General features: G+C 39.2%; 8 protein-coding genes and 1 pseudogene across 8 annotated transcripts; 3 read left to right on the top strand and 6 right to left on the bottom strand.

Moving 5' to 3' along the window:
- Positions 1 to 1,775: 1,775 nt before the first annotated feature.
- Positions 1,776 to 21,628, bottom strand: LOC114149627 (NLR family CARD domain-containing protein 3-like). The gene is made up of 9 exons (XM_028025648.1): positions 21,502 to 21,628; positions 20,710 to 20,841; positions 20,456 to 20,575; positions 17,839 to 17,917; positions 17,455 to 17,680; positions 15,542 to 17,333; positions 14,905 to 15,078; positions 3,919 to 4,092; positions 1,776 to 1,968 (listed from the first exon to the last, which is right to left on the bottom strand). The coding sequence occupies exons 2-9, from the start codon at positions 20,796 to 20,798 to the stop codon at positions 1,791 to 1,793; spliced, it is 2,832 nt and encodes a 943-aa protein (XP_027881449.1). The 5' UTR covers positions 20,799 to 20,841; positions 21,502 to 21,628; the 3' UTR covers positions 1,776 to 1,790.
- Positions 21,629 to 21,946: 318 nt separating this feature from the next.
- LOC114149634 (tripartite motif-containing protein 16-like) lies at positions 21,947 to 25,864 on the bottom strand (annotated as a pseudogene).
- A 2,640-nt stretch (positions 25,865 to 28,504) lies between these two features.
- On the bottom strand, positions 28,505 to 29,679 carry LOC114149658 (lys-63-specific deubiquitinase BRCC36). The gene has a single exon (XM_028025683.1). It carries the CDS (start codon positions 29,598 to 29,600, stop codon positions 28,665 to 28,667), a length of 936 nt encoding a protein of 311 aa, XP_027881484.1. The 5' UTR covers positions 29,601 to 29,679; the 3' UTR covers positions 28,505 to 28,664.
- Positions 29,680 to 36,192: 6,513 nt separating this feature from the next.
- On the bottom strand, positions 36,193 to 42,636 carry tdgf1 (teratocarcinoma-derived growth factor 1). The gene is made up of 6 exons (XM_028025697.1): positions 41,977 to 42,636; positions 41,852 to 41,898; positions 40,557 to 40,757; positions 39,193 to 39,307; positions 38,972 to 39,081; positions 36,193 to 37,768 (listed from the first exon to the last, which is right to left on the bottom strand). The coding sequence occupies exons 1-6, from the start codon at positions 41,997 to 41,999 to the stop codon at positions 37,659 to 37,661; spliced, it is 606 nt and encodes a 201-aa protein (XP_027881498.1). The 5' UTR covers positions 42,000 to 42,636; the 3' UTR covers positions 36,193 to 37,658.
- A 2,718-nt stretch (positions 42,637 to 45,354) lies between these two features.
- On the bottom strand, positions 45,355 to 53,620 carry LOC114149624 (trichohyalin-like). The gene is made up of 7 exons (XM_028025637.1): positions 53,162 to 53,620; positions 52,264 to 52,300; positions 51,361 to 51,502; positions 50,595 to 51,033; positions 49,533 to 49,784; positions 49,250 to 49,455; positions 45,355 to 48,374 (listed from the first exon to the last, which is right to left on the bottom strand). Exons 3-7 carry the CDS (start codon positions 51,492 to 51,494, stop codon positions 46,070 to 46,072), a joined length of 3,336 nt encoding a protein of 1,111 aa, XP_027881438.1. The 5' UTR covers positions 51,495 to 51,502; positions 52,264 to 52,300; positions 53,162 to 53,620; the 3' UTR covers positions 45,355 to 46,069.
- Positions 53,621 to 55,198: 1,578 nt separating this feature from the next.
- LOC114149628 (uncharacterized) lies at positions 55,199 to 62,372 on the bottom strand. The gene is made up of 3 exons (XM_028025649.1): positions 62,095 to 62,372; positions 61,864 to 62,014; positions 55,199 to 58,161 (listed from the first exon to the last, which is right to left on the bottom strand). Exons 2-3 carry the CDS (start codon positions 61,998 to 62,000, stop codon positions 55,533 to 55,535), a joined length of 2,766 nt encoding a protein of 921 aa, XP_027881450.1. The 5' UTR covers positions 62,001 to 62,014; positions 62,095 to 62,372; the 3' UTR covers positions 55,199 to 55,532.
- A 2,196-nt stretch (positions 62,373 to 64,568) lies between these two features.
- Positions 64,569 to 68,469, top strand: dnajc25 (DnaJ (Hsp40) homolog, subfamily C, member 25). Its single transcript, XM_028025679.1, has 5 exons — positions 64,569 to 64,945; positions 65,667 to 65,819; positions 67,040 to 67,410; positions 67,488 to 67,587; positions 68,099 to 68,469. The coding sequence occupies exons 1-5, from the start codon at positions 64,652 to 64,654 to the stop codon at positions 68,219 to 68,221; spliced, it is 1,041 nt and encodes a 346-aa protein (XP_027881480.1). The 5' UTR covers positions 64,569 to 64,651; the 3' UTR covers positions 68,222 to 68,469.
- A 127-nt stretch (positions 68,470 to 68,596) lies between these two features.
- On the top strand, positions 68,597 to 70,931 carry LOC114149897 (proline-rich protein 36-like; the record flags this gene model as incomplete). The annotated part of the gene is given in 2 exon segments (XM_028026004.1): positions 68,597 to 68,702; positions 69,359 to 70,931. Coding segments are annotated over 2 exon segments (1,197 nt in total), but the record flags the coding sequence as incomplete, so codon positions are not given.
- A 7,146-nt stretch (positions 70,932 to 78,077) lies between these two features.
- fech (ferrochelatase) lies at positions 78,078 to 102,117 on the top strand. Its single transcript, XM_028025678.1, has 11 exons — positions 78,078 to 78,297; positions 92,806 to 92,896; positions 93,618 to 93,737; positions 93,817 to 93,965; positions 94,722 to 94,856; positions 94,933 to 95,039; positions 95,133 to 95,231; positions 96,287 to 96,394; positions 97,149 to 97,313; positions 98,026 to 98,085; positions 99,541 to 102,117. Exons 1-11 carry the CDS (start codon positions 78,261 to 78,263, stop codon positions 99,673 to 99,675), a joined length of 1,206 nt encoding a protein of 401 aa, XP_027881479.1. The 5' UTR covers positions 78,078 to 78,260; the 3' UTR covers positions 99,676 to 102,117.
- The last annotated feature ends 9,060 nt before the right edge of the window (positions 102,118 to 111,177 follow it).

The raw sequence follows: 111,177 nt of genomic DNA, 5'->3' as shown, positions 1-111,177 counted from the left end.
ACCGGTTTTAATTTTTAAATAAACTAAACTATTTTACTATGAGGAGAGCAGGTCAGGGAAGACAGGAGAGCCAGGTGGAGTTTCAGGGTGTGAAGATGGAAAAATTATGTCAATTTTAGTAGAACCAGAAAGGAGAACATGTGACGACTGATGTCAGTTATGATTTCTTTCAACGTTTCAATATTTTTTTTCATTATGTCCACACTGTAAGAGTCATGGTTAGGAGACATGAAAAGAAAAGAGCTTGAGGAGAGATTTAAAAATAAATGAGTGACATTTTTTGCTGTCAGAAACGGGTTACTCAGTAAATAGAGTTCAGATGTATAATAACCTATACATCTGAAAATTGTTAAGTTGTTTAAATTCTCATTGTGTATGATAAAAACATAGTTTTTTATATTTAGTTAATTCACATTCTGATCCTGTACATTACTGTAGTGTCTGTTGTAAATACATGAATCTTTGCAGGGACATCAGGATGCAGAGAGAGGGAGGCAGAGACAGAAACATGTCAGTAGATACTTTAGTTAAATGTTTGTGGCTGAAAATGACAGGAGAAAAAAACATTTAGGCTTTTTGCCTCAGTGTTTTTCATTGCTCATGTTTGGTAAGTTGCTGAATGCAGGGCTGGAAAGTGAGATTGAGTTATCAGTGAGGAGCTACGGTGTCTGTTAGATGTGAAAAGTATCATTTTTATTTATTTTGTAGATCAAATTGTTTTTAAAAGAACAAAACTTGTTTTTTAAATTTTACTTTTTCCTCATTATTCACTGCAATTTTTCATTTCCTCTGGAAAACACGGGATTTCCATTCTCTCCTGATTCCTTTCATTCTTTGGGTCATTTTCCAGATGTCGCCCCCTGGTGGAGACCAAACTACTAAATATAAAACTGTTAAAATTCTCACTTTCTTTGCCTCATGAATAGTTTTCTTCACTTTTTATGTATTTTATATTTTATTAAATCCTGAAAGTTGTGAGTTTTGTTTAAAATCTAAAGTTCTTTATTTTTCTCTCCCATAACTTTTAAACATCCATCTGACCAACATGAAGTTACTTTTCTTCTCATCTTTGCTTCATGGGGCTGATTGGTCTGGAGCTCCATCAAATATTGTTTTAAAGTTGTTTGTCATCAGTAGATCATCATGGAAATCTACAGTAACTGAACTTCTATTTTATTAATTTAGTCAAAGTCCCCATTAAACTATTAAACCCATCCCACTCTTTAATTTTCCTTGAGATCCGTTCTGGAGAATGTTCCAGAAAACTGGGTAATGATCTCAGCCTCCAGATGAGGTGCTGAAATATAATTATCAAATTAAATATTTAGCTTCAAACTAAAAGTTTCCCAGCAGACTGACTAAAGACATTTCTCCCTCTTCCTCCTCTATCAGACCTTCTCTGCTCCTGCAGCAGGTTCCTCCATACCTGAGAGCTTCCAGTCTCCAGTGTGGATCCTTCAGTCCAGCCGACAGCAGCTTCACTCCTGAGTCTCCTGGATGATTGTAGCTCAGGTCCAACTCTTTCAGATGGGAGGGGTTGGAGGTCAGAGCTGAGGCCAGAGAAGCACAGCCTTCCTCTGAGACCAAACAGCCTGATAAGCTGCAGACACACAATTCATCACATGATGAGAATTTGAGAACATTGAGGTAGAACCCAAAGTCTGAACTGGTCGCTGGATGGATGGATGGATCTGTAACGTGGAATAAATAATAAAGCCAAGCAACTGCTGGGATCTGTAATTATGCTTCTTTTTGCTCCTAAGATGCAGCAATTTGTCAAGTGTCCAGAGTTACCTGAGAGTTTCCAGGTTGCAGTTTGGTCTCTTCAGTCCAGCAGAGAGAAGCTTCACTCCTGAATCCTGCAGGTTGTTGTTACTCAGGTCCAGTTCTCTGAGACTGGAGGACTGGGAGCTGAGAACTGAGGACAGAGCTTCACAGCTTCTCTCTGAGAGGTTACAGCCACTCAGTCTGAGGAGACAGGGAGAAAAATCTGTTATTAAACAATTCTTTAAAATTTTATTTTTTTCCAGTCAACAATGTTCCTCTTTAGTGATTTAAGAAACTGTTTTATATATAATTATGTTGCCTTTTGTTGTGAACTGGTTCAGTCTATAGATGGGCCTCCAGCCATGAAGGACTGAACTAAAGGGAACAAGGAGGCTGGCAAGAGAAATATTAAATTCCTCTATGAACTAAATTAATCCCATGTCAGTTTTAACAGAAAGAGTCCAATGAAGCCTGAGAATCAAGGCTGGGCTGAAGAACAGCATCAGGCTTAGTTTGAGGATCAGCATCAGAGCTGGTTTGAGGGAAAACACCAGCTTGAATCAAAGCAGAGCAAATCTAGAATTTCATCTTTCCATTTTTTAACTGTTGGATACAGAGATGAAAACTGAGCAGCAACTGACAAAAACTATTTTTTGAACAAGAATCAAATTGTTCAATAAAAGGATTGTATAAAAAAACTCCTTTTTATTTGAGAAAAATAATTACGACAAAACTAATGTGGGAAAAATAGAAACAAATTTGCTCCTTAAACAATCCAAAAACAAGCACTAGCCAAACATTAAAAATAGGGAAATTTAACCCAGTATTTAAATTAAAGAGTTCTGAAAACACCCTACCAACCTGACACTAAATGTTACTAAACACATAGAAAACACACTTTCAGAAGTCACCACAATTAAAATTGCATTCATAAATATCACAACAATGAACGGCCCTCCAAATATGTTTTAAACATTTTGTTGGAATAGGATGGGCCACCAATATGTTACGATCTTCATGTCATCACACAGAACTCACAAAATACAAAGTCCAGATCAGATTATATTTTTAACAAAGAGGTTTTATTAAACCCAAGTCTGGACACAAAGTGGTTCTGGCAGTCTTGGTAAAATAAAAGAGTGAGAGAACGAACAAATAAGGCAGCAGTTGGCCGTCGGATTCAGGCCGCTGTGGGGCTCATTCTGATTCTAATCTAACGTTCATAATAGTTATCTCTTCTTTAATTTCTAATTATTTATTATTCTTTCTACTGTTATACTTAAATTAAAATTAAAAAACAACTTATTGATCCCAAAAGGAAATAAAATCTTGTTGTGACTCAAATTAATTCAAATTCTTCAAAGGGTAATTTTAGATATTAATGACTGTTTAGCTTAAAATATTTCTTGTGGTCTGTATAACAGTGAATTTCAAGAAGGTTCTGACTTTATATTATATATATTCTAGATAAATTCCTCTACTTGTTTGTCTGAATATAGATGATTATTTTAACATGTTGCTCATCCTCTTCCTGTTACTGAAATATTTCCACTTATTCTAGAATCTATAATTGCTCTCAGCCATATCTCTTCAATACCAATAATATCTGTTAATGTAATTTATCTGAACAGTCTAACTTCCTGTCCATCAGCCAATCAGCTTCTTGTATTTTCTCAGTAGATCCATCAGTGGAAGCCCCGCCCAGCCCATGATGCTCCTGGTTTGTGAAGACAGAGAAACAAACTGAACTCTGATAGGAAACAGTTTCAAACTGATTTTCTCTCTCCAACCTCTTGGTTCCACATGGAGCTATATTTGGCCCCCTGCTGCTCTGACTACCATGTTATTGTGGTTCCAGTAGATGGGTTGGATTCTCAGGTTCATTCAGCACCATGTGGAAAATTAATACAGTTTAAATGAGTTTGTTTGCAAAGTTACCCAGTCAAAATTAACAGAAATAACTTGAGTTATTTAGCTTGTCATAAGAGAGAAAATGAGGTTAAAATTTTATCCATTAATTTATAAATGCCATGGTTATAAACTAAATATTTAGCTTCAAACTAAATGTTTCCCAGCAGACTGACTAAAGACATTTCTCCCTCTTCCTCCTCTATCAGACCTTCTCTGCTCCTGCAGCAGGTTCCTCCATACCTGAGAGCTTCCAGTCTCCAGTGTGGATCCTTCAGTCCAGCCGACAGCAGCTTCACTCCTGAGTCTCCTGGATGATTGTAGCTCAGGTCCAACTCTTTCAGATGGGAGGGGTTGGAGGTCAGAGCTGAGGCCAGAGAAGCACAGCCTTCCTCTGAGACCAAACAGCCTGATAAGCTGCAGACACACAATTCATCACATGATGAGAAAATGAGAACATTGATGTAGAACCCAAAGTCTGAACTGGTTATTTTCAGAAGAGGAAAAAAGTCAATAAATTAACCTGTCAATAAGATGAAATAGTAATAACACTCTAATTCTGTTACATGAATAATAAAAATCAACATTTGTCACTTATAGAACAGATCAGAACAGAAACATCCTTCATTGTTCCACAGCAGGGAGTTCAGGTTTACCAGCAACAAGTTTAAGTTAAATGGAAGAATCAGATATTCAAGAAATAATAAAGACAATAAATAATAGGAGAATGTAGAGTAAGGACACATTTACCACATAGGAATAATAATGCTGTACATTTACTAAAAACAGCATAATCAGTTTGAAATAATGTGCAGCTGAGTAGAGCAATTTATAATCATATGTAAGATGTGTATATTTGTACATTGAAACAGCAACAGACTATTTAAAAGACACTTAAAAATAATGAATGTAACAGCCAGGATGTAAATAATTAATGAGCTTTTTGGGAGCAGTTCTGGTTAGAAAGTCTAACAACTGCTGGGAGGAAGGATCTGCAATAATGTTCTCAAAGCTGGATTGCAAGAGTCTTTGTTGCTCTGATCGTTTCACTGGCCTGGTGGAGCAGATTTTTTCCTATAGATAGGTTTATAGTTGATGCATTTAAAACCAGGAGAGTGGACCAATCACACAGCTGGTGCCTCTACATGTTGCCTCGTGCTGCCACTGCTTGATCTCTGAAGCGCGGATCACCTGCACCTCTTTTCACTCAAACTGGACACAGGCTGACCTGAATGGACATGGGCGTAAATCCCAGGTGTGTTGGGGGGTCCGGATCCCCAATCTTGGAATTGTCCAACCAAAGAAATCATGAAATAAACCTTTGTATTTAAACAATATCAATATAAAAAGCCAATAGAAACAAAGAACAAAGTAAATCTGCCATTCATCTAAGAAAAAAATAAGAATTAATTTTTATTTACCCCCACCACTGTTAGAACAATGGTTCAGTCCAAGGTGTAGCAGGAGGAGCAACAGCAGCTGAACGGCACAGGCTCAGTTAGAGCCACTGAAGTGAGGAGCTTGCTGTTAGCTGTGGCTCCGCAGCACAAAGAAAAAACCCTCCAGTAAGTAAATACTTAAAGCTAAAGACATGTAACATTTTATTTACTTTCACTGCTCAATAGGAAGAAACACACTAACAAAAATCAGACCACAGTTTGTTCATTTCATTACTTCAACTGTATCGTGATAAACTGCATTATTATGCCTTAAATCAAAACTCGCTATATTGCTTTCATAGACTTGGTTCCTTGTTCTGTTGAATGTGGCCAATATTTCAATTATATTTAACTCTTTAACTCTTACTTTAATAAGAAGAGTTTGAATCTGGAGAGGCTGAGTGTTACCACTAGCCGACAGCTCAGTATGTGAGCCGAGAGCAGAGGGGTTATTGAAGCTGATAGTAATACAAAATAAAGTATGTCTTTATTTCTTATCATCTTCAATGTAGAGCCTTTAAAACCACAAAATAAAATGTGAATATTTTTCTAGAAAACTCTGGTGCTCAGCCTTAAATTTAAGTTATGATACTTCCCAAACAGTGGCGGCTGGCCAGTAGGGGGCGCTTGGGCGCCGCCCCCTTTAAATTGTTTAGATAATAAATTATTTCTGAACTGCAAAATACTTAGAAATGTATTTATTCATACTGTGTGTCCAATAGACATGTTAGAATTTATTAAAATAGTAAATACATAATTCTATTTAATTGCTCACATTGTGCACACTTCCTATCCGATGTGCAGGGCGCCGTCCTAATGAGAGTGTATGTAGGCGCATCAACTTTTGGCAAGCAGGTGATCTGAGGCTGACTTTTAATTGGTTATTTAAGGTTTTCCACAGGGCGCAGCGTCCCGGACACACCCATTCTGTTGTGTCATTACTGGTAGAGCGTCAGTACTGGCTAATTGTTTTTAAAACATTGTGTGATTGGACAATCCCCGATTCGACTCATTAGCGCAGCTGCAGTTCGTTAGGTCGATTCACGGTAACGTTTGCAAAGTGGAGTAGTTTCAAAATGAGAGAAAATTCTGTTTTGTCTTTACAAAAAAATGCTTTTACAAAGCGTTCACTTGAAGAAAAAAACAGGATAAAGGAGCTTGGACCGGATCGTCCCAATTTACAAATTCAGCAGCAGGCAAGTGATCGTGGACGATCCTACACGCGGCTTTTTCCAGCTTTTCTTATGACAAGCGGAGTTGGCAGCTGGATGTGATGTAAGCAATGCATTTTACTGCTTTCCGTGTTTGCTATTTCAAAGTTCTGGCACGGAGGCAATGTGGACAACAACTGGGGTAAGAGACTTAAAACATCTTTCAGAAAAATGCAAACGGCACGAAAACAGCCGCAGCCACCTAGACAATGCAATGAAGCTAAGTTTTTGGGGGAAACTTAGCATAGCTCAACAGCTAGATGAAGGCTACAGGATTGCTGTTAGAAGGCACAATGAAGAGGTGACAAAAAATCGGCACATCCTTTCTAGAATAATAGACTGTGTTAAGTTTTGTGGAGCCTTTGAGCTGGCCTTGCGTGGTCATGACGAAAGTAAGAGCTCTGAAAATCCCGGGATCTTTCGTGGGTTGGTTGATTTTGTTGCTTCTCTTGATGGAGTACTAAAAGAGCACCTTGAGAATGCTACTGTGTTTAAGGGAACTTCGAAAACTGTGCAGAATGAGCTACTGGACTCTATGTTTTCTGTTCTGAAGGAGCATATAATCAAAGAAGCACAGAGCAGTGATTGTCTTTCCATCCAGGCAGACGAGACTGTGGATGTTGCTACGCAGTGCCAGCTTGTGCTTGTACTACGCTATATCGATGCCAAAAACACTGTGCAGGAAAGGTTTTTTGAGTTTATCCCTCTGCAGTCGACTACAGCTGATTCCATTGCTACAGCCCTAAAAGAACGTCTTGCAGCTATTCTTCCTGAGGATCAAAAGGCTAAGCTAATCTGTCAGGCATATGATGGAGCCAGCGTGATGCGAGGTGCCACTGCAGGTGTTCAGAAGAAGATACAAGATGTGTACCCAAATGCCCACTACATCCACTGCTATGCTCATCAGCTCAATCTAATAATGCAACAGGCTACTTCTTACATAACCAAAGTTAGAATTTTTTTTCTAACCTTAGTGGATTTTCCAGCTTTTTTTCCAGATCATCCAAGCGCACAAGCGTTCTTGATAAAGTTGTGGCCCACAGACTACCAGCATCCAGCAATGTCAGATGGAACTTTCACAGCCGTGCCATCAATACTGTGTTTGAGCACAGAGAGGACCTCATCCGCTGTTTCGAAAGCATACAAGACTCTGGTGACTTTGACCCCATTACCGTCAGAGAGGCTGGAGCATTTGCCATGCTACTGGAGGATCAGGATTTTAAGTTCTTTCTGCAACTTTTCCACCATATCATGCCTCATGTGGACCTTCTCTATGCCAAACTCCAGAAGAAGGTCATAGATTCAGTCTGTATCCAGGAGAGCATCCAACAGTTCCAGCAGGACATTCAAAAGATCAGGTAATTGTTTAAATAGCTGATTTTTCTTCTTCTTTTTCATTATTATAATATTGTAAGTATTTCTCTTTGGCAGAAATTCTCTCCACTCCATGGTTGGACAAAGCAGTGTAGGTAGTAGTCAGCCAGTGAAGAAGCGTCGGACACTCAGTGTAGAAGACCATGAAAGGATTGCTGCAGAGGCGAGTTGTTGTGGAAAATCACTGTTACACTGGTTTATAGTAGTGTTATTTAATATATTAGGAAGATGTGCATTGTAGTTAGAAATACCTTTAGTTGTGTCTATGCTGTGTAGGTATGTTGATGTAATGTTTGTCAGCAAGATATTTTATTATTTAAGTTGTACTGAAGTTTATGGGTAATGGGGAATAAAACATTTGGTTACTGTATTTTGTATAATCTTGTCCCACAAAAATGCTGTAACACATTTCATAACACAGCCTTAAAAAATGGCAGCAAATGTTATTAAAATCAGTAAGTTTATAAATAAAATGTGTTCCTTCTTTCTATGACTTAATAGAAAGGACAAAATAACATTTCATATTTAGAATGAAAAATGTGATTATAAAATCATAATCTTCATGTTTGTCCTTCTCTCTTAAGGTCTGTGATATCATAGTGGGACACACCAGGGAGCGCTTTTCTTTCACAAACCACCTTGTTAGTGCCACACTCCTGCAGGGGGACAGATTTGAACAATACAACACAGCATTTCCTGAAGATGCACTGAGCAACACCTTAAAAGCCTATCCGGTGCTCAATCGAGGTAAGCTGAAGACAGAGCTTACTCTCATCTACAGCAAGGAAGAGTTCAAAGCCTGTTGTGGTGCTGTGGGCCTACTCCAGCTGTTTATGGAAAACAATCTAGAAGAAGTCTTTTCAGAAACTGTCACGCTCTTGAAGATCCTCATCACCACACCCATGACCACAGCAGAAGCTGAAAGGTGCTTTTCAACTCTGAAAAGAATCAAGACTTTTCTGAGAAACTCAATGACTCAGGACAGGCTGAATGCATTGGCCATGTTGTCAATGGAGAAAAGACTAGTCACAGAGATCACTGACTTTAACAAGAATGTAATTGAGAAATTTGCAGGGCAGAAGGAAAGGAGGGAAAAATTCATGTTCAAATAGTGCTATTTTTTAAGATTTGTTTTGTTTGTTTTTCATTTGTTTGTTTGTGTGCGCCCCCCCTCAGTTTTTTTAGCACCAGCCGCCACTGTTCCCAAATATTCAATTTCTACATATTTATAGGTTCTCTGCCATCCAGGACATGAAAAAACACTTGTTGCACATCCTATCACAGTTCCACTCTGGAATTCACCAAGTTCTTGAGAGCAACACATTTTTTCACAAATATTTGTAAAAACAGTCTACATGTGTAGAGGAGTGAAAAACACGTTATTATAACTAAAAACCAAGAAGTAAGAAAATAGGCACCCCAACATTATTTTTCATTTTGTATCTTAAATGTCTCGTTGTAATAAGTTATATACAGTAGCGTTATTTCATTTCGTCCGTGCAATTCCGCGCGCGGCCGCCAGGGGCGCTGTCGCGTTGGTGGTATAGAAAAGACTGAGCACATAAGAAGAATAAATCTTCCTGTTAGTGAAGATTTATTCACTAACAGCTGTGTTGTCAGCTCAACGTGTGTCTCATCTTTTCTGTATCACAGGTTAGTAAAAATGTATTTTTATGCATACATTTGGGAGTTGAAGAGGTTATTGAATCGGGAGTTGACTAGTGAGTCATGTTGTCCGGTTTGTGATGCGTATTGTGTGGAAGGCGGGACACAGTTCTGGAGGCTGGTTTATGCTAATGCTAGCGGACTTTGTTTCTGTGTATTGAGCTAGCTGAGAAACAGCTAAAGGACTGCTGAATTCATATTGAACTGGTTGGATTTTGTACATTTCAAAACGATTTTCAGATAAATGATGCTATTTTAATTGCTTTATCTGCAAAATGGCGTTTCCTTCTCAAAAACCAGCAAAACCACGACATTCGTAGCTAATGGCTGTTAAGTGTAAAGGTTAGTAAAGAGATGTAGCGTTAAAGGACCATTACACCTTTTTCAGTTCTGTATTTCTTTGAGTAGCAGATAAAGTGCTATTGTTATGTAAAACAATGCAGTTGTAAGATAAGATGTTTAAATATTAAAGTATATTTTATCTGTGCAGAATAGAGGTTGTGAAGGCTATTAAAATAGCTAAAAGCAAATTAATGTACTTTTATTTGGATTGTTAAAAATACAAAAAATTTGAAAATATGGAGTATGTTCATTGTACACAAGAAGAATAAATCTTCCTGTTAGATGCTGACGGAAGCTCAGCGTGTGTGTCTCATTTTTTCTGTATCACAGTGTAACCCTGTCCGTGTGAGACGACACCTCGCTGTTCCTTAGACTCTGCGTTGTGTTTTCTTTAATGGTGGTTGTCGGAAGGAAACTTGAGGCAGAAATCGGACACACACAGCGGTTGAGATCGTGGTTCAGACCGTTTATTCGGACCAACCGACAGCGCAGCGGCTTCGCCTTCAGAATTCACAGCAAATACTGCATGTCAATATAAGTCTTATTAACGCAGTTATTATTATTATTATTTTTTGTTTAACAGATACAGCATATATTAAAAAAAGAAGAAAAAGACAAAACTAACTACTTGGACATTAAAAGTAACATTTGGCTACATTGAAGAGCTGGCGGTCAGCAATGCTTACCTTCAGAATTCACAGCAAATACTGACCGTTGTACTGCCAGCGCACCGTAACAGACGCCAAGTACGGTGTTCTTCAACGGACACACTTTACCAACTTCCATAACTCAAAGAACAAATCTAACATTTTGGTGGCATCCGCTGACATATTTAAGCCACTGCCCTACAACAGCATGACACGTTGAGGGAAGATCATCTTCTACTTTACCCTCAGCCATCCAAGGTTGCAGGGTAACACATGCCTAGGTGCTTACTCTGTAGTTCATGAAGATGGCGGCGCCCAAAATGGCTGCGGCTGCATGGGCTCTCAACAACTTGCGAGTATTTGAGCAAAATACGCCGCCTAAAACGCTACAAACTTTGCATCCACTCAGTAAGTTAGCATATGATTGCCAGCGTCTGCTGGAATTACGATCATCAAGTGATTTTGGACTCATAAATACGACTACTCTGTCGTGTTAACGTGACCTCGGAGTGCTATGGAAGCAAGATCCAGCGGCCCGCAGCGCAGCGGACTCGCCTAGCAGCACTAGCCGGAGGAGGAGAAAGCGAAGGCGGTTTAGACCGGCAGCGGAAGCGCGGCTGTCAAAGTGGACTAACAGCTAAGCTAAATGCTAACCCCCACAGATCGCCGCTTCCGTCCATCTTCCTCTCCAACGTCCGCTCTCTGGACAACAAAATAGACCATCTGCAACTAGAACTGTCTTCAAAGAGAGAGTTGAGGAACTGCTGCGCTCTCATTCTGATGGAGACATGACTCAACTCGACCATACCGGACAACGCTGTTAGCCTGGAGGGGCTCGCTACATTCCGCGCAGACAGGAGCAGCGCTCTCAGCGGTAAAACCCGAGGAGGGGGGCTGTGTATTTACATCAACAACAACTGGTGTAAAAATGCCATGACTGTCGCCAGTTACTGCTCCCCGGACATCGAGCTTCTGACTGTTAACTGCAGACCATTCTACCTGCCCAGGGAGTTTACTGTTGTTAGCATCACTGCTGTGTATGTGCCCCCCAGTGCTAACACTAAAGAGGCTATGAGTGTTCTCTACCGGACCATCAGTGAGCTGCAATCCTCACACACAGAGGGCGTTTTCATCATTGCTGGGGATTTTAACCAGGCCAACATGAAGACTGTTCTCCCTCACTTCAACTAGTATGTGGATTTTCCAACCAGGGGAGGAAATACTCTAGACTTGGCCTACACCAACATCACAGAAGCATTTTTTTTTTTCGTCAAGATGGCGCCGGCGCAGCTGGCTGCCTGCAGACGCAGCTCCCGTCGTGTGTGTTTGTCTGTGTATATTTGCTGTAACCGAGTAATGATCCGTGCTTGAAGAACCCATGGATCATCATTTGGGCTTTCCACAATGGCTGGATGTGGTTCTGTCGATGTTCTCCACGTTCTTCTGCTACTTTTTATACTCTTGGTTGCGGAAAACCTCGCCAAGCGGAGTAGTAGCATTGTTTGCTCGCGTGAGCGGCTGATTGCGCTGTGTGGGCCTCTGCTGCGGCCCGGAGACGGGCCTGTGGTCCCGGAGGAGTTACGGAGGAGACGACGGGGCTGCGAGTGTGGAGTTAAACGGAGGTAGAAGAGGAGAAGGCGCAGAAGGAGTACAGGGAGTGCAGTATCTTCTGCTTCACGGAAACCTGGCTGCACTCGCTTATTCCGGAATACAGCGTGGAGGTTCCTGGATTTTCCTTGGTGCGGGGGACAGGGACTATTCCAAGAGTCGGAAGAAGAGGGGCGGCGGGATTGCACTTATGTGAGTGAGTGAGAGGTGGTGTAATCCCGGTCATGTTAACGTGAAGGAACAGATTTGTAGCCCAGACATTGAACCTCTGGCTGTGGGAATGCGGCCATATTATTTACCGAGAGAGTTTACGTCCGCCATTTTGATCGCTGTTTACATTCCCCCATCAGCTGATGCAGCGGTGGCCTGTGACGTCATCAGCTCTGCCACAGCCAAACTACTGACTCAACACCCGGACCTTATTATTATGTCTTTTCTCTTGTCTTGTCTTTATGCTGTAACTGAGAAGTAATTTCCCTGCTGGGCTGAATAAAGTACTTCTATTCTATTCTATTCTATATTCAGAGCAGCCCCCCGGCCCCACCTTGGCTCTTCAGACCACCTATCTGTTATGCTAATTCCTGCATACAAGCCCCTGCTGATCAGAACAAAACCTACAGTGAGGCAGGTGAGAGTGTGGACTGAGGGGGCCATGGAGGCACTTCAGGACTGTTTTGAGTGCTCTGACTGGGAGATGTTCAAGGCAGCAGCCACTTACAACGACCAGATCAACATCGATGAGTACGCCATGACTGTGTCAGCCTACATCAACAAGTGCACAGAGGACGTCAGCATCACTAAGAACATTATCACCCGGGCCAACCAAAAACCCTGGATGACTAAGGAGGTACGTGAAATGCTAAAAGCACGGAACTCAGCCTTCAAGTCTGGTGACAAGGAGGCACTGAGGACAGCGAGAGCCAACTTGAACCGTGCTATCAGGTTAGCAAAGCGAACCCACAGTCAGAAAATACAGGAGTTCTTCCACAACACCAGCAACACCAGGAGTATGTGGCAAGGCATAAAGGCGATCACAGATTACAATCCATCCTCCCCCCCCAGTGGGTGAAGTTGATGCTGACTTTCTAAATGGACTCAATAACTTCTTTGGGAGGTTTCAGGCACTGAACAGTTCTCCGGCAAAGAAAACTGTTCCCCACCAGGAAGAGGTGGCACTCTGCCTGGACACAGCCGATGTGTTGAAGACTCTGAAAAGAGTCAACCCACGGAAGGCCCCAGGCCCCGACAACATACCTGGGCAGGTGTTCAGGGAATGCGCAGGTCAGCTGGCTGGTGTCCTAACAGACATTTTTAACACCTCACTGGACCAAGCCACAGTGCCAGCCTGTCTCAAGACTGCCTCCATCATTCCGGTGCCAAAGAAACCTCAAGTCACCTCTTTCAACGATTACCGGCCTCTGGCACTGACTCCCATCATGATGAAGTGCTTTGAAAGGCTGGTAAAAGAACACATCGTCTCCAGACTCCCCCCCACATTCGACCCGTTCCAGTTTGCCTACCGCCAAAACCGCTCCACTGAGGACGCCATCTCCTCCGCCCTACACCTGAGCCTGGCTCACCTGGAGGAGAAGAACACTCATGTGCGGATGTTGTTCCTGGACTTCAGCTCAGCGTTCAACCCAATCATCCCACAGCATCTGGCAGAAAAACTGGGACACCTGGGCTTCAGCACTCCCCTGCGCAACTGGCTGCTAGACTTCCTCACCGACAGACCTCAGTCAGTCCGGATCGGACAACACACCTCTGATGTCATCACCCTCAGCACAGGCTCCCCTCAGGGCTGCGTCCTGAGCCCTCTGCTGTTCACTCAGATGACACACGACTGCGTCCCCAGGTTTGCCACCAACCACATCGTGAAGTTCGCGGACGACACAACGGTGGTGGGCCTCATCAGAGACGACAACGACCTGGACTACAGAGAGGAGGTGGAGCAGCCGGTGGACTGGTGCAGAGACAACAGCCTGATCCTGAACGTTGACAAGACGAAGGAGATGATCGTCGACTTCAGGAAGAACCGGCCCAGCCACGCTCCACTGCTCATCAACAGCTCGGCTGTGGAGGTGGTCAGCAGCACCAAATTCCTGGGGGTGCACATCACAAACAACCTCACCTGGACTGTGAACACCACGTCCCTGGTCAAGAGGGCACAGAAACGCTTGTATTTCCTGCGGAGGATGAGAAGAGCACACCTGCCCCCGCCCATCCTCAAGACGTTCTACAGAAGCACCATAGAGAGCATTCTGACCAGCTGCCTCTCTGTGTGGTGTGGAGGCTGCAGCGCCTCCGACTGGAAGAACGTGAGGAGAGTGGTGCGGACAGCAGAGAGGATCATCGGGGCTCCCCTTCCCTCCATTCAGGACATTTCATCCCAGCGCTGCGTGTCCCGAGGCCGAAACATCATCAGTGACCCCTCACACCCCCACCATAGACTGTTCTCCCTGCTGCCCTCTGGAAAGAGGTTCTGCAGCATCCAGTGCAGGTCCACCAGGTTCCGAAACAGCTTTTTCCCACTTGCTATCAGACTGCTGAACTCTTAACTGGACTGCACTCAAAAACTGGTCTCCACTTCATACCTTGCACATATACATAGCTAAGTAACTTCCATTTTACTGTCAGTCCTGCACTTTATATTTTATATTCATATTTTATACTGTATTTTATTTTATTCTGGAGTAACCTCACAACATTGGAACCTCAAAACACTGTCCTGAGCCGTATGCAACGAAATTTCGTTCTGTATTCACCCTGTGCATGCAAAATGACAATAAAGTCAGTCTAAGTCTAAGTCTACTTTCATACACCTGTGGCCATGGAAGTTATTGGAACACCTGTTTCCGATCATGTGGATGGGTGGTCAAATACTTTTGGCAATATCTTCTAGCAGCTAGTGGATAGAAATCACTAGGATTGAGAACATTTTACCTGAGAGTTTCCAGGTTGCAGTTTGGACTCTTCAGTCCAGCAGAGAGAAGCTTCACTCCTGAATCCTGCAGGTTGTTGTTACTCAGGTCCAGTTCACTGAGACTGGAGGACTGGGAGCTGAGAACTGAGGACAGAGCTTCACAGCTTCTCTCTGAGAGGTAACAGTCACTCAGTCTGAGGAGACAGGGAGAAAAATATGTTATTAAACAATTCCTCAAACTTTATGTTCTTTCAAATCAACAATGTTTTTATTGGACAACGAAGGATCTATCTTATTTTACACATACTTATATGTTTGGTGTGAACAGATTCAATTTATAGTTGGGCCTCCATCCTTAAAGGACAGAACTACAGGCAACAAGAATTTTGGAAAGATAATTATAAAATTACACAATAAACAAAATTAATCCAATTTCAATTTTAACATAAACATGATATTTTTTTTTTTGCTTTAATATTCAACATTCTGTTCAGCTGCTGAAGTAAGTCTGTTTCTCTTTTGCACGTCCGCCCACAGTGGGACACTTTGAAGAAACAATGCACCAATATATAAACTGAAACATGAATATATGCTTATCTCATCATTAGCAGATTTCTATCTATCAAAATAAAAAACTGTAACAATCTGTGACCTTACAGAGCTTTGTTGGAGGCTTTAACCACTGGTAGCAGCCTCAGAAGAACCTCCTCTGAAGCAGAGTATTTCTTCAGGTCAAACACATCCAGATCTTTTCCTGATGACACTAAGATGAAACCCAGAGCTGACCACTGAGCAGGAGACAGTTTATCTGTGGAGAGACTTCCTGAACTCAGAGACTGTTGGATTTCCTCCACTAGAGAACGATCATTCAGTTCATTCAGACAGTGGAACAGATTGATGCTTTTCTCTGCAGACACATTCTCACTGATCTTCTTCTTGATGTACTGAACTGTTTCGTGATTGGTCTCTGAGCTACTTCCTGTCCCTGTCAGCAGACCTTGTATGAGTCTCTGATTGGTCTGTAGTGAAAGTCCCAGCAGGAAGCGCAGGAACAAATCCAGGTGTCCATTTGGACTCTGTAAGGCCTGGTCAACAGCTCTCTGATGGAGAGATTTTTGTTTAGAGTCTCTTAATGATAAAAGGTTCTCAGATGTTTGTGTTTCTTTCATCAGGTTGACTCCAGAGTTGATGAATTTCAGATGAACATGAAGAGCAGCCAGAAACTCCTGAGCACTCAGATGGATGAAGCAGAACACCTTGTCCTGGTACAGCCCTCTCTCCTCTTTAAAGATCTGTGTGAACACTCCTGAGTACACTGAGGCTGCTCTGATATCGATGTCACACTTTGTCAGGTCTGATTCATAGAAGATCAGGTTTCCTTTCTGCAGCTGATCAAAAGCCAGTTTTCCCAGAGACTCAATCATCTTCCTGCTCTCTGGACTCCAGTGTGGATCTGTTTCAGTTCCTCCATCATACTTGACCTTCTTCACTTTGGTCTGAACCACCAGGAAGTGGATGTACATCTCAGTCAGGGTGCTGGGCAGCTCTCCTCCCTCTCTGGTCTCCAACACATCCTCCAGAACTGTAGCTGTGATCCAGCAGAAAACTGGGATGTGGCACATGATGTGGAGGCTTCGTGATGTCTTTATGTGGGAGATGATTCTGGTGGCCTGCTCCTCATCTCTGAATCTCTTCCTGAAGTACTCCTCTTTCTGTGGGTCATTGAACCCTCTGACCTCTGTCACCATGCCAACACACTGAGGAGGGATCTGACTGGCTGCTGCAGGTCGTGTGGTTATCCAGAGGAGAGCAGAGGGAAGCAGTTTCCCCCTGATGAGGTTTGTCAGCAGAACGTCCACTGAGGTGGACTCTGTAGCATCAGTCAGGATCTCCTTGTTGTGGAAGTCCAGAGGAAGTCGACTCTCATCCAGACCATCAAAGATGAACAGAACCTGGAAGTGTTCAAAGCTGCAGATTTCTTTGGTTTCACTAAAGAAATGATGAACAAGTTCCACCAAGCTGAACTTTTTCTCTTTCAGCACATTCAGCTCTCTGAACGTGAATGGAAATATGAACTGGATGTTCTGGTGGGCTTTGTCTTCAGCCCAGTCCAGAGTGAACTTCTGTGTTAAGACTGTTTTCCCAATGCCAGCTACTCCTTTTGTCATCATTGTTCTGATTGGTTGATCTTTTTCAAGTGGGACTTTAAAGATGTCTTCTTGTCTGACTGTTGTTTCTAATCTGTCTGGTTTCCTGGATGCTGTTTCAATCTGTCTGACCTCATGTTCATCATTAACCTCTCCAGTCCCTCCCTCTGTGATGTAGAGCTCTGTGTAGATCTGGTTCAGAAGGGTTGGACTTCCTGCTTTAGAAATCCCCTCAAACACAGACTGGAACTTCTTCTTCAGAACAGATTTAAGTTGATGTTGACAAGCTGCACCAAAATGACCTAAATTAACACAATAACGAAAATCAGATATGAAAGAAAATTCTCTTTTGAATTTGGTTACATCACTTCAGTAAATGTGTGATTTATCTATCATTTGAAATCTCTGAAGAAATCTTCTTACTGATCTGCAGACGGTCCGCCATCTTTTCCTGCTTCATCCTCCTCAAGAAGTTCACTGTGATCTTCATCACTGCCTCTCTGCTGCTCCTCCTCTGCTCTTCATCATCACCTTCCAACACCTCATCATCTCTCTGACTCTCTGAACGTTCTGGGTAATCTGGACTCAGAACTTTCTGGATCTTCTTCAGTTCTTTCTTGACATAAGTGACAATGTTTTCCTCCAGCATCTGGAACAGAATAATAAATAAAGGAAACATCAAAGTGAAATCATGGAGCCAAACACCAGATGGATGTTGGACAGACTGACAGTCCTCTGGTCTACAAAGTGCAGCATGAAGATGACTTTGAATAGAACTCATGGAAAAGTAGTTGTTCATATACAGACCATAAATATGGAGTCCAGCTGTGTTTGATACTGCTGGACAGACGGACCACTGGGAACCTCTGAGCTCTGCTGGTCCACTCTGTGGAGGAACCAGAAACAATTAGGAAGTCAGGAAATATTCATCCAACAGTATTCACAGAGGAAATCACCAAGAGTTGGACATTAAATTTCCTTAAAGCAGAAACAGAGCATCACATAAAAATAATACAAAGTAGTTAGAAAGATGAAGATGAACTACAATAATGAAGACCAGTAACACCAGAATCACCTAGTAGACATTTTAAGAGTTGGTACTGAAGTTGGTTTTCTAACAGTCCACACTGTCAGCAGATCTGATGCTGGTGGAGAGAATGTCTGAGAGGTTGGGGACAGTGGAAGTGAAGGCTCTGTCCACACAGGTCTACAGAACAGTGTGGGAAATCCATCATGTTTCTATGAATAGATCTGAGGTGATGTGGACATGGAGGAGGTCATGGAAATGTCTTCCACAGTCTGACATGGAGCCAGGAAGCAGAAGAACATCATCATCAACACCCCAGAGATGAAGACAAGATGGTGTTTTCATTAGAACAGAGCAGCTGATTTTTCCAGATAATAAATCAAACCTCTCTGTAAATATAACTGGGAACATCTGGGTTCTTACTGGTTCTATTTCTACAGTTACAACAATTAGTAACAGCTCACCTCTGATGATGGCGATTCAGGAGATTTAAAGTCAATCTTTCTATGGCACACAGGTCATTTTGGTGGAATAGTCAAGGTAAATTAATACTGTTTTGTGTTTTTTGTGTGTGTTATTTACTAGTTGTGTCGCAGTTTGACATGGTTGCGAAGGGGGATCAATATCACTTCAATATTGCTAGGTGACGACGGTGGTGGAACGGATGTTTTGTGTGCTCTTTTTCTAACGGCTGTGTAGCGACACCACTAACTGAGTTACTTTGTAACAATTATTAAATTAAAATGTTGGGGACTCAATCACAATATATTGTTGATTGTTTGCCACCGTTACATTATGATCCATTGAATCATTGCTTTTGAAGGAAACACAGCTGGATTCTGGTTCTTCTTCTTGTGTGAAACTGATGGAACCTAGTAAAAACAACTCATAAAAAACTTTCTGTGGAGTTCTGTTTTAAAGATTAATTTTATTGTGACCGTTTGTAAAATAAAGAGCTGTGAGACACAACAGAACCAAATAGATCATCAGCTTGATGTTTTAATTGATTCCCATCAGAACCGGTCCAATCCCCTAACATGTTCCTGATCATTGATGCTACTGAATAATGTCCAACCTTGTTTAAAGAGCAGAAAGATCTGATTCTGAGACAAACATGTTGGTTTAAAATGACTAAGAGAAGTTTGGTGATCTTAGTGTTGAGCTCTGACATGGAGCAGAACCAGGAATCATTTCCACTACGATCATTAAAAGAGGATCTGATGGAGCTTAATTCAGAACCAGATGTTCAGTTAGAGACACAGAAGCCCACTGCTGAATAAAATCTGCATGATAATTTATTTAGTTTAACCATAGAAATGGTAGATAATGCATCATATTGGATGGTGTTTGAAACACAGAGATGTAACTATAATCATGAAATTAATTCATAGAAATTTTTTGTGTTAATTTTAATATTGTACAAAATAAATGAATACATTTACATTTTGAAAAAATTAAGTTGATGCAAAACAGAAAAAAATGCAATAAATGTTTGGTATTCAAAAGTCATGTCAACATAGTAGTTTATGGAATTGTGTCCTGGTTTAAAAATGAGTTTCATCCATCCATCCATTTTCTGTGCACCCTTGTCCCTAATGGGGTCGGGAGGGTTGCTGGTGCCTATCTCCAGCTACGTTCCAGGCGGGAGGCGGGGTACACCCTGGACAGGTCGCCAGTCTGTCGCAGGGCAACACAAAGACATACAGGACAAACAACCATTCACACACAAACACACACCTAGGGAGAATTTAGATAGACCAATTAACCTAACAGTCATGTTTTTGGACTGTGGGAGGAAGCCGGAGTACCCGGAGAGAACCCACGCATGCACAGGGAGAACATGCAAACTCCATGCAGAAAGACCCCGGCCGGGAATCGAACCCAGGACCTTCTTGCTGCAAGGCAACAGTGCTACCAACTGCGCCACTGTGCAGCCCCTAAAAGAATAAACTAAAAATGAGTTTATTCTGGTTAATTTTTTCCAGGATTCATCAGCAGTAATTGCTTATGTATGGTGTCAATAACTGGCCAGTAGGGAGCAGCATCACTACCTGATTGATGGTTAAATTGATCTCAGTGAAACATCAGATTGAATTTTAAGACTTCTGTAAACTAGATGGACGTGTAGAACCTCTGGGTAAAGATTGTTGATCTAAATGGACCTGATTAATACTCAAGTTATTTAATTAATTTTAATCCATTTGGACTTTAATGTCTCCATGGTATCATGCTACCATGGAGACATCAATATCATTGATGTAATGCATATGAACAAAAAATAACCTGAAATTCTGTCTAACATTCCCATGACAACAGAACCCAACAGAACTTGCTATTGTCACCTGGCCACAATGACAAGGATAAACTGAACAGTTACAGCAGTTAGAAACATCTCACCTCTCTGATGGTGGAGATCCAGGAGATTTAAAGTCAATGAAATCATCCTTTGACATGTCACTCTTAAAGGACACACAGCTGGGTTCTGGTTCTGGTTCTGGTTTGAGTCTCTGATGGATCCTGACAGAAACATGATGATTAAAACTTATTCAGCAAAGAGGAGCAGCAGCAGCTTCATCACCACGTCTGTTCTGGCCTGATATAGTGAACGCTGTGTGAAAAGGGCTGTGGACAGTTAGAGATGGTGACCTCACCTCTGACCTTTGCTCTGGGGCTCATCTTCCCCACACAGAGTGGTTTTAGAGGGAGGGACTCCCTCCTCTCTGTCCTCACACTGATCCATGCTGCTGAATTCACATCAGCTCACACACACTTTCTACCTTCACCTGCAGAGGAAACACACATCATTCATCTGCACATCAACTCTGATCATCCTTTACATCATTAGAGCTGGAAAAAGATCAGCTGCTCCTCCTCTGATTGGCTCTTCTTCTCTGCTTCATATCAGTGTCAGGTGAATGCAGTCAGACAGCAGAGAGGCAGAGGAAGCTGCCATCAGCTGCTGCACTTCTACTATCAGTCCACTAGATGGAGACATGGAGCAACATTTACATTCACTGATTCAACCTGAACAAGTCTTATAGTTCATAATTATTTATTTCTACAAGTGGATTATTCGCTCCATCAAAGATTAACTATTTAATAATCTGACTGAATCAAACCCATTTTAATAACATTTTATTTTTGAAAGGAAGCAACAGGAAACTGTTTCTGACGTTAATGGTGGAGACTAGAGTTCGGTACCAGGAAATAAAAACATGAATCAGTTCGGAGAAGAAAACAGTGAAACATCAGCTGTTCATCATGTTGTTTGATTCCAGTTCATCACTAATCTAATAATCCTGTAGATTAGCCTTTAAAGCAGCGATTTTAAGGTTTGAGTCAAAACCAGAAGTGAAACTTTTCTCCAAACGTCAGAGATTAGAAACAATCAGGAAAAAGTTAAAGTGATGAAAAAGTTCAAGAAATAAACAAATCAAACTTACAGTTTGTTCAAACGATCCAAAGAGTTAAAGAAGAAAATTTAAACAACAGACTGAGACACAACTAACGGACTGGGGCAGCATATGGCCTAAATTCAAACCGAAAGTAAATGTGACGGATGTTGCGTGTTTTAGTTTCTTCCTTCAGAGCAGCAGAACCAGGAAGTAGAAGCTCTGAGGTGAAATCAGAGGCAGGTTGATAAAATCTTCATGAGGAAGTTCTGATAAAAATGAGGGTGTACTTACTTTAGATCATGACTGTAGTGATGATGGATAATAACAAAAAAATTAAGAACAGTATTTTAGTTTATTTATCATGTCATAAAGAAAAAATGTGAAAATGCATTTTTCAGACTAATATTTTCACCATGTTATTAATACTAAAGTAACTAAATATACAAACTAAATATTTAGCATCAAAATAAATATTTATTTACCAAAGTAAACATTTAATTTTCAAATCCAATGTTTATTTTCTAAACTACATATTTAATGATCTATTTTCATGTCTAGTTGTTCAGTTAGACGCTCCATCATGTTGTCATGTTCCAGTTTTTCTCCACTCAGCAACAGTTGGTGAACAGGATTTAATCCAGTTTAGTGTAATTGTCTTTCTTGCTACTAGTAGCAGAAGGTGCAACAATATGTAACATTGATTTTTAGTGAGTAAATCCTTGGTGTTCATGTCCAGCAGAAATAGAAGAGGCTCCATGAGGAGATCTGTCCTTAGAATGTCCTCAATCTCCTGTTTCATTTCCTCCCAGAAGGTCTTTATTTGTGGTCAGAACTGGATCCTAAACTTTTCTTACTTTACATAAATGATTTATGCAATGAATCTAATTTGTTAACATTTACTTTATTTACTGATACATTATTTTGATCTGGTCAGTTTGGAGCAGCAACAGTTTAATGGAAGGAGAATTACAATTATTAATGATGTGACAAAAATAGATTAACACTAAATTATGAGAAAACAATTTGTAATATTTAGTAGCAAGAAAATAAAGAAATAAAAATACCACTCGACAAAAAATTTCATTGTGATGCTTTTATTGATAAGGTAAAATCTAGAATATAAAAATCTTGCAATATTTTCCACAATCAGTTTTTCTGAACAAGAAATCATTTTACATGTTTTAATGTTGCCTAATTCTTCCATAAATTAATTATTGTGTGTAGATCTGGAAACTCAAATTAAACCAACACAAACCTAAAGAAGAAAATTATTTGAATTATAACTGAGTCTGATTATTTTCATTTAACTAATGAAATATTTCTTATTTTGCATACTTTAAAATTTATTAGAGATCAGCACAATATTGATTATTTACAAATTCTACAATAAACTCCTCCCATTGTGTATATAAAAGTGGTTAGAAATTAAAGACAAAAAATAATTTTAAAAATGCTATATGATTAATTTTGTAATTAATAGGACGCCCATTTTTTATATTCCTATAAGAATAAATAATATTTTTTTGTGGAGGGCCTCCTGTCAGTAAGGGGGTCTTGGAATTGTCCTAACTTTTCCCCTAAACAATCCTTGATCATAACATATAGCAAAAACACTAAACAAAAAATCAGCTTATGATTATAATATGATTGATTAAATCTCCTTGTTTCTGTATTTGCATCTGGTTCTCCAGTCGGGACTCATCAGACCCACAAACAAAATGTTTGTTCTCGTTCCTTTGGAGCTTCCATGTGAAAAGAAACCAAACCACCAGAAAACATTTCAAGATAACAGAGTAAAAGGACTATAAGGGTGAACACAGCCTAAGTAAACTGTGACTCTACTAAAGGTGAATTCACACCAGCGCCGTTCAGTCTGTTTTAATCCAACTCCAGTCCATTTGCCAGGAAAGTCTGGTTCTTTTGGGGACGTGTGAATGTTTAACCGAATTCTGATTCGGACCAAAAAGTGGACTCTGGTCCGTCTAAAAACCTCAGTCTGGGTTCAGTTGAAGTGAACTCTGGTGCGGTTCGAATGCATATGTGAATGCCAACCAGACCAGAGACCGCTACAAAAGCAGGAAGTGAACCACAGCGCAGGGCATTCTGGGTAAAAACATCCAAAACAAACATGCTAGCCTAGCGCTAGCGGGAGAAATAGCTAGTGGGATTTTACCAATGACAAAAGAGAAATCCTACAACCTTCAAAATCTGATGCCATTCCATTTTTGTTTATATTTTATAAAGAAGGAATTTGTGCTCAGTGTCTTCAGAGGTTTCCGTGTTGTTTCCTTCAGTGTTTCTTGGTGCAGCGCCCCCACAGGTGAGGAGGGGAACAGGTTTTTCAGAAGGTTTGGTTGGTGTGACAAAATGCTGCAGTGTGAAAGAGAACTGCAGCAGCTGAAAATGTAACACAGAACCAAGTCTACTGGACTATCAGCCTAACTGTAGTCAGGCTGATAGTCCCTTTAAAGGGAACTTTAAAGGGAAACCACAACTGAATTACATTTTTCATACAAGCGGTTGCTTACTTGATCTCACAAAACACAGCAGAGGACTGTGATGCCAAGCCATGATGGGCCCTGAATGCAGCACAGAGCGGCTGAGTGAAAGTGGTCTGGACTCTGTGAAGCAGTGACATGGCTCCAGAGACGCTGTAGAAGGACAGGAGTCCTGCTCTGTGATCCAGGTACACTCCTATTCTTTTGGACTGTGGACCTAAAATCAGAGTTACGCTGTTATTATGTCTGAATTCATGCAGAGACTCTGAACACAGCAACACCCACGACTTGTCAGTTTTCCCAAACTCGCTATCGTCTCCCGTTCTGCTGATAGTTTTGTAAGCGACTCCAATAAAAGCCCCCAACCCGCTCCACTCCACCTCCCAGTAATGGCGTCCAGTCAGAGTCTCTCTGCTCAGGACCTGAGACCTGTTGTGAAACCGCTCACTGTGGGCCTGGTACATCTGTTTTATACTTCTATAAGTCGCTTTTCTATTCCTCTCAGATAAAACCAGCTGCATGTTCACAGTGTTTGGATCCAGAGTGATTGGTTGGGAGAACTTTATGAACTCTGCTCTGGCTGTCAGCTCCTCCAGTGGCAGTAAAACATCCGGATTAGCCACTGCCCTGGAAACTCTGGGCCAGTCTTGACTGAGAAAGCTCTGCACTTTATTTCCCACCTCTGAAATTGTCTCTGTAACATCCTGGAAGTAGCACCGCGTACGCTGCTTTGGGAGAGACGTCGCCGTGCGTTCTCCTGGTCCAGTAAGCGACGGGAACATGTGCAGAAACTCGATGTGGTCCTCTGTTTGAGAGAGTCGCTCCAGTTCAGCATCTTTTCCTTTCAGCTCGGTGACCTCCTTGTCCAGCTTTTCCAGGAGCTTTTTGACACGATTCTCCTCCGTCTTCTGCTGATTCTCTATTTGCTGCTTGATTAAAGACTTTCTACTTTCAATCAGACGAATCAGTTCGTTGAAGATTTTCTCCGAGTCTGTCAGAGCTTTATCAGCAGATCGGCCAATCGCTACCAACTCCTCCTGGAGAAGCTTAACATCTTTTTCACAATCCTTCAGTTGCTGCTTCATTTTTTGCTGACTTGGCGTGAGTTGTTTCTGTCTTTCTGTCCTTTCTGCTGCAGCAGAAATGGTCGAATGGTCTTTGTGATCATCAAGGGAGCACAGATAGCAGATACACTGCTGGTCGGTGCGACAGAAAATGGCTTTCAGCTCTCCGTGTTTGGGGCAGATGTTTTCCTGGAGCTTCTTTGACGGGTTGATGAGTTTGTGCTTCTTCAAGGCGGGAAAGTCCCAGTGAGGCTTCAGGTGCTGCTCGCAGTAAGAGACCAAACACTGCAGACAGGACCGGAAGGCTTTCAGCTTCCTGTCGGTGCAGAAATCACAGGCCACATCTTCAGGTCCAGCATAGCAATGATCCGCTGGAGTCGCTTGGAGTCCTACTTTCTTCATGTCATCCACTAAATCAGCCAACACGGTGTTCCTCACCAGGACAGGCCTCGGCATAAAGGTCTGTCTGCACTGAGGACAGCTGTAGGTTTTCCTCTCCTCTCTGTCTCAGTGGTTCTTAATGCACTCCATGCAGTAGCTGTGACCACAGGGGATCGTCACCGGGTTCTTCAGAGGATCCAAACAGATCGAACAGGAGAGTTTCTCCCTGTTAAGCGTAAATCCTGACAGAGCCATTTCACCTCCCTCACAGTGTCAGACTGAATGTTGTTCAATCAGACAGAGAGAAGAAGAGCTGCATTCTTTTAATTCCTCCTGCTTCCTGGCAGAGGAGTGGTTCGAATGAAGAAGTGAGTCTTTACTACTTGCATATTTGTAACATGACAAAATGACAGTAACATCAATGTATTATCTTCTTTATTTAAACATTTGCAGTGAAAAATATCAGAATCTGAACAATAGCTGTGTTTCCATTGACTATATAATTGCAAAATTTGACATTTCAAAAATAAATTTGTTCAAAGGAAACATAATTTGATAAAGATAAGATAAGATAAATCTTTATTGTCATTGTCACAAGGACAACGAAATTCAAAGGGTGCCATCAGTCGGTGCACATGCCCAAAAACAAAAAATAACTGTCTCACAATTCACACACAACGCAAGAATCAACAAACAACTGGCAAAATAAATAAGAACAGCCACATTCTCACATACATCATTTGTGATGATTAATGGTTGTTTTTGATTGTATTTAGTTTTGTTATTGCTATCGGGTAGAAACTGTCTCTGAGACGGTTGGTTCTGGTTCTGGTTGCTCTGTATCTTCTGCCTGAAGGCAGCAGTGTGAACAGAGAAGGTCCGGGGTGAGAAGTGTCCTTTGTGATGTGTTGTGCTTTTCTTAGACAGCGGTCGCTGTGCAGGTCCTCCAGTGAGGGGAGAGGGCAGCCAATGATTTTTTGGGCTGTATTCACAACCCTTTGGGGAGCTTTCCTTTGAGCTGTAGTGCTGCTGTTATACCAGACGCAGATACAGTAGGTCAGTATGCTCTCTATGGAGCACTTGTAGAAGGACACCAGCAGCTTCTCCTTGATGCTGTTCCTCCTGAGAACCCTCAGGAAGTTCAGTCTTTGCTGGGCCTTTTTTATCAGCTCCAAGGTGTTCATGTTCCATGTGAGGCCCTGCTCAATGTGGACCCCCAGGAAACGGAAATCAGCTACCCTCTCCACACATTTTCCCCCAATGGTTAGTGGTGTAATGTCCGTTTTATTCCTCCTGTAATCTATTATGAGTTCTTTTGTCTTTGAGTTGTTGAGGAGCAGATTGTTCTCCCTGCACCACTGCAACAGCCGCTCCACCTCTCCCCTGTAGGCGGACTCGTCGCCTCCTGAGATGAGCCCCACCACTGTGGTGTCATCAGCAAACTTGATGATGGTGTTGCTGTGGTGGGCAGAGGTGCAGTCGTATGTGTACAGACAATAGAGCAGGGGGCTCAGCACACAGCCCTGTGGAGAGCCAGTACTAAGGCTGAGGGCAGTGGATGTATGTTTTCCCACCCTAACTCTCTGCTGTCGGTTGGTAAAAACGTTTTGGCCCTTGGATGAGGTGGATTTGATTGGCTATTGGTATCAATAGCCAATTTTATTTTGTAAAACTGCAATGGAAACACTTTTTTTCGCATCACATGAGAAAAACAACCAGATGAAGACAATAGGAAGTGGCAGGAGGATGATGGTGTGGCATGTTTTTTAATGACTTATCATGTGAACAAACTTATTCACATGTAATTTTAATTTAAGTGTGTATCCAATGGAAACAACTCAATTGTGAAGTTGTGTTTTTTGATATTATTGGAAGATAGACAAAGTTTTGTGGACATTTTTGATGGAAACGCAGCTACTGTGATTCTGTTTCTACTGACCTGAACAAACGCAGCCGGTCGATGTTCTTGTTCCAGCACACAGCTGTTGGACCAGTTTAGCTTGATTCTGTTCTTTCTTTGTTTGACTGTTTGCAACACGTTGTCTGGTAAACAATCCGACTTTGCTAATGCTAGAAATTTCTAAAACTATTTTATAATAACCTGAATATTTCATGTTAACATGTTAAACTCTGCAGTTTCTGTGTCTTAATATCTAACAGATGTTTGAAGCCTTGAATTTGAAAAAAAAAAAAGATCAAATGTCTATTAAAGATTTGATTATTAAGTTTTCTCCAAACTTTTATTTTAGTCTTGCTGTGTTTTCCCACCTGTAGACCTGCTTCGATTAGGGACCAAAATTCCAACATTTGTTATGTTTCCAGTCAGTTCTTTTAAATAAAATACATCTGGAAAGTTTTATATTGCTTTACTTTTTCCACATTTTGCTATTTTACAGCCTTATTTCAAATTGTACTATTATTCCACAAAATTCTACACACAAATACCACAATATGAAAATGTGGAAAAAAGTAAATATTCTAAAGTCATAATTCAGTGGAGAAAAAAATTATAATTCTGAGAAAGAATTTCTGAGATTATTTTAAATCTTGAGAATTGTGAGAAAAAAGGTCAGAAATATGTAAAGAACCATAGAAAAATAATTTAATTCTGAGATTAAATTCAGATTTTCTTAAAAGGAAAAACTGTGGAATTTAAGTTAGAATTCTAAATTTCAAAAGTAGAAAATTTTCAGCTTTTTAAACTGTAGAAAATCTCAGATCAAACAGAAAAAGAAAATTCTACAAATTTTCAAAATATTTTCTGAGCTCAGAAATTTCACTTTTTTCCAGAAAATTTCCTAGATTAATCTCAAAAATTTTAATCTTTCCAAAATTTCCACTTTTTTTTTTTTTTTTTTAGGAAATTTCTTAGATTAACTTAAATATTTTCTCGTAGATTTTCGTCATTTGGAGCTCAGAAATTTTCGATTTTTTCTAGAAATTGTCTGAGCTTTTTCTGGCAGCTGTTAGACTTTTCAAACTCAGAAATGTCTGTTTTTTTCCAGACAATTTCTGAAATTATTCTCAAACTTTCCTCGTTTTTTTGCGGATTTTACTCTTTTTTAGTTTTTTTTCTCCCAGTCCCAAAACATAACAGTTATATTCATCTTAGGGTGACCAAAGACTTTTGCATTTTAACCTTAAATCTTTTTATTTACATAACAATACATGTTTTTCAGTAATAGCAACAGAAAAAGGTTCGAGTTCTGCCCGAAAAGCGGAAGACACAGCACCGATGCGCCCATTATCGGACAGCCGTCCCGCCGGCTCACAGCGCACCCAGCTCCCGCTGCAGCCGCTCCTTCTCCCGCTGGAGCTCCGCGATGCTCTGGCGGTTCTGCTGCAGCCGGTCCTCCAGCCACTGCAGCAGCGGCCCGCTGACGGCGGACATCTGGCTGCACAGGTTCTTGGTGAACACCGAGCCGTTGTGGATCTTGGTGACCGGGTCCAGGTGGGACAGCCCGTGGATCCGGCGGTACGTGTCCTGCTCCTCCTGGCACAGGATCCGCGGCAGCTCCACGGCGGACTCCAGGCACGCCTTCCCGATCGCCTCTCGCGGCACCACGTGCACGGGAATCTCCACTCGCTCGTACTCAGAGCCCTTCTGCGCCTGCGCGGACTGGAAGCAGGTGTAGAGGACGCGGCCCGTCCTGGTGTTCTTGTCCTCGATGAAGCAGGAGAAGATGAGCCCCACGAAGCACTGGTCCAGCATCTGGTACATCGCCTGGGTCCGCACGTCGACGTGGGACGGCCACACCGTGATGTGCGGGTGGGAGTGGTACCAGCCCACCACCCGCATCGGTCTGCCGGTGGAGTCCGCCAGCCGCTCCGCCTCGGTGGAGGCGGCGGACAGCTGCTCCGGGGAAATCTCCACCCGGTCCTTCCGCTTGTCGGAGCGGCGGAGGATGATCACCGAGTGGATGTGGACGATCCGGGACGCCTCCACCTCCCCGATGCATAAACCCATCACCTCCTCCTTCTCGGTGCTCAGCGCGTGGTTCATGCACACCAGGAAGGCGTCAGACTCCAGGTGAACCGCGCTGACGGCCATTTTCAACAGAAAACACAAGTTTCTGACGCCAAGAAGAGAAGAAAACAAAACAGCACCAAGACGCACTCTCACTTCCGGGTTGCTCGACTTCGTTTTAGCTCGCTGTGCTTCAGCGCCCCCATCTGGTCCGGGATGGTTCTGCAGTGACGTCATTAAAGTTTCATATATTGTCAGCAGAGATGCAAAACTGCAAAAAATAATAATAGTTATGTGTCATTAATTTATTAAAACTGAAAATAAATATAGAAATAATTTTTACAACTTTTTTATATAATTGAACAGTCCACATATTCATTGACAAGTCATTGATTAGTTTCATGAACATAAAATATTTTATTAAATTTTGAAATAGCTCTATCTAGTTTTTAAATTAAATCAAAACATTTAACTGAGTCACATGTACTGAATATATGTTTATTAATAAATTATTAATAAATTATTTCCAGTTTTAATAAATTAACACATTTAACTTAATTGTAATTCGTCACTCTAGTTACGACTCACATCTGCACATTATCAGGTTACAACTACAGACATATTTATTTTAAATCTTCATGACTTCAGTAAATAACTTAAAATGAAATCTGAAAAGTGCGGCATGCATTCAGCCCCTTATTCTGTTGCCCATGAATGAAATCCAGTGATTTATGGCCGGGTGACCATTGCCTAAATGTTTTTAAAAATAAAACTTTTCAGAAAAAATATAAATAAATCAGAGTTTTCATGTTGAGCAGAGAATCCATTGCTGCTTGTTTCCCGACAAGGTGACCGGTGAGAGCAGACGGCGTCCCGGCGACGTAATCGGGGTGAGAGGCGTCTGACTGTCGCTCAGATAAACACACAGGTCCAGGCTGGGCTATGCTGGGAGTGTTAAGACCTCTGAAGCTGCCGTACCGCTCAGCAATGTGTGGGTGATAATCCTTCCTCTGACCCATGAGCAAAACAGAGAAATATGAGAAAAACTACTTTTATATTTGTTTCTTCATCATGTTACATGTCTGTTATTATTTTCCAACCTACTGAAACAAGGTGAAGTTTTCAGAAGATGTTCTTTGAGTTTGAAACCAGTGAGGTCGACGGCTGGAAGATCTTGTTCTGTTTCTTCATTTGTTTTGGTCCACAGAGGTTTGGCTTCAACAGAATATTTAGAAAGTTAAAGTCCAGGAGGATGACATTACAATTACAACACAATTTTAAAAAAGAAGTGAAAAAAAATTAATGTAAAAACAAAAAAAGCTGACAAAAGCATAAAAATTCAGGCAGTGGTGCCTCCAAGAGGGGGCCACAGGGAGCCCTGGGCCCCCAACCAGCTCATGCAAAGGCTCACAGTGTCACCTTCAATCAATCAAGACACAAATGTAAAACTCAGTAAATACATTTTAAAAAAATACTATTTTCTTATGTATTTTTATTTTTATTTATTTTTCAGTTTTACCAGTAAAATGTAAACTTTTTTTTTGTTCATCAAAGCTTAAGAACAAACAATCGATTTGAAGTTTAAAAATCACCTAATATTATTTATTTTTATTTTTCAATTTTCCTAATGTGGCCAGGACTGAACGTTTTCTGGGAGAGCCGCTGCAGCTGGGGTGCCGGGCCAGAGGGGGCGCCAAAATCTGATTTCAAGGCTATATTTTCTGTATTTAACAGCTCTTCGTGTGTGTGTGTGTGTATTGATACGATCAATAACAGAAGCACAGAATTGATTAGGCTTAACGTTGTCCCATAAATTCATCTTTTACTTCCAGCAAACCCAGTGAATAAAACTCATCTGAGCAAAACTCAGTTCCAGTTAAAATCCCAGCAGATGTGAAAATGTTTCACTGAGATCCATCCATAACCACAACTTTAAAGAAAAGTGTCAGATAAAGTCAATAAGAAGGAAGAGGAAGGGAGTGAGAGAGAGGAGGAGAGAGGAGGAGGAGGAGCTACAGGAGATGAAGAGTTTTTCAGTTGGTAACAAAAGCTGACAGAAACCGGAGCGGTCGTCCCCACATGCTGCTGTTTTGTGGATGTTTGTCGGTGCCGTCGCAGCCTTCCTGTTGCCAGGCGATGAGCGTGGCTCGGATCCACGACAAGCAGAAACTGCGATGGTTCTGGGAGCAGAGGATCGTCCAGCACAGCCAGAAGATGGACCAGGAGGAGAACCGCATGAGGAGCAGCGCCCTGATACGGTCAGAAGACGCTTCTGCTACGAGTCAAAGGTTTTATCCAGTAGAGTCTCAATGATGTCAACCCACTCAGGTCTTAGTTGTTCCCACTACGTCCTCATCAGGTGCTAAAATAAGACAAAACCAACTTCAGACAAACATTTTACAACAAATAAGCCAACACACACAAGTAGAGATCAGAAACCTAAGTAGCAGATTTTTCAGATTTAGAGGTTTTATGCTTCCTTGAACAAGTTAGATGAAATCATTGCTAAATAATTATTAGGTAATGAGATTCTAGTTTGCTCAGAACGAGCTGTTTAGAGCATCTGTCACTTTAAATCCGCATTAGCTGCTGCTAGCCAAATTCAACGCTTACACATCTTTGAAAAGCAGAAGTGTAGCCTCCTGCACAACCAACAAGAATCAAGCAAGTGGTTTATGGATGGTACATCAACAACAAAACACTTGACTTTTCCAGCAGCCATTGTACAGCAGGTAAAACCAGGAGGCCAAACATGCTGGAGCTCCGTTTGGGTTGCTAGGTAACGGGGCTGGGCTTGGCTGGGGTTGCTAGGTGTTATTACACTAAGCAGTGTTATTTATACTATGTTTCAGGAGTGAAACAACAGATTCACTGTGTTAGCATGCTAGTTACCTCGCTAGCTTAGCAGCTAACTGCTTGTTCATAGCAACGACAATCACTTTTCTATATAAACATGTTTAAAATAAAAACCTGAAATAAAAAGAATATATATATATATATATATATATATATATATATATATATATATATATATATATATATACTATATATAAACATAAAACTTATGTGCATAGAGTTCACATTAGTCTTATTAAGCGTCGCTTATTGTTATTAAGCTGTTAGATTATGGGATGGATTTAAGTTTTCTCTCACTGTTTCTGAACTTTGGTTTAGTTTCTGGACATTTCTCCTGAAAACAGTAAAATAAAGTTCTGGCAGGTGAACAAACTGCTGGTTCTGGTGTCAGACAGGAAGGGAACGCTAAAAATAAACTTTATTACGGAGGGAGCCAGAGATGGACGAGTTCATTAAATGCCTCGGCCGTGTTTGCAGCTTGTTTGTCTGTCATCGCGTCTCAGGCGTCGTTGCCTGAGAATGTTGATTAGAGGCAACGCGGCTGCAGGTTTGAATCCCGGAGATCAGCAAGAGAATCACTTAATTAATCCTTCGGCCAACACAGCTTTCCTCTTTCCACAACACGAGACGTCCTGCTGCAACGACCCAGGATCAACTGCAGGACCGGGGCAGACAGAAGAAAAACAGAAAAGAACATTTTACACTAGATATTTTTATGAAAATTACTTTAAAAAATTACATTTGTGGAAAAAAAGTCAAAATGTCCACAATCAAGTCTCAAAATCTGTCAGAACAAAAACAGGATTTACTATAAATTTTTAGTCTTTTGTAAGAAAAATGGTGGTAAAGATATTAGATGAAAAGCATCTTATTGTGAAGGCCAGACTTCTTAAAAACTTTATATATCAAACATCAAACAGTTTCATTAATGAAAATCTGCATTTCTTCAGTCAGAGCTAAGTTCAAAGTTCACATATGAATATGTTTTATTTTCCATTCATCTGATCCAGTAAATGGACCGGTACTTGTTTCTCCAGAACAATAAGTGACTCATCTCTCTGTCTGAACTTCCTCTCCTCCATTTTGTTGTTTCTCCTCTTCAGGCTGCGGGAGCAGTGGCTGCTGCGCCTCAATCTGAGGAACCAACACCAGCAGCGCTTCTTTGAGGAGAGGAGACGGCGAGAGCAGAAAGTTTCTCAGTTTCTCCAAAGGCTCAATTCACCAACAAATCAACACCAAAATCACGGAAATGAGATCTGAAGCCTGGAACTTCAGATTCCATCGAAACATCAGAATGTTTAATACAGAAGGAGAAAAGATCAATAAAAAGGACTGATATCAAAACTTCTGTCATTTTTAACCTCAAACATTTTATTTATTCCTACATGAAAAACTCAAATCTATATTATGAGTTATTGAAATAAACAGTACTAAACTATTTTAAAGTTCTGAAGTTCTAGTTAAAATTTTCTGGAATAAAATGGATCTGCAAAACAAAGTCAACTTTATTTCTGCAACACATTTCCAACCTTTCCAACGAAACAAAACCTTCAGATTGGTCAATTATTATCTAATTAATGTTAAAACTGATAATATAGTCGTCATGTTGTAAAAGCTGAATTGCTTATAAAATAATTTGATGTGATGATATATGAAGAACTGAAACAAGGCCTGAAGTCAGTGAGCAGAGATGGAGTCTGAGGAGAACCAGTTAGAGATGATGATGATCAGCTGCTGCTGATGGATCCAGTAAAGACTCAGATGTTGGTTCCTCCTCCAGCTGTGGTAAAAACATGAGAGGAGTTTTTATTTCTGATGTTTCTAGTGAACATGTTGTGCTTCACCGTTATGTTGGATTCTTATGATTATGGCATTTCTGCAGTTGTGGCCAAATTGTTGGTATGAAATTTTCTCAAAGTAATAAAATATGCTGATCTGTCAACAGGGTTTTGTTTGCCAGAAGGAATAAATGATGAGCAGCAGCTTGGAAACTGTAAGACTGATTTTGTAGAGCTGAATGGTGACCAGAGTTCAGAGTAAATTTCTCTGAAGAAAACTGAATCCTGTTCCAGTCAATGGAATCCAAGCACAACAAGGTGATGGTTGCTGTGACAAAGGGCAGCCAATGCAATGTTGTCAATGTGGTGCAAACGTCTCTTTACAATTCAGATCAGCTGGAGACCAATGAAGTGGAAAGAATTGCTGTCAGGCGTGTTGTTGTTTGCTTCAGAAAACTATGAATAAAATCTTAACTGAAATTTTGTCCAAATGGTTCATGTTGCTACTTGACAAATTTCCAAGGTTGTTCTAGTAAACTGAGTTTATTGGCAGATATTTACTCTGGTCATGTATTGTCTGTCTAGACCAGGGGCCCCAAAGTGGGTCCTGGAGGTCCGACATCCTGCATGTTTTAGTTTCTCCCTGGTTTAACGCACCTGGATCCAATAATGGTTCGTTAGAAAGACTAAGAAAGACATTAACATGCTGGAAATATTGTTGGTACTATCAGGGAGAGAACTAAAACGCGCAGGATGCCGGCCCTCGAGGACCGACTTTGGGCTCCCCTGGTCTAGTCAAAGTACTGCATGGAGAAAAACGGCCAATTACAAAAGGGTATTTAACGTGAGCTTTTCAGGGATTGTCCTGTAGATGTCAGCAGAGAGCTGTTAACTGAATTTCTTTAGAGATCACATCTGTAGATATTTTTGTGGCCATGTTGTGTATTTTATGGAGAATTTTCTTCAAATCTTTAATCATTTTTTTTAACCTAAATTAAAATTTCAGCTTTTTGTACCATCAGCCTAAGGTAATACAAGTTACATGTAGTTTTGTAAATGTCTAATAATTTTACTTTTGCATGTGATTCCTTATTTCTGACCATTTTTAAAACTGCAAAGCTTTTCAAATTTACACACAATAAATGAGAAGAAACTAAGAAATTAAAGAGTTAAAATGATTCATGAAGATGAGTTCAGTTTCATTTACAGCAATTTGTTGAAATAATGTTTTTTTTTCTGTGTCCAGTGAAGCAAAACACAAAAAACTGTTATCACATTTATCTGTTCTTTGGCAGAAAAGTGAAATGTTTTCTGAGCAGATTTTCTGTCAAAGGGAGGCGTCATCATGGGAGGAGGAGGAGGAAGAGGAGGAGGAGGAAGAGGAGGAGGTGCAGGGAGTCGTTCCTCCTCATTCACATCTTCATTAATCCGTTTTAAATCCGTCCAGATCCTTAAATCTGCTGCAGCTTTTTCTCTCCTCTGCTGCAGTTTCTGAGTTTCTCCGCTGCAGAAACACAGCTGGACGTCTGACCTGCTGACAAACTGAAACTAGAATCACATTAACAGCTTTTCATCGACTTCTTCCACTCAGACGGTGAAGAGTTTTTAATTAAGTTGTTATGAGGAGTCGGCTGGGTAACAATGGGGAGATTACACTCTGCTTACTCTGGGATTAAGAGAGGAAAACCTTCCTGATTATCTCCTCATCCGTACATTAGTTGTTTCTTGTGTTCCTCTGCAGGTTTGGGGGATTTTAGTTCAGGTTAAAGTCAAACAAAACTTTACAGAGGAAAGTCAAATTGTTTTGGCTTTTATTTTGGTGGAAATAAGAGCTAGAGTTGTGTTAACCCCAAAGCACTAATTATAAGTTACACTAAACTGCTGCTACACCAACAAGGTACTTAGCAAAAGCTAATGCTATTAGAGACTATTGAGCTAATGCTAAAGCGCTAACTTCAATTAAAGTTTTATCTGCCCTTGAAACACTGCAAAGCTCCAGCAATAATTTAATTTAGATGTTTAATAATGACCTTATATATTGTTTTTATGTTCATATTTTCTTCTCTACTGTTTGTTTTACTTTGTTTATGTTTCAAATATTGATTCAGGAAAAAACGACTGTAAATGGTTTTCACCCACTTCAAAATAAGAGCATGAACATAAATGGAAGATTCTTAGCAGTAAATAACCAAAACTTTAACACAGATGTTGAACTTTATTCAGCTGAAAGTTTACAAAACAGGAAAGTATTTTAGTGCTGTAGAATAGTTCACTAAACATTTTCAAAGTTAGCAAGAAGGCTAAACAAAAAAATTAGCGTAGCTGTTAGCCAAATTCTGCAGCTTTATGTCTTGAATACCAAAATATTGATACATGAAAAGGAACAAAAGAGCTGATGGGATCATTTAGGTTTTCACAAGAAATAATCTATTTAAAGTAAACAGACGCCCTAAAACATAAAGTGAAATAAAGCTGCAGATGAAGGTAAAACTAAAATACATTTTGACCAACAGATGGCAGCTGCTGTAACCCAGACCTGCACCGACTGCTAACAACTGGATTTTATTTACAGAGATTAAAAACACATTTTATTATTTTCCACCATTTTCACTCCAATTTAAAACCTTCTTACTTTATCCCATTGAATGTTATGGTTGAATAATTGAAATAAACCTGCAAGGGGTCTTTATTTTTTAATTTATTTACAGTTGGGATCTTCAGAAAACCAGGCGACGGACTGCAGAGCAGCAGCTCCTGTTTGTTTTAGATAAGAAAGCAGCAGATAATCAAATCCAACCTCATCAATAAAGTGGAGATAAGAGGCAGGAAAAAACGGCTCCCTCTGGAAATACCTGCAGATAACAGGAAGGCTGGAAACTGGAAACCAGTTAAAACCAAACCAGCATAAATAAAGTTTAATTAAACAAACCAGGTTAGATTTAAAGACAAAACGTCACATCGGATCGTTTGAAGCAAAAATCACAGGAAGTTTTTTCTTTCACAAAGAAAAAATAAAACGACAAATGACTTCAAAACATTTTCCATAAAAATCTTATATACAGCTTCCTTCATTTCATTTATATGGAAGAATATTAGGCCCACTGGACAAAACATTTATCTGTTTTCAGAGTTTAGACTTTAATGTCAGATGAACATGAAGAAAAAAAGCCAGAAATCAACATCAAAATTCTGAGGGGGAAAAAGCACAATTCAGAGAAAAAACAAAATATTTTGAGTAAAAAAAAGCCACATTTCTGAAAGTAAAGTCAAATTTCTGATATTAAAGTTAAAATTCTCAGGTTAAAAAAAGAATTCGGAGACAAAATAATAATTTTCTGAGATTAAAGTCAGAATTCTGAGAACAAAAGTCACAAATTTGAGAAAAAAAACTTTAAAAGTCTGAGAAAAATCAAAATTTCTGAGATTAAGATCAGAACTGTAAGTGGAAAAAAAATCAGATTTTTTGTAGTGGTACTAATCTTCTTCCATACATTTAGATCTTTCAGACAAACAGGTTTTATTTTGGAAGAACTTTTCTCTGTCCAGTCAGCTTCATAAAAGCACATCAGGTTTTTTCTCATTAAAATAAATACTGCAGAATCATCAATCTTATTATTCACATGTCGGTTTGGAGCCGATTAGAGAATAAAATCCGGTGGCATCAGAAGACGAGGAGCGCAGGAAGTAGCAGCAGCAGAGACAGGAAACGGCTGAGAGGCGTCAACCTGAGCGCCGACGAATGATACCAACGAACCGCCTCATCCGAGTCATCTGGGAGAAAACGAAACAATCAAACTTTACGTCTTCAGAGCCATTTAATGTATGTTAAGCTGTTATCTTGTTCTTTCTCTAAACTTAGCTTTCCTTATCTCGTCTTTCAGTCGCTCTTAAAGAGACGCGTTTATCTCCCAGGCAGGACAAGGAAAACTTTCACTCTCCACACGTCTGCAGCTCGTTTAGTTTTGGAAAAAGGACAGAAGTGACTCTGTGTTGGATTAGCAAACCTCAAATGTTGCCAGCTTTAAATAAATGTGATCAGTTTGTTTTGACTTTTTTTAGCTCCAAGATGAAAATTTAACCTTCAGGATGAAACTCAGAGCTTTACAAGATTTAGGACGTCTAAAGTTTTCCATTTTCTACTGGAGGTACGTCCAGAACATTTGATACAAAAAGTGTTCCATAGAAACTTTATTAAAGATACTTCTTTCCCAAAAATGTTTTATGCCTTTATTTCATTTATCCATAACAAATATTTGTGACTTTTCCTCTTTTTGAACATAAATTAAAGAATGAATGAATTTTTAGGAGAAAAATACAAAAGTAGATTTTTTAGCAGTTAGTTTTTCTAACAAGTTTTAAAATCAGAACTTTTGGCATCATTTCATTCTCATACAATGCTAATGTTAGCAGTAGCATGTTTGGTGGGTCCAGAGAAACAGGAGGGAGTTTGGATCGGTTCTGTTTTAGTTCTGTTAACAAATAAAACCCTTTAAGAGGAAATTCAACATTAAAACTTTTCACATTTTGCTTTAAAGAACAAAGTTTTGGGACCACAACAAAGATCAAACTAGATTTCTTTTCTTTTCTGGTTGTTAAAAACATCCCAGACTCCACATCATTTGTTAAATAAGAAGTTAAGTAGGAAACTATTTGGGGGATAAAAGGCTTGAACTGTAAATGAGAAGGTGGAGCAAATTCATTCAGCCTCATTTACACTCAGAAGGATTTTTTTGTTTTAGGGTGAAACGTGTGAATGGTGGGTTTTACAGCCAGCTGCAGGTGTTGATGGCTCTGCCACACCTTTGAGATTACAAAACCTTTCAGAGATTACCTGAACCACACGAAGAAACCAAAAGAATTCAAACCAGAAGAAAACTTTGGAGAATTTTGTCTTGACAAACTTCCAGCTTTAACACTTTTATATTAAATAAGGAGTAAATAAATATGTGTTGCTATCTGTGTAAACATTCTTACCACAGTCTTCATGGAAAACGTGAGGGAAGCAATGCAAGACGCCGTAGAAACAGCGGCAGTAGGAGCAGCCTTTCTGGACCCACTCACCGTGAGGAACAACGTCACATCGTCTGCAAACAGACAAACCAAAAACAGTCAAAACTGGAAGCCAACGAGCCACAGAGAGACGGTGGATCAGAACGAAATGATTATAAAGCACAGAAGACCATCAGGTGGTTTACCTGAGGCGGGTGTCGTACTCGCAACTCCTCCCGGTGAAGAAAGGAGGGCAGGCGCAGAAGCTGCCCAGGATGCACGTTCCTCCGTTTTTACAGCAGCTGCGGCTCTGATCAGCACCTTAAAAACAATTTAAACATTTAAAACATTTAAAACATTTAAAACATCAGCCTGACCCTCAGTTTCTATCAGCCTCAGTTATAACAGGGAAACATTTCATCTTCACTGCAAAAACACAAAATCTCACCAAGTAAAGTTGGTCTAGAAGTTTGCAGTGAAAATATCAGTAAACTTGAAATAAGATAAAGTAACTTAAAAATAACTTTTCAGTTCTATTAGCAGACAAATTAACTCATAATATGGGAAAAATGTCTTGTTAAAAGTTAAATAATCTACCAATGGAACTAGAGCTGGGTTGCTAGGTAACGGGCGGGGCTTGGCTGGCGTTGCTAGGTAACGGCGCCAGTGAAACCAGAACTTTTTAAAATCAATATTAAAGGAATTATTGACTTTAAACAAGTCTCTATATGTTGCTGAAAAGTTACGTTTAAGTTAGTTTATCTTATTTCACGTGAACTAAAATATTTCCACTAGATCCAAATATAAAGTATTGGTTTAATGCTTGTTTTTAGTATATATATATATAGAGAGAGATATATAGATATATAGATATCTATATATATGTATATAGATATCTATATATATATATATAATTTTGTTTTTTTCCATCCAGAACCAGAGATTTACATATTGCAAGGATAAATATTAGCGATAGATAAAAAAGTGCAAATTAAAAATGAGCAAAAACTAGAATTTTTTTTACTCTTATATTCTGGAAAATTAAAAACAATGATCTGAATCTGAAGTTTTACAGATTACACATGTAATCTTTTCTGTTTAACAGACTTTTAATGTCTAATTTTCCTTGTTTTGTTTACAGATGTGAACATAAAGATGAATCCTCCTCAGATCAGTTCTGCAGGTTTTCAGTTTGAAATCTGCTGTCCAGCTGCTGCAGCTCCTCTCTGTGTGTGAAATAAACCAGAGTCTGCAGCTGGCAGCACATTCCAGCAGCACTCCTCCGCTCTGCACCAGTAAACACCAGAGTCTGAGCAAACATCTGAAAATAACAGAAAAACACTAAAACTCCACATCCAGACCCTCAAACCGGAAAACTGCGACTCCTTCCTGCTGCAGAAACGTTGATTCAGTTACACATTTTCACTTTGAGTTAGTTTTTATTCATTCCTGCAGGAATATTAGAGATGTGCCATTTTCTGTGAAAACAGAAATTGGTGTGTGTGTGTGTGTGTGTGTGTGTGTGTGTGTGTGTGTGTGTGTGTGTGTGTGTGTGTGTGAGGAAGCATACTGCTGGTGAGGCCGATGAAGGGCAGCACGGCGCTGGCGTCTCGGTGTTTACGGTCTCCGCTGTTTGGAGAATTCACCTGGGTAAACTGGGATAGAAACTCCTGGGAGGACTGGGAGGACTGGGCCGCCGGAGGAGGAGGAGATGAGGAAGATGGGGCAGTAGTAGAAGAAGAGGAGGAGGAGTGGAGGATTCCCTCAGAGCCTGAAAGAAAAAAAAATGTCACATTTGAGTAAATAATTGTTCGTCCAATTTGAAATTCAGATAAATAAATAAAAACGTTTAATGATCAGCTGATAAATCTGATTTATTGGACAAAATGTTTCTGATTCAGGGATAAATCAGTGACTTCACTCTGAAACTGAAACCCTGACGCCACATTGTTGGTTTCTCACTTTCCTGTCGACCGTTTCAGAACAAAGTCCTTCTTTACATCTGACTGATGTGGAAATGAGGAGAAACCAGCAGCTACCTGGAGCCAAACTGGGTGAAATGGCTCCAAACCAGTTAAACCACAGTCTGACCAATGAGGAGGAAGCGTCTGAATTTAAATTGTAAATCTGAAAACGTCTCATTGTTTTAACAGTGAGAGACAATTTAAAGGCTTGAACAGCAAATTACATGGAGGAAAAACTTCATGATGCGTTCAAGTACATCTAGAAAATGGACGAATAAATGTACAATTATTAGATAAAACCTGTTTTAAAGACAAACTTTAACTGATTATTACAGAAGAAGATTAGGGTCACTGAAGAAAAACAATTATAACTTTAAGATCAGAATTCAGATTTTAATCTCAGATTTTTTTTATTCCATGTAAACATTTGTAGAAATCCAAATAAATAACAAAATATTATTAGTTGTGTATCAATTGTGTTGATAGAACATGAAAATAATCAGAAATCCTTTCTTCCTGTTACTGGATTTATAAACCAGCATTTTATTTTAACTGAAAACTGGACCCAAATTTATTTGGTAAGTTTGAGTTTTAAAGAAACAATTTAAATATTTCAGATTTAGAGGAAAAATACCAAAATTCTGAGGGAAAAAAAAAAGGTCAAAATTTAGAGATTAAAATGATTGTTTCATGTTTCAGTGTCCCTAATCCTCTTCCGTAGATTCTTAACAAATCTGATTATTGAACATTTAAAATTGTTGCCGGATTGTCTGGAAATATTCTGACCGTTGTGGGAAAAATTTACATTCATTTATAGTTTTACGAGGTGCATTTGAACGCATCATGAAACGATCGCCTCTAATAAAAAAGCCCGAAATGAACAACGAGGAGAAAAACCGACCTGAGGGAGAAACGAGCCGGAGAAACCAGAAAACCCCGAGCAGCGATCTGGAAGGAAGCAGATTCAAGTCATTCAAGTGGCAGAAAAACAAGAAAATTTACCGTTTTTAGTTTTTTACGACTCACCTGAACTTCTGCAGTCGCCTCATTTTTTTTAAAATATCCAAGTTCCAACTGAGTAATAAGTAAATAAAAAAAAAACATATATTTATATAAAAAAACAGGAAAGATAAGAAAAAAATCAGTGAAATTTATCTGAAAATATTCTCGAAGTTCCCAGAAAAATAAAAATCAGAAAATCAATAAATCCAGGAATAAATCTGAGCTCCAGGTTTTCTCAGCTTCACTCAGGAACATCTGAGCAGAACCTGATCCAAACCTCATCCCTGCTTTCTGCTCTCCAGGTGATTCCCATTCCGGAAGTGGGCGGGACTCCGGAAGCCACGCCCCCTTTCTGCCCGCTGCCCGGTTCCGTCTGCAGGTCGGAATCAACAGAACCGGCTGACCGGGAAAATGTCCAAATCCTGCAGCTGAAAATGTTTAGATTTTAATCCCGAAAACAAATATGGGATTTATTTATTCCAGAATAATTAAAGTAATAATTAAAGTAACGTTAAAACGGTTTATTTATGCAAAAATTAGATAAAATGAATTTAACAAGGAGATAAATTAAGTTAAAATGAAGTTTGTTATAAAAGCTGATTTCAGTTCCTCTGAAATCTTGAGGGATTATTTTGTCCTTAATTTCTCTATGAAGGGAAAATGTTCAACATCCTGTGAATTAAAGCTTTAAAATAAATACTGCAGCTCAGAATTAAGTTTTAAATTAGATTAACTTTACATTTTATAACATTTTCCTCTTGATTTTATTTTACTACTTTTTAATATTTTCTTTTTTGCTTTATTTTTGGCTGGAAAAAGGGAAAATTAGTTTGTTTTGCTGCAACAAAAATAGAATACATCTTTATTTTTATTCATATGAATATTTTTGTATTTTATTGCCATTTTATTATCAGTTTATCTAACATAACTTTATTTCTTGTGATTGTTGTGAAGCACTTTGGTCAACTGTGATATAAATCAACTTTGATTTGGAAAATGTGTTTTATTTCTTCTTCTGTGGTTTATTAGCTGAATCTTTCAACCCCCTCCTGCATGTATGCTAACCTCGTTAGCATCTGACTGGATGCTAATCTCGTTAGCATCTGAGCGGATGCTAATCTCGTTAGCATACACTCAGATGCTAATCACTCAGCTGCTTCCAACTCCTCACTAGAAAACATGCAGAAACTTTTCATTCATGCAAACAGTCCAGAAAGTTCAGGTTTAAACTTCATTTCTTGATATTTCTTTTCCAAAACGCCTGAATTTATTCTGACACATTAAAATGTTTTTTTATCGACACATTTTAATGTTTTCTGAAAACCTTTTTAGGAAACTTTTTAACTCAGTTTCAGTCCAACGTTTCTACGTTTTAGAGGAATGTCTCCAGTGTTTTTAGATTCACCTCTTATGAATTATTCTGTTATTAAAAGGTCAAAATGTTTTGAAATAACTTTCTTAAAAATAGAAGCAATGTGTTAAAATTACAAATACAAGATTTACTATTGAAAGCAGTGAAAGTGGTGAACCTCAGGGTTGTGTTTTTGGCCCCATCCACATGGAAACTGTGTTTTAGAAACTAAACAGGATTTTTCACCGGTGGAAAGAGAAAACGGCTCTTTTATAAAAACACTGCCCAACCTCTAATCTGACCTTTAACCCCAAACGCATCATAAATAACCAAAATGGAGAATTACTTGTTCATCTTGTAGTTCATTAGTTTTCTGATTGATTGTGACAGAACAAGCTCAACTCTGATTTTAATTTGCTGAAATCTAGTTTTGTTTGGTCGTTCATGCTAATAATTAATAATTAATCAATCAGATTTCTGTGTGAACAGTTTAAGACCCGAAGTCAAACAGCAGCTCTCTGTTTACGGAAGTAATAATGGATCAATTTTAATGTTTTTGAGCAAAACTGTTGCTTCAAAATCATAAAATCATAATTAGACAATGGAAAAAGAAAAGATGCCTAATAGCTTCAGCCATTGTTTACATCCAGATTTACTGTCTGTCTTCTTCTGGTGCTGAATTATGACCCACATCTCACATCAGTGATGTAAAATGTATAAAACTAAAGGTTTTGTTGGGTATTCCAACCATTTTCTTAGAAGGCCGACTTTGTAACTGTCTTTATGTGGCTCTGAAGGTTCAGGTCCAAGTTCATCACTTCATCCAGATTTCAGGCCTGATTGCTGGTTTCCAGCTGCATTAACTGACTTTGGATCATTGTTCTTTAGATACAAAGATAATAACTTCAGTTTTGTTTCTGCTAAACCTGAAGGAAGTTTCAGTTTAAGCTGATAATTAAGAATTTTAAGCCCATCTTGATAACAAATTGGATAAACAACAAAAGTCAATAAAAAAGAAAAAATTAAAGATGAAGAAGAAATTAAATTTTCTTGCTTTTCAGGTAACAAAAGGCTGATTTTGTAACTGTCTTTATGTGACTCTGAAGGTTTGGAGGTTTTGAGACGTTAAGTCGTGTAAAGCTGCGGCTCCCCGCCTGGTTTTTCTCCCTCTGAGGGCCACATGGAGGTGGAAGTGGGCGTTTTGTGGTGACAAAGCAGTCTGAGCCGATGTTAATACGCAGCTGGAAGAGGAGCAGCAGGAGGGAGGAGCTGATGGGATCCCAGCAGGAGGCAGGAAGAGAGGAAGACCTGCTGCAGGATGAGAGGAAGAATGCATTAAACTACAACAGGATCAGCAGGAATCACAACAGAGTCCTGCAAGCTAACGGCAGTGGCTCATTAAAACTAACACATATTTATACCATGTTTGACCACTTTTAGCCTTTTTTAAAAAGATGTTTTAAATACTTATTTAACTTTAGATCCTTTTTTAAAATTCATTTTTGAGTTTATCTTTCATTTCAAATGAAAAATAGACAAAAAAATCACAGATTAATAGACAAGAAATATGATTTCAGTTTTAATTATGGATCCAGAATCAAACATTTAGCTCTGAACGCGACATTTTTCTGTTACTCAAAGGAAGATATAGAATTTATCTCTTAAACCTCCAGGTTTCACGGCGGTGGTTTGAATCCTGCTTTGCGGTTTTCCTGCATGTTTTACCACAGAATGATTGGTTCTGTTTATCATTGAATTAAATTGTATTTAAGAGTAAAACATTTTTATGTAATTAAATAAAAAAAGCCTGAGCCATGTTTTAACTCCACCTGGAAGCTGCTGTTTATTTAGAGGGACGTAATGACGCAGTTCCACCACCAGAGGGAGATGTTCCACAACCAGGCAACTCTTCTCTCCTTTTTTCCTGTTTCCTGTTTCTCTTTCCGCCTGATCAGTTTGTTTTTTGGATGAAAGTTATGAGGAAAATAGTTTGATTTGCAAGGCGCTGACATCCATCAGAGCTACGTAAGGATGAGTAAAATGAACAAAGATTCAATTTATTATTTAAAATTTATTAAATATTTCTGATGTACAATTTACATTTTTGTACAAATATCAACAGACAGTTTTTAATCGATGCTCTCTAACAATCTGCATCTTATTTTCCTGGAACTTACACGTCACTTTCACAGAGAAATTTAAATGTTAGTTTCCAGAAACTCACCGGAACCTTCCTGGTACGTAAAGATAACTTATACGATAATTTACAGGTTATTTTCACAAAACATAAAATACTTTCTCATATTTCCTATAATGAATTTACAGGTTACTTTATTTTATGCTCTTCATCAAATATTCCAGTGTTGGCCATAAAGGATTGTTTTCATCTGTAGTCTCTGGGTTGCTGACCTTTGAACTTAATCATTTCCTGAAATGTGTGTAGTTTACAGATGCTAATGCTCTAGCGTTAGCATCTGTAAAATACTGTGTTGTTATAGCGATTTTAGCTAGCAGAACTAATATTTGTCATCAGTGCTCCAGGCTAGCGCAGCTAACGCTTTAGCTAGCTCAGCTAACGCTTTAACTAGCGCAGCTAACGCTTTAGCTAGCGGTGGAAACAGCAGCTGGAAACTTTCCTGTAATTAACAGGAAAGTTTTGGTTGTTTTGTTATTTTTACAACTAAAAATGGTAAAAAAATAAAAATAAAAACTGAAATGAGATCAACGTTCATTAAAATGTCTCAGATCATAATGTTTGATCACATTTCAGCTCTCCTCATAATCTTCATCTTCCTCATCCTCTTCCTCTTCCTCCTCCTCTTCCTCATGTCCGCCGTTAGCTGTGTTCATTTTCCAGCTCAGAATCCACTTCCTGCTTGTCGTTTCGTCCACTTCCTGTATGGCGTCCCGACGGCTCCGGTGCTCCGTGGAGAAGCTCATCACCTCGTCTTTGTCCGTCTTCCTGCAGCGGCAGATTCTCCAGGACTCCTTCCAGGCCCGCCACTCCTCTCCCTCCTCTCCCTCCTCTCCCTCCTCTTCCTCGTCTTCGTCGTCGGCTCCTCCGCGGTGAGCGACGGCGACCATCCAGGAGCGCCGCCAGGAGGAGAAGGAGGCGTTCAGCTTGTGGAACTGCAGGTGAAGCGGAGCGCCGGGTTTGGTTTTCTGCTTCTTCTTCTTCGTCTGTTTTAGAACGCCGCTCTTCTTCTCTTGTTCTTCATCCTCCTCCTCTTCCTTTGCTTGTTTGTCAGCTTTTCCCTCCACAGGATTTTCTTCCTCAGTTTCTCCATCTTCCTCACCTTCATCTTTGTTTTTGTTGATTTCTTCCACCTCCATCTTTCTATCCTCCTCTTCATCGTCTTCCTCCTCGTCTTCCTCACATCTCTCATGTTCTTCCTCATCCTCCTCTTCCTCATTGTTCTCTTCATCTTCGCAGCGTCTTTCTTTGGTTTCCATCTTCATCCTGTCAATGTTTCCATCTTCATCCTCGTCGTTATTTTCGTCTTTCTGCTTTTCGTTTTCTTCTGTCTCATCTTCCTCCTCTTCATCATCCTCTTCCTCATCAGCCTCTTCATCATCCTCTACATCCCGACTGGAAACTTTCTTCTTCTCCTCTTCCTCCTTCAGTTCTGTTTTTGTCTCCATTTTTTCTCTCTGCTCTTCTTCTTCATCTACTTCCTGTTCTTCCTCTTCTTCATCTTCTACATCCAGACTATCATCATCCTCATCTTCCTCCTTGTCATCTTTGTTGTTCTTCCTTTCGTCTTTAATCTCCTCCTCTTCCTCTTTTCCTTGTTTTTTGTTTGTTTCCTCTTCATCATCATCATCATCTTCTAAATCTGGGCTCTCTTCATCCTCCTCTTCCTCTTTCAGGTTTACATCTTCATCCTTTTCTCTTCCTTTTTCCTTCTCTCGTTTTTCATCCTCTTCATCTGCATCTTCATAGTCTTCATCTGTTTCCTCTCCCTCCTCTTCCTCCTCTTCATCTCCTTTAGTTTTGCCTCTTTCTTCATCAAAGTCCAGAAACTCCTCCTCTTCATCATCTTCTTCTTTGTCTTTTCCCAACTTTGTGGCATTCGTTTCCTCCTTCTCGTCTTTTTCTGCTCTGTTGTTTTCCTTTCTTTCTTCCTCACCTTCAGCATCCTCCTCTTCCTCATCTTCACCATCCTCCTTCCTTTGCTCTCCTGGATCTCGACTCTTCGTTTCTTTTGATTTTCCGTTTTCTTGCATTTCTCCCTCATTATTGGCTTGACTGTCCTCCTCCTCTTCCTCCTCTTCCTCTTCTTCCTCCTCCTCATCTTCACCGTCATCCTCATCTTCAGCATCATTCTTCTTCTGCTCAGTTACTGGATCTCGACTCTCTGTTTCTTTTGTTCTGGCATTTTCGTGTCTTTCTTCATCATTGGCTTGATTTTCCTCCTCTTCTTCCTCCTCATCTTCTTCTTCCTCATCTTCAGCATCCTCCTCTTCCTCATCTTCACCATCCTTCTTCCTCTGCTCAGTTTCAAGCTTTTGACTCTTCGTTTTGTTTTTGTCGTTTTCTTCCTCTTCCTCATAAATTTCCTCTTCCTCTTCCTCTTCCTCATCTGCATTGTCACATTTTTCTTCATCCTCCTTCATCACTCTGACACTGTTATCTTTCTCCTCTTCCTCATCTTCTTCACTCTCCTCCTCCTCATCGACTCCTCTCTCCGTTTCCTTTTCACCATTTTCTTTCTCATCTTCTTCATCTTCATCTTCCTCCTCTTCATCTACACCCTCATCCTCCTCTTCCTCTTTTTCCTGACCTTTGTTCTTATTAAAGTTTTGAAATATTTCTGTCCTGATCTCCTCCTCTTCTTCTTCCTCCTCTTCCTCCTCCATTCCTTCATCCTCTTCCTCAGTTCCGTCTCCTTCCTCCCGCTCTTCGTCGTCCTCCTGTGTTTTCTGTCCTTTTGGACCCTTCCAGGCCTCCGTCCAGTCGCTCAGACCAGGCCGGTCCAGACCGAAGAACAGGAAAACGTTTATGGCTCTCCGTCTCCTGCTCATCTGGTTGCTATGGTGATGAGCGGACAAGATGGACGCCTGACGCCACCTGAGGGAAACCAGAGGTCAGTTTGGAAAAACATAAGAAAACATCAGATTTCATCCAACCGTTTATCCATCCAACCATCCAACCGTTTATCCATCCAACCATCCAACCATTTATCCATCCAACCGTTTATCCATCCAACCATCCAACCGTTTATCCATCCAACCGTTTAGCCATCCAACCGTTTATCCATCCAACCGTTTAGCCATCCAACCGTTTAGCCATCCAACCATCCAACCGTTTATCCATCCAACCATCCAACCGTTTATCCATCCAACCGTTTATCCATCCAACCGTTTATCCATCCAGTGCTAACACTGGAGCTACATTTTATTTGAACTTTTAGCGCATTTAGCTCCACTAAACTTTGAACTCAGGTTACTGTATGAGAATTCACATAATAATTTCCTAAAACTTGTGTGATTTATAGGCTAATGCTTTAGCGTTAGAAGCTAATTTATCTGGAATAAATTCTAAAGCGCTAATTTTATTATTTTTTGCCGTTTTGTAAACATTCAGTTGAATAAACTTTGATTTTTGTGTTGAAGTTTTTCTTTTCGACTGTTAAGATTTCTTCATGTATTTAGACGTTCATATTCATGCTCTTATTTTGAAGTTCATGTAAACTGATTATGCAGCAGGTCCATTTCCTCTCATGTTCTACTGACACATGCTAGGTGTCAACATGGTTAAATTTAGCTTTTAGCATTAGCTTTCGCTAAATGCCATGTTGTTGTAGCGCTTTAGCATTAGCAGAACTAATGCTAATTATTAGCGCTTTGGGGTTAACCAGCTAACTCTGTGGTTTGAGGTGAAGGGAGCTGGGATGGGAACGTTTTGCCTCCCAGAGGTTCTGCTGCTGTTGGGACTGAAGCCACCTGATCTGCTGCTGGAAGCCCCAGCAGGAGCTCCAGCTCTTCTGCCGCTCTTCGTATTCCTCAGGAGGAGCTGCAGCCAGCAGGCAGGATTTGCTCCATCCCGGCATCAGCCAGTCGCTCATTTCTGCTGTGAACGTGGCGGGCCCGTCCGTCGGATCTTCTGGTCCGGAGAGCCTCCATGAATCCTCCCAGCCTTCAGGCTCGTCCTAATTAAAGACCAGAACACAGATTTTTTTTGGTCAGTCAGATTTGGAGCTGAAACTCTGGAAAGCAACGACCCCACCTGATCCAGCTGCTCCCGAATGAGGTCGAACTTATCGGACTTGTCGCTCGGCTCCTGTTGGTAACTTTCCCAACCGCAGTCCCAGTTCTTCTTCTGCTGCCTGAAGGGAAAGTTCATGATCTTCCATGTTCCGGCCCAGGAAGGAAGACCATATTCTCCTATTTCCACTTTTGTGACCAGCGTCCTCTCAAACAGAACGTCCCACTCAAAGTCTCTGTCCTCTGGTTGCTCTGACTGAGCCGGGCTTTTCACCTGGAAACAAGAGAAACATTTAGAGAAAACATTTTGTTTTGGTTGATTTCATGTTTGTGATTCAACCATTTTCTCAAATCCCATCTATTATTAGCAAACCTACATATCTACATATGACCTTTATTATGAGATTTGACCTCTTAAAGAATAATTAGTTCCACAATGGCACAGTGGTGGACACGGCTAGCTAAAGTTAGCTTTGCTAACCCTTAAAGTGCTACACCAATGACACATTTAGCAGAAGCTAATGCTAAAACAATGAAACAACACTGTATTTAGTCTAACCTAATGTTAAAGAACACAATAACATACCTAACGAATAATAGTGGAAGCTAATGCTAATGTGCTATACGAACACAGCATTAAGTGGAAATTAATGCTAAAGCGCTATATCAACATAGTAGTTAGCAGAAGCTAATACTAAAACAATACAACACTGTGCTTAGTGGAAGATAATGCCACAGCTCTATACTAACATAGTTTTTAGTGGAAGCTAATGCTACAGCGCTATCCTAACATAGTTTTTAGTGGAAGCTAATGTTACAGCGCTATACTAATTTAGTTTTTAGTGGAAGCTAATGCTACAGCGGTATACTAACTTAGTTTTTAGTGGAAGCTAACCAAAACTTCAACACAGATGTTGAACTTTATTCAACTGAAAGTTGACAAAACAGCCAATGAATTATCACTTTATCATGAAGGGGAAGCTAAATGCGCTAAATGTTTTGAACGTTAGCAAAAAGCGCTAAACAAAAAAATTAGCTCTGCTATTAGCGCATTAGCGGGAGTTTGCCATCTATCCATCCTGACCTGCTTCCAGGAATGACTCCATTTAGGAATCGGACCCGTCCCGTCCGCGTCCGGTCCAAACGTCTTTGATTTGTACTTCCTGCTTCTGGGACACTCTAGGGTCATCAGCAGCGTCCTCCTCTCTTTAGCCTCTCTGGCCTTCAGGTAGAGGTACTTTGGTGGTTTCAGGCTCATCCAGGATTCCCTCCAGCACAAACGAAACACGTCCACTTCCACTTTGCGTTTTTGCCTGTGGCGTTTCGGGGAGGACGACCTCCTGGGGGCCGGCGGCGGCGGCGGAGGCTCCGCTTTGAGTTTTGGAGGTGGAGGAACGATTTTGAATTTAATTTTAGGCTTTTTTTCTTTGTCGTCTGTCCGGGTCGTCGCCCTCCTGAAGTCGGAAATCTCATCCATGACCTGTTCTCCGTTAGACCAGTGGTAGGTCCACTTTGAGAAAAGACTGGAGCAAAAAGAAAATGAAAACAATCTGTTAGGTTAAATATGAAAAACTTGTTTTACATGAACTAAGAAAACAGAATTCACTTACATTTCAATCAGTCAATTATATACGGAGGTCTGGTCCTGACAAAACTGCCCATAGTAATAATAATAATAAAGTACTAAAATGTTACAAATGTTGCCTCCAAGATGTAAAATATAAGAACTTTCCCAACTTACCTGATTTTTTTAGTGAGACAAATGCATATTTATTGTTTTTATTTGTGTCAATTTTACTGTTTTATTTAGGTGAAATAAGTTGTGAAGGAATAAATGTTTTGATCTTTACACTTTAATGGAGCTTTTCTGTTTCCGTTCAGCCTCCTGTTTGCACTGGTCCGCCTCGTTCTGGGCTATTTTCTCCCACTGGTCTCTCAGACGGCCGTTGCTGAACAATCTCTTCTCTTCCTTTTTGGACAACATCGTGTTTCCTGTGAGAAACGTACAGAAAAATAGATTTATTATCACTGTGACACAGCATTACAAAGACATTTTTAACAACAATACAAAAGAAATAGAAAATTCATAGTAAAATAAATCAAAACCAGGCTTGTGTATTAGTCTGATTATCAAAGTTTCTGTGGAAGATAGCTTTTGAGTCATAATTAGCTAAGATGTTAGCATAAATGTTATCATTACATTGTTGGCTTTTACTAAGCGTTTTCAATCCATTCAATAACTTATTGCTTTATTAGTTTCCTTTAATATTTTTATTATGTTTTTTCAATTTAAGTAAATAAAAAAGACTAAATAAATAGCAATAAATAATAAAATAAAAACCAAACTAATAAAACAATAAATTTGGAAATAATGGAAAGTTAAATAGAAGTGACAATGTTAGATTAATATTGTTGGAAATTACAAAGAAATATTTTATGTCACACTGTCTAATTTTCTTATTTTTTATTTGGAAGAACAAATTATTAACATTGCCAAGTCACTTATTTATTTCTAGATTTTTGAATCATTTTAGCAGGATCAGTCCTCCATACATTTAGCTACAGGAACAACATGTCACAAGTTATTTGCTCAGAGAATGAAAACAACGAGCTAAAATTAAACTCTGCCCGGCAACAAGAACCTCCAAACTGAGGAATATGGAGATAAACACTGATATTAAATCAACACTGATATTAAATCAACACTGATATTAAATCATATTCTGTCCATCAACACAACAACTCTTATTTACCTCTTTGTTTTCCAGCTGACTTTGAATAACTGGAAACCTGTAAATATGGAAAATGTTTAGTTTGTTATGTGAAAATGGAAGAGCAGCAGTCAGAGGTTTTTAAAGGACGGCTAATTTTAAAACTAGCATCAGACGATCGTCTGGAGGATTTACTTTGCATTTCAGCCTCATCCGTCTTAATAAGCTCCGTAAAATTAGAGGATGACTTCAGGGATCCTCGACCACCTGCTGTCTGAGACGCTTCCCCAAAGAAACCCAAACATGTTTCACAGAGCGAAAGTTTTCAATTAAATCTTTAACGCTAAATATTAAAGATGTGAAAGTTTGTTTACCAAACTTTCAGAAATGGCACAGCAGCTGCAGCGCTGCGTAGCAAAGGGAAAATAACGCGGAAAAAAATCCCAACTTAAATTCTTCTTCTCTCACACCCGTTGCCATGGAAACCGGCTGACATCAGCTCCACTAGCCGACAGAGCGGAGCCTCAAGTGTGTCAGGAGGATTTCAACCCTTAAATAAAACTCAAACATTTTCCACACGGACAGAACATTCAGTCCGTCACGATTTTATGTTTTCAGGCTCGATGTTTATTTTCTGATTTTTAATAAATAATCACCTGAAAACGAACGGAAGCTGATTGGCTAGTGAGCAACAACCAGCAGGAACAAAAATGTCTCCATTTGATACATTTTCTGGTCCAACTTCAGCGTAACAAACGTTTGTCAATCTGCAGCTTCTGGAGTTAAACTGTTTCTGTTTAACAGCTTCCAGTGTTTTCATGGAGCCTCAAACCATCGATGTTTCAGCGCCAAAATGTCAACATGCAAAACCAGAATCCCAGAAACAGACAGAAAACATCACAAGCTAAACGATAAAAAGACAAAAAGACTTAATTCTGACCTGTTTCTTTGAATCCGCCCTGTTTTCTCCACTGATCGTCGTCTCGACGCTCCTTCAGCTGGAAGTTTGACTCTCTGTCCTGAATAACGAGCCGGCTTCCCTCCTCCTATTTTTACATCACAACACATCCAGGGCTGCTGCTCTAAATTTAGAGCCGGGTCGAGGCGGCCGGCGGGAACAGACAAGGATTAGATGAAAAACACATTAGTGAAACGAATCTTCATTCAACAGGTGCAACAAACCGGCCAGGAGGAGCAGAGACATAAAAATAGAACAACAGTCATTTAAAGCTGCTGTGTTTTCGACAGGTTGCTGATAAATGATGGACAGATGCACAAGTTTTATATAAAATAACCAATGTGGTGTTAATTTAATGTTACATTTTTAATTACTGGAATAAAAAACACATAAATTATGCAAAATGTTTAATACTGTGATTAAAATGCAGCTTCAGCAAATTGTGGGTTTAAAACAGAGAAGAAGAAGAAAACAAGTGGAACAATGTTAATTGTTTTTATTTTCTCGTTTTTTCTTTCTGTTTGTTAAAATTATTAGTTTATTTAGTTTTTATATTTATTAATTTATTTTGTTTTTATTTGATTTATTTTATTCTAATTCATTTTTTGTAGTTTTCATTAGTTTATTAATTTATTGATTGTTTTTAATTTTTGCTTAGTCATCTATTTTTTTATTATTTTTATAAATGTATTTTGGTTTTATTTGATATTTCCTTTTTTTGGGTTTTGTTGCCTTTATTTTTGTGTTTTTCTATTTAGTTTTTTCTATTTTATTAATGTTTTTTCTTTTCATTTTTAATGTAGTTATTTGCTTTTATCCATTTTATTTATGTTTAGAAATTCAGTATGTCTGTTTCCTGTTTGCATACAGGTTACAGTTAGCAACGCAGCACAGCTAGCTGCTAAAGGAAGTTAGAAAAGCAGCAGTTTCAAACTCCAGTGAACTTGGGATTGTTTATCACGTTGATTTAGGCCAATAAGGAAAGCAGGGAGCAGATTTTGCCGTTTCTATGGGTTTAACGTCGAATTTTATCTAATAAATGTGATTTTTAGCTGAAATATTGAGCAACTGTTTCTCCTCATATATGAACAGAACCTTTGTGTGTGTGTGTGTGTGTGTGTGGGAGGGGGGGGGGGGGGGGGGGGTGAAATGATCCCGTGTGTTTTCTACATGCGCTGGGTTTCCGTACGGTCTGAGCATGCGCAGTGGCTGTTGTGTCGCTCCGCAGCTGCAGATCTCCTTCACCGTAACGAGACGCTCAGATCATTTTGCTGCTGATGTCACAGAACTGCCAGCTCTATTTTTAACACAACCACGCGGCATGTTTAGGTTTCCATACGTTTGCTGTCAGCTAACACAGGAGTTTACCAGAAAATGGGTTTGATTTGGTGTTTTTCCAGATTATATTGGATTTACCAAACTTTATGAATCGTGAAAATAGTTTGTTTAAATTGACAACAGAAGGTCACAAATCTGGACGTATATAATTATTTTAATATTGTTGTTGTTCTGTTTATTGCTGTTATTTATTCATCTCGTTATTTCATTTCTGTTTCCAGGTGAAAATAAAAATACATTTTTATTTTACTCCTGTTGCCACTAGATGGCGCTGTTGTCTAAATTGGTCTAGAGATTGAATCAGTCATTATCTGGTAACTTGTAACCTATAAATCACACCAGAGCCACAACACTGGGATCTATAAAGATCACTGGAAGGACTGGAGCTTCATCTAAAAAATATCTATATATTTATGCTAATAAGTACAGAAAGTATTTCTGCTTCATTTTTAAGGATTAAATGTGTTTTTAAAAACATCCACAATAAAATGTAAGTTATTTGTGGCTTTTTCATTTTACAACTAAAACAAAAAGATTAGTTTATATTTCTGAAGCTAATGAAGTAAACCAATGATTCATGTCTTACCAGATCTGTCCACTAGATGGAGTCAGTGAACCTTCTGTTTGGTTTGTAAGGTTGAGGAAACTCCTGCAGTAACAGACTGAATAAAGACATGATACTGTTTGTTTTTACTCCTTTATTCAGGAGACTTTAGCATTTCATTCACCTTCATCATCAGACAGTCCTGTGAATCTTTCTTTCTCAAACTGTTTTAATATTCCCATATTAAAGCTACACCTACACTTTTCTTCATAAGATCCTTATCCTTCTTCTTTGCCTTTTTTCATAAATAGCAATTTAAAACTATACTGTTCTGATTTATTTGCCTGAAACACATCTTCTTGCCACACTGTTCTGCGCTAACTATCAAAAAGACATTTCCATTTTATGGGAAATGCAGATCATTGGGTTCAACAGAGTGACTCATTTCTTGAAGAGATTGTTTTTGTTTTGTCAGTACGGCGGAAAGAGGAACTTCCAGGATTCATCCCAACCAGATATTGATTTAAAGCTTGTCTGTTTTTTCAGGTTTTCAGGACGGACGAAGAATCTCCAAGACTCTCCCCATTCCTCCAGGATCTTCTTATAGACGCTGTCTTCAGGCATGAGCTTACTGTCAGAACCGCTGCCTTTCTTGGGACGAGGTTGGGTTTTACCCAGGAGGTGGCATCCTGCCCACTTCCTCTCTGACTGTTTCTCCTTCTCTATGCCAGAATACAGCTGCTTCCTCGTTTTGATCTTTGTTGGTAAAATCACTCTTTGATCACTGAGTACTTTGGATCTACCTTTGGTATTAAGCTGGTTGTTGGGTTTCTGCAGGAACCGGTAGGAGTTTGCCCAAAGTGTGGCAGAAGCAAACACTTTGTTTAGGTCGGATTTATTTTTATTTATGTTTTGTATCTTGTTTTTGCTTGACCATAAAACCTGGTAGTAACCAGGGTTCTGGGAAGACTCAATCCAGGGCTGATCCAGTTGGGGCGTTGGGTTGGCAAGTCTGAAAGATCTTCCCCACTTACATCCACACTCACTCAGAATGGGATGTTGCTGCTGAGTTGAACTACTTTTGCTTGATTGATTGCTTAGTGATTTGGTCCTCCAGGAGGAGCTCCACTCTTTCTCAGGGTATCTTTGGCCAAATATCTTGTTGTCAAAGGAGCTGCTCATTTTAGCTTTCACTCCTTCTGAGGACATAATGCTTTTTGGGCGTTGGATCTCACTGGATTCATCCACCCACTTCTCTGTTGATACCAGTCCAGTCCAGTGTGGTGTGTGGTAGATAGACCACTTCCAGGATTCCCTCCACTGAGCAAACGATGGCTTATCGTGTCTCATCTCTGTTTTTGTGATCATCCAGGCATCTTGCCAATCTGATATGGACTTGGCCTGACTTTCATGTTCTCTTGAGTTATCAGGAACATTCAACTTCCCTTTGCCGACTTGATCTTTGGCATTTGCAGGTTCTGATCGATGCTGGTGCCTTGAGAACTTCCAGGATTCTCCCCAAACCCGTTCACTTGTTGGGCCATTTTTAGGGAATTCCTCCACTGAAATCTCACTCTGGTGCCTCTCCCAGTTCACCCGGACTTGCGTTGAGGTGGACCAACCTTGTTGCCACAGCTCAGGGTTCTGATTCAGGGGCCGGCAGGTAAACTTCCAGGAGTCTTTCCACTCCGAGGCATTGGGCTTTGAATCTTCCCCTTTCTCAGACTCTCTGAAAGGCTTCACAGGATCCGGCTTGTACCTTCTCCTTTCCTGTCTCATTCTGTGTTTTATTACCTTCCAGGAATCCCTCCATTCAGAAGGTGGAAGTATTTTCTGCAGGTGCTTCAGAAGAAGTATCTTTGACTCGGGGAGTTCTCTCCTTGTGTGATGTATCACATTACGTCTTAGTTGCTCGTACCTTGGATCTACTTTCTCTGTCAAGTAATTGACCTGAGGGATCTTTTCCACCCTTTGAATCTCAGCATCTATCTTCGGCGGCAAGGCTTTGAGGACTTTATCTATCTCCGCACAAGGTTTTGAGTTGTTCTTCGGTATCTCCCATGACTTGCTCCAGTCGCTCATCGCCTCAAATTTATCGCAGACCTGTAGGTCTCTCTTGCGAGTTGGGGAGGTGATTTTGTGAAAACCATCTCTCTCCAGGCTGTGATTGTCAAAGCCATGATGTTGGTTCTGAGAGGAACTCTGTTTGTTGTTGAAGACGTCGGCTGCTGCTCTCCATGAACTGGCCCATTCTGGACTGAGAGGTTTCTGATGGCGAGGAAGCTTGAAGCTGTTGCTGCCATGATGGTTGAGAAGCCTCCAACATTCGTCCCATTCTGGGTTTATTTCTCTTTCCATATCTTTGTTGTCAGCAACTGTTGCATTCAATAAACCTTCGTTGCCTGGCTTGGTGGATGTCCAGGAATCACTCCACTCTGATGAACACAAGATTTCATTTTGGTGCTGGGTTTCCACCAGGGAAGTGAAGAATCCATGTTTAGAGGCTTCCTCTTCATCTTCACCAGAATCTTTCTTGATTTTCTCAAATCTTTTCCAGGATGTCTGCCATTCGTCAGCGGGCAGATTCAGGTCTAGCGCCTGTGGTTCCACCATCTTGTAAAAGGCTTTTCTCCAGAGATGATATCTTTGTGGATCCACCAGGTTGGGCTCATTTGGCCAAGGCTTACGTTCTTCGGCTCGAGGTTGATAGGGAGCAAACATCCAGCACTGCCCCCAGTCTGGACTTGCGCCCTCTGCTGGTGACGGTAAGGACTTGTTGAACTTCCAAGCCTTGCCCCACACCAGAGACGACGGCTGAGTTTTGGTGATTGACATGAGTAGCTGTAGTTTGTTGAAACTCTTGTCTTGCACCTTTTTGTTCTTGAGATTTGGGGCTTGAGCAGAAAAGCTTTTTGCCGGGATTCCTGGTTTGCCACCAGAACCCGGACCTCTGCCAAGAGGAACTCCCTGAGGAACCAGCGGTTGCTTGCTCTTCCAGATGTTGTCGTCTGGTTGGATATCGGAAGGTGTAACTTTCCTCTCCACTCTTTTGTATTTCCCCGTCTTGGCAGTCATACGATCTGCCCACTGCTTGTTGATGCTGTGCAAACAAAAAAAGAACAAAAGGGGGAAAAAAGTTAATAAAACACAGCTAGCCTTTTTTTCTTGACCTATTAAACCTGCAGTTCAAACTTTTTGTTCCTAACAAATTTTCTAGGTTTGCTAAGCAAAAACTTGGTAGATCCTCCTTTAAACACCAATTATATGAAAGTGGTTTAGTTCTTGATTAGAGGATTTCTCCAGAAATGTTTCGTACATCGTTGAGCATTTTGGACACTTCTAAGACCTTTTGACTGTTTATTTAGATTGGTCTGATTTTAAAGATAATCGTCCAACCAACACTAAACGGAACAATATGCTCCAGAAAATCTGTACGAGGCGATAATTCTGGATTTCTTGTTCTGGAGTAAATTTGGTTGTTCTGTTTATATCCAGGCTGTGATGATGAAAACGTTTTGTAGTCTGAGGTAAAGTTACTGAGGGGTAAACTGATGCTACCATTTAGCAGCTAATAAAAACAACAATGTTTTTATTTATAGAAAATCTGTTATGTCCTGCTGCTAGTAGATCAGATGACACTGATCGCACATGAAAAAGTAAAAATACAATTAGTGTACATTATTTACCCGAAGATTTTAGTTCAACAAGGAAACAAATGTTTGGTGTTTTTCTTTGTTTTTGCATATTTTCAGATCTGGTATCGAGGAAAAAAGTGAAAACTTAAAATAAAGTTGGAAATTTTTTCCAGTTTTGCCATAAAATGTTTGGTGACACCTGAATACTTAACGAGTAACTTTATTTGTTTCATTGGGAACTTCTGAGATTCAAAAGTGAAAAATTTCCAATTTTGAAACTCAGAAATGTTCATGTTTTTCCCCCCAAATTTCTGAGATTAATCTAAGAATTTATTTGTTTTTAATTTTGCGAATTTTAAACTTCTGGAGCTCAGAAATTTTCTGGGAAAAGCACCGCTGCAGCTTTCTCTCTGCTCTGAGTCAAATCAACCAAACTGTTTCAGCAACCTGTTCCCCTCCTGGCCTGTGGGGGCGCTGCACCATGAACCACTGAAGGAAACGACACAAAAACCTCTGAAGACACTCAGAGCAACTTCCTTCTTCACCAGATGTAAACAAATGGAGGCGTCAGATTTTAGAGGTTGTAGGATTTCTTTTTTTGTCTTTGGCTAAAAACCACGAGTCATTTCTCCCGCTGGCGCTAGACTAGCGATTTTGTTTTGGTTGTATTTACCCAGAATGCCCTGCCCTGTAGTCCACTTCCTGCTTTTGGAGAGGTCTCTGCTCTGCTTGGTGTTCACATATGCATTCAAACTGAACCAGAGTTCACTTCAACCGAACCCAGACCGATGTTTGGGTTGGATTTTTTGGTTCTTATCAGAGTTCAGGAAACGTTCAGTTGAAAGCAGAAAAAATTCCCAGCATGAAACACAAATTCCCTGCAGCGTGCGCCATAAATCACCGTGTCACTCCGTCAGAGTATTCATTTCAGCTCCCACTAAATCTGTTGGGCTCCTCAGGCGGCTCTGGAAGTCGAGACATGGCATGCGTTCTTGGACCGGTACCTTTTGTGGAGATCTGGTGGCAAAGCTAACTGGTGACCTTTGCTGCTCTGGTGGGTCAGGTTTCTGGTAGGTCACATCGTCGTTTCTCCATCATCATGATGTTTCCGAGAAATTAACTCTTACAGAATAATTTGATAAATTAATATTTAAAGCCACAAGGATGTTCACACTTAATAAAACATTAAATTTGAGGTTAGAACTGTGACTGATCTCTGTATCAGACTGGATGAAGAGCAGCTGGCATTAAAATAAACCTGAGTGAACTGGAACTGAGATAATAATAAATACATGCTGACAACCCAACTTGTAAAGCAAGAAATACAAAATGATTAAAGACATTTAATACAAATACAGCAACTAAAGCAGAAATATGGTTGGAGGAAAGGGACTTTGGTTCATTGTTGCATGTTTTTGTTTTTGCTCTATTTATGTTGAGTTTAAAACAATATTTTTGTTCTTACTTGAAAACCTTTTCAAACCGTCTTTTATTTCTGTGTATTTTCCTTCCAAACAGACAGATCTTCCTGCAACTCTAAGCATTTCTGATCATAACAGTTCATTTCTGTCTGCCTTCCAGTACGGCGACCCACAGGCGCAAAACGAAACGAGAATAAATCCCAAACAAACTAAATTAATGCAACAGAAAAATGCTGGAAACACAGGAAACAGAAGCAAAAGGGAAAATACTGCAAACAAAAAAAACCTGAAAATATAGAACACTGCAAACTAGTGCCACAAAATAAAAGTCCTCCAGTCCAATAGGGGGAGTCTGGAGTCTGTAATGTTACCTATAAGTAAATATGCTGCTGTTCTATTGTAATAATAAAAAATGTCCATGCGGCTCTATAATATCATAAAATCCAGGAAGTATGACGAGTATCTGGTCCCATATTATTTAATGGCCGACTCCCCCTAGTGGTCTGGAGCATTTATGTTTTGTCTGCATTTGCATTGTTTTTCTGCTGCATTTCAAAATTTGCATAATTAATTATTTTTCTTCAGCGTCTTCCATCATTTCCTGTGAATTTGGACCTGCTGGCCAAATTCTGAAAGCTTTTCAGAACCTTTCATTTAAAGGTTTGTTGGGATTCCTCCTGCTGGAGGTAAAATCCTGGGTTTAGTCTGTAAGATCTGTTTTTGGACTTTGTTTTGGTTTTTGTAGATTTTATTTAGAAAATGAGGTCAGTTTCTCTTTCAAACTGCTGATAACAAAAAGCCCAAAAATCAGAAAATCTTCACCAAACAATTAATTAACTAAATAATATCTTCATTTAGGTTAAGAAAATTATTAGTTTATTGTACTTTTTATGAATGTTAAATAATTATTCTTATATTTTTGCAGAAAAGTCACTTGTCAGTTAGTTTTCAATCATTTCAATTGCACTAACTGAAACTAGATTTAAAAAACTTGGTAACATTTTGTGTTTTTGCAGTGTTCTGAAATCTGTTTAGTGTCAGGAATCTCTTCAAAATAACTTTCTTAGCATTGAGAATTTGTGCATCATCTAAAACGGGTCAAATTTAAGGGACGGAGTGGAAACGGGTTTAAAAAAGCAAGTAAAGAAAACCTTCAAATTTTAGAATCTTCAAAACTTTAGTTTCTTGGCTGTTTTTGTAAAATTGTTTTGGGGAGAAATCAAACATCAGAGTGAATTCAAAACTTTATCTACAGATGGAAACTGGGTTTAAAAATCTGATGACCAAACCCAGTTAGAGTCAGGAATCTGTTCAGCATTGGGAATATTAAGATACAAGAAAAATCATTAAAACTTACATTTAAAAAATATCCCTGCAGAATCTTTGATCAACTTCTGATTGTTTGGAAAGACATTAAAGGTCTATAGCTGCTGTTTAAGTTTTTATAATCTCTAATTTAGCACTAAATTTAATATTTACTTTGAAAACAAACTTCATGCCAAAAGAAAGTCGGCTGCAGTTTCTGCAGGATGAAACTTCAGCCTCTGGTTTCGATTCAGGATCTAAAATGTCAAACAGTTTGGATGTTTGGACGTTTGGACATTTGGACGTCTCTCAGCTGACAGCGGGACTTTCTGTCCCGTTCGATCAGAACAAAACACGGACAGATTCGTCCCGGTTGGGTTTAGTTTTAGTTGATCTAAAATGACGTCACAGTAGAGGTTTGCTGAATGTTAGTTTTCTCACGCGGGCAGCGCGCTCCTCTCCAGCCGCTCCTGCTCCAGCAGCATCCTCTGTCCGAACTCCCTCATCCGGATCTCCCAGACGTTCCTCATGATGGAGGCGTCGCATCCCACCACCTCTGGGTTCTTCTCACCGGACATCTTTGGCCCGGATCCTGCGGGAAGCAGACCCACAGAGCTGTTAGCGTCCCCATCGCTCGGCCTGCGTTGGATTATAGTGAAATCTGAATGAGACCTCCTGCGGAGACGCAGCTTCACCGGCGATAATCTGAGTGGAGACGCTGCTGACAGCTCTGCTGATTTGTACCGACGCTCTGAGAGCCAATAACCGTCTGATGGATGTGAAGGGCTGCACCTGCTAAAAATAACGCTCTCCCCTGACTACAGCGCTCGCTTTGTACACTCAGCCTCCATCAGCACTTTTCAACAGGGTTGATGTTTTCCATCTTCCTCCTCCCATAAATCTGTTTGTAAAGCTGAAATATTCAATCCTGTCAAAGTTCTGACCAACAGCTGCAGCTAAAAACTAATGAAATCTTTCTGTGTTGGATGCAAAATGGTCAAAAAGAACTAAAGTTAAACTAAATCTGTCATGTATGACGGTGAATTGAAGATAGAAAAAAATAGAGAAGTACATTTCTGCCAAAAAACTCTGAAATTTCCTAGAAAAAATTTGGAAACTTCTTAGTTTTAAAAGTCAAAAGTTTGATAGAAAAAAATTATACATTTTTGAGATTACTCCCAGATAATTTCTAAAACGAACTGGGACATTTCTTGGTTTGTAAAGTCAAAAAATTTCAACTTTTAAAAAATTTTCATGTTTTTCTACAACATTTTTCAGGTTATTTTCAGTTGCAGAGTTTTTTGGCAGAAATTTACACCTTTATGTTTTTTTCCATCTACAACGTCTCCAGTATGCCGTCATTTATGATTAAAAAAATCTAAATTTTCTATAAAAAAATCTTGATTAATCTCACAAATTTTCAACATTTGAAGTTCAGAAAAAGATTTTCTAGAAAATTTGTGAGATTAATCAAGATTTTTTATAGAAAATTTAGATTTTTTTAATTTCAGAAATTTCCACGTCTTTCAAGAAAGTTTCTCAGATTAATCTCAAAATTCCTAATTTTTTTATTTTATTTTGGAGCTCAGATAATTCATCGTGTTTGTAGATAATTCTTCAATTATTCTCAGAATTTCAAAGGTTTTTTTTAATTTTAGATTTTTCACATTTAAAAATGTCCAAATTGAAAAATTTCTAAGATTTTGCTAGAAAATGTTAGTTTTTTTTCCTCACATATTTTTATTGTTGGGTATAAGAAATTTCCTTGTTTTTTCTATTTTCCTTGTTTTTTTAATTTCTAAGATTATTAAAATTTCTGAGTTCTTTAAACATAAATTTGCTCCTCTTTTCTATCTAGAATGGCCCAAAGACGCCTCTGTAGTTACGACATGGAAACTATGGAAACACCAATGATATGTAATGTTAAAATATTTGAAAAGCAGGCGAGATGTTTTCCCATAACCTTCTTTTCAAGGTTATGGTGACAATATTCAGGTTTATGAATAAATTGTGACTAATTATTGGCATTCCAGTGACCTGGATCTGATTGAAGCAACAGTTGTGAGAAGTTTGTATGAAGATCTGATATGTATAGGAAATAAACTCGTCTGTCTGCAGGGTCCAGTTTTCCAGTTGCTCAGAATGAAGGTGATCATGATGATCAGCAGTTTGGGATCATAAGACTCAATAAATCACTGGGTGATCAACGTTTACCAAAGGTTGGAACTGGTGCTAATAAAAAAAATGTTTTGCAGTGTTTTCCAAAAACTGAAATCCCTCTGAGGTCAGTTTGGTCAGTTTGGTCTGTTGTTGCTGCTGCTGCTCCAGTCACTGGACTCCAGGTTGACTGGACCTTAGAGACAAGGTGGGTTCAGAAGGTCATTAAGGTCAAACTGTTTTTTTTTTTCTTCAGACTTTTAAATCTCTCGGTATTTAAACTGAATTTCGCTTCGCCTGCAGGTGGCATACTTGTATGCAACGTCATCACTTGGGCCTAGAGGCAAAGATCTTCTATTGAAAGCAGATGTGTAGCCGTATTTTAATATACCTGAACTGCAGAGATTGTATCAGTGAGTTCTCGCAGAGCAGACCAAGGAGTGACGCCTCCTTCAACCTGCTGATTGTACAAAAGCGATGATAGTAATCCTTAAATATTGTAACAAACTTGTATCAATTCAAATATAAATGATACGCGTAGGTACAGATCAAATAAGACAAAAACAAACAAACAAAAGTATCAAAACATGTTTTCGGTCTTTAAAATTGCTCCATTATTGAAAGTGTTTTTTTTTTGTTTTTTTATTAAAACTTATTATAAAGTCATCCAAGAGCTACATTTGTTGCAAGATGTCATTTCTTTGCAGTGAGTCGTGGTGTTTCCCAGAAACATCTTAATGAATCAAAAATAAATCACTTATGCAAATATTTTCCCTTTTTAATCAAAGCCATAAAAAGTTAAACTCCAACATTTTACAAGAAAAATGCGAGAAGAATGTCAGAAATATTTCCTACACCAATCAGAACCGGTTTTATTATTATTATTATTATTATTAATAATAATTACTTGAAAATTATAGGACATTAACGGCTCTAACCTGAAAGTTTATTTTGATCGGAGTCAACATTCTTTTCCGGCGCAGTTGTGACGTAAGCAGAATGCGACGGCGCTTGGAGCTCCGTGTCTGAGCAGCAGCAGCGGCGGCGGCGGCAGCAGCAGCAGCGGGGAGAGATGGTCGTGTTCCCGGAGCGGAGCCGCGGCCTGTGGCGGCTCACGGTGCTCCTGCTCTCCGTGTCGTCGCTGCCCGCGGCCACGGCGCTGCTGGAGGGGCTCTACTGCGGGACGGAGGTCTGCTACGACGTGCTGGGAGTCTCCCGGGAGGCCTCCAAGGCGGAGATCGCAAGGGCTTACCGGCAGCTGGCCCGCCGGTACCACCCGGACCGGTACCGGCCCGAGGAGCCCGGAGATGAGGAGAACTCTCACACGAAGTTCCTGCTGATTGCTACAGCTTATGAGACACTGAAGGTTAGTAACGGTTCTGTCTCACTTTACTCTCATTCAGAAAACTTTATTTAAATGTTGCTGTGATAAGGAAGGATCTCCTGTAGCAGTCCGCATTGCAGCGAATCACAAGAAGCCTCTGACTGAAGACTCTCAGGATTGTCAGATGACAGAGCAAAGAACTTTCCATAATATGCAGAACCTTCTGGACAATCCTGAGAGTCTCAGAAGGTTCTGCATATTATGGAAAGTTCTTTGCTCTGTCATCTCCACTGGTTCTTATCTGCTACGGAGTATTAGAAAAAATAAAATACTTAGAATAAAATCATACAAAAATAGTCAAAATAATCTACAAATAAAGTCATAATTAGAGAAAAAAGTTTTACGAGACTAAATTTGAAATAATAAAGTTTCATATTTCAACTTTATTTTCATACGACTTTTCGTAATACGAAGACTTGAGGTCTAGACTTTGACTAGACCACCTGGATTTGTTCCGTTTGGATTTTTGGTTCAGATTTTCTTTCATTTGACTCTAGAACACAATGAAATACAGAAAAGTTCATTACTGACTCAGATATCACCCAGATCATCACCCGTCCACCGCCGTGCTTCACAGTTGGTACAAACATCCTTCTAGAGCCACCATCTTGGTTTTAGAGGAGAGTTTTTCCCCGTTCTAAACTTTTTCAGGTATTGTTCTAGTAATGCTGGATATTCCTGATTCGTTTTTTTCTGTCTGCAGGATGAAGACTCGCGGCGCGACTACGACTACATGCTGGACCATCCTGAGGAATACTACCAGCACTACTACGCCTACTACCGCCGCCGCCTCGCCCCCAAGGTCGACGTCAGGATCGTCATCCTCGTCACCATCTGCGCCATCTCCGCCGTCCAGGTAGGAGCGCCGCGTTCGAAGACTCGGTTCTGGTTCTGGTTCTGTTTCTCTGGACTCTGGCTGCTTTGCCTCTCAGTTTTTGTGAACCAGCAACATGTCGACACTAAACTTGTTTCTGCTGCTCAGGTTCTGATCTTAGTTTTTCCTTCCTGAGCATCAAATTCATCTAAACTGAAAAGTCCTACATTTTATTTAGTCAGTAAACGCACCAGCAAGGAGAGAAACGTTAAACACGTTTTATTTTAAATTTCTCCAATTTTTACTATTTATAATCACAGAATCTTTCCTGACAGTAGATCAGCATGGAGAGCAGCTTTATTCAAAATTAAATAAATATATAAATATTGTTATTAACGGTTAATAAATACTCCACCAAATAATAAACATTTTCATATGAAATGAAAAAAAGTAAATATTTTTAAATGGATGTCTTATTTTTTCTTTCACAAAAACCCCTAAAAAACGTAAAATGGGTTTACAAAACCAAACATCCTTATGAAATAAAAAATGAACAAATTAAATAAATTAATTAATCAAAACTGTGATGTACAAAACAAGCTCTTTAAAATATTTTGTTTGTTGTTTTTATTTCATGGGAACATTTATATTTTAATAATGAATAAAACTGTTATGTCAATAAATAAATCTATTTATTAATAAATAGAAATGTAATTAACATTTTTTAAATTTATTAATCAATAAAAATAAATTTATTATTAATAATTACATTTAGTTTTCATGAAGACATTTATCATTTATATTGTTTATTTAATTTATTAATAAAGAGCAAATACATTTATTATTTTTAATTTCATGGTGACTTTTATTTTGTATTTATTAACAATTGATACATTTATTTTGCATTAAATACTTTTATTAATAAGTAAAACATTTATTTTTAAGTACTGAAATGTATTAATAAATTAGTTTTGATTTTATTAGGATGTTATTCATTTATTAATTAAAATATTATTTACTAATTTATTAAAGTAGAATAAAGGAAATGACATTAATGTGGGTGCGCGGTGCCCCCTGCTGGCTGGAGGTAATAAAAAATAAAAACGTGTTAAACAAGAATCTAGATTTAGAATCTGATCCACATAGATCTGTGGTTCTGAAGTGTTCTGGTTCTGGATGTGAAATGTTTCCTCCAGCCTCTTCCTGGCCCAGTATAACCAGTGTAACCAGTACAACCAGTATAACCAGTGTCTGCTCTCCAGTACGTCAGCTGGTGCAGCAGCTACAACAAGGCCATCAACTACCTGGTGACCGTCCCAAAGTACCGGATCCAGGCCACCGAGATCGCCAAGCAGCAGGGCCTGCTCAGCCGCACCAAGGAGAAGGGCAAGAACCGGCGCTCCAAGGAGGAAATCCGCGAGCAGGAAGAGGAAGTGATCCGTGACATCATCAAGAACAAGATCGACATCAAGGGCGGCTACCAGAAGCCGAGCCTGTCGGACATCCTGCTGTGCCAGATGGCGCTGTTCCCCTTCTACCTGAGCCGCTACGTGGCGTGGTACGCCCGCTGGGTGTACCGCTTCACCGTCTGCCGGGAGGAGTACGGCGAGGAGGAGAAGCTCTACCTCATCAGGTCAGTGGCGGCCGGCGCCGGCCCGCGCCGCTCGGGTTCTGGCTGAGGTTCTGACGGCCCGGTTCTGCTCTCATCAGGAGGAACATGAAGCTGTCGCAGGCGCAGTTCGACAGTCTGGAGGAAAACGCCAAGCAGACGTTCCTGGAGAAACAGCTGTGGGTCCGAGAAAACTATGAGGTACGAGGCCCCTTTAAGAAACTCTGGGCCAATCAGAGGCCACTTCCTGGTTCTGAAGGTTTAAAAATAATAAATAAAACACGTTCACTCCCAAACTGTTATCTGATTCAAAACCAGATTTATATATTTATAGTTTTAAAACAATAAAATTATGAGAATAAAGTCATAATAATAGAAAAAGTCTTATTACTAAAGTAATAATACAAGAATAAAGACAAAATCACTAGAATAAATTACTAATAATAGAAGAAAAGTAATATGAGAATAATTATTATAAAACAAGAATAAAGTCATTCTGTACGTTTTAATTCTTATATTATTTCGACTTTATTGTTAAATTTTTTTGTAACTTTACGACTTTATTTTCATCGTTAACTTTGTTTTCTTCGCCTGGTTCTAACGCTGCGCTGTAATTACCAGAGTTTCTGTTTTAATATTTTAATAATCAGAGCCTGGTTTTAAATGGCCTTCCTGTTCTCCGTTCTCTGACTCTCTCCTGTTTTCCTCCCAGGCGTACAGGAAGGAGCGCGAGGAGGAGATGAAGGTCAAGCTGGCGACCGACCCGAAGATGAAGCGGTACCGCCGCTGGATGAAGAACGAAGGCCCGGGTCGGCTGACCTTCGCAGACGACTGACGGCGGCACCGCCCGTCCAGAACCAACACAGCTGCCTCAGCGCCGGCTCAACGCCCGGCCCGGCCCGGCCCAACCCGGCCCGGCGCCGGCGGACTCCAGCCCGGCTGTTTGCAGCCGTCGATACAGATATTTTCCTACAGACGCCTCAGAGTGACTGAATAAACTGCGAGCTGAAGCTTGATTTATTTCTGTATTCTAACATTTTTACCCATTAAAAGAATCAGATCCAGTTTATATTTAAGATCAAACGTTTGTGATATTTGTGTTATTTCCTCCACATTTCCGCCTTTTAAGCCTGAAATATAAATATAAGTGTCCTTTATAAAGGCAGCAACACGTAACCTCCTGCTGCTGATGAAGCCGTTCAGTTGATAAACAGATGAATGTTTTTTTTGTTGTGCCTGCAGCGTCCGACGGTTCGATGCTGCGCAGCTGAGCGCCGTCTGTCCTGCAATACCGCAGCGTTCCTCCGGGGGCGATGGTGAGTGCTGTGGCGTGTTGTGCTGCTTTCTGTTCGCCATTGTTTAACGGCTATGCAATGTTGGGCTAACGCGACAAAATGGCCGAAGTTTAGACGTCAGAGGGACGAAAAGCTTCAAAGTTTTTAGGAAACGGTTCAATAAAAATGGTTTCAATGTTTTTATTAAAGTTCTGGTTCTGTTCTGGTGCAGAAAATAGAACAGTTTTCACTGGGATCTGGTCTGATAATAAATCCAGATCAAGACTTTGTTTATAAAAACTGTTGGGTTTTTTTAATATCACCATCTGGTTCCTATAAATTCTGTTTTATCTGTTTATAAGGGATTAAAAATAAAACACCAGATCCAGTCAAAAAGTCAAAAATGTTCAACTTTTGAAACAAAGTTTTTTTCTTGAAGGTTTTTCTGAGGTACTTCTTCTTCATATTCTAAACCTTCTGCAATATGTTCTGATTTCCTCCTGAGACCCGGTCCAGACACTAATGTCCATTATAGTGGACATTTAGTTGAGGCTTATTTTTTGTTCCTACTCTGAGTTACTTTCTAGCTGTAGACAACTTTCTTTCTTACTTTCTCTGTAGACAACGTTTCAAATTTAACGTGTGCACTTGGTGCGTTCATATGAAAAGTGTTTTGAGCGTTAAGTTTACATTCACAGTCTATGTGGAACGTCATAAAAACGGTTCAAACTGCACCGCTCTAGACCTCGGAACGCTCCTCCTCGGCCCCCAGCTCTCCTCCTCGGCCCCCAGCTCTCCTCCTCGGCCCTCAGCGCTCCTCCTCGGCCCCCAGCTCTCCTCCTCGGCCCCCAACGCTCCTCCTCGGCCCTCAGTTCTCCTCCTCGGCCCCCAGCTCTCCTCCTCGGCCCTCAGTTCTCCTCCTCGGCCCCCAGCGCTCCTCCTCGGCCCCCAGCTCTCCTCCTCGGCCCCCAGCTCTCCTCCTCGGCCCTCAGCGCTCCTCCTCGGCCCCCAGCTCTCCTCCTCGGCCCCCAACGCTCCTCCTCGGCCCTCAGTTCTCCTCCTCGGCCCCCAGCTCTCCTCCTCGGCCCTCAGTTCTCCTCCTCGGCCCCCAGCTCTCCTCCTCGGCCCTCAGTTCTCCTCCTCGGCCCTCAGCTCTCCTCCTCGGCCCTCAGCTCTCCTCCTCGGCCCCCAACGCTCCTCCTCGGCCCTCAGTTCTCCTCCTCGGCCCCCAGCTCTCCTCCTCGGCCCCCAGCTCTCCTCCTCGGCCCCCAGCTCTCCTCCTCGGCCCTCCTCGGCCCCCAACGCTCCTCCTCGGCCCTAAGCGCTCCTCCTCGGCCCCCAACGCTCCTCCTCGGCCCTCAGCGCTCCTCCTCGGCCCTCAGCTCTCCTCCTCGGCCCCCAGCTCTCCTCCTCGGCCCCCAACGCTCCTCCTCGGCCCTCAGTTCTCCTCCTCGGCCCTCAGCGCTCCTCCTCGGCCCCCAGCTCTCCTCCTCGGCCCCCAACGCTCCTCCTCGGCCCTCAGTTCTCCTCCTCGGCCCTCAGCTCTCCTCCTCGGCCCCCAGCTCTCCTCCTCGGCCCCCAGCTCTCCTCCTCGGCCCCCAACGCTCCTCCTCGGCCCTCAGTTCTCCTCCTCGGCCCTCAGTTCTCCTCCTCGGCCCTCAGTTCTCCTCCTCGACCCTCAGCGCTCCTCCACATAGACTTTGGATGTAAACCAGATCTGCCTGACGGTCAGAACAGGTTTGGTGTGAACGCACCATCAGAGCCAGAGGGAGAGCAGGAAATGTGCTAAATGGGCCAGGATTAATTTGAATGTTTGTCCAGTCATTTGTGATGAGAATGTCCATTTCTTGGTTCTGGTTGACATTCGATGAAAGCTCAACATTTGGTCATAAAAATCCTGAACACGAGTTTTTTCTTTGTTTGACCATCGACTGCAAATATCGTTTATATCTTTCTATAAACGGTGGAGGCCGTCAGCACAGGTTTATCAGGATCACATCGTTGTGAGCTGAGATTCTCTTCTGGCTACTGGTTTGGTTTGGTATTCTTTGGTTCATCTTAATGGTTCCAGTTGCTGGAAAACCCTTTGAGAAGTTTGCAGAACTTATTCCTCATCATGTTCCTGCTAATAACTGGAACTTCAGATTTTTCAGTCCAGAAGATTTTGACTCTGGGAAATCCAAGAAAGGCCATGTGAGCTGATATTCTGAAGTGTTCATGTATGTGATTTTATACTTTTATCATGTTCAAAATAAATAAAAAGATAAGTAAAAATAAATAAAGTCTTCATTTCTTGGACACCATGCAGTTTGAGCCATTTTTGGTTTTTATTTCAAGTAACAAGCAACAGACTGAAATGAACAACTTCTGGTTATTAAATGTATTTTTCAAATTTGACCTTTTCTTGGGTTAATGTGATTCATTAATCACTAATCTGCACATTTCTCCATTTTTTTAATTCTGTCATAATTTAGACTGCAATCGTCCTGATGTCCACGACAATGGACATGCTGTGAAATTTAAATAAAACATAAAATGGTAAGATGTTCATTTTAGCCTCAATAGGTAGGAAATCACATAAATACAGAAATTGGAAAACAAATTGTTTCTTCGGTTCTCAGGAAGATTTTTTTAGAAAAGATGATGAGAAAAAAATAATAGATTAAAATCTGGTATAAAAACCATGGAGGAATATTTAGCTGTTTATTTGAGTTTAAAACGTATAAGTCATGTTGTTTTCTGATGTCGGCCATGACGGAGTGGTACGATGGCACATTGGGCCGATTGGAGACAGAAAAAAGAAGCAAATTTGCAAGAAAAAAATAAAATGAAATTTGATATTAACCTCAAAAATTTTGTAGAAATTTATTTGGAAATTTTTCAAAAAGTCAAAAATTAATAGAAAAATTAATTTAAAAAAAAAATTAATAAAAGGTTTCTGTGATGATTTTAAAAATTTTAGGTTTTTTTCCACCTTTTCAGACTAAAAGTTTTAAAAGTTGAAAATTATCTAAAAGTTTCCGAATTTTTTCTTGGAAAAAAAAACACAAAAAAAAACTAACCTTTTTGGAGCCCAGAAATGTTCAGGGTTTTTTTCCACACAATTTCTAAGATTGTCTAAAAACAATTCTAAATAATTCTGATTTCTGTTTTTTCCTCACATTTTCGACTTTTGTTGCTCAGAAACTTTCAAGTTTTTTCCAGAAAATCTCAGGTTAATGTCAAAATTTCCGTTTTTTTCTCTCACAAATGTTCGACTTTCGTAGCTCAGAAATTTTCTTGTTTTTTAGAATTTTTCTGAGATTGATCTCAATATTTGTTTTAATTGAAATTTACTTCATTTTTTCTGCCATAGATTTGGGTTATTTTCTGAATTTGGCACCAAAACGAGTTTTTATGAATGTGACATGTTGCAGTTTTATAACTAGATAAACTTTAATAAAAAACTGAATTCATGAATCTGCTGCTGATTAAAACATTGTTGTAACTTAAACTAATCGTCTTTTCTGGTCTGAGAAAAAACAGAAATGATGCGATAAGATCAGAGGATGTGAAACTGGAGGAACGATGATTTTCAAGTTCAACTGGTTTCCTCTTTGGCTTCTGTGTAAAACTATCAAACTCTGTGCATAAAATTATACTTCATATGTATTTTATTATGGTTTATATGGAGACATAAAACTGAAACTGAAATTGTTATCACAACCAACTCATTTCAACTGGTTTGCATATCATTTTAATGATTTTTATCTCATAATGTTAAAGTTTCTGGTTAAAGTGAGATATAAAACACAACTAATTAAAACAGGAACTAATTTTCTGCTTTAATTATTTCAAACTCATCTCATTATTATATTAGAAACTCTCACTTTCACATCTGATTCGAACGTTTCTCGTTTTAACAGAATCTGAAACTCATCGTGTTATTTTGACAAACTTTCTCGTTTTAATGAGTTTTATATCCCATAACATGAAAGAAAAGACATAAAACTTGTCTCATTATAACCAGAAACTCACAGTAACAGCAGGATCCCCTAAATATTCTCTACTTTAGTTTTTCATTCTTGGCTGAATAAAAGCAGTCAGAGATGTTAGTTAGTCACTGACTCATCGTGTAAAAGGAACCTGAAAACACGAAGCAGCAACAGTTTGATCTTCATCACTGATTGCATCACCGACCAGCAGAGCGCCGTCCACTCTGAGGGCAGCACCTTCAATAAACTGATCAATAATTTGGGACTGAAACGATTAGCAGTCATAAAAAACTCCTCTCATTAATCTGATAAATAATTGGTGTTTTCCAACAACTGATGTTTGGTGTAGAAAAGCAGAACTAGATACAGAATCATTTCAAAAGTCTGAAGGTTTATGAACACAAGCATTACCAGAGAAAGGTCATTTAACATTTCTACCTTTGGAGCCCAGAGACGGGTCGACTGACCTGAAGGATTTTAGCTAGCAGGCGCTTTTGTTCTGTAAATAAGGCCATTACCCTGGTAATGGCCTCAACGCATCTCACAGTTGCACAATTGTTCCTGCATCGATGGTTGACCTGACACTTCGCCCTTTTGCCTGAGCTGGGTGTGGAAGGTTGTTGCCGAAGCAGTTTCTCCTTGTGTGCCTTCTTCTCACTCACATGAGAGTTACCCAACTCTTTTGCAAGCTCAACCAGGAAGTCCACCCGTCTCTCCTGCACCCCAATGCATGCCTGATAAAGCACATGTGCATTCAGTGCTGCCATGTCAATCATGTTTTCCAGGTTTGCTGACCAGCTGTCACATAGTGATGGAACCTTGGTCACCCCCCCGCAAGATTATGACTGAAATAAATGCCATTAGTTCTTGTGAACTAAATAGGTGAAGCAGTCACCTATTTATCCTCCACAGCACAAAAGGCTGCATGCAAATTTGCATGTGCTAAGTCTCCCAGATTTCTTTTGCTTACACTTTTTGCATGATTTTTTTGAGGTGGATCAACACAATTAATTTGGTTAGTTTATTTCTAAACTGTCATTTTAAACCCACTTAGCTTTATTTAAAAGAAAAACATTTCAAATTTATTTTAGAAAAACCTTTGCATGTTTCTTGAAACAGATTGTATGTTTTGCAAACTCTATGTACATTTGGCAAAATGACCTGGATAATGCAGCACAACATCATGGATCAGCTAAAGGTCACATCTCTCCAAAAACACTTCATGTATGCTTCAAAACTAAACTGAAGAGCACTACCTACAGGAGATCTGATCTCCTGCAGGTATCATAGACACCCACCCCCAACATGGACAATTCACACTCCTACCTTCTGGCCTGACGGTCAACGGCCACATTTACAATTGAAGAAGGGATGCTAATTTGAGCCATCAGAGTCGTCAGGGTGGACTCAAGGCCTTTTGACCCTGTTTCGGGACGTCAGGGGAGAGGTCCAAAACCCTGGTAATGCTAGTGTGAAATGTGACACAGGAAGAGTTCAGGCCACACAGATAGAAAATACGGTTCTCCACCCAGGGCGCCTTTCACCAGAGGACGGATAAATAATGAATGACTTTTTTTTTTTAAATTACATTTAAAAAATATTGTTTTTAATTAATATAAAAAATATTTTTTTAAAAATAAAAAATACAAAAAAATAAAAAAGTGTGAAATAAAGAATTCCATCATTCTTTAAATGTTTTCATACTTCATTCATATTGAACTATCTTTAGATGTAGTAATTCATTTGGGTGATGTCACATCGTGGTGATTCTAGTAATAATCTTTCGACCGCCAAACTGCTGTCTCTCGACCCCCTGGTGGATCCCGCCCCACACTTTGGGAACCCCAGATTTAAAACACCCCAATTTTAAGTAACTGGCATCAATGACAACATATTAGAGCCATGGTAGATAGAAAAATAAAGCAGTAGTAAATTTCTGCCAAGAAACTCATAGATTATTTAGATGAATCTCAGAAATTTCCTAGAAAAAACTTGAGAAAATTTTCTATTTCAAATCCTGAAGATTTTTTACTTTTGAGACTCAGAATTTTTCAAGTTTTTTAAAAAATATTAATCTAAACATTTTTGAGTATTTTTGGCAGACATTTATTTACCCCCCATCCTCCTTCTACCTCCAGTGGTTCAACGCGCAGCATACTGCCCTCTAGTGTAGAATATTTTTAAGCATTTCAGTTCGATACTTGCAAAGTGCTGCTATAAAGACATTTATCTTTAAACAGTTGATGAATGCCATATATTTAAATAAATTAGTTGGTTAATTGTATTAAATTGGACCGTCTTTTTAGTCGGGTCGGTTTCTGCTGTTCGTGTTAACATGCAGTTGCAGTTCCTCTGGCGGCCACTAGGCGCCGCTGCGGACTGAACTTCTTAAAGTTTGTCGTCCAGCACAGAAACAGAAAAAGGTTCTTATGTGAAAACTTCCTTGTTGACGAGCTGCTGGTTTATTTCTGTTCCTCTTTAAGCTTCAGTGGAAACGGAAGAAGGAAATATATCTGAGTCTGAAGGAATTTAAAGACAGAAAAACTCCCCACTGCAGAGCAGGTGTGTTTTTATCTGCATGAATCAGAAAAACACCTAAAGTTTCCCACATTCACAGTCAAAACAATAATTAAAGGTTACAAATACTTGAGACTGTCTTACAGTGAACTTCTGCTTTTATTTTGTTTTTAAAGGTCTGTTGAAGAAATAAACCAAATTTTAATGCAAAAGACACATTTGAAAATTAACACAACCGAGCTAAAATATGGGTTTAAAGCTGAGTTTATTGACATATACATATAAATAAATAAATAAATATATATATACTGTATGTATATTTGCTTTGAAAGGACATTTCAAAGCAAAGTCCTTTTGATTTTATTTATTTCATATTTAGTCTAATTTAAATTACTTACAGCATTACACTTATGTATATATTATTTAAAATTAATTTTAGATTGGTTATGATTCCATTTGTGTTTACTAATATTTTACACTTTGGAATAGCTTGTCAATAAATAATCAATTTCACCTTCAGGATTAATAAAGTATAATCAGTCATTTTTTAAATTCATCTCCTTTATTTGAATCAGTGAAAATCTATAAATAAAACATTTACTAATTACATGTGTGTAATATTGATATTGTTTTAAGCTCTTCGGCTCTTAATTTAAACAGTTTTGCATCATATTTGTTACATTTTCCTTCAAAATAAAAGCGGCGGCAGTCACCCAGATCTATTTTATTTAATTTAATAACAAAATCAAACTGGTGAGTTTTAACTCTGATCTTTGCCTTCTGCCTTCAGGCATCAATGGTTCTGTAATGCGGGCGTGTCCCTCGTGAGGTGGGCGTGGTCAAATGAACGAGATAAACGTGCATGTGACGCAACCCTGATGACCAATGACATCAAGCTAGCCGTTTTAACCAGAAGTTAAGGAGCAAAAGCCATTTCACATTAAAAGCACGACACTTTTGAAACGGTTTCCTCCCTCACCTTTGTTGTCATCCTGGGAAATTCAGATATCTCAGCAAGTTGGAGCACAAAAATAAAAACACAGCTTGCTTTTAACTTTTAGACACGTAACCATGGCAACAAGGTATTGTTTCTACAACTTTAAAACTCATTAGCAGAGGTGTGACCAAGTCACTGTGTTGCAAGTCTCAAGTAAGTCTCAAGTCTTTGTCCTCAAGTCCGAGTCAAGTCTCAAGTAAATACAGGCAAAAGTCGAGTCAAGTCTCAAGTCAGGAACCTTTAATTTCAAGTCATTTCGAGTCGTTTTTATTTTATTTATTTTTTTTATAATTTGCAATTATACATAAAATTCCAATAATAGACCATTTGTTCGTTTTAAAATATGTATTTATCTCAAATGATAGAACATGTGTAGCTGAACACAAAGTATAAAAAACATTTTTAAATTGGACCACTTTATTGCCCAGTTCTGTTAAACTTGATATTCAATAAAAAAAGAGGAAAATGCTGACATTTCCACAGCACAATACAAAGAACCATAACAGCAGTTTTTTCCTCTTTTCTCTGACCTGTCAAAACAATATATTGTCAATATAATTTCCCAACGTAGATGTCTTCAAATACACCAACCATCCTTAGATGATACTAGACCCGGCTCATCATCATGATGGGACAGAGAGACTCTGTTCCCTGTGTTCAGGTCCAGAATCTGCTTTCTGTTCCGGAGCCCCGCTCACTATCCACCGGCTTCCTGAGCTAACACGGTGCACATTATTTGTGGAGGCATTTGAAGGACCGGATTTATGGTAAATAATCACCAATTTAACCCGGAGTACACATGCTAACACGAAGTTAGCTAAAGTCAACTATCTTACAGCAAAAGAAAAGCGCCACCTACCGATCTTTGTGAAGCTTCAAATGCCGGACAAAGTTGGACGTCGTGGCATCTCCATCCGATATTCTCTTCTTGCATGTTTTACAAGTTGCAGTTCGGTTTTTAGTCGAAAGTTCATAACCTACGTAGCCAAAAGAAATTACTCGCGGAAGCATATTCGAGCGGTTATTTCGTATTTCGTTCCCTGAGCTCTGTAGCTTTGCCGCGTTTTTTTAAACGTCCAAATCCTGTTAATTTGATTGGTTGTGCTGCAGCTACGTACACATACATACATAAGGAGAGAGGAAAACCATAGTGACGGTCTGCGCATATTGATAAGGAATGAGTGAAATTAATTAATGACGCCACTTTATAAATAATGTGTTTTAAATTTTAAGACTTTGAGTAAAAAATATCAAGTCTTTTCAAGTAAACAGCTTCAAGTCGAGTCAAGTCCCAAGTCAATGGCATGAAAGTCAAAGTCAAGTCCGAGTCTTTGAGCATTTTTCAAGTCAAGTCTCAAGTCGTGATTTTAACGACTCGAGTCCAAGTCATGTGACTCGAGTCCCCACCTCTGCTCATTAGCATCTCATAAAGCATCTCATCCCAAATAATATCTAAATTACGTCTGAGATTTAATGAGGTGTAACAATAGCAAATGAGTTGGATTAGCTAACTTGCTAACAACTGATGATGTCATTCAGAATATGTTGCAATATAGTATTGTTTCTACTGCCTGGGTGTTTGGCTGTTAGCATGCAATGACTTTAAAAATACTTCTTTGATCCAAAAGGGAAATTAAATAAATGTGACTGTCATGCTGCAACAGTCTTCAGTCAGAAGCCTCTTCAGATTGGTTGCAAGACTGACTGCTACCAAAGCAAAACAAATATCTACAGTGGAACATATAAAATAGTCATATGGACTAATAAAATCAAAAAATATATCATAAGGTAGCATATTTATACTGCAGTGACATTTATTTCTAAAATATATATTAAATCAGAGGCTAAAAACATATAATTTCGTCCCTTTCATGCGTGTTGCTGCGCCGGGACTTTATTTTGTAAGTTCGTAACCGGAAGTGAGTTGTTATCAAATTAAACTTGCCGGAAGTCCGTGCCTTCAGCCGGCTGAAGCTGAAGGAATCTGGCTTTCACACCGGGGCTGACCCGCTATTCCACCTGTCCTGTGGGCTGTTGACACGAGTGGGATCCACCGCAGGGAGAGCGGCCATCTGGAGCGTGTTTCAGCCGGGATCCGGGAACTGCAGCGGGATGGCAGCGCTGGGCAGCGTCGGGCGCTTGTTCCACTGTAAGTATCTGAATGTTCAGAAATTTATCCAAACTAAAATTGCGCTCTGGTGCTTTAAAATAATTTTTAATTTTAACGTCATTAAATAAAGTGTAATATTATGCCTTTTTTGTTGTTTTAAAGTGTTTTGTTTGCTTGTCGGGGCTTCTTTTGGACCCTGACATTGACGCTACATGTGAAAGCATCAAGCTACCAAAAGGAAGATACAACTTCCGGTCGGGATTTTTTCAAAAACAACGCTTCACCGTGACATCTGAGGGCTTTAACACGTTTTATTACGGTGCGAAAACTTATTATAATAATCAGCAGCTCGCTATTTAGTATTTAAAATATTTGAAACAGGCCTGCTCTTATCAATCATTCGGTGTATTTAGATAATGTTAGAATTATCTCAAGAAGCTCTTGCTTCCTGTTTCCGGTGCTGATTTTCTCCATCTTGACAAAGTTTCCAGCCTTAATTGTGTGTTTCAGTTTAACGTCTCCGTTACATAATGATCTTATCCCCATTTAGCTTCAGTAAGCTGCTCTGTGAACGTATCATGGTTTTGTTTAGGCGCTTTTACGGCGCGAAGCGAAGTGACCAGCCAGCATGTTGTCGTTACACAACTGCAGACTTTTACACTTGCGTAACCTTACACGCTCTCCCCCTGGCGGCCAAGCCGCACTACTGCAGCCGTTGAGGCCATGAAAGTTGCAGCTATGTTTTGAAAGTTTAAATGTTTTTAAAGTATGTTTACTTTTTTTTAACACCAAAAGCTTTATTAATTAATGGCTTCATCACCCAGCATAATATTGATGCTGTGTTCCTGATGGATGACGATACTGAATCAACTGTACTAATCAAATCAGAGCCTTAATATTAACATTTTTAAGTGACTATAGAAACTATAAAAATAGGGGTGGCGTGACTTCTATATTTAAGAATAAAATAAATTGTAACAAAATCTTTTTGGGTCATTTCACCTCTTCTGAGTATCTGGGTATTGAGGTAAAAGGCCACAAACGAACTCTGGCACTAACTTGATACAAAACTCCAACATATGTAGAAAACTTCTTTGCTGATTTTAATGAGCTTCTATCTCTCATATGCATTGATTATGATTGTTTAATAATTGTCGATGACTTCAACATTCATATTGGCAACCCCCGAGACAGAGGGGCAAATAAACTGGGCGATTGGTTAATATGTTGGTCTAATTCAACATATTAACCAATGCAGGAGAAAAACTGGACCAGGTTATCAGTAAGGGTGTGAATATTTCCAATGTTTCTGTAACTGATGTCGCCCTGGCAGATCATTTCCTGTCGTCTTTGAAAGTTCAATCAACATTGACTCACTTGGCCAAAAAGCTACGATAACAAAACCTTCTTTCACAGAAAACGCTGCAGAAACGGTTAATCTAATCTACTCTTCCTCCTCGCCCTTACGTTGTAATGATCTAGATGATTTTCATTCTAAAGTTTCAGATATTATTGATTAGATTGTCCCCATTAAAGTGAAGGTTGTGTTTGGTAGGAAGAAATCTCCATGGAGGAATGCACAGCTCTGCCGTAGAGCCGGACGAAAATGGCGTAAAACTCAACTTCACTTTTATTTTGAAATCTATAAAGATAGATGATGTAACTATCACTCAACACTACTATATGCAAGGGAAGCTTTCTTTGCAGATGTCGGAAACAAAAACATTAAAGTTCGAGCTTCATTTGCAACAGTTAGCACAAACCCTCCAGTGACGATAACGCCTGAATTTCAATCTAATGGATTAACCAGCTTTTTTCAGGAGAAAATTCAAACCATATAACGTTTAATCTACATCCAGTACCAGCACTAAACCCAAACTTAACAAATGAAGACAAAAATACCCACTTTCAGCTAATTAACAATGAAACCCCCAAATTAATTATAGATCAATTAAGCTCAGTTTCCTGAATGTAGATATCTGTCTGTCTGCATGTATATATATATCTATATATATCTAGATATATATAGTATATATATCTAGATATATATAGATAGATAGATAGATATCTAGAGATATCTAGATATATATCTGTCTTTATGTATGTATATATATATATATATATATATAGATACGTATATCTATATATATATCGATCTAGAGAGAGATATAGATATAAAGATATAGATATATCTAGCGAAGTATAGATATATCTATACTAATATAGACATATATATATCACAACTAATATCAGGATTGATTAAACTCAGATCTTAAACAAATAATAAATGAATAGAAAGTATCACATATGTAGATAGATCGATAAATAGATCTATAGATAAATCTATTTATCGAACTATCTATAGATCTATATATAGATAGATAGATAGATTGATCTATCTATAGATCTATATGAATATATATATATATATTTATATATATATATGGATAGATATAGATTGATATATATAGATACATAGATATAGATATATCTTTTGATTGATAGATGGATAGATATAGCTATTTATATATAGTAATGGTAATATTAATAATAATAATAATTGTTATTATTATTAACATACATTCGTTATAAATCACACTAAATCTTTTTGGACTGTGGGAGGAAGCCGGAGCGCCCGGAGAGAACCCAAATATGGACAATGGAGAACCAGAAAACCCCATGCAGACAGAACCAGGCTGCGATTCAAACCCAGGACTTTCTTACTGCAAGGCAGCAGTGCTGCCCACTGAGCCACTGAGCAGCCCTGATGTTTTATTTACACCAAAGGAGAATTTAGAAACTTATTAACCAAACAGTGATGACTTTAGATTGTGGCAGGAAGCCGGAGCGCCCGGAGAGAAACCTGCAAACAGGATGTTAACTTTTGATAGTTTATTCACAAAATTCAATGTTTCTTCCTCCTCTAAAAAAAACAGCTTTGTTGTTTTGGAGGTTAGTGGCAGGAGAAACCATTAGGTGGGATTTTCTGTGGAGTGTGGCGTTTCTCTTCATGTGTTTGCTTCTCATTATGAATCCTGCTTTTGTACATGTTTTCTTGAGAACAGGTTCAGAAAGCTTTAAAAACTGAGAACAATTTCTGAACCTGTTGCGAAATTTTACATAGGTTGTCCTCTGCAGAGGACTTTATGGCAGCTGGAGTCTCAGGATGATCTTTGCGCTGATCCTAGAAAACTTCACAATCTCTATCAGATTTTCTTTTATGCAATCGGAAACATCCGTTCCCAAAAAATTTCGTCATCTTCGGAGGTTGAACTATCCCGTTCGGGGCAGTTTTTCTTTTGTGGAATCGGAAACATCCGGCCCCAAATTCTTCCCTCCTCTTCTGAGTATAAACTGCCCCGTCCGGGGTAGCTTTTTATCTGGGAACTGCGTGAAAATTGTTCTGATCGTCTTTCCTCTTCTTTTGCAGGTGATCTACCCCGGCCGGGGTAGTTTTTCTTTTGGGGAAGCGGTAACATCCGATCCCAAGTCTTTTCCTCATCTTCTGAGGTTGAACTATCAAAAAAGGGGTAGTTTTTCTTGTGGGGAATCAATAACATCCGGTCCCAAATGTTTTCCTCCTCTTCTAAGGTGAAATTGCCCCGTCCGGGGTAGCTGTTTATTGGGGAACTGTGTAATAATGGTTCCAAAAGTCTTTCTTCATCTTTTGACTTCGCGGCGCTACCCCTTCTGCCCTCGTTCAGGGCAGTTTTATCTTTGTGAGCAGTCTTACTGCCTGGGGCTCCACTGCTGCTCCTGGGTGTTAACCCTGATGCTCCGTCTGGGGAACATTTAAGGTCCGAGACCGTGGAGGATGCGCCATTTCTCGATGTCTTCTCTGAACAAGCCGGACATAAAATGGTTGAAATCAAAGCCTGAGTTTTGAGATTCGCCCCAGAAGAAACTTCCCCAGCCGGGTCAGTTTGATATCTGGGATCCGACGGAAACCCGTCCCAAAACAAGTCTCTCTCAACGTCCTTGGAGCTTGAGAAACGACTCAGCCTGTCATCAGAAGAATCTTCCCCAGCCGGGTCAGCTTGCTCTCTGGGAACCGATGGAAGCCCGTCCCAAAACAAATCTTTCTCAACTTCCTTGGAGGTACTTTCGACTGAGTCATTTACAGGAAAGAAATGGTCGAAAAGTTTCTTCATTCCTGTTGACACGAGATATCCTACTCCAAGACCGAGTGGCAAAATAAAAAGGTTTTTCATCCTGGAAACAAAAAATCTTTACTATACACAAAACCTGAATCTCACTGAAGCGTTTGGATTCTAACTGATGTGTTGACATTCAAGCATTCAAAGCCTCAGAACTTCTTTGATCTGTTGTGATGTTCATGATGTCATCAGTGAGGTCACTGTGGCTCTGGGTCCTGCTTCTGGTCGTTGCTATGGAAACGATCAGATCAGTGACCAAATATTTAATAAGTTGGGTTTTTTCCATTTATTTAACATGTATTGATTAACAATAGATTTCTACCTTGGTTTTCTGTACCTGCTGCCATATAAATTGTCTTTATCCATTATTAATTTGGTTCTGGGAGGAAATTGTTTAGATTTTATAAACATTTGCAGAACAAAATTTTCTCTAATCTTTGTTAACTCTCTGTTAATGATCACATTTTATATATTTTATACTACCTTGTTCTGAAATTGTTAATATCAGTAATGATGTAATTTGTTGCACAACTAATATCAGGATTGATTAAACTCAGATCTTAAACAAATAATAAATGAATAGAAAAGTATCGCATATGTAGATAGATTGATAAATAGATCTATAGATAAATCTATTTATCGATTGATCTATCTCTATATATATAGAGATAGATTGATCTATCTATAGATCTATATAAATAAATATATATTTATATATATAGATGGATAGATATAGATCGATATATATAGATACATAGATATAGATATATCTTGATTGATAGATGGATAGATATATCTATTTATATATAGTAATGGTAATATTAATAATAATAATAATAATTATTATTATTATTATTATTATTAATATCCATCCGTTATAAATCACACTAAATCTTTTTGGACTGTGGGAGGAAGCCGGAGCGCCCGGAGAGAACCCAAATATGGACAATGGAGAACCAGAAAACCCCATGCAGACAGAACCAGGCTGCGATTCAAACCCAGGACTTTCTTACTGCAAGGCAGCAGTGCTGCCCACTGAGCCACTGAGCAGCCCTGATGTTTTATTTACACCAAAGGAGAATTTAGAAACTTATTAACCAAACAGTGATGACTTTAGATTGTGGCAGGAAGCCGGAGCGCCCGGAGAGAAACCTGCAAACAGGATGTTAACTTTTGATAGTTTATTCACAAAATTCAATGTTTCTTCCTCCTCTAAAAAAACAGCTTTGTTGTTTTGGAGGTTAGTGGCAGGAGAAACCATTAGGTGGGATTTTCTGTGGAGTGTGGCGTTTCTCTTCATGTGTTTGCTTCTCATTATGAATCCTGCTTTTGTACATGTTTTCTTGAGAACAGGTTCAGAAAGCTTTAAAAACTGAGAACAATTTCTGAACCTGTTGCGAAATTTTACATAGGTTGTCCTCTGCAGAGGACTTTATGGCAGCTGGAGTCTCAGGATGATCTTTGCGCTGATCCTAGAAAACTTCACAATCTCTATCAGATTTTCTTTTATGCAATCGGAAACATCCGTTCCCAAAAAATTTCGTCATCTTCGGAGGTTGAACTATCCCGTTCGGGGCAGTTTTTCTTTTGTGGAATCGGAAACATCCGGCCCCAAATTCTTCCCTCCTCTTCTGAGTATAAACTGCCCCGTCCGGGGTAGCTTTTTATCTGGGAACTGCGTGAAAATTGTTCTGATCGTCTTTCCTCTTCTTTTGCAGGTGATCTACCCCGGCCGGGGTAGTTTTTCTTTTGGGGAAGCGGTAACATCCGATCCCAAGTCTTTTCCTCATCTTCTGAGGTTGAACTATCAAAAAAGGGGTAGTTTTTCTTGTGGGGAATCAATAACATCCGGTCCCAAATGTTTTCCTCCTCTTCTAAGGTGAAATTGCCCCGTCCGGGGTAGCTGTTTATTGGGGAACTGTGTAATAATGGTTCCAAAAGTCTTTCTTCATCTTTTGACTTCGCGGCGCTACCCCTTCTGCCCTCGTTCAGGGCAGTTTTATCTTTGTGAGCAGTCTTACTGCCTGGGGCTCCACTGCTGCTCCTGGGTGTTAACCCTGATGCTCCGTCTGGGGAACATTTAAGGTCCGAGACCGTGGAGGATGCGCCATTTCTCGATGTCTTCTCTGAACAAGCCGGACATAAAATGGTTGAAATCAAAGCCTGAGTTTTGAGATTCGCCCCAGAAGAAACTTCCCCAGCCGGGTCAGTTTGATATCTGGGATCCGACGGAAACCCGTCCCAAAACAAGTCTCTCTCAACGTCCTTGGAGCTTGAGAAACGACTCAGCCTGTCATCAGAAGAATCTTCCCCAGCCGGGTCAGCTTGCTCTCTGGGAACCGATGGAAGCCCGTCCCAAAACAAATCTTTCTCAACTTCCTTGGAGGTACTTTCGACTGAGTCATTTACAGGAAAGAAATGGTCGAAAAGTTTCTTCATTCCTGTTGACACGAGATATCCTACTCCAAGACCGAGTGGCAAAATAAAAAGGTTTTTCATCCTGGAAACAAAAAATCTTTACTATACACAAAACCTGAATCTCACTGAAGCGTTTGGATTCTAACTGATGTGTTGACATTCAAGCATTCAAAGCCTCAGAACTTCTTTGATCTGTTGTGATGTTCATGATGTCATCAGTGAGGTCACTGTGGCTCTGGGTCCTGCTTCTGGTCGTTGCTATGGAAACGATCAGATCAGTGACCAAATATTTAATAAGTTGGGTTTTTTCCATTTATTTAACATGTATTGATTAACAATAGATTTCTACCTTGGTTTTCTGTACCTGCTGCCATATAAATTGTCTTTATCCATTATTAATTTGGTTCTGGGAGGAAATTGTTTAGATTTTATAAACATTTGCAGAACAAAATTTTCTCTAATCTTTGTTAACTCTCTGTTAATGATCACATTTTATATATTTTATACTACCTTGTTCTGAAATTGTTAATATCAGTAATGATGTAATTTGTTGCACAACTAATATCAGGATTGATTAAACTCAGATCTTAAACAAATAATAAATGAATAGAAAAGTATCGCATATGTAGATAGATTGATAAATAGATCTATAGATAAATCTATTTATCGATTGATCTATCTCTATATATATAGAGATAGATTGATCTATCTATAGATCTATATAAATAAATATATATTTATATATATAGATGGATAGATATAGATCGATATATATAGATACATAGATATAGATATATCTTGATTGATAGATGGATAGATATATCTATTTATATATAGTAATGGTAATATTAATAATAATAATAATAATTATTATTATTATTATTATTATTAATATCCATCCGTTATAAATCACACTAAATCTTTTTGGACTGTGGGAGGAAGCCGGAGCGCCCGGAGAGAACCCAAATATGGACAATGGAGAACCAGAAAACCCCATGCAGACAGAACCAGGCTGCGATTCAAACCCAGGACTTTCTTACTGCAAGGCAGCAGTGCTGCCCACTGAGCCACTGAGCAGCCCTGATGTTTTATTTACACCAAAGGAGAATTTAGAAACTTATTAACCAAACAGTGATGACTTTAGATTGTGGCAGGAAGCCGGAGCGCCCGGAGAGAAACCTGCAAACAGGATGTTAACTTTTGATAGTTTATTCACAAAATTCAATGTTTCTTCCTCCTCTAAAAAAACAGCTTTGTTGTTTTGGAGGTTAGTGGCAGGAGAAACCATTAGGTGGGATTTTCTGTGGAGTGTGGCGTTTCTCTTCATGTGTTTGCTTCTCATTATGAATCCTGCTTTTGTACATGTTTTCTTGAGAACAGGTTCAGAAAGCTTTAAAAACTGAGAACAATTTCTGAACCTGTTGCGAAATTTTACATAGGTTGTCCTCTGCAGAGGACTTTATGGCAGCTGGAGTCTCAGGATGATCTTTGCGCTGATCCTAGAAAACTTCACAATCTCTATCAGATTTTCTTTTATGCAATCGGAAACATCCGTTCCCAAAAAATTTCGTCATCTTCGGAGGTTGAACTATCCCGTTCGGGGCAGTTTTTCTTTTGTGGAATCGGAAACATCCGGCCCCAAATTCTTCCCTCCTCTTCTGAGTATAAACTGCCCCGTCCGGGGTAGCTTTTTATCTGGGAACTGCGTGAAAATTGTTCTGATCGTCTTTCCTCTTCTTTTGCAGGTGATCTACCCCGGCCGGGGTAGTTTTTCTTTTGGGGAAGCGGTAACATCCGATCCCAAGTCTTTTCCTCATCTTCTGAGGTTGAACTATCAAAAAAGGGGTAGTTTTTCTTGTGGGGAATCAATAACATCCGGTCCCAAATGTTTTCCTCCTCTTCTAAGGTGAAATTGCCCCGTCCGGGGTAGCTGTTTATTGGGGAACTGTGTAATAATGGTTCCAAAAGTCTTTCTTCATCTTTTGACTTCGCGGCGCTACCCCTTCTGCCCTCGTTCAGGGCAGTTTTATCTTTGTGAGCAGTCTTACTGCCTGGGGCTCCACTGCTGCTCCTGGGTGTTAACCCTGATGCTCCGTCTGGGGAACATTTAAGGTCCGAGACCGTGGAGGATGCGCCATTTCTCGATGTCTTCTCTGAACAAGCCGGACATAAAATGGTTGAAATCAAAGCCTGAGTTTTGAGATTCGCCCCAGAAGAAACTTCCCCAGCCGGGTCAGTTTGATATCTGGGATCCGACGGAAACCCGTCCCAAAACAAGTCTCTCTCAACGTCCTTGGAGCTTGAGAAACGACTCAGCCTGTCATCAGAAGAATCTTCCCCAGCCGGGTCAGCTTGCTCTCTGGGAACCGATGGAAGCCCGTCCCAAAACAAATCTTTCTCAACTTCCTTGGAGGTACTTTCGACTGAGTCATTTACAGGAAAGAAATGGTCGAAAAGTTTCTTCATTCCTGTTGACACGAGATATCCTACTCCAAGACCGAGTGGCAAAATAAAAAGGTTTTTCATCCTGGAAACAAAAAATCTTTACTATACACAAAACCTGAATCTCACTGAAGCGTTTGGATTCTAACTGATGTGTTGACATTCAAGCATTCAAAGCCTCAGAACTTCTTTGATCTGTTGTGATGTTCATGATGTCATCAGTGAGGTCACTGTGGCTCTGGGTCCTGCTTCTGGTCGTTGCTATGGAAACGATCAGATCAGTGACCAAATATTTAATAAGTTGGGTTTTTTCCATTTATTTAACATGTATTGATTAACAATAGATTTCTACCTTGGTTTTCTGTACCTGCTGCCATATAAATTGTCTTTATCCATTATTAATTTGGTTCTGGGAGGAAATTGTTTAGATTTTATAAACATTTGCAGAACAAAATTTTCTCTAATCTTTGTTAACTCTCTGTTAATGATCACATTTTATATATTTTATACTACCTTGTTCTGAAATTGTTAATATCAGTAATGATGTAATTTGTTGCACAACTAATATCAGGATTGATTAAACTCAGATCTTAAACAAATAATAAATGAATAGAAAAGTATCGCATATGTAGATAGATTGATAAATAGATCTATAGATAAATCTATTTATCGATTGATCTATCTCTATATATATAGAGATAGATTGATCTATCTATAGATCTATATAAATAAATATATATTTATATATATAGATGGATAGATATAGATCGATATATATAGATACATAGATATAGATATATCTTGATTGATAGATGGATAGATATATCTATTTATATATAGTAATGGTAATATTAATAATAATAATAATTATTATTATTATTATTATTAATATCCATCCGTTATAAATCACACTAAATCTTTTTGGACTGTGGGAGGAAGCCGGAGCGCCCGGAGAGAACCCAAATATGGACAATGGAGAACCAGAAAACCCCATGCAGACAGAACCAGGCTGCGATTCAAACCCAGGACTTTCTTACTGCAAGGCAGCAGTGCTGCCCACTGAGCCACTGAGCAGCCCTGATGTTTTATTTACACCAAAGGAGAATTTAGAAACTTATTAACCAAACAGTGATGACTTTAGATTGTGGCAGGAAGCCGGAGCGCCCGGAGAGAAACCTGCAAACAGGATGTTAACTTTTGATAGTTTATTCACAAAATTCAATGTTTCTTCCTCCTCTAAAAAAACAGCTTTGTTGTTTTGGAGGTTAGTGGCAGGAGAAACCATTAGGTGGGATTTTCTGTGGAGTGTGGCGTTTCTCTTCATGTGTTTGCTTCTCATTATGAATCCTGCTTTTGTACATGTTTTCTTGAGAACAGGTTCAGAAAGCTTTAAAAACTGAGAACAATTTCTGAACCTGTTGCGAAATTTTACATAGGTTGTCCTCTGCAGAGGACTTTATGGCAGCTGGAGTCTCAGGATGATCTTTGCGCTGATCCTAGAAAACTTCACAATCTCTATCAGATTTTCTTTTATGCAATCGGAAACATCCGTTCCCAAAAAATTTCGTCATCTTCGGAGGTTGAACTATCCCGTTCGGGGCAGTTTTTCTTTTGTGGAATCGGAAACATCCGGCCCCAAATTCTTCCCTCCTCTTCTGAGTATAAACTGCCCCGTCCGGGGTAGCTTTTTATCTGGGAACTGCGTGAAAATTGTTCTGATCGTCTTTCCTCTTCTTTTGCAGGTGATCTACCCCGGCCGGGGTAGTTTTTCTTTTGGGGAAGCGGTAACATCCGATCCCAAGTCTTTTCCTCATCTTCTGAGGTTGAACTATCAAAAAAGGGGTAGTTTTTCTTGTGGGGAATCAATAACATCCGGTCCCAAATGTTTTCCTCCTCTTCTAAGGTGAAATTGCCCCGTCCGGGGTAGCTGTTTATTGGGGAACTGTGTAATAATGGTTCCAAAAGTCTTTCTTCATCTTTTGACTTCGCGGCGCTACCCCTTCTGCCCTCGTTCAGGGCAGTTTTATCTTTGTGAGCAGTCTTACTGCCTGGGGCTCCACTGCTGCTCCTGGGTGTTAACCCTGATGCTCCGTCTGGGGAACATTTAAGGTCCGAGACCGTGGAGGATGCGCCATTTCTCGATGTCTTCTCTGAACAAGCCGGACATAAAATGGTTGAAATCAAAGCCTGAGTTTTGAGATTCGCCCCAGAAGAAACTTCCCCAGCCGGGTCAGTTTGATATCTGGGATCCGACGGAAACCCGTCCCAAAACAAGTCTCTCTCAACGTCCTTGGAGCTTGAGAAACGACTCAGCCTGTCATCAGAAGAATCTTCCCCAGCCGGGTCAGCTTGCTCTCTGGGAACCGATGGAAGCCCGTCCCAAAACAAATCTTTCTCAACTTCCTTGGAGGTACTTTCGACTGAGTCATTTACAGGAAAGAAATGGTCGAAAAGTTTCTTCATTCCTGTTGACACGAGATATCCTACTCCAAGACCGAGTGGCAAAATAAAAAGGTTTTTCATCCTGGAAACAAAAAATCTTTACTATACACAAAACCTGAATCTCACTGAAGCGTTTGGATTCTAACTGATGTGTTGACATTCAAGCATTCAAAGCCTCAGAACTTCTTTGATCTGTTGTGATGTTCATGATGTCATCAGTGAGGTCACTGTGGCTCTGGGTCCTGCTTCTGGTCGTTGCTATGGAAACGATCAGATCAGTGACCAAATATTTAATAAGTTGGGTTTTTTCCATTTATTTAACATGTATTGATTAACAATAGATTTCTACCTTGGTTTTCTGTACCTGCTGCCATATAAATTGTCTTTATCCATTATTAATTTGGTTCTGGGAGGAAATTGTTTAGATTTTATAAACATTTGCAGAACAAAATTTTCTCTAATCTTTGTTAACTCTCTGTTAATGATCACATTTTATATATTTTATACTACCTTGTTCTGAAATTGTTAATATCAGTAATGATGTAATTTGTTGCACAACTAATATCAGGATTGATTAAACTCAGATCTTAAACAAATAATAAATGAATAGAAAAGTATCGCATATGTAGATAGATTGATAAATAGATCTATAGATAAATCTATTTATCGATTGATCTATCTCTATATATATAGAGATAGATTGATCTATCTATAGATCTATATAAATAAATATATATTTATATATATAGATGGATAGATATAGATCGATATATATAGATACATAGATATAGATATATCTTGATTGATAGATGGATAGATATATCTATTTATATATAGTAATGGTAATATTAATAATAATAATTATTATTATTATTATTATTATTAATATCCATCCGTTATAAATCACACTAAATCTTTTTGGACTGTGGGAGGAAGCCGGAGCGCCCGGAGAGAACCCAAATATGGACAATGGAGAACCAGAAAACCCCATGCAGACAGAACCAGGCTGCGATTCAAACCCAGGACTTTCTTACTGCAAGGCAGCAGTGCTGCCCACTGAGCCACTGAGCAGCCCTGATGTTTTATTTACACCAAAGGAGAATTTAGAAACTTATTAACCAAACAGTGATGACTTTAGATTGTGGCAGGAAGCCGGAGCGCCCGGAGAGAAACCTGCAAACAGGATGTTAACTTTTGATAGTTTATTCACAAAATTCAATGTTTCTTCCTCCTCTAAAAAAACAGCTTTGTTGTTTTGGAGGTTAGTGGCAGGAGAAACCATTAGGTGGGATTTTCTGTGGAGTGTGGCGTTTCTCTTCATGTGTTTGCTTCTCATTATGAATCCTGCTTTTGTACATGTTTTCTTGAGAACAGGTTCAGAAAGCTTTAAAAACTGAGAACAATTTCTGAACCTGTTGCGAAATTTTACATAGGTTGTCCTCTGCAGAGGACTTTATGGCAGCTGGAGTCTCAGGATGATCTTTGCGCTGATCCTAGAAAACTTCACAATCTCTATCAGATTTTCTTTTATGCAATCGGAAACATCCGTTCCCAAAAAATTTCGTCATCTTCGGAGGTTGAACTATCCCGTTCGGGGCAGTTTTTCTTTTGTGGAATCGGAAACATCCGGCCCCAAATTCTTCCCTCCTCTTCTGAGTATAAACTGCCCCGTCCGGGGTAGCTTTTTATCTGGGAACTGCGTGAAAATTGTTCTGATCGTCTTTCCTCTTCTTTTGCAGGTGATCTACCCCGGCCGGGGTAGTTTTTCTTTTGGGGAAGCGGTAACATCCGATCCCAAGTCTTTTCCTCATCTTCTGAGGTTGAACTATCAAAAAAGGGGTAGTTTTTCTTGTGGGGAATCAATAACATCCGGTCCCAAATGTTTTCCTCCTCTTCTAAGGTGAAATTGCCCCGTCCGGGGTAGCTGTTTATTGGGGAACTGTGTAATAATGGTTCCAAAAGTCTTTCTTCATCTTTTGACTTCGCGGCGCTACCCCTTCTGCCCTCGTTCAGGGCAGTTTTATCTTTGTGAGCAGTCTTACTGCCTGGGGCTCCACTGCTGCTCCTGGGTGTTAACCCTGATGCTCCGTCTGGGGAACATTTAAGGTCCGAGACCGTGGAGGATGCGCCATTTCTCGATGTCTTCTCTGAACAAGCCGGACATAAAATGGTTGAAATCAAAGCCTGAGTTTTGAGATTCGCCCCAGAAGAAACTTCCCCAGCCGGGTCAGTTTGATATCTGGGATCCGACGGAAACCCGTCCCAAAACAAGTCTCTCTCAACGTCCTTGGAGCTTGAGAAACGACTCAGCCTGTCATCAGAAGAATCTTCCCCAGCCGGGTCAGCTTGCTCTCTGGGAACCGATGGAAGCCCGTCCCAAAACAAATCTTTCTGAACTTCCTTGGAGGTACTTTCGACTGAGTCATTTACAGGAAAGAAATGGTCGAAAAGTTTCTTCATTCCTGTTGACACGAGATATCCTACTCCAAGACCGAGTGGCAAAATAAAAAGGTTTTTCATCCTGGAAACAAAAAATCTTTACTATACACAAAACCTGAATCTCACTGAAGCGTTTGGATTCTAACTGATGTGTTGACATTCAAGCATTCAAAGCCTCAGAACTTCTTTGATCTGTTGTGATGTTCATGATGTCATCAGTGAGGTCACTGTGGCTCTGGGTCCTGCTTCTGGTCGTTGCTATGGAAACGATCAGATCAGTGACCAAATATTTAATAAGTTGGGGTTTTTCCATTTATTTAACATGTATTGATTAACAATAGATTTCTACCTTGGTTTTCTGTACCTGCTGCCATATAAATTGTCTTTATCCATTATTAATTTGGTTCTGGGAGGAAATTGTTTAGATTTTATAAACATTTGCAGAACAAAATTTTCTCTAATCTTTGTTAACTCTCTGTTAATGATCACATTTTATATATTTTATACTACCTTGTTCTGAAATTGTTAATATCAGTAATGATGTAATTTGTTGCACAACTAATATCAGGATTGATTAAACTCAGATCTTAAACAAATAATAAATGAATAGAAAAACATCACAGGAAGTGTTTTTATTTCTCTGTTTCAGTTGCCAGGAGCAACGTTGGGTTGACGTTAAGGAGACGATCCACGGCTGCAGCTTTAGCTCAGAATGCAGCTCCAGAAACACAGGAGAGCAGGTAACAGACACGCCTCCAGACTGGTGGATGGAAAACCTGATTCCAGTTTAAACTTTCCTCAGGACTTGCAGAAGCTCTGAATGCATCCAGAAACATTTTGAACTGTGGACAGTTTGTTATTGCTTGCTGACAGGTAGTCTGCTGATCTGGGAATCCTCCTGTTACTCGCTTTATTACTGCTTCCTGTTTCCTGCGGTAAAGATTTTCCAAGAGGAAGGAAGTCCTCTGTTTTCAAAACAGAAAGAAAGAAGATTGCATCACTTCCTGTTAGTTAATAAGACCTCAACTTTGTCTCATAAGTTTTCATTGGAACATAAAACTGTGCAACAGTTTTACCAGATGGTTGGATGGATGGTTGTTGGATGGATTGATAGTTTGATTGTTGGATGAATGGTTTGTTGGTTAGATGGATGGATGGGCGGATCATTAGATGAATTGTTGGAAGGTTGAATGGATGAACTGTTGTTTGGATTGTTGGCTGGATGGATGAATGATTAAACAGATGGTTGGGTAGATGGTTGGATTGTTGGATGGATGGATTCATTGTTGGATGAGTTGTTGGTTGGATCAATGGTTGGATGTATTGTGGATGGTTTGTTGGTTGGATGGATGAATGATTAAACAGATGGTTGGGTAGATGGATGGATTATTGGATGGATGAGTGGTTTTTGGTTGGATGCACAGTTGGATGAATCGTTCCATCCATCTCTTCGTCCGTCAGGAAGCCTAAAACAGGAATCCTGATGCTGAACATGGGCGGTCCGGAGAAACTGGAAGACGTCCACGACTTCCTGCTGCGGCTCTTTATGGACACCGACCTGATGAAGCTTCCTGTTCAGAAGTGAGCTTCAGCAGTTAGCACGTCTCCATTAGCATCTCCGTCGCTTCGCTAGCGTTCTGACCCGCTCTCTGCCCCGCAGCAAGCTCGGCCCTTTCATCGCCAAGCGGCGCACGGCGAAGATCCAGGAGCAGTACAGCAAGATCGGCGGAGGATCGCCCATCAAACACTGGACGTCCATGCAGGGCGAGGGCATGGTGAAGCTGCTGGACGACATGAGCCCCGACACAGGTTAGCATCTCTGGAAGCTGTTAGCATCTCTGGAAGCAGTTAGCAAATTTGGAATCGGTTAGAATTTAGTTAGCATTTCTGAAAACAATTAGCATGTTTAGAAGAGGTTAGCTGTTTACATCTCTGGAAGCTGTTAGCATCTCTGTAATTGGTTAGCATTGCATCAAGTGGGTTGTTAGATCAGGTTATGTTCCCAGGGGGACAGATTTGTGTGTGACACAGACAGAGTGGGTTATGGTATCATAAACAAACTGCTTCAATTGTTCATTTTGTGCAGTTGGATTAGGACAGAACAGAATGACAGAAGCATCTGTGGAAGCGGTTAGCGTTGCCGTTAGCGCTGTCATCTGATAACCAAACTGTGAGGGAAGATAGTGAAGGGGTGTCTGCTCACACCCTGAAGCACTCTGCTATCTGAAACCGCCACAATCAGCAGCTGCTCAACAGAGTTTCTGTTCGTTTTCAGACTTTGCTGCTTTTTTCCTCTCAGTTTTAGTTAAAGACGGCAGTTTAAAGTCAGAAATACACAGACTTTGTTCAAAATTATAATAATCTGTTCAGAATAATGACACAGTTCACCTTAAAGAATGTGTTCAGAATGAAGAATCTGTTTATAATAACAGTTCTTTTCAGCTCTAATAAATTGTCAGCGTTAGGAATCTGTTGTAATAACAGAAGGTTTTTTTTTTAGCAGCTTGTTTTTCCTTCTGTGACTCGTTTGGTTGGATTGACTCGTTATTTCAAACCTTTTCTCAGCTCCTCACAAGTTCTACATCGGCTTCCGGTACGTGAACCCGCTGACGGAGGACGCCATCGAGGAGATGGAGCGGGACGGCGTGGAGCGAGCTGTGGCCTTCACCCAGTATCCCCAGTACAGCTGCTCCACCACAGGTCGGCGGTTCGCTCCGGAAACGCGTCCCGGTTCGGTTTGTTGCTTAAAGCGATAACGCCTCGTCTCCGTCAACAGGCAGCAGTCTGAACGCCATCTACCGTTACTATAGCAACAGAGGAGACAGGCCAAAGATGCGCTGGAGCGTCATCGACCGCTGGCCCACACACCCCCTGCTGGTGGAGGTTAGAAATTGCAACTGCTTTAAAATTCAAAACAAAAACGCCATAAATAAATAAATTACAAAATATTACTAAATGTAATATTTTGTTTTTTAGTGCTTTGCTGAACACATCAGAAATGAGCTGCTGAAGTTTCCAGACCATAAGAGGGAAGATGTCGTCATTTTGTTCTCAGCTCATTCGCTTCCAATGGCAGTAAGTCACAAATATCTGGGATTTATTGATGATGGTTATTGATTAATCAATTACATCCTGATTTTCATTAACTTAAAGGCTTTTGAAGAAGTTTTTGTTGCAATTTACATTAAACTTAACTGACAGAAACCGCCAGCTTGAAAACGTAAAATAAACACAAAGTTCTGGAAAGGCAACCTTTAAGTTTCAGAAATGTTGCCGGGAATTTATGCTAAAGTAACAAAAACTGTTTTGGAAAGTACGTTCAAGAAAAAATCCCCAGTAAGTTTCTTGAAAGAATATAACTTAATCTGAAAAGGTATGCTGTAAGTTCTGGGAAAGTATCTTAAATGTAACATGTAAGATCTGAAAAAGTATCCGTTAAATGGCACTGAAGTACTTTGGATGTTCTAGTAAAGCAAGGTGCAAGTCACCAGAAACTAATGCACAAGTTTGGAAAAGTTCTAGAAAGTTACCCTTTAAAAGTACTTTCTAAAATCCTAGAAACCAGCTTGAAAACTTAGCATGAACAATTTGAAAAAGTAACAAAGTTCTGGAAAAGTTTCAGGAAAATCAATAGTAATTTCTGCTAAAGTAGTGAAGGCATTTTCTGGAACATTCTAGAAAAATTCAGCAAGTTCAAATGCAAGTTTTAGAAACTTACCCTGTAAGATCTGAGAAAGTGACATGAATGTTTTGGGAAATTTGAAGCCTCATAAAGGTAACCTGTATGTATGACAGACATATGATGTGTTCTGCAAAAATGTTTAAGTTTCAAGAAAATAACCTGAAAGTTCTGAAAGAGCAACATCTAAGTTCTAGAAAAAGCCCTGAATAATCTGGAAACATATTCTGTAAATTCTGGGAAATGAGTCTTTAAACTGCACTGACGTATTTTGTAAGTTCATAGAAAGTAATCCAGGAGTTTTGAAAAAATCTATCTGTAAGTTCTAGAAAGTTTCTGAAACGTTGCCAGTAATTTCTTCAAAGTAACACAAACTATTTTGGGATGTTTAATAAAAATCTCCAGTAAGTTCCTGGAAAGTGTCTGTTAGACTTCCTGTTTGTATTTGCAGGTGGTAAACCGAGGCGATCCGTATCCGCAGGAAGTGGGCGCCACGGTGCAGAGGGTGATGGAGCGACTGGGACACTGCAACCCCTACAGACTGGTGTGGCAGTCCAGGGTGGGTCGGGTTTATTCTACTACACTGTAAAATGTGTAGCTAAAAATGAACCTCCTCATATTTATTTCACATTGAATATGAGGAAGTAAATTTCTCATATTGGTTGGTTTTCAGGATGACATTTTCCAAGATGGCTGCCATTTTTGAACCTTTTAAACAACTTATTGTCTTATGACGCTTCTCATTTTAATGACTTGGACTTTATGCCAAATGTTTTCAGCTTTGGTCAACTTATTCATGCAACTTTAAAGTAATAATACATAGAAAAATTAGAAACTGAAAACGTTGCTGTTTATTAGTCTCACACTGGAGGAGATGAAGATGAAGATGAAGATGTGCAGCACAGAGTTTATCACGGTGATTTTATGATCATTTTACTGGTTTTCATTTTCTTCTGCTATTTTTAAAATGAGCAGTTCAGTGTTAGCTTCTGCTTGTTTTGTTTTTTAATGTGTTTAAAACACCAAACACCTTCATCTAATTGGTGATTCTAGTTCAAAAATAAGTTTTCCACAATAAATATCGATAAATATCGATAAATTGGTCCAAATATGTTTGATCTGACAACAAAAATATGAATCTATAATAAATCTTGGCAAATTTAGTGCAACAATAAATTTTCTTTGACGACCATCTTTAATCTTTCACCAATTTAAAGGTGAACAGTTTTGCTGAAATCTTAAATAATCTGCTGCACTATTAATTGTTGTCCACAAGATGGCGCCAGATGTTAACGGTTGGTTTGCGGTTGCAGGTGGGCCCCATGGCGTGGCTCGGCCCCCAAACCGACGAGGTGATCAAAGGCCTGAGCGAGAGAGGGAAGAAGAACATCCTGCTGGTTCCCATCGCCTTCACATCGGACCACATAGAGACGCTGCATGAGCTGGACATCGAGTACGCTCAGGTGTTGGCCGAAGAGGTGAGGAAAGCTCAAACACTTCCTCCATGATTCCAAGTTAAAAGCACTTCCACGCAAATACATTTGAGGCCTTTATTTCAGATTAAACAGAATAAAATACATTTTAAAAGTGCAAACGAAGCCTAATAACCGTTTTTCTCTCAAACTGAAGCCTGGAGGATTGGAGATGAACAGAAAACAATAAATATAAAGTACAGAAAACAAATTCAAACAAGTCTAATTCATTTTAAAAATAACTTATTGATCCAAAATGGAAACTAAATGTTGATGTAACTCATGTTAATTAAAATTCTTCCAAAAATATCAGTTTTTCTCTTTAAAAAGAACCAATTATTGATGTTTTTATTCCTCCATTTGGGTTTCAACTGATTCTAAAACAACGTTTATTAAAAAAATTCCACCCAGACGGCTTTTAGTAATAAGTTTAATGTTTTTTAGTGTCTGGAAAATAAGCCTTTTCAGATTACAACGTCTCACCTAGTTACCTACCAACCCCGGCAGAGTTCCAGCATGTTTGGTCAGTTGGTACAATGGCTGCTGGTGTTTTTGGAAAACAGAAAACGATAAATAAAAAGTTTCTTTTAGAGAAAACCGGTGTAAACTGAGCAAGAAAATATTTAAATGTATTTTTTCTTAAATTAAAGCGAAACGATTCTATATGAAAACGTAGTTTTCATCAAACTAATGGTTTTCTTTCTGTTTTTTTCTCCAGTGTGGAGTGGAGAACATCAGGAGAGCAGAGTCGCTGAACGGAAACCCTCTCTTCATGAAGGTTCCTCCTCATCATTCTTTCACATTTAGCGTTTTATTTAAAAGCTGATTAGAGAAGAAAAACCAACAAAGCAGCATCAGTTTGTGTTTCCTAACTGGAATCAAATCTTTTTAATCATCCTGATGTTTAATCGGTAAACAGGATTTGATTTTAGCTGAAAGCTTGAGGGAAACGTCGGGTTTCAGACGCTGTGAGCGACGCCTCCCTGCCAGGCGGCGTCCAGCTGCAGCGCTGCTGCCGTTATTAAAGGAAGGTTCAGATCAATGGGAACCTTTTCCAGCTGACTACAGTAGAACCGAGCGGCCCGGCTGGCCGGCTGCTCGGACCCGCTGCGCTCAGAGACCCCTCGCCCAGCCTCCGAGTGTCGGCCTGGGAGGAAATCAATATCCAGAGGATGATTAGTTGGTAGTTACTGAAGGATGGTTTCCTGGTGCACTTTTAGTTTCTTTGTGAGGCTCTGCTGCTGGAAAATGAAGAAAAATGTGTTGATCTGGTTCTGCACAGCGAGACGGAGGCTCAGCGCTGATCGAGTTTAATCATTATAATCCACTGCATTTACAAATAATTAGCACTGAATCGATTAATCGTGATTAATCGATTACTGAAATAGTCGTCAGGTAATTTCATAATCGATTAATCATTAACGGGAGAGTTCAGATTTGAAAAACAACAGACTGAGAGCAATAATTAAGACAAAACTGTAAAAAAAATATATAAATTTTGCATTAAATATGAAAAACCTTCTTTGTAAAAATGTTTTACCCAGAATTCAAATCTCCTTGAAGCCTTTTTCTGTCTAACTATTAAAAATAATTATGAGATTAGTAGGAAGTATTTTTTATTTGATACATTCATTAAAAAGGACCCTGTTATTGCATTTCAGACAAAAAAAGAGAAATTATTTGCTTTTCCGTATTAATCAATTAATTGATTGATCGTCAGAATAATCGATTACTAAAATAATAGTTGAAATCGTAAAAATAACATTTAATTTTTGTTTATGGAACAAAAAACTACAAGATTTCAAATGAAGTGGGAAGAAAAAGTTCACAGTTTTACTAAAATATAAAGTTTGTATGGTAAACCTTTAATGTGACCTTTGACCTTATCATAATAATTATAATCTTAAAAAACTGTTGGCTTCAAACTACTACACCAAATCTGAAGAAACATTTAGAGATCAAACTAACAGAATCTAACGAGGAACTTGTAATCTAATTTAGTTACTTTTAAAATTAAGTAACTTTTTCCATAAATACTCGAGTTCATGAAGTCCAGCTGTCCGTAGAGGAAACGTTTCGTTGCCGTTTGTCAGGAACAGAATCGTATCGGAGCGTTAAGAGTCGGACGTGACGGTTTGTCTTCATCATGAGTCGCCGGTTTGACGTTTAGCAGCTTGAATATTTAGAGATTTTTGCTGAACAGCATCTGTAGCTGTGATCTTTTGGTGTCCAGGCCCTGGCTGACCTGGTCCAGTCCCACCTGAAGTCCAACGAGCCGTGTTCCCGCCAGCTGACGCTGCGCTGCCCGCTGTGCACCAACCCAACCTGCGGCGAGACCAAGGCCTTCTTCGCCAGCCAGAAACTCTAAGGCTCTCTGACGCCGCCGCCGCGCCGCCAAGCTTCATAACAAACTCTGGAGACGCTGAAGGCCTTCTGCTCGCCAACAACCCGCCGGAAAAAAGCAGCAAAAGTGACTGAATTCTGTCGCAAGTTAATTTTAAATATTGATTTCTGGAGCTTCCCTTTGGTTGAAGTCTGTAGATAAAGGAATCGACTCTTTTATTTCTTTGAGTTTATTTTTCTCCCATCCCTTCATGTTCGTCACCGACTGCAGAGAGATTTAATTAAATTGCTCAGAACATCCTGCAGGTATTAATCTCAGACCCAGTGTGGAAAACGGCTTTTTAGGGAAACTGTAGATAGAAAATGAAAGTAAATTTTCACCAAAAAAACGTGGAAATTTTGAGATTAAGCTCAGAAATATTCTAGAGAAAAACTTTGACATTTTTTGAGCTTCAAGTAGAAAATTTGCAAGAAAAAGCTCAGAAATGTTGAGATGAATCTCAGATATTCTGGAGAAACTTGTAAATCTCTTGGCTCCAAAAGTCAAAAATTTGCAAGAAAAAACTCAGGAAAAAAAAGATAAATTTTCTGAGTTTCCAAAGTCGAACATTTTTGACATCTGGAACTCAGAAAGTCTTTTGGAGGTAAATTTACTTTTTTCCATCTATAAACAGCCTTTAAAGACTAGTGTGTAAAACTGTGGGCTCTGTAGTTTTTCTGCTCTTTGTGCCTTTTATACACTGGATTCTCTGGACTGCTTGAGTAAAATCCACCACATTTGTTCCTGCTGTGACTTGACCCTTTGACAGCTTGAAGAGAAACACACATCATTGTTCTTGTTGAGCTGAACATCTTTAGCTGGGTTGAACCAACTGAAAAGGTTTAGCTAATTGTAAAACTGAGCCTTCTACAAGCTAACTGAAACCATCTAAGCTAACGTAAGCTAACGTAAAAAGTTTAATTGGCTAATTCTGCATCCTGTTTACTTCAGAAGTTGAAGCTAGCAGTAAAACGTAGCTTTCTACATGCTAACTGAAAATATTTAGCTGACAGTAAACTAACATAAAAAGTTTAGACGGCTAATTCTGTGTTGTATTTACTTTGCAAGTCAGAGCTAACAGTAAAAGTTAGCCTTCTAAGAGCTAACTGTAAACATTTACCTAACATGCTAACTGAAAAGATCTAGCAGACATTAAGCTAACTTAAAAAGTGGAACTTTTTTAAACAAATATTTTCCTAGCTAAAAAGTTTTACTTTGCTAACTGGCAGGTTTCAGCTAACATTGAGAAAACTAAAGTTTGGTTTGTTGTAAGATGACCAGAGGATTGGTTTAGTGAGTTGACTAAAAGGTGCTAGCAAGCTGAATAGCAAAGGTTTAGCTTGCAGTATGCTAACTGAAATGCTAACAGTTACCTACTAGTTGGTTTGCTGAAATAGTTTACATGTGTGTAAGTTAACTGAAAAGATTTTATCTATCTTTAAACAGTTTAGCTTGTAGTAATTTGAAAAGGCTAATCAAATAGAAAACAGTTAGCTTACTGTTAGCAGAATGCAAAGGCTTAGCATGCATAAGCTAACTAGCCACGTTTGGCTCATTTACAGAGAGATTTTACAGTAGTTATGAACAAGGCTATGTTTAATGCTTGCTGTAATAACATTTAGAAAGAAGCTAAATGGTTTTCCTTTAGCAATACCAATTAAGCTAGCATGCGCTACCTTTACTAGAGCTGTCATTGCTTAAAAGTCTTTACTTTTGGTAAAGATGGAACATTATTCCCAGCTTTTCAGAGTTGTTATCTATAATGAATCTCCATGAAGGCATATTTTAAAATTATTTCTTGATGCTAATCTACGCACAGAATAGCCTGTTGTTGTTCTTCCACTGGATTAGAAAGGATGTGTGTTTGTCCATCTCTTATTTTTTACATATATTGATTGATATGAGTGTTTTAAGGTGTTAGCAAAGATCTTCATGTTCTTAAATGTGTTTGTTGGATTTTCTTATGTTTTTCATGATTGGGTCCTTTTCAGTCGGCAATTATGCTAATCGATGCTAACCAAGAATCTGGTAACATTCTGACCCGAAGCTACTTATTATAACATTAATAAAATGTTGTGTATTATTAAAAACTACTTTCTCATTTTAATATTTAAAGTTGTAGATCTACTCTGTGAAGTGTTCAGGTCAAAAGGAAAGACTAAACTCTCTTCTGTTTCCTAATTTAACTCTAATGCAGCTTAAAACAAGGAACTGTTGCCACATGTGAAGCAAAAATATTATTTAGTTTTTTGGATTTATTTAAGATTTTGTTCAAACCATGTCTTCAAAGTAATGTAAATATAGTACAAGTTAAAAGTTTGAAAGCATTTATTTGTTGAAATAACTGGTGCTGTATGAACTTTGACATGGTGTTACATAAATGATGAGGTCTTCCTTCAAAATAATATAAAAATCTGTTCCTAAAACTGTCTGGATGTGTTTGGTGTTCTTGTCCTGTTCTTGTCCAACTGTGTCCAAGTTTCAACCATCAAACTGTCCATCTTGGAACAAAATTGGTTTGGTCAAGAAAAATGAAAATGTTTCACTTTAACAGCCTAATGGGTGGAAACTGACAAAATATTTAGATTTTCTGCTTTTCAAGTAAAAACGAACCTGTGAAAGTGAGACACATTAGAGCCACTGTAGATGGTAAAAAGAGTCAAATTCATTTACAATTCAAATACATTTTGTAGGAAAAACAAGGCAACTTCTGAGTTCCTAAAGTAGCAAATCTGCTAGAAAAATCTCAGACATTTTGAGATTAATGGCAGAAAGTTTCTGGGAAAAAACTAAAATGTCGGAGTTTCAAAAGTAGCAAATTTTCTAGAACAAACATGGCAATTTCCGAGTTTCAAAAGTATATGTTTTTTTTTTACTTTTCAAACTTTGTACATATTTTACTTTTGAAACTCAAATTTCCAAGTTTTTCTTTTGTAGAAGATTTCTGAGATTATTCTAAAACGATTTTGGTGCAGATTTACTGTTTTGGCAGAAACTTCAAAACTCAAACCAAAAGAACAAACACAGAAGAAAGAAAATCCTATAACTACAAGATATGGAAGCAAAAGAGAAAACAGCAGAACAGCAAGTATAAAACTTCTGTTTTTACTCAATGACACTGAAATCCTCCAGACCACTAGGGGGAGTCATCAAATGTGAGCAGACTCTCTGTAAAGACGGGATGTAAAGAAGAAAAAAGTTTTTACTTCAAGTCATTTAGAATATTTCAAAATAGTACATATTTAGTGGTTAGTATATGTAATACATACTCCAGACGCCCCCTAGTGGCCTGGAGGACCTTTGTGTTTGCAGCTTTTCATACTTTCTGTATTTTTCCCTTTTCTTCTATGTCTTACGTTTGAAACATTGTTCTGTTTTATTTTCTGGACTTTGCATCCCAGTTTAATGCGTGTCGGCATCTGTCGGCCATCTTACTTTCTGGTGAAATGAAAACATCTTAAACTTGATTTGCGATGGTTTGAGCACCAAATCTCAGCTGTCATGGGATCCTGAGAAACTGTTCTGGATCAGAACAAACAGGAACAGAAACACATGAAACTGTTGAGCTTAGCCAAGCCAACTTTATTTATAAGCACTTTTAAAACAGCAAAATCTTATAAAAACACCAACATAAAAGAAGCAAACATTTAAAACAAATTTTATTTATAACCTGCTGATTCTTATTGTGGTTTTGTATTCCTCATATTTGGTACTTATTTTTTTCTTCTTAGTTTTTAATCTCATATCTCTTTATATACAGATTTTCTTTTAATAATTTAATATTAATTTAAACTTCCTGCTTTCCTTTCACACTTTTCTTCTGTTTCTTTCTTTATCTCTCCATCGTTTTCTGCCAGACTCCATCTCTTGTTTCCTCTTCCTTCCTCTGCTTTTCTTTTGTCTTCGTTATCTTTCCTGCCGCTGTCCTCACATCCATTTTTCCTTTTTTTCCAATCTTTGACTCATCCTCTCGCTCTGCTGTCCCTCCTCCAGACCTTCCCATTCATTCCTACCTCTCCCCCTCCATCCAACCTTTTTTTTCCCAGCAGTCCCCTGCGGTGTTGCAATCACCTCTGCTGCTGTTGATTAAGCTGAGAGAGATTGGCTGTCCACGACCCAATAACCCCCGAGGGCGGCCACCCTCCCCCATTTTGATTCCCTGGTCCTCCCCCCTGTATCTGAGCCAGCAACAATCTTTCATTTCATTTTGGTTCTCCCTCCGCTCTGCCTCATATCTCTTCATCTCCTGTTCGTTTTGTGGAAGATTTTCTATCTTTTCCTCACCCATCCATCTCCTTCTTATTCATTTCCTCCTCCTTCCCGCTGACGTATGTGTGACATCGTCACACCTTTTCTCTTCTGCAGACCCAAACATCAATGTCCGAATGGTGATTCAGTCACAGATTCATGATTATTGTGGATGTTGAAATAAATCATTAAATCCTTAAAAACTCTTAAATTCATTTTAGAAATGTAAATTGGCCTTAAATAGATTAATTACAGGTCTTAAATTTTCTCAAAGCAGTACTATTTAATCTTGTATATGTAGGTTTTTTTCTAGCAGCTAGTTAGCTACTGCTATCTAGCTGCTAATATAACCTTGCTAGCTAGCTAAAAGCTAAATATGTGTGTATCTCATATATGTAGGTATTTTTCTCACAGGACGTTTCTGTCTGGCAAAAATTACAGTCTTGCTCAGAAACCTTAACCATAATTCTGTTATTTTAGGTGGCTGCTAACTAGCTGCTAATGTACCCTTGCTATCTAAAACCTACATCTAAATGTGTATTTCATTTATGTACTTTCTTTTCTCATATTTTCCCTGACGTTTCTGTTAGGGAAAAGTTTGAGTCGCACTCAGAAATCTTCATCCTGTGACTCCAGGTGGTTCAGGCTACTGCCTCATATTTGCTAATATATTGTTACTAGCTAGCTAAAAACAACACATACGGGTGCATCTCATATATGTTTTTTTTTTTCTTGCAGGACTTTTTTATTAGGCAAAACTTTGAGTCAAACTCAGACAGTGTGAAGTTCAAAGTTGTTGCCAAGAGCCCAGAAATGTCACAGTTTTTGCTTTGATTGAATGTAACAGCAGGAACCCCAACCATGTTATCAGTCTTAAACTTCATTAGCATTAAAAGTCTTAAATTTTACCTCTAGAAACCTGAAATTAACCTACAAAGATATTCAGTTGCATGTTTTTATTTTTAAAATAAGGGTTTAGTCAAACACAGGTGGTACATCCCATAATCACCTGCTCTTTAAACGCATGTAGAAACTTTCTGCTTTGGCTTGAAGCCCTGAAGAAGACGAGGCACAAAGGTAAAAACCTGAACACACCTGTAAACCTGACAGGACCCAGTTTACTCTGAAAGGTAAAATATTTGGAGCTCTACTACTGAGGATATCACAAAAGACTTCAAAGTTACCTTTCAGCAAGATATCGGAGGTTGTGGAGCGAATAATTTAATATTAAATAAAAAGTTCTATTGTAGTTAAAATAATCTGCTAGTGGAAGAAGACATTTTAATTTATATTATGGGGAAAAATGTTTGTTCCACTGGCAAATTATTTCACTCATAACTAGACACGAGTTCAGGCTACTGCTAACGAGCTGCTAATATACGCAGCTAGCTGGCTAGCTAGCTAAAAGCTACATATATCCAGCTATCGTACATGTAAGGTTTTTGTTCTTGCAAATCTTTTCTGTCAGACAAAAGTTTGATTCACTCTTAAATATTTTTAATCTTATTCTTAATCTGTGAGTTCAGGTGGTTGAGGCTACCGCTAACTAGCTGCTAATATAACCTTGCTAGCTACCTTGCTGAAACGTACATATACAAATACATTTTCATGAATATTAAGGAATTATTGACTTAAAACAAGATCCTGTTTCTTGCTGGTCTGGTTTGTTTTTTTCCGTCACTCATCCAAACCTTGAATAAATCAAAATCAAACTTAAACTCTCGTTTGTGTCGTTGTGTATTAAGAGCTACAGTATCTGCCCTGTGAATTAATCGCAGCGATATTGCAGGTTGTGCAGCTTTGTGAATGTGATTGTCCCTTTACGTGTTCATCCATCCCTCTGGGTGTTTCGTCTGTCGCCAGTAAATTTTGTGGGGGTGACCTCTGTGACCTGGATGTATGCTAACGCAAACCGACGCCACATCAGGCCTCAGTTTGGACCGGCGGCGCTGAAGCGCGTCTCACCTTTGTGTCCTGATGTCTCTCTCTGATTCAATCCGCCATCTTCTGCCGCGCCTCTTTTCTCTTCTCCCAACATCCAAACCGTTCTTTTATTTTGAAATCTTTAGTGTGAGGGAGTACAGGAGGGGGTGGTAGGATGGAAGGTGTGTGTGTGTGTGTGCGTGTGTGTGTGTGTGTTTGGGTAACTGCAGGCTGCTGGTAATTGAAAAGCCAGGATACCAGCACCTGCAACCCTCTGACCTCCTATAGAGAGAATAAGCATTGATTTCTCCAAAGAAAGGGACAGAGCGCTGGAGCAGAGAGTCGGGTGAAAGAGAAACCGGAGGAAAAAATTACAGAGGAAAAGACAAAGTGTGGAGATATTATAAAGCAATAAGAAAAAATCAAACTGGAAGGGCGACGTTTATGTCCTTCCCTGAATGTTTGAAGTTTGCAGTAGGAACAATGTTTTCCAAAGAGGATTTCACTTATTAAGGAAAAACAAACCCATCAAAACTGATCAGGTTTGATGCAACAAACGATGCATTCATGATCATTATCCGCCTTTTTCACGACAGTTTGAATCTTCTGATCTTTTCTGTCCCACAAACATGTGATGAGACGAAACTGTTAATCCTGGAAGGTGATCAATACAAAAACACAAAATCCTACCAGGAATCTTTTGTGTACTTTCAAGTGTAAATATTTTACTTCACTTGAAATAAGACAAAATTTGCTTCCAACTAACATTTCAGCAACATGCAGGAGTTTGTTTTTAGTCAATACTTCATTAATATTGAATAAAGAGTTTTAGTTCCTCCGGCAGATTATTTCACTCAGGAGAAAAATTTGTTGCTGCAGGTGAAATAATCTGCCAGATTTTTACTTTTGTATTCATCCTTTATTTATGCAGGTTGTCCCAATGAGGTCCAAGATGTTTGGATAAAAAATTACAAACAAAACAAGTAAATAATCTGCCCAGTATTTTATTATCAGGTTTAAGGAAAAACTGATTTAACTGAAAAGTTACTTGTAAGTAAGTTTGGTACCAAGATATTTTAATTAGAAAGTAGATCAAAAATACTTTGAGATTTTGTGTTTTTGCAGTGTTGGTCCCGTTTCAACACAAGCCAAACATGGTGGTGGCAGTATGATGGTGAGGGCTGATTTTCTCCGCTGCTGTTGATGAGGTCCAACGTTTTGCAGCGCTTTCCCACGCTTTACTCCACCTTATCAGGCATCAGACCTGCAGCTAATAGAAAGACAATGTCACCAGATTAGCAGCCAGAGAATGGGCTGCTGTTTCCATGGTAACGGTCCGACGAAGAGGAGCACGAGGGAGGAAGAGACGGAGTGATTAAAAGTGTGGAGGAGGGAGGAGGAGTGAACCGGGAGGGTTAAAGGGGAGAAGTGACAAAGTGGATTGATGGGAAGAGAAGGATGCTGGGATGATTAGATGGAGGAAGGAGGAACACGGAGCGACGGAGTCATTAGGGACCCAAATAAAAACAGACGGATTTACGGAGCCAGTAAAACCAGGAGAGGACAAACTGGTTTCACTTAAAACAAACGGCGGATCAACTGGAAACAATCAGTCAGGATGAAGAACCAACATGGACGACATGCAGAGGTTTACTGGTCTGAACACGGAAACCATCAGTCTGATCTAAACATCCAACCAACCATCTAAACATCCAACCATCAAAACATCCAACCAACCATCTAAACATTCAACCATCAAAACATCCAACCATCAAAACATCCAACCATCTAAACATCCAACCATCAAAACATCCAACCATCCATCTAAACATCCAACCATCTGAACATCCAACCATCTAAACGTCCAACCATCTAAACATCCAACCATCTAAACATCCATCCATCTAAACATCCAACCATCAAAACATCCAACCATCTAAACATCCATCCATCTAAACATCCATCCATCAAAACATCCAACCATCTAAACATCCAACCATCTAACTATACAACCATCAAAACATCCAACCATCTGAACATCCAACCATCAAAACGTCCAACCATCAAAACATCTAACCATCTAAACATACAACCATCAAAACATCCATCCATCAAAACATCCATCCATCAAAACATACAACCATCTAAACATACAACCATCTAAACATCCAACCATCTAACAACCATCTAAACAACCATCTAAACATCCAACCATCAAAACATCCATCCATCAAAACATCCAACCATCTAAACATCCAACCATCAAAACATCCAACCATCAAAACATCCAACCAACCATCTAAACAACCAACCATCAAAACATCCAACCATCAAAACATCCAACCATCTAAACTCAGAAGTCGCCATTAAATCCTCACTAAATAAACTTGAGTCTCTGATTTTCCCAAACCAGATAAAACATTTTGATAAAAATAAAAACTTGTATTGAACCCCATGCCTGCAGCGCCCCCTGCTGGCTGTTTCTCTAAACCTCCAGCTATAAACCACCAGAATGAATCGTTTGGGAGAAAAACGACAGGAATCAGAGTTACATGGATAAAACCATTGTGATTTCTTTATTGATTTTTTTCTTTTTATACATAGAGTGGAACATTAATTACCCAAATATCTCCTTCTTGCTTGATCGTTTTATTCCACACCACAAGTCTGCAGTCACTTCTCTTTTCTTATTTGAAACCAAAACAAAAGTTTTTACGTTTGGTCGCTGTACAACGAATAAAAATAAATCTATTAAATAATAATAAGAAGAAAGTTCTGAAACAAAAGAAACGGACTGGATGAGCTGATGATGTTTCCTGACTGACCTTTGATCCTCAGTGTTGAAGCTGCTGATGTTGAATCAAACTGAGAAATGCACTTTAATTAAAGTATTTTAATTCATATTTTTTTTATTTTAATGTGATTATTATAAGTTTTTTTGGCTTCTGGTCATTTTGTCCCTTTATTGCCGTTTTTTACGTCCCTGATTTTATTTTGTACCTGAAACTGAAACCAAATTTTACCCTTTAGCCTAAATTATGATGCATCAGTTTTTTATTTTATCTAAATTGTTTTCAATATAACTTTGGTGAAAAATTATCTGTAAGTGATTTAAAACAACTGGATATTTTTATTTTTTTATCTGAAAATTTGGTATCAGATTTTTTTCCAAATATTTTGGTTCCCATTTTGGATCCTTTGACGCTCAGATTATGTATAGAGCACAAATGGTGCCAGAAGTTTAAAACTGAAAAAAACCTTGATTCTGAAACATACTTTCAAATCTTTTTATTAAATCTCACTGTAGTTTTTCAGTTTTAAAACCTTTTTTTTTTTGATGCTCTAAAAATGTTTTTGGTGAACAATTTGGACTCAATTTAGCTCCATAATTCTGATTCCTGATCAAACCAACTTAAATCCTGTTTTCCCCATTAAAATCACTGGATGTTAAATTGGTGCCAAACATTTCCTGCTGGGTTTGAGGTTTGTGTTCGGTCCAAACCGTCAAACGTCGTCGATCACCATTTCATACATGCTGGAAAATATTAAACATGAAATGGGTTAATAAGTTCAATAAAAAATGTTGTCCTACAGGAGCCATATTTAAAAAACTGTCAGTGAAAATGATGTTTTACTGTAATCTGGTGACTGAAAGCATGAAATCCTGACCTGATCAACTATTCAGCTTTCCTGATTATTCGTCTCTTGGAAACAGGAAAACGTGTCATGAAGTGAAGCAGGAAGTTCTGTTGTTCGGGTTTAAGGTCCGGATGCTGAATGGAAGACGTCTGTGACTGGAAGTGCTTTGGCTTTTTTTCAGTAGCATTGAGTTAAATAAAAACATTCACAAAAGTCTCAAAACACTGAAGAAACATCATATTTGTAAATATTTCAGGTGATAAATATGAACAATTTGGACATTTTTAGGATTCAAACTGAAGATATTTTGTAAAAACATGATTTGTCTCAGAAATATTCTCACTTTTTGAGGATGTTTTCAGTTCTTTTCTTCTCTATTTGATCAGATTTGATTTTTCCTCTATGATTTTGGCCTCTAAAATAATAAACTCTCATCATATTTCAGAGATAATTTTAAAGTTTTTACTGAAATTTGTCCCTAAAGCTGCATTAAATTCATCTGAGCATAAATTAGACAAATTCATTAAAAACTTAGATAATTTTCTTGTCACTCTTTTGAACATTTCAGTTTGATGGGTGGAAAAAGTTCCAGCTCTTACATCAGCAGGTCAGAGGTCATGAAAATCTAAAAACATTTTAGTGAATATTTAAAAAACAAACTGGGAAGACAATAGCTTCTTGTATCTATGCACATGCATGAAAACGTTGCTATTAGGTGAATATTATGGGATGCTACCATTACAACAGAGCAAAATTATTAAAAAAATATAATGGAAAGATTGTTAAATAACTGGAACAAACTAATTAAAGTAAACCGTGTTATTCTGGCGGACATTTTATCCATTCAAAAATAAGCAGAAATCAAAATAATAAAATTTAAAACTATGTATTTTTGTCTCTGTGGCGTAAAAACCAGAGAAACATCAACAAGAAAGAGAGCAGAGAGTACAAGCATTTCTCATTTTTGGTTTCAGCGTCATTTCAAACTATCACAAATTAAAAAGAATAATACAAATTAAAAATGTATAAAGCTTTTTACCCCACATTTATTTTTTTAGATTACAGTTATTTAAAAAACGGAAGAAGAAGAAGTGAATAATTTATGACACAAGCTAATATAACATTGTTTCTAAACACTATGAGGTATTTCTGCAGCAGTTTGGTGAAGACGGGTCGGTCTGCGCTCAGCGTTTCGCTCACGATTTAAAGCTTTTCAACCGATTCAACAAAAACAAGAGAAAAGGAAGAAAAACAGCAACAGGGAACATTTAACTGGAAACATTTAACTGGAAACATTTAACTGGGCCTCGTTTCATACGGTTTTTACTCCCTAACTGTAAGTTATGATGGCGAAGCAGTTAAAATACTGTAGTGTTCGTTTTAATACATTGTTTTCATACCAAGATTGTCATACTTCTATATTCACTTTGGAAAATCACAGATGATATGAAATGTGTAAAATTATTGCAAAATACTTGAAAGTTTTATATTAATCAGGAAAATGAGTTTCTGTAAAGAAACAAGTGAAACTAAAGTTAATGAAGAACATAATGGCTTCTGGATTTGTAGCTCAACGTCTGCAGACGGTTTGGTAACTTTATCTTTTAAAAGTAACCAAAACTAAACTCTGCAGGATAATTTGGACCTTTTTACGGATCATAATGGCCGTTTGGCTCG

Source organism: Xiphophorus couchianus, chromosome 8 (genome assembly GCF_001444195.1).
Source record: "Xiphophorus couchianus chromosome 8, X_couchianus-1.0, whole genome shotgun sequence".
Lineage (NCBI taxonomy): Eukaryota > Metazoa > Chordata > Actinopteri > Cyprinodontiformes > Poeciliidae > Xiphophorus > Xiphophorus couchianus.
This window is presented reverse-complemented; position numbering and strand designations above follow the sequence as displayed.

Excerpts from the sequence above, each read along its gene's own strand:
- LOC114149658 (XM_028025683.1), bottom strand. The coding sequence starts at position 29,600 with ATGACGTCACTGCAGAACCATCCCGGACCAGATGGGGGCGCTGAAGCA.
- fech (XM_028025678.1), top strand. The coding sequence starts at position 78,261 with ATGGCAGCGCTGGGCAGCGTCGGGCGCTTGTTCCACT. Across the intron at positions 93,966-94,721 it reads CGACATGAGCCCCGACACAG|CTCCTCACAAGTTCTACATC; the intron begins GTTAGCATCTCT and ends ACCTTTTCTCAG. Across the intron at positions 96,395-97,148 it reads GACTGGTGTGGCAGTCCAGG|GTGGGCCCCATGGCGTGGCT; the intron begins GTGGGTCGGGTT and ends TTGCGGTTGCAG.
- dnajc25 (XM_028025679.1), top strand. The coding sequence starts at position 64,652 with ATGGTCGTGTTCCCGGAGCGGAGCCGCGGCCTGTGGCGGCTCACGGTG. Across the intron at positions 65,820-67,039 it reads GCGCCATCTCCGCCGTCCAG|TACGTCAGCTGGTGCAGCAG; the intron begins GTAGGAGCGCCG and ends TCTGCTCTCCAG. Across the intron at positions 67,588-68,098 it reads GGGTCCGAGAAAACTATGAG|GCGTACAGGAAGGAGCGCGA; the intron begins GTACGAGGCCCC and ends TTTTCCTCCCAG.
- LOC114149628 (XM_028025649.1), bottom strand. The coding sequence starts at position 62,000 with ATGTCCGGTGAGAAGAACCCAGAGGTGGTGGGATGCGACGCCTCCATC. Across the intron at positions 58,162-61,863 it reads GAGAGGAGCGCGCTGCCCGC|CATCAACAAGCAGTGGGCAG; the intron begins GTGAGAAAACTA and ends TTGTTTGCACAG.
- LOC114149627 (XM_028025648.1), bottom strand. The coding sequence starts at position 20,798 with ATGGATCAGTGTGAGGACAGAGAGGAGGGAGTCCCTCCCTCTAAAACC. Across the intron at positions 17,334-17,454 it reads GGCGGACCGTCTGCAGATCA|GTCATTTTGGTGCAGCTTGT; the intron begins GTAAGAAGATTT and ends GTGTTAATTTAG. Across the intron at positions 1,969-3,918 it reads TGGAGACTGGAAGCTCTCAG|ACTGAGTGGCTGTAACCTCT; the intron begins GTATGGAGGAAC and ends CTGTCTCCTCAG.
- tdgf1 (XM_028025697.1), bottom strand. The coding sequence starts at position 41,999 with ATGAGGCGACTGCAGAAGTTCAG. Across the intron at positions 40,758-41,851 it reads CCGGCTCGTTTCTCCCTCAG|GCTCTGAGGGAATCCTCCAC; the intron begins GTCGGTTTTTCT and ends TTTTTCTTTCAG. Across the intron at positions 37,769-38,971 it reads CGTTTTCCATGAAGACTGTG|ATGACTCGGATGAGGCGGTT; the intron begins GTAAGAATGTTT and ends GTTTTCTCCCAG.
- LOC114149624 (XM_028025637.1), bottom strand. The coding sequence starts at position 51,494 with ATGTTGTCCAAAAAGGAAGAGAAGAGATTGTTCAGCAACGGCCGTCTG. Across the intron at positions 49,785-50,594 it reads GGAGTCATTCCTGGAAGCAG|GTGAAAAGCCCGGCTCAGTC; the intron begins GTCAGGATGGAT and ends TCTTGTTTCCAG. Across the intron at positions 48,375-49,249 it reads GGCTTCCAGCAGCAGATCAG|GTGGCGTCAGGCGTCCATCT; the intron begins GTGGCTTCAGTC and ends GGTTTCCCTCAG.